General features: G+C 58.5%; 5 protein-coding genes and 1 long non-coding RNA gene across 10 annotated transcripts; 2 read left to right on the plus strand and 4 right to left on the minus strand.

Moving 5' to 3' along the window:
• Nucleotides 1–4,289: 4,289 nt before the first annotated feature.
• LOC138807565 (BOS complex subunit NCLN) lies at nucleotides 4,290–19,575 on the minus strand. 2 transcript variants are annotated; one of them, XM_069993333.1, is made up of 15 exons: nucleotides 19,270–19,575; nucleotides 16,366–16,556; nucleotides 16,047–16,191; nucleotides 14,409–14,503; nucleotides 12,390–12,470; nucleotides 10,956–11,059; nucleotides 9,200–9,288; nucleotides 8,977–9,116; nucleotides 8,670–8,848; nucleotides 6,806–6,893; nucleotides 6,311–6,349; nucleotides 6,058–6,218; nucleotides 5,853–5,906; nucleotides 5,674–5,752; nucleotides 4,290–5,556 (listed from the first exon to the last, which is right to left on the minus strand). In XM_069993333.1, exons 1-15 carry the CDS (start codon nucleotides 19,451–19,453, stop codon nucleotides 5,497–5,499), a joined length of 1,689 nt encoding a protein of 562 aa, XP_069849434.1. In that variant the 5' UTR covers nucleotides 19,454–19,575; the 3' UTR covers nucleotides 4,290–5,496. The 2 variants fall into 2 exon arrangements, with proteins under 2 accessions (XP_069849434.1, XP_069849433.1); XM_069993332.1 differs by having other exon boundaries at nucleotides 6,058–6,221.
• A 6,126-nt stretch (nucleotides 19,576–25,701) lies between these two features.
• Nucleotides 25,702–26,943, minus strand: LOC138807607 (sphingosine 1-phosphate receptor 4-like). Its single transcript, XM_069993389.1, has one exon. The coding sequence runs from the start codon at nucleotides 26,911–26,913 to the stop codon at nucleotides 25,747–25,749; it is 1,167 nt and encodes a 388-aa protein (XP_069849490.1). The 5' UTR covers nucleotides 26,914–26,943; the 3' UTR covers nucleotides 25,702–25,746.
• Nucleotides 26,944–31,794: 4,851 nt separating this feature from the next.
• On the minus strand, nucleotides 31,795–55,848 carry LOC138807566 (guanine nucleotide-binding protein subunit alpha-15). Of its 3 annotated transcripts, none has more exons than XM_069993334.1 (9): nucleotides 55,789–55,848; nucleotides 53,379–53,531; nucleotides 51,777–52,658; nucleotides 45,068–45,252; nucleotides 43,459–43,613; nucleotides 42,540–42,668; nucleotides 39,122–39,251; nucleotides 35,627–35,780; nucleotides 31,795–32,130 (listed from the first exon to the last, which is right to left on the minus strand). In XM_069993334.1, exons 3-9 carry the CDS (start codon nucleotides 51,928–51,930, stop codon nucleotides 31,904–31,906), a joined length of 1,134 nt encoding a protein of 377 aa, XP_069849435.1. In that variant the 5' UTR covers nucleotides 51,931–52,658; nucleotides 53,379–53,531; nucleotides 55,789–55,848; the 3' UTR covers nucleotides 31,795–31,903. The 3 variants fall into 3 exon arrangements, with proteins under 3 accessions (XP_069849435.1, XP_069849436.1, XP_069849437.1); XM_069993335.1 differs by having other exon boundaries at nucleotides 51,777–52,662; XM_069993336.1 differs by lacking the exon at nucleotides 55,789–55,848 and having other exon boundaries at nucleotides 53,320–53,392.
• A 1,760-nt stretch (nucleotides 55,849–57,608) lies between these two features.
• LOC138807567 (guanine nucleotide-binding protein subunit alpha-11) lies at nucleotides 57,609–73,948 on the minus strand. The gene is made up of 7 exons (XM_069993337.1): nucleotides 73,752–73,948; nucleotides 64,258–64,442; nucleotides 60,815–60,969; nucleotides 60,405–60,533; nucleotides 59,700–59,829; nucleotides 59,452–59,605; nucleotides 57,609–58,942 (listed from the first exon to the last, which is right to left on the minus strand). Exons 1-7 carry the CDS (start codon nucleotides 73,885–73,887, stop codon nucleotides 58,752–58,754), a joined length of 1,080 nt encoding a protein of 359 aa, XP_069849438.1. The 5' UTR covers nucleotides 73,888–73,948; the 3' UTR covers nucleotides 57,609–58,751.
• A 653-nt stretch (nucleotides 73,949–74,601) lies between these two features.
• Nucleotides 74,602–78,489, plus strand: LOC138807608 (uncharacterized). 2 transcript variants are annotated; one of them, XR_011366211.1, is made up of 4 exons: nucleotides 74,602–74,876; nucleotides 74,998–75,266; nucleotides 76,003–76,070; nucleotides 76,488–78,489. It is a non-coding gene; the product is annotated as an uncharacterized lncRNA (long non-coding RNA). The 2 variants fall into 2 exon arrangements; XR_011366210.1 differs by having other exon boundaries at nucleotides 76,003–78,489.
• Nucleotides 78,490–92,310: 13,821 nt separating this feature from the next.
• LOC138807570 (TLE family member 5) lies at nucleotides 92,311–99,504 on the plus strand. Its single transcript, XM_069993340.1, has 7 exons — nucleotides 92,311–92,543; nucleotides 93,510–93,607; nucleotides 96,867–96,930; nucleotides 97,860–97,904; nucleotides 98,300–98,362; nucleotides 98,617–98,691; nucleotides 99,026–99,504. Exons 1-7 carry the CDS (start codon nucleotides 92,517–92,519, stop codon nucleotides 99,245–99,247), a joined length of 594 nt encoding a protein of 197 aa, XP_069849441.1. The 5' UTR covers nucleotides 92,311–92,516; the 3' UTR covers nucleotides 99,248–99,504.
• The last annotated feature ends 6,590 nt before the right edge of the window (nucleotides 99,505–106,094 follow it).

Consider the following 106,094-nt stretch of genomic DNA (forward strand, 5'->3'; position numbering starts at 1 on the left):
CCACCCCAAATTCAGTAGTTAGATAATATGCCATCCTATGGACAGGCTGGGTTTTTCCTGTGGTATACACACTGGAGCATCACACAGCTCCGAACAAGATGAAGATTTTTACGTGGGAGGGCCTCTGAGGCCACAGCACTCAGTGAGAGAATCAGACACACAAGGCCCCACCGTGAAGGGCTCCATCGATAGGAAACATCTAGAACAGGTAGCTTCACACAGGAAGGGGACTGGAAAAGAAAGGGACTGGGGGGTGGGGGGGAAGCTCCTGGGGTCAGGCTTCCTTTGGGGTGACGTCACACCATGTGGAGAATGAACTAGAGTGAGGAAAACAATGCATGAAATCAAAGCCTTAATACCACAGTTGTCAAAAATCAACTGGGAAGAGGATGCCGGTGGCTCACGCCTGGAATCCTGCTTCGTAAGACTCTCATCTTCAATTCACCACCATTAAAAGGCCAGAAGTGGAGCTGTGGCTTGAGCCAAAAATAAAATAAAGATAATAAAATTAAGCTCAGGGACAGCATCCAGGGCCTGAGTTCAAGCCCAGGACTGGCACGCACACACACACACACACACACACACACACACACACACACACATCACAACTACGGTTGAGGGCACAACGCTGCCTGGCCGGGCTTTGAATCACCATCCTCAGGATCTCAGCCTCCTAAGGAGCTATGATGAGAGGCGTGAGCCCCCAGCATCACAACCATTTTCTGCCTGATGACGCTTTCCCCACCCTCATTCCCCACAGCAACCTTAAGAAGTAAGAACTGTTTTTATTTGTAAGAACAGAGCAAGGACTGACGCCCAGAGAGGTCAAATCACTTGCGCAAGATCACACAGCACCAACCGTGGGGCCTCAAACCAGGAAACTGAACTCTCCCCCCCACTCCCCATGTGCGGACGGTCTTCCTCACTCACGCTGCTGGCACCTGGCCCTCCTTGCTTCCTTATTTGCCACGTGCTAAAGAGAGAAGAGCAGGGGGGCCTGGTGAGGACTCAGCGTCGCTTGGCATGGTGCCCGGAGCGCTCCACAAATGGCCATGGCTGGCAGCCACCTGGTCACACACACACACACACGCTGACAGCACACACTGGGTCGGCTTCGCAGCAAGGCTGGGCCAGGGGTCGGAGGTTTTTCTGCACCCATGGGCTCCTCAGTGCCCCGGCATTCAAGCGCAGCCCAGGCCTGGCCGGGCCTAGCAAAGCTCCGGGGATGCTGGGGCTGGTCCAGCCAGGGCTCTGTTTCCATGGAGACGTGAGTGGGATGCTCTGAGCCCTGTAGGCCTCCCTGTGCTGGGAGGATGGGGGGGGGGGAGTGTGGGTGGGAACAGGGAGGAGCCACGCAGGGCTGGGCTGGTCTCCAGGGGGCTCCCGGCTAGTGCCTCAGTTCCTGTAAAGTAGGCCTCAAATTGCTCTTCTGGCCCAGCTGACATAAATCTGATGGTTACACTTCTGGTGGTAGTGGGGTTTGAACTCAGGACTTTCAGCTGGCTAAAGGAGGTGCTCTATCTCAGAGCCACACCCCTTACTGTAAAGCCACGCCCCTACCGGTGGACTGAGCCACGTCCCATCACAGATCACACCCTCATCCCGGCCACACCCTCTAGGACCACGCCCCCTCTGCACGGCCACGCCCCACCCATTGACCACGCCCCCAGACTTGAGCCAAGGCCGCGGCCCTTTCTCCTTTAGCTTGTGTTTTGTGCCGGTCCCGGGGCTTGAACCCGAGGCCTGGGCGCTGTTCCTGAGCTATTTTTACTGTAGGCCACTGTTCTACCACTTGAGGCCATAGCTCCAGTTGGTAATGTACTGGAGAGAGTCTCAGCGACTTTCTTGTGGTGACTGGTTCTCAGCTGAGGTTCTCAGCTCTGTTTGCTGAGCAGCTAGGATTCCAGGCCTGAGCTGCTGGTGCCCGGCCTTTTAGCTATTTTGTTGTTGTTGTTGTTGTTTTAGCTAGCGTCTAGCGTTTTTTTGCAGTGACCAGCATGGGCTTTAATCCTTCTATTGATGCTTCCCTCATAGCGGGAAAGACAGGCATGTCCCCCCATGCCTGGCTTGTTGGTTAAGATGCCGTCTCCCCAAAGGAGAGGAGCACAAAGGTGCAATGCCGTGTGCATCCGGTCGCACAAAATAGTATTTATCGACATGAGCTCTAGGGGATGGAAATGACATGTTTTTCTTTGTTGCTGTTTTTGTTTTCTATCTCATTTGTTCATTTATCTGTTTGGGGGAGGGTAAGAGGGAGCAGAAATGGAGGGACAAAGGGTGAGCAAACACAAGCATGATATTCCCAGGGCTCTGTGTTGGACATGAACTATACAGCTTGGGGTGGGGACGGGAAGGAAACACTCAGAGAGAGCAGGGGAAGGGGCAACAGGATCCAAAAAGAAATGTACTATTTCACTGACTCATGTAACTACAACTTCTCTGTATACCACCTTTATAATCCTTGTTGTTGATGTTGGTCTTGGGGCCTGAACTCTGGGCCTGGGCGCTGTCCCTCAGCTCTTCAGCTCAAGGCGAGCGCTCTACCACTTGAGCCACAGTGCCACTTCCAGTTTTCTGGTGGTTCATTGGAGACAAGAGTCTCACACTTTCCTGCCCCAGCTGGCTTCTAGTGGTAATCCTCAGATCTCAGCCTCCTGAGTAGTAGGATTACAGGCTTGAGCCACAAGCCCGGCTCCTCCCCCATCCTTCTGACTTTTCTCCTGTTCTCAACATTTTGAAATCGACAAAGTGTAAGGGCAGGAATCAGCCAGGCACTAGGGGCCCAAACCTATCATCCCAGCTACTCAGGAGGCTGAGATCTGGAGGATCAGAGTCCAGGGTCAGCCCTTGCTGACCTCTTCAAGTAACCAGCAAAAAGCTGGACTGTTGGAATAGCTGCAGTGGTAGAGTGCCAGTTGTTGTTCAAGCCCCAGTACATTCTCTCTCTCTCTGTTTGTCTCTCTCTCTCTCTCTCTCTCTCTCTCTCTCTCTCTCTCTCTCTCTCTCTCTCTCTCTCTCACACACACACACACACACAGGGCACAGGGTAAACCACAAAAAACCACTGGCTCTACCTTCTCGCAGTCCTGCTAGTGGCTACGGTGCCTTTGGGAGAAAGTGGATGCATCCACAATTTTTCTTGTCACCCAGAGTTAATGGGGGACCCAAGGGGTTCCCCTGGGACGTCAAGAAGCCCAGCAACAAGCTGCCAGGAGTGCCTGGCATGGGCAGCTTGAACTCAGTTTCTTCTTTGTAATTTCCAGAGGCTGCCAGAGACCTTTCCAGAAGCCAAGGCCAGCCGGTCCCTCCCGTCCTTCCCCAGTGCAAACCACACATGTCTCCCTCTCCCCACTTCTCCCCTCATTAGCTCTTTCTCCCAACCACCCAGGCTGAGCCCTGCCCCAGGGCCTTTGCACGGGCTGTCCTTGCTCTCCATCGCAGCCCTGTGGTTTCCACATGGCTTCCTCCTTGTCGCTTTGATTTCACTCACGGGTCCTCCCCTCAGGGGCTCTTCCCAGAGACTCCCTGTGCCCCGTCCAAGCCATCCACGGCACAGGTCCTATCTACAGGTGTCCTCGCCCACTTGGGGCCTGTCGCCCCCTTCTGCAGTAGAGGGACCCCCCTTTGGTGGCTGGGGGGGTGTGCGAGGCCGATGAGCCCTGCCCCCCCCCCCCCCCCGTCCGTTTTCCCTTTGTGATGTTTCCGTTGTAGCCTAGCACTTCTGCTCAGGGCTAGCCTCAGCCCCTGTAAGGGGCGGGGCCCCAGCACCAGGAAGCCTGAGACAGCCAAAACCCACCCTGCGTTTATGTCGACGATGAAGAAAACCCCTCACCACGGGCCCGGTAGCAGGAGGCAGGCTGGGGACGCCGGCCCGCACACAGCGGCTACTTTGGCCAGTCAGGCTTAGTGCGGCTTTGCATTTCTGGGTGACAATCAGGAGCACAGAACCCCAACCCCAAGGCTTTTGCACCCACGGGGCCGCCCCCTGGAGGAGGGGCAGCTGCTGGCGTCCACAACCCGCGGCCCTGCCCTCCTGCCCACCCATCCTGATGGTTTCCTGCCCCCAGAACCTTCCGGACGGAGGGGAGCGGGTGACTGCAGCACCCTGGTCCGGGGTTCCCAGGGCAGAGGCCACAGGGGCAGGGGGGGGGGGAGGAGAGACAGGAAGGGCTGGGCTTTGGGGAGCAGCCTGGCAGCCTCCCTGGCTCTACGGGGGGCCCCTTCACTCCTGATCCCCCCACCCAGGACCCCAGCCGTGTGAAGAGTGGGGGGGGGAACCGAGGCCTGGGGCAGGTCTTTCAATATGGCTTTATTTTCTGACGGGCGACTGTGCCCCCCACCAGCCAAGCCCGGGGCGGGCGGCCGTCCCCACCTGCCCAGGGATGGGGGGGCTCGTGGCTGGCAGGACGGCCCATCCTCCCACAGGACGGGAGCCGCTGGCCTCGATGGGGGTGGGGGGGCCTGGCTGCAGGGACGGTGCCCCCGAGGTGGCTGGGTGGCCCGGACCCTCAGTCAACAGTCTTGAGCAGCGGGAGGCTGGGGGGGAGACCCCTCCCCTCATCCTCAGGGTCCCCAGGGAGGCAGCGGGGGGGGGGGGGGGGGGGTCTGTGTCTGTGCAGATGCAGGGCTGGGCCTGGAGGCTCATGGGGTCTGAGCAGCCCTGGGGCGGGCGGGAGGGGGGCACGGCAGGTGGGCTCACCCCGCGTCCCCTCAACACTGCACTGATTATATTGCTAACGAATCGGTGAACGCCGTGGTCTCCCTGAGGTCAGTTTTAGCGCTGGAGCCCCCCCACAACCCCTTCCAAAGTGTCTGTGGGTGCCCCGAGTGGGCGCTGCAGGTCCCGGGGAGGGGGCCCGAGCCAGTCCTGGTGTCGGCTGCCCCCCGTCCCCCTCCCCCCGGCCTGGCCGTCACTCCTGGGGCGCACGGAGGGGCTGGCTCGGCCCGATCGCCCAGGTGGGGGCTCCGGGGCCCCTCGTGACCCCCCCCCTTGCACCGGGTGCGGGGGGAGAGTGGGGGACAGACATCTGGTAAGCTGTGGGGATGGGGCTTGGAAAGCTGAGGCTGTGGGGGGACAGGCAGGCAGACTCACAAGCACTGGGGACAGCCTGGGGGGAAGCGGGTGGGCGCAGGCAGGGGGAGGCCAGTGTGTGTGTGTGGGGAATCTGGCTCAGGGGGAACCCCAGCCTGCTGTTGTCAGACGCGGGGTTCAGGAGGAGACAGGCCAGGAGCCTGCACAGAGATGGTCACTCTGGCCCCACCCCACAGGCTTGGGGAGGAGATAAATACCAGTGTGTGTGTGGGGGGGGGCCTGGCAGGGCTGGGGGGGGGCAGCTACCACACCGGACTCATCCGGGCTGCCAGGCCCTGGGCCCCCACCAGGCTCTCCTCCGAGGAAACCCAAGGGAAGGGAAAGAGACCGACGCCCCCCGTTGCTGGAGCAGGGCGTGGAACAGCTCTGGTGTGGCGCTGGGCGCGGTGGGCCGCCGGCCGCGCTCACTGGGCCTTGGCCTTCAGCAGGATGCGCTGCACAGTCTTGTAGAGCAGGTGGAAATGCTGGGGGGGGGGGGGGGACACACCCAGGGGCAGTGGCGTGAGGCCGGGGGGTCCCCTGCGGCCATGGAGCAGAGCTTACAGCCTCAGCCACTTCCTGGCGAGCCCCCCCCCACTCACCTGGACTGCCGTGTAGGCCATGCCCAGGTAGGCACCGATGCACACGGCCAGCAGCAGGTCAAAGATGGCCGGCTTCACCCTGGAGTGTGGGGTCCGGGGTGTGAGGTCAGGGCCAGCCCCGGGTGGGGGGGGCCTGGTGGGCAGCGGTGCCCCGGGGCTCCCGTGGGGAGAGCACTCACCTGTATGCGTTCATCACCTGCTTCAGCTGGTCATAGAAGACGAACTCGGGGTCCCTGGGGGAAAGGGTCACTCAGCGGCGGCCCCGGGGCGGCCCGGCCACAGCCACAGCCACAGCCGCCAAGCCCCGCCCTCCCGTCCCGGCCCCGGCTGGGGCCCCGGCGGCCTCCGAGGCCCGGCTGGGGCGCGGGGCAGCGGGATGCCCACCGCTTGTCCGCCTTCACGTGGTACTGCCGCACGTCCTTCAGGTAGCGGCCCAGGAAGTGCTCCAGCGTGCTGAGGAACGGGCCGTCCTTGTCCAGCAGCTGCGCCGCGCGGGGCTGGTTGGTCAGCCAGTCCATCACCGAGTCCAGCTGCTCCTGCTGTACCTGCTGCGGCCCGGGTCGGAGGGGGTCGGGGCGGCGCCCCACCTTGCACCCCCCCCCCCCCCGCCGGGGCCATCTCCCCTCCCCAGCCTTACCATCTGCTCAGTGAACACCGGCATATCTGGGGGCGTCCCCTGCGGAGAGGGGGGCAGGTCTGAAAGCGCCGAGGGCCTGGCGTGGCGGGCGGGGCCGGGCAGAGGCGAGGGGCGGGGCCTGGCGTGGCGGGCGGGGCCGGGCAGAGGCGAGGGGCGGGGCCTGGCGTGGCGGGCGTGGCCGGGCAGAGGCGAGGGGCGGGGCCTGGCGTGGCGGGCGTGGCCGGGCAGAGGCGAGGGGCGGGGCCTGGCGTGGCGGGCGGGGCCGGGCAGAGGCGAGGGGCGGGGCCTGGCGAGGGGCGGGGCCTGGCGTGGCGGGCGTGGCCGGGCAGAGGCGAGGGGCGGGGCCTGCCGGGTGGGCGGGGCCAAGCGGGATAGGCGGTGCTGGGCCTCCCGGGGGGAGGGTGTGATTGGCAGTGGTGGGCAGGGGGTGGAGCCTGCAGGGAGGGGGGCCTATGAGAGCGGGCGCAGCATGTGCGGCGGGCGGGGCCGCCTCACCTTCTCGGTGAGGTTGTAGATGACCCGCGTCAGCGCCTCGGCGATGATCCTCGTGTTGCGGGTCAGCGTCTTGGAGTCCACGCGGGATCTGCGGGGGAAGGGGAAATGGAACCCCTGCCATCGGGGTCCTCACCGCGGCCGATGCACAGCCACGGGGAGGGGGAGCCCTCCCAGGATAGGTGACCTTGGGCAGAGACCTCTGCACAGGGGCAGAGGGCGGACCCCCACACTCACACGCGCCCCGACTGCCCAGGCAGGGCCCTATCTGGACGTGGCCTTTACATGGATGCACTAAGGTTGCACTGGAGGGGGCCAGGGCACCCGAGAAGAGATACAGAAGCTATGGGCACTGGACTCAGAAATATCGGGGTGATGCCTGGAACAGACTCTGGCAGAGGCAGGAAGGACCCCAGAGAGGACCTAAGCAAAGAGACCAGGCTGCTGAAGGCCCGGGGCCCACAGAGCCCACCAGCAGGGGCTCTCGGGATGACTGGTGCTGGGGTGTCAGGGACAGAGTTGGGGCTGTCCACCCCCCAACTATGCTCTGCTCCCAGCGCTGCTATTGACCTGGAAAATGGTACTAGATTAGGCCAGGGCACACAGTGTGGGAGACTCGGGTGGAGGCCTAGCTCCCCAAGCCTAGACTCCAAGGATGTCAAGAGGTCACCTGGGGAGCTCGGGGGAGCCTAATTCAGGCTACGGAGGGAGGGTGGCTGGAGGACCTGTCACAGTCATGAGGTTCTGGCCGGGGGCCTGGGACTCACTGTGAGCCTCAGCTCCCTGAGCCAGTGAATGCAGTGAAGTCAGCCTGGGGTCATCTGAGCCCCATAATACCAAGCTGGCAGTGTGGTGAACCCAGGCGGGGACAGAGTTCCAGGGCTGGCTGTGATTTCCTCCAATGCCTACTGAGTTAAAAATCCACTTCATGAGGCTCACACCTATAAATGCAGCTACTCACTAGGCTGAAATGAGGAGGACCATGGTTCAGTGCCAGTCCAGGCAGGAGCAAGATTGCATCTCAAGGAAGTGAGGCTGTATGAGGTGGCATGCACCTTTTGTCCTAGCTTGTCAGGAAGCCTAAAATAGGCAGGTCCTGGTCCAGGCATGCACCTGGCGGGAAGTGAGCTCCTCAGCAGACTGCACCTGCCCAGCAGGAACCAAACCCTGGGATGAAAACCAAGCACCACAAACAATAAAAAGCCAGCTGGGTGCCAGTGGCTCATGCCTGTAATCTAGCTCCTCTCCTCGGGAGGCTGAGACCTGAGGATTGGGGTTGGAAGTCAGCCTTGACAGGAAAGTCCCTGAGATTCTTACTAACCACCAGATTAACCACCAAAAACCTGGAAGTGGCGCTGTGGCTCCAGTGGTAGAATGCTATCTTTGAGTGAAAAAAGCTCAGGGACAGTGCTCAGGCCCTGAGTTCAAGACACACACACACACACACACACACAGGGACAGTGCTCAGGCCCTGAGTTCAAGACACACACACACACACACACACACACACACACACACACACACACACACACACACACACACACACACACACACACACACACACACACACACACACACACACGCACGCAGAGGAGCCCGAGGCGGCTGGGCTGCTGTGCTGTGCTGCGTGGAGCGGGGGGGGGTGCTGTGTGTCCAGGCCCTGAGTTCAAGACACACACACACACACACACACACACACACACACACACACACACACACACGCACACACACGCACGCAGAGGAGCCCGAGGCGGCTGGGCTGCTGTGCTGTGCTGCGTGGAGCGGGGGGGGGGGGGGGGGGGGGGGGGGGTGCTGTGTGTCCGTCCGTCCATCCGGGGGGAGGAGCCGGCCCCCGGGCTCTGCTCACCGCACGTCCATGATGCTGCTGCGCTGCCCGTCGCGGTGGCTGTCCAGGTGGGACAGGGTGAAGGCCGGCAGGCGGCGGATGGCGAAGCGCTCGTGCTCCCAAGCCAGCACGTCGTCGGCCAGGTTGATCTTCTTGTGCACCATGGAGAAGCGCACCTCGGGGAACTGGTGGGCGGCCACCTGCGGGGCGGTGGGGCGGGGGCCAGGTCTGAGGCCCCGGCATCTCTGTGCTCAGGACCCGCTGGCCAGCGTGCCCATGCGGGGTTGGGGGGGGGCGGGACTCCCCTATGGGCAGCGCCGACACCCACCGTCTCCAGCTCCCGCAGGAAGGCGTGCTGCAGGGTCCCCTCGCGTGGCGGCTTTGACACGTGGAGGTGCAGCCGGCTGCCCTGGCCCACCGTGTCCAGGCACAGGACGAAGGCCACGTTGTCCTGCAGCAGGCTGGAGTCTGCGGAGCGGCAGGGGCTCAGGGGGGGACAGCGGGCGGGGGAGGGGGGGGGCGAGGGGGGAGGCCCAGCCCAAGGCACTCACCTGTGTGGTCCAGGTTGTCCTCCAGCCAGCGCTTGGTGCCCTGGTAGTTGAACTTGCCCCCTCCAGAGGCAAAAAACAGCAGGTTGTACCTGGGGGGAGCGGGGTGTCAGCTGGGGGGATGTAGGTGGGGGGTAGGCAGTCACAGCAAACTCAGAAGTGTCTCCCAAACCACAGAATGATCTATGACTAGTTCCTGGGCTGACTGGTTCTCCAAGGGGTGTCCTGATCCTGCACAATAGCACCCATGGCCCCCACCCACACCACGCCAGTCCTGACAGCCACCGGTGTCCCCAGATGGCAAAGCTTAAGAAGCTCCGAGCCCCGGAGAGGTGGGTGTGTGGTGAGGTGAGGGGGGCCTGGGCCCCGTCTCTGGTCCCTGATCACCTACCAGGGCCACACAGCTCACTCTCAAGGCCCAGGTGAGGTCCCAGGGACGGTGGCAGGTGCTGAGGCTCGGCCCTGGGCCCTCGCGCCCGTCACCCCTGCCCCCGGCTCCCTGCGGGGGTGACAGGCATGATCCCTGGGGAGCTGGAAGGCTGCTGGGGTCACCAGCCACACTGGGGGCTAAGGCAGCGGCTGGTGTCCCCAGCAGAGGAACCTCAGGACAGACCTCAGGATGTCCGGGGGCAGAGACTGAAGGGATGTGGCCACACGTCTGCACTGGGCCTCAGCTATAGCGGGCAGCAGGTGGCGCCCACGCCAGCATCGGTGTCACCCAAGCCCACACGAGACATTAGAACTCGGCTCCTGGCCTCACCCAGCCACAGGCAAACGTCCAGGTGGAAAGTGAACCTGGACAGGGGCGGCAGCTCACACTTGTGATCCTAACTACCTGAGAGGTGGAGGAGAGAGCTGTTTGACACCAGCCTGGGAAAAAGTGTGCAAAATGCCAACTCAACCAGTAAGAAGCTGGGTGCAGTGAAATGAGCCTGTAATCCCGCCTATGCAGGAAGTATAAATACTGTAGTTCAAGCCAATCTGGATAGGAAGCAAGACCCTAAATCGAAAATAAACAGGGGAGCCTGGTGCTGGTGGCTCACGCTTTTCATCCTAGCTACTCAGGAGGCTGAGATCTGAGGACTGCGGTTCAAAGCCAGCCCAGGCAGGAAACTCTGTGAGAATCTCATCTCCAATAAACCACTCAGAAAACCGAAGTGATGCTGTGGCTCAAGTGGTAGAGCACTTGCCTGAAAAGCTGAGGGATAGGGCTCAGGCCCAGAGTTCAAGCCCCACACGACCAACAAAATAAACAAAAAAACAAACAATAAGGAAAAAAGCCACCTGGGCACGGGTGGCTCACTCCTGTAATTCTGGCTACTCATGAGGATCTCCTCAGGATCCTCAGATCATAGTTCAAAGCAGCCCAGGCAGGAATATCTGTGAGACTCTCATCTCCAATTAACCACCAAGAAGCCAGAAAGTGTAGCTGTGGCTCAAGTAACACTAGCCTTGAGAGAAACACTCAAGAACAGCACCCAAGCCCCGAGTTCAAGCCCACGCATAGGCGCGCGTGTGTACACGTGTGCACACACGCTGGGCTCCGCAGTATACACCACGGATGGCAACCCTGGCCGGATGCTCCCAAAGAACATCTGGCGCATGCCCACTGTGCCCAGGGGAACCCTGTATCCATCCACCTTCAGACAGTTCGGTTGCTCACAGGCACCGCCAGCCTCCCGGGCCAGGTGGTCGGGCAGCAAGGCACCCCATGGCCAGGGCGGGGCCACCCCCACAGCCCCAGCCAGCCGGCACTCACGCTGCGTGCGTGCGCTTGTAGGTGTACAGGCGGGAGAAGAGGCGGGCCAGCTCCAGCAGCACAGAGATGCCGCTCCCATTCGAGTCTGCGCCGAGCGACAGCCACTGGAAGACAGGCAGAGGGGAAGCCGGCGGTGCCAGGCTCCTGTTCTTCACCAACCCCGTCTCGGGTCCTCGTGCAGTGCAGGGCCAGCTCCCTCCCACCTCCGTGCACACGGAGCTCACTGCACCTCACATCTGGGGGCCGAGCACCGGTGTTCAAGACCTGTCCTGGGGGGGGGGGTCCTAAATACTATCACCAAGAGTGGGAGAAGTGCTTGCAGGGACAGGAAGGAGGTGGTGTCATGGCTCACGCCTGTAATCCCAGCCACGCAGGAGGCAGGGATCAGGAGGACCACAATTCAAAACCAGCACAGGCAGAAAGCTCATCACAAGCTCTCACCTCAGTCAACACCGTTTCAAACATAAAATAGGTGCATCTCAGTCCAGGCATATGACCAGGCTCAAAAATAACCAGTGCAAAGCAGGACTGGAGGTGTGGCTCAGCTGTAGAGCACCTGCCTCGTGAGTCCAAGATGCTGAGTTCAAACCTCAGTAGGGTCAAAAAAAACAGAAAAGCAAAAAGAAAGAAAAAGAAACTACCGGATGACAGACCTTAAAGGGTGAGTTGTGAGCCAGGCTCCAGTGGCTCACGCCTGTCATCCTAGCTACTCAGGAGGCTGAGACCTGAGGATCACAGTTCTAAGCCAGCCCAGGCAGGAAAGTCCATGAGACTCTTATCTCCAATAAGCAACCAGCAAACCAGAAGTGGCGCTGTGGCTCAGGTGGTAGAGGGGTCGCCTTGAGCTGAAGGACAGCGCCCAGGCCCAGAGTTAAAGCCCCACAACCAACCCGTCCCCCCCCCAAAAAAAAGGGTGAGTTGTGTTACTTTAAAGATGGAGCAACTGGGCACTGGTGGCTCACACCTGTAATCCTAGCTACTCAGGAGACTGATATCTGAGGATTGAGGTTCAAAGCCAGTCCAGGGAAGAAAGTCTACCATATTCTTTATCTTCACTGAACCACCAGAAAACCAGAGGTGGTGCTGTGGTGCGTAGTGGTAGAGTACATACAGCCTTGAGTGCCGAAGCTCAGGGACCGTGCCCAGGCCCTGAATCCAATCCCCGTGACTGACCAAAAAAGAAAACAAACAAAAAGGATGGCCCAGGTACAGTCATGGCCAAATCATACAAAGGCGTCCTGGGTGGAAGAGCGGGACTAGGGCAGCTCCATGGCTGAGACCCCTGCTCCCCTGCCCGGCCCGGCCCGGCCCGGCGGGCGTTCTCAGCACAGGGCTCGGCCTTTCCACGGTGTGCACTGGCCCACTGCGGGCAGCACAGTGCCCCGTGGGGCAACAACTCTGCTTCCACCAGACCCTACAGGGAGCCGTACTTACGGGGGCCACACCGAAGGCGTCGTAGTGAGCCACGATGACAATGGTGGGGAGGTCCTCTCCGCCCAGCCCCGTCAGCCGCCCCTGTGAGAGACAGGCTAGATTGCGGGGGTCCGAGTGTCCTCCACACCCCTGGCCATCCCTGGGCAGCAGGGCTGGGCAGGAGGACAACTTCCTTACAGAGAAAATGGACTTCCAGTTGTGGGGACCACGTGGATCTCTGCAGAGTACTCGGGAGAGCCACCACGGATGACATGAGTGATGGCTGTGGCTGTGTGTCAATGAAACTTTATTAAAACTGGGAAAGTCAAATACTATTTGAATGAACTTCAAATCGCTGATGTGTAAGAGCAAAAATCAAAGCTGTTGTATTCTTCTCCTAATTACAATTAATGTTGGATGGTTGCTCAAGTTGTACAGAAAATTTAGAACTCATTCCTTCTTGAATCTTGTTTTTCCAAAATCGAAAGAGTAAATATTTAAGAAAAAAAAAAAAGACTTTATTAAAAAACAAGCTGGGGGGCTGGGATGGTGGCTCAGTGGCAGAGCGCTTGCCTTGCATGCCTGAGGCCCTGGGTTTGATTCCTCAGCACCACATAAGCAAAAAGAAAAAAGCCGGAAGTGGCGCTGTGGCTCAAGTGGTAGAGCCCTAGCCTTGAGCTGAAGAGCTGAGGGACAGCGCCCAGGCCCAGAGTTCAGGCGCCACGACCAGACACCAAAAAAAAAAAAAAAAAAAAAACAAGCTGGGGGGGGGGGAGGGCTGGGAAGGTGACTCAGTGGTAGAGCGCTTGCCTTGCATGCATGAGGCCCTGGGTTTGATTCCTCAGCACCACATAAAAAGAAAAAAACCCAGAAGTGGCACTGTGGCTCAAGTGGTAGAGGGGTCACCTTGAGCTGAAGAGCTGAGGGACAGTGCCCAGGTCTGGGCACAACCGACAAAATAAAAAATAAACAAGCTGGGTGCCAGTGGCTCACGCCTGTAATCCTACTCAGGAGGCTGAGATTTGAGGATCATGGCTCCAAGCCAGCCCAGCCAGTGAAGTGTGTGACTCCTACCTCCAATTAATCACAGAAAACTGGAAGTGGAGCTGTGGCTCAAAGTGGTAGAGTGCTAGCCTTTGGTGAAAGAGCTCAGGGACAGCGCCCAGCACCTCAGTTCAAGGCCGGAAACAAAGGCAAGTGGAATACTGCGCTCAGGGTGGGAACAGCACTATCCGAAGACCACAAGCCCGAGGCCCCGCTGGGCGCAGACCCGCCGTGGCAGAGGACGCAGGCGTGGCCAGGGCAGGCACAGCCACGCCACCCGCACGCGCCAGCCCCGTTCTCCCTGCACTCCGGCTCCAGCCCCCAGCTGGGGCTGGGAGGAGCTCCACACCGAGAGGGCACAGGGCCACCCCTGGCCCACACTGAGGCTCTCCAGTGGCTGCTGCAGAGGGACACAGTGGTGGGAGGAATGTGGGGGAGTGTGGAATTGGGGAACTGGGGTCCCCTGACCCCATGGGCCATAGCCTCCGCCCAGAACACAGCCAAGCCTGTGCCAGCTGGCGCCAGGAAAGTCAAGAGAGCGGTGACACATGGGGCACAGGCCCCAGCATCCCACTGCCCGACTCCAATGAACAGAAACTTCTAGAAGCCCATGGCAGGGTGGCTGCACTGATACAAAGCCTCCAAACCTGGGGGTGGCTTAGCTGGGTCCAGACTCAGGGGTCTGGGCAGAACTTGGCCATCTTTGTGTCCTGTCCACCTGTCTACGCGGCAGGCTCCCCCGCTGGGCCTGCCTCTCTGCTGGACCTGGCCAGGCCCAAGCCCCCGTGTCAATCTGCATACAGCAGGGGCCTAAGCAATGCTTCCTGGGAGGGCCATGAAGGTGGTGGGGTGTGGTAACAGAATGGAGGCAGGTGGGGACTGGCAGAGGCCCACCTCCACCACACCAGGCAGCCAGGGGGGTTCCAGAAGGTGGGTGTCCCTGCTGGGCAGGGGCTGGGCTTGAGGAGCCTGGGGGCCCGGGGGCCGCGCACTCACCTCCACGCTGGTGATCAGCCAGTCACTGACAGCCTTGCTCTGTACCCCGCTGGTGACCATCTGGAAGCCATTGGCAGTGGCCGTATGCAGCAGCACTGAGGGCGGGAGGGGCAGGTCACCCGGGCCCAGCGGCTGTCCCTCAGCCACCAGGGGTCCGAGACCGAGGCCGGCCTCAGCACCCCACACCCCAAACTTGGAACCTCACAGGCCTGACCTGGGGCAGGGCAGAAGGTGGCCTGTGTGTGCAGCCCCAGAGGACCTGCATCTGAACCCCTCCCTGGGCTCCTTTGTTCCGGGTACTGGATGGCCCTCCCTTGAATCCGGGGGACCACCCTGAGCACCTCTGTGCTGTGGAGCACAAGCCACGCTCAATCAATTGGCCAATCAATGGGGAAGGCCGGGCTGGGCTGTGGCTCCGCGGGGGGGGGGGGGGGGGGGGGGGAGTCCCTGCCTGGGCCGTGCATGCCCCAGGTTCACCCCTAGCACTGCACACGACCACGGAGTGAGCTTGGAGATCTGGGCTCCCAGAACTTCCTGTCATGTTTCTGCATATTTCCAAACACAAGTTTCTGGGTTATGATCAGTAGGTTCACTTTCATATCCTGCCCTTATCCACAAACCACTGTGAAACCAGTATTTCCCCTTGCCACCAAAATTCTACTGCCCCATCTTTGTGTGTGTATGTGTGTGGTGGGGCTTGAATTCCTGGGCACTCTACCACTTGAACCATGCCTCCACTTCCAGCTTTTTGCTGGTTAAAGATCAGAGCCTAGATCTGCCTGCACTAGCTTTGAACTGTGACCCTCAGATCTCAGCCTCTTGAATAGTAGGAATTCAGGCATGAGCCACTGGTACCTGGGTCTCATCATCACATTCGTATGTGTGTGTGTGTCTGTGTCTGGTCTGTCTGTGTATCGCAGGGCTTGAACTCAGGGCCTAGGCCCTGTCCCTGAGCTTTTGTGCTCAAGACTAGAGCTCTACTACTTGAGCCAAAGCTCCATTTCTAGCCTTTTACTGGTTAAATGGAGACAAGGATCTCATGGACTTTCCTGCCTCTGCTGGCTTCAAACTGTGATCCTCACATCTCAGCCTTCTGAGTAGCTGGGACTGCACTTTTGATAGCCCGCAGCTCTGTCCCGCCTGGGGTGGAGGCGGTGGTGGTCCACAGCCGCATGGAGACTGGGGTGGGCGCGCGCACCCCGGGCTGGATGGTTAGTGAGCGCTTTCACAGCTGTCAGCCTGAGTGACAGTAAAGTGAGTGCGGCCTGTGTGCTGATAAAGCTTTACAAAACAGAGCCAGCAGCTGCCGGATCTAGCCAGTCTGGCCAGCGGTGCGCCAGCAGGGCAGGCGTCCCTGGGGGGTCAGTGGCTCCCCTCCTTCCTCCCTGGCTCGGTGTGTGGTACTGGGGGTGGAGCGGGTCTCGCAGACCTGGCCGGCTCTCATCACTGGCTGATTCTTTTCTCATAGCAGCCGACACCCCACGCTCCCCCAAACCCCGGGGCTGACACTCCCCCCTGCAAGACGCCTCCAATCCCCTGAGCAAGGCCTGAAGGCCAGCCGAAGGGACAGTGGGTGCCATGTTCCCGGCAGCCCACGCGGAAGCAGGGTCCCCCACGCCCCCCTCCCCCCACACACACCTTCCGCGGCAGAGGCGGAGCCCTGGGAGGCAGAGGCCGCCTGCGTCTGCTCGTAGATGGACAGCAGGGCCTCGTCCTCCACGGCGAAGTACACGGGCACGATGGTCTCCATGGCCAGCATCTCGGGCTCGATCTCCATGAATTGCTGCGGGGAAGATGGCGTTCAGGACGGGGGATGGGGACCCTCGCAGGGGCCCAGCAGGTCCTGCTCGCGGACAGCAGGGGACGCCCAGCCACACGGTGCCACGCCGTTCCCAGGGGCATCCTGGGTCCCACGTGGCACTACAGGGGCGGGGGACGGGGGCGCGGTGGGGCTCACCCGGACGACGTCCTGGGGCACGGCGGCCATGGCACGGGGCAGGATGATGACCACGGCGCCCGCTGACTGCCGCAGGGCCTTCTGGTACTGCTCGTAGGAGAAGTCCACCAGCCGCATGAGCACGCAGCGGCGGCTCAGCACGTCCGCGTCCACCGTGCGCGCCTCGGTGTTCAGCACCGCGTTCCGGGTGCCTGCAGGACACGGATGGGGAGGGTCACACACACACACACACACACACACACACACACACGCACGCGGTCCTGGACACACACACACACACACACACACACACACACGGGGAGGGTCACAACACACACACACACACACACACACACACGGGGAGGGTCACAACACACACACACAGGCTGCTCTCCCCAAGTCCCAGTGTCGCTGAGTGGGGACTTGTCACTTGGGGGGGAGGGCTCAGCATACAACAGGGGCTGAGGAAGCAGCTAAACCCACTCGGGATGGGGGTGGGTCGTTCCCTGCACCCAGGGGGCCGGGGGAGGTGGCTTAGCAGCTCTGCCCGCAGGTGGGACCCCAGGGTGGCACAAAATGCCCATCAGGCCCCTGAACTTAGCCAAATGTCACAGCCCTGGTGGCACACAGGGGACAAAGAAATGCTCTCTAGCCCGCGCCGGTGGCTCAGGCCTGTCACCCTAACCACTCAGAAGGCTGAAAGCTGAGGATCACGGTTCAAAGCCAGTCTGGGCAGGAAAGTCCGTGAGACTCTAATTTCTAAACACCAAAAAAGCCCCAAGTGTATTTGTGACTCAAGTAGAGCGCTAGCCTTGAGCACAAAAGCTTGGGGACAGTATTCAGGGCTTGAGTTCAAGCCCCAGACCCAGCGCGCGCACACATGCATGCACACACACACACACAGCGAAGGTGCAAATGCTGCCTACACACACACACACACACACACACACACACACACACAGCGAAGGTGCAAATGCTGCCCAGGGCCACACAGAGCCAGGTGATGGAGGCAAGGCTCAGATGCGGCTCTGGTCTCCAATTTGTAGTCTTTGGGGAAGCAGGAATGAGGGTGCTCTCTAGCGACTCAGCCTGGAGGTGGGGGCTGTGGGAGGTGACCGCAGGGTGACCAGGAAGGAGCTGGGAGGCTTCGGGCTGAGCACGTGGAGCTGGGGCTCTGGGCCAGATTACTACGTCCCGTCCCTGCTCTCCAGGAACAGGCTGGGAGACCGGAGCCAAGGGAGGGTCTGGCCGCAGCGGCAGGGCCCTCAGCCGTGGGGACCCAGAACCCAGAAGGGATAGCGCCCCTCCCCTGCAATGGGAAGAGGTGGTCAGGAGCCAACCAGGAGACCGAGGCCCCTCTGCTCCCCTCCCAGACCCTGCTGGCCACTATGTGACTCAGCAGCCCATGAGGGCAGGGCACCTGCAGAAGGGGGCCACAGGCAGTGCCAGCCCCTTACAAGGACACCCTGCGGGGATAACCAGCCTCTGCCTGAGGGCCAGTCCTAGTCCCCTTCGGAGGGGCTGACCTTCAGAGGGCCTCAGGGTGGGACAGACGCCCACAGCCAGGGTGGACATCCTCTCACATGGCGCATCTGACAGACACTGGCAGCCCCCACAGCAGGACTAGACCTGAATGGGGGCGGGAAGGGGAGGTCCCTGTAAGTTTTCTCTATCAAGGACTGGAGGGTCACAAGTGCAGCCATCAGTATAACAATGGCCATATCCCGTGAGGTGCCAATAAAACTTTATTTACAATCACAGGTGGGGGGCCAGAGCAGACCTGCTGGCTGCAATTAGCCTACATCTGATTAAGGAGCTCGGTGCAGTTGGGTGTTCACAAGAGCCATTTGCCCACCTCACAGGGGCGAGGCCACGCATGAAGTGGGGGGGCGGGGGCACCTGGCTGATAACCTGGGCCGGGTCACACACACCCCAACCTCCTAGAGCCACAGATGGCCCAGTTTCTCCTCAGCGGCCAGAGGAAGTTGGGTAAGGAGCCAGAAAGCACCGTGGGTTGCGGCTGGGGTGCTGCTTGAGGTTGGGGAGTAACTTATGCACAGGGGCCCAGGATGAAAGAGGCCGCGCTCCACCCTGGCACAGGACGGGGAGCGTGTGGGGGAGGGTGGGACCTTTGACTTTCCCGGGTGGCAGGAAGGGCAGGGCTGGGCCGATGCCTCCCCTCTGCCCAGCTTCTACTCCCTCCCCACCTCAGTCTCCTGAGGACTCCTGAACGGGAGCAATAAACACTGGGTGGGGAGGGGAGGGGGACAGCTGAGTGGAGGGGAGGGCTGACTGGGCTCAGGCAGGGGTGACCAAGGCCAGAGACTGTGCCACAGCCAGCACGGCTGGGGTGAGGCAGGGAAGACACAGGAGCCTCTGCCCTCCGGTCCCACTCAAGCCCCATGTGGCCCCTCAGTGCCATGTACAGTGGGGTCGCTCTCCCCGCACTGAACACTGGGACACCCTCAATCATGACAACCACCGCTCTAAGTAGAAACCACGCAAACTTCTGAGCAAAAGAGGCGCCACCTCCGTAGACGGGGCACCCCCGAAAGGGCCTGGCGGAGCCTGGGGGGGGCGGGGACCCAAGGGGCTCAGCTGGGCCTGACGGTGCCACCCGCACCGCCCCTCAGAACGGGGCCCGGCCTGAGCGCAGGGGACCCTTCCCCCGGGGGTCAGGCCTTGGCTCTCAGGCTGCAGGCAGACACCCGGGGAAGGTTCCAGAAGATGAAATAGAATCAGGGTCAGGCCCCATGAGGATGACAGGTGGCCGGGGACCCTAAGGATCACCCTGGGGTCACACGGTGTGGGGGGGGGTGGAGTTGCCCGGAGGCCGGGCCTGGGGCGCAGGCGCCGGGCTGGGCGAGGGGGCTCCGCGGGCGGGGCGGGGGTCCCGGGCCCGGCGGGGCGCACGCACGCACGCACCGTAGGGCTGGCCCTGCAGGTCGTACTGCTGCATGCGGTACACCGTGAACTCGTGCGCGGCGTCGGCGGCCGGCAGAGGCGGCGCCACGAGCAGCAGCACCGCGGGCAGGAAGACGATGAAGCCCAGCGGGAGGCACGACGCCTTCAGCATGTTCTCCAGCACCTCGCCCGCTTCCTCCAACATCCTGGCCGGCGGCGGGGCCGCACGGGGCGGCGGCGGCGGCGACGAGACGAGGACGGGAACGGTGGCGGCCACAACCGCGGACTCACCTCGGCATGGGTAGCCACCGGGGTCCTTCGGGCGCCGCGCCGGGCAGCCCCGCACCGGCCCAGGGTCCTGCGGGCATCGCCGCGGACAACTCTGAAGACTTGCACTGCCTCTTGGGAGTTGTAGTCCTGCGGGCGCGGAGCCTCCTGGGAGTTGTAGGCATACTCTCAGAGTCCGCCCAGGAAGCCATGGGAAACTGCTTGGTACCGCTGCAATTCCACACCAATTCCAAGTCGGAAGCTATAAACCGTTTAAAATAACTGTTTTTAGGTAGAATTTCTTTAAGCTTTGTCTTTGGCGTGGTGGGTGCGGGAGGGGAGGAGGGGCAAGAAGCGGAGACAGGACGTGACCTTGCGACCTGGGGGGAAGTAGCCCAACTCGCGCGCTAGTTCTGCTGGGAATTGTAGTCCCATTGCACAAGGTGCAGTGGGTTATGGTAACTGTAGTCCTGTAGTCGCTGAGAAAATTAAAATTCCTAAGGAAGACAGACATTAAACTCCATGAATTCCTAGTTCATGGGCTCATCATATATTCACATGTCTCTAAAGCCGTGAGCACAAGTCCTGACACTTTGAGTAGGCTGCATAATTTGGGGCGGGGAGGGGGGATGGTGAATGAATGAAAAAAAAATCTTAAAAATCAGGATTAAAGGGGCTGGGAATGTGGCTTAGTGGTAGAGTGCTTGCCTAGCATGTACTGTATAAACGAAAAAAGCTGTGGCTCAAATAGTAAAGTGTTATCCTAGAGCAAAAGAAGCTCAGGGACAGTGCCCAGGCCTTGAGTTCAAGCCCCACAATTGGCAAAAAATAAAAAAATTAGGATTGAAGGTTGCTTGTCCTGATGTTGCATTGGTTAGATTTGTGCTCTGCAATCTGGAGTTTCCACAGGGCTTGATGGTGTACTTGTTTATATTTATCTTTATTCATATTTGAGGCATAGTTACACTAAAATGTGGCAGTTTAAAATTAATTGCTTTCCCATCAGCTGCACTGGACATTGATGAAAATGAACAAAACAACTCAAGGGCAGTATGGGAGAGGGGGAATGAGAGGAAAAGAGGGAACAGCTTACACTAAACAAAAGGAAAGAAATGTACATATCATCCAATGTGGAAGAAATAGTTGTATTGTCAAAGCTCATAGAATTCACAAACATTATAGACCATGAAAATGACAATTTGCCCCATGAAGGTTAGAATGTGTTTGTGACTTTAAGTATCACTATCCCACAATACTGTGAAATTTATGTAATCACTTAATCACAATAAAAATTATTTAAAAATAAAATAGGGCTGGGAAGGTAGCTCACTGGTAGAGTGCTTGCCTTGCATGCATGAGGCCATGGGTTCAATTCCTTGGCACCACAGAAAAAGCTGGAAGTGGTGCTGTGGGTCAAATGGTAGAGTGCTAGCCTTGAGCTGAAGAGCTGAGGGACAGTGCCCAGACCCAGAGTTCAGGCCCCACAACCGACAAAAAAATAATAATAAAATAAAACGAATTACTTTGATGGAAGTTCAGATTTAATTTTGGTGTATCTCATATTTATGTAAGAACTCAGTGTCTCAGGACCAGGGCACTAAAAATGTGAATGAACATTACATCAGAACTCACACCTGTCATTTGGGGACTTAAGAGAGTACAGAAGTTAAACATCTAGGTCCTCAGCTCCAGGATGTTTGATGTGCTAATTAAGAGCAAAACAGGGCTTAGAAGGCCTGGCTTTTCCCCTTCCCAGATACATTCCCCTGGACAAGTCACTTTCCAGTTCCAGCTTGGCTTTCCTCCACTAGAAACCCTGGGGGCAGGGGCAGTGGTGCACACCTGTAGTCTCAACTACTTGGAAAGTGATACACTAGGATGGCTTGAACCCCCAAGTTCAAGATCAGAGAATTGGTACAAGCTGATAACCCAGTCTCCATTTCCCCATCCCCACCTCCTGAGTAGTTGGGACTAACCTTGACATTTCTTCATGAAAGTTTTGCAATATCTCATCGTCCCCATGTGTGACTTTTGGAGGGCATGGACTGGGTCTGTGCTGCTTATGGCTTTAAGTCTTGTGCCAGAAAAGAGCCCAACACAGTGGATGAATGGATGGATGGATGGATGGATGGGGGGGGATAGATGGATGGTTTGGAGGAATGGATGGATGGAAGGAAAGAAGGAAGGAAGGATGGATGGATGGATGGATGGAGGAATGGAAGGAAGGAAGGAAAGAAGGATGGATGGGTAGATGGATGGTTAGAAGAATGGATGGATGGATGGGTGGATGGGTAGATGGATGGTTGGAGGAATGGATGGATGGATGGAAGAAAGGATGGATGGATGGAAGGAAGGAAGGATGGATGGATAGATGGATGGTTGGAAGAATGGATGGATGGAAGGAAGGATGGATAAATGGGTGGATGGGTAGATGGATGGTTGGAGGAATGGATGGATAAAGATGGAAGGAAGGAAGGAAGGGTAGATGGATGGTTGGAAGAATGGATGGATGGATGGATGGAAGGAAGATGGATGGATGGATGGGTAGATGGATGGTTGGAGGAATGGATGGATGGATGGATGGAAGGAAGGAAGGATGGATGGGTAGATGGATGGTTGGAGGAATGGATGGATGGATGGATGGATGGAAGGAAGGAAGGATGGATGGATAGATAGATGGTTGGAAGAATGGACGGATGGATGGATGGAATGGATGGAAGGAAGGAAGGATGGATGGATGGATGGGTCGATGGGTAGATGGATGGTTGGAAGAATGGATGGATGGATGGGTAGATGGATGGTTGGAAGAATGGATGGATGGATGGATGGATGGAAGGAAGATGGATGGATGGATGGGTAGATGGATGGTTGGAGGAATGGATGGATGGATGGTTGGAAGAATGGATGGATGGATGGGTAGATGGATGGTTGGAGGAATGGATGGATGGATGGAAGGATGGATGGATGAATGGGGTGGGTGGACGGATGGAGTGTGAATCCTTGCTATGTGATCTTAGGAAAGTACCCTAACCTCTCTGGGCCTCCAGTTCTTTATCTGTCTAAAGGAACTTATTGTGGACCTGCCTCCTGCACCTCTTTGCAGGTTTAATACAGCTCTTAGAACAATACCTGGCACTGAGTGACACACAGGCTTTGCCACTGTCACTTGACAACATACACAAGGTGGTGCGGAGGTGACGTGATCACACCTCAGCAGCATGCAGTGCTACCTCAATTCTCACCTTCCAGAAGAAACTGAGGCTGTGCTGCATGGCAGAGCTGGGGCACTGGTGGGTGACAGACACAGAAGGAGGCATCTGCACTGATTGCCCTACTCAGCCATGTCACGAGTTTTGGGGCCTACAAGAGAGGTAGGATGAAAGAGGAGAACAAAAGGAGGCGTGCAGCCTGGGACAGGCAGCTCACGCCTGTAATCCCAGCCACTCAGGAGGCTGAGATCTGAGGATGATGGTTCAAATCCGGCCTGGGCAAGAAAGTCTATGACACCTTTATCTCCAATTAATCAACTTTATCTCCAATTAATAGCTGTGGCTCGAGTTCTAGAACACTAGCCTTGAGACAAAAAGCTAAGTGACAGCAGCCAGGCCCTGAATTCAAGCCCTAGGACTGGCACAAAAAGAAAAAAGGCCTCAGGAGGCTGAGATCTGATCACTGTTCAAAGCCAGCTCAGGCAGGAAAGTCCGAGAGACTCTTGTTTTGTTTTGTTTTTGTTGTTTTGGCCAGTCATGGGGCCTGAACTCTGGGCCTGGGCGCTGTCCCTCAGCTCTTCAGCTCAAGGCTAGCACTCTACCACTTGAGCCACAGCACCACTTCCAGCTTTTTTCTTTTTGCTTATGTGGTGCTGAGGAATCAAATCCAGGGCCTCAGGCATGCAAGGCAAGCACTCTACCACTGAGCCACCTTCCCAGCCCCTCTGTGAGACTCTTATCTCCAATAAACCACCAGAAAACCAGAAGTAGCACTGTGGTTCAACATGGTACAGTGCTAGCCTTGAGCAAAGGAACTCAGAGACAGTGCTGAGACCCAAGTTCAAGCCTTATGACCAATAAAAATAAAGAATAAAACCCTTTTGCCTGTGATTGACAGGAGAAAGTAGCCCCCAACTATTTGTTCTGGATTAAATTGTGCCCCCTCCCCTCCCAAATCTGTACATTCAAACTGGGACTCCCAGGACCTCAGAACAGGATGTCATCTGGAAAGAAGGGTCCCTGTGGATGGGTTTATTAGAATGGTGTCCTGAGAAGGATGAGCTTTAATTCAATGGCAGATGTTATTTACAGAGGAGTTTGGACATGCACTAAGTGGCTCATGCCTGTAAGCCTAGCTACTCAGGAGGCTGAGATCTGGAGGATCGTATCTCAAAGCCAACCCCAGAGAGCAAAGTTTGAGAGTCTCCATCTCCAGTTAACAAGCAAAAAGAGCAGTTGTGACTGAAGCAGTACAGTGTCAAGCCAGCCAGCCAAGTGAACATGAGGCCCTGAGTTCAAATTGTCAACCAGACACAGATGTAGGGCAGGAAAATGGATGCAGAACTGGGCCCCAGTGGCTCACACCTGTCATCCTAGCAACCCAGGAAGCTGAGATCTGAGGATCTCAGTTCAAAGCCAGCCCAGGCAGGAAAGTCCATGAGACTTTCGCCACCAGTGAACCACCAGAAAAACCGGACGTGGCGCTGTGACTCCAAGGGGTAGAGAGCTCACCTTAAGTGAAAAAGCTCAGGGACAGCACCCAGGCCTTGAGTTCAAGCCCCATGACTGACCAAAATGTTAAAAAAAAAAAAAAAAAAAAAAAAAGGTACAAAGAGAGAGATGCATAGATGGAGGAGCTTGCACAGGCCCAGAGCCGGAAGAATGGGGTCACCACCGGCCCACCAGACAATGTGCGTCCTGGGGGAGGGTGTGCCAGCCCTGAAAGGTGTTCCTAGGAGAGCAAGACACGGAGAAGCTGCATTCTTCACATTTTACTCAGTTTAATGATTTTACAGAAGGACAAGTGGCTGGTGAGACGTGGGGGGCCGTGGCTCAGCCGTCCCTGAGCTGCAACCTGCACCCCGAGTCCCAGCCCCCCCGCCCCCCCCAGCATCTCCCCCCGGGACAGGGAGACCCTGCGGCCTGGGGTGGGGATGATGGGGAGCGGGTCACCCCTGGCCACCAATCCGGGGTGCCACTTCATGTAAACGAATGCAAATTAAATACCATTGCTGGGGGCAAACCCTGTTCCCACAGTTGGGGGCGGCTCCACCACCCCTAGATTTGAACCCCCCAACCATTCAAAGCCCGGATCTGCGAGGAGGGGAGCGAGGGGAAGCCCCCCCGCTCCTCCGAGGGTCGGTCCGGGCTTCACCAAGGAGGAGGTGAGCGAGAAGAGCGAGGTGGCCAGGGTCTGTCCCCGGCTCCCGCCTGGCAGCGAGCGTGGCTCACACGGACGCGCGCGCGCATGCGTGCGGAGGGGGCGGGGAGCGCAGGGACAGGGCTGTGCTCGAGCGCACGCGCGCCCGCTGGCGCCCGCGCCGCCACCGCGCACGCGCAAGGCTTGGTCACCCCCCCCCCTCGTCCACGGCGGCGCGCTCCCCCCACCGCGCACGCGCACGCTACCGGCCGTTCACTGTCGGCGCACGCACGCACGCTCGCGCCGCCAATCAGACCGCCGGCGGCGACTTCGAACGTGAACTGGCCCCGGGTGCGGGGTGGGGGCCGGCTGCGGGACTGGGAGAGGCGGGAGCCAGACTCCGCAGCCCGGTGCCCCCCAGCCCGGCCCCCCCGGGTCACACACAGCGGGTCACGCCAACGCCCCCCGTCCCTTGTGCTGGGGGGCGATGTGGGGGGAGCGCGAGGCTCCCATCCGGGCGTCGGCAGGCTCCCAGCCGTGCGCGCCTGTCCCCGCAGCCCCGGGGAGGGGACCCCGCGGGGCCGTGCGCGCGCCCCTCTCCCCGCACCCCCCGGGGAGGGGACCTCCGGGGCTGTGCGCCCCTCTCCCCGCACCCCCCGGGGAGGGGACCTCCGGGGCTGTGCGCCCCTCTCCCCGCACCCCCCCGGGGAGGGGACCTCCGGGGCTGTGCGCCCCTCTCCCCGCACCCCCCCGGGGGCTCCCGCGCCTGTCCCCGCACCCCCCGGGGAGGGGACCCCCGGGGCTGTGCGCCCCTCTCCCCGCCCCCCGCCCCCCGGGGCTCCCGCGCCTGTCCGCCGCGCCCCAGGCCGGCCGCGCGCATCCTCAGACGCTCCGCACGCTGGAGACGCTGGACAGGGGCTCCCGCATCCTGAAGCTGTGCGATCGCGAGCCCCGGAAGCTGTCTCGGTGCCGCAGTGAGCTGTCGGTGGTGGACGCTCCGGAGTGCGCCTCGGAGGCCCGGGCCAGGCAGTCCCCGGGACCCCGCAGGCCCAGGCGGAGGCACCCGCAGCACAGGAAGGCCAGCACGGCGTGGCACACCTCCCGGCTGCGGAACGAGTAGATGAGCGGGTTGATGGCCGAGTTGAGGACAGCCAGGGCCAGGATCCAGTCCATGCCCCGCAGGTACTCCTGCGCCCAGACGTTGGAGCCGAAGATGTCAGCCAACAGCAGGCCGAAGAGGGGTCCCCAGCACACGACGAAGGCCACCAGGATCATGAGGACCGTCTTCAGGAGCCGCCGGGCCTTGCGCCGGGCCGGAGGGCGCGGGGCCTTCTGCCCATTGGCCCGGACCACCCGGAAGATGGCCCCGTAGAGGCCCAGGATGGCCACCAGGATGAGGGCGAAGAGCAGCACGCAGAAGAGGATGTAGTCCTTGGAGTAGAGGGGCAGGAGGGTGGAACAGCGCTGGAAGGCGCACACGCAGTTCCAGCCCAGCAGTGGCAGCAGCCCCAGCAGCCCGGCCAGCAGCCAGCACAGCCCGATGAAACCGTAGACCCGGCTGGTTTTGGTGGCCACGCTCTCGGCCACCCGCACCATGGTGGCGAAGCGCTCGCCGGCTGTGAAGAGCAGGCTGAAGGTGGACGCGGCCAGGGCCATGAACAGCAGGCCCTCACGCAGGAACCACTGGGCCGGGGCCAGCTGGAAGGTGCGAGGCCCGGACAGCAGCACGTTGGCCAGGTAGGCCAGGCCGGTCAGCAGGTCGCTGAGGGTGATGTTGACCAGACAGTAATACACCCAGCGCCGGGAGCGCATGTGGGTGCCGATGGCCGCCAGGACCAGCGCATTCTCCAGCACCACCAGGCAGCCGGCCGCCACCGACAAGCCCCTCAGGGCCCCCAGGCTGCTGTCCTCCGGTTCCCCGCCATTGACGCGTCCAGCCAGCCGGCCGGAGTGGTTGTAGTGCAAGATGATCAGCCGGCTGTGTCCCCCGGCCGCCAGCCAGTAGCAGGACTCCAGGGCCACTGGGGACGGTGACCCCGTGGCGTTCATGGCCTCCCCTGGGGGCAGACTGAGGCCTTGGGGCAGGGTGGAGCCACAGCCTAAGCTGGGTTTCCTGTTGTTTGAAATTTCCTGTTATTCAAGGTGCCCCGGGGTGGGGGGGGGGGAAGCTGGGACTGGGAGGGGCCACCCCAGCGACGGTTGACCGCTCAGGGAGGCCTCCTACACACACACCCCTCCCCAGTTCTACCCCAGCCAGCCACGGTCCATCCTGGAAAGCAAGCAAGGGGGGAGGGGGGTGGAGCTGGGGTCACAGATGGGAAATGAAAGCCACCTGTCACCCTCTACCGTCCTTGTCCCCCCCAAGATGGCTGTGCGCTCCAAGCACACCCCTGACACACTTGTCAGCACACACACACACACACACACATCCTCCTCCCCTTTCCATAACCAACTTGTTCTGCTAGGGGAAACTGAGGCTCTGTGAAGCAATGTGAATGCTGGGAGCTCGCTCATGGCCTCCAGCTCCTGTGCCTCCCCCCTGCAGGGAGCAGAAGTGGCTACCGCCTCTGCTCCAGGACGTGGGAGACACAAGAACTGTGGGTGCACCCCCCATTCTGTGTACACAGGCTTAAGGTGACTCAACCGAAGATTGCTACGGGTCTGAGGGGGAGGTGACCCTGGCCCCAGGGGCGCACGTATGCCATTGATGGGGTCAGGTACCCCCCCAAGAAGTAGATGCATCCCTAGAGAGGACAGGATAAGAGAGGGCTAGAAGAGGCCAGGGGAAGACAAAGAGCACCCCAAGTTCCTGGCACTGCCATCCCTCCCCCCTTGTTTACTGTGCAGCTGTGGGCAGCTCAGTGACTCGACCAAACAGAAAGGGGGGGACGAGAAGGGGCGGGGTGTGTGGCTGGGTAGTAACACACTGAGTTTCAACTCCAGCCCACAAAGATCACTGAGTCAGGAAGCAGCCCAGAGAAAGCCCAGATCCCAGACAGCCTTCCCCTAGACGGGGCCTGGATCCCTGATTGACCCCTGAGTCTGGCTGGATGTAGGACCCAATGTGGACCCCTGTTCCTGGGCTGATCCCCACGATGCAGCTGGGTGTCTCCCAGAGACAACAGATTCGGGACAAGGGCCAGAGCCGTGGAAGGGAGCATCTGACGCAGCCTGGTGTGTAGCTGACAGTGACCTTATGTGAATTCCCTGCTGCCCTGGGGGAGGGACTTTGGGTGCGAGGACACACCATTTGTCAATCGATCGATCGATGCAAATGGATTTCCTGGCTAACATGTTTATTTGAGATAGAATTTCCCCCTAAGGCATAAGCTGTCTGTGAAATTGTTAGGTATCCCAAGCTAGCCTGGAACTCACCGCCCCCCCACAACTTACCTCCACCTCCCAAGTGCCAGGATTACTGACATGGCTACCAGGCCCAGCTTAGCTCCCTTCACTGACAGTTATTAGCCCTTCCCTTGCTTGTCTGCCTGGAGCCATAAAGACTGCCAGCAAAGGCAGGTAGCCGTCAGGCCGCACACACCACTTGAAACATCAAACTGCGACTCCGGCTGTGGACACCAGAGGGCAGCACCTGCTGCTGCCGTTGGGGGCGGGCGGGCGGTGCCTCCATCCTTCCCCACACACTTCCTGATCCTGAACTTTCTGGTACCCTGCAGCATCCCAGGCTTACCTTGGACTCTTCCCACCCTTCCCCTGGAACCACCACTGCCCTTCAACACCCCCAGGTCCCTTTTAGGGGTGCTATTTAGAATCCAAACAGCTCGCTTTGGGCTTTTCATCATCCCAGTGGAACCTAGAAGTCCCTGAAACCTCTTCCATCCAGGTCAGAGAGAGACAGAGAGACACAGAACCAGGGAGAGAGACAGAGAGAGAGAGAGAAGACAGAGAGAGAGAACCCACTGGGAGACAGGTGGTTGGTGCAAAGTCCTTTTTTAAATTTTTCTTCCAGTCCTGGGGCTTGAATTCAGGGCCTGGGCACTGTCCCTGAGCTTCTTTTCCTCAAGGCTAATGCTCTACCACTTGAGCCACAGCACCACTTCTGGCTTCATGCATGCTAGGCAAGCACTCTACCACTGAGCCACCTTCCCAGCCCAGAGTCTTTCATTTGTATAAAGACTGTGCTGTGATTAGTGGCAGCCCACCCTCATTTGCATGAAGAACTATGACTGGTGCAGACAGGTTAGTCATGCCCCCTTCCCTCCCTTTCTGACTATATAAGCAGACCTAGACCTAACCAATACCACCTGGGGTGCAAGTTGATTCCTAAAGTTGCCTTATCAAGTGTAGTGAAGGCTTTTCCCTCCAGGGACTTTGTTTTGTTTTTGCCAGCCCTGGGCGCTGTCCCTGAGCTTCTTTTGCTCAAGGCTAGTGCTCTACCACTTGAGCCACAGCACCACTTCCAGCTTTTTCTGTGTATGTGGTACTGAGGAATCGAACCCAGGGCTTCATGCAAGCTAGGCAAGCACCCTACTACTAAGCCACCTTCCCAGTCAGCCTTTTCCGTTTTATTTTTTGTGGTGCCAGCTCTAGGGTTGAATTCAGGGTCTAGGCACTGTCTCTGAGCATTTGTGCTCAAAGATAGTACCCTAGAACTTGAGCCTCTGGCTCTACATCCAGCTTTTTTTTGGTGGTTAATTGGAGATAGGCGTCTCGTGGACGCTTGGGCTCTGGCTTTGAGCCATGATCTTCAGATCTCAGCCTCCTGAGTAGTTAGAATTATAGGTGTGAGCCACTGGTGCCCAGCCATGAAGACTCTTATCTCCGTAAACTACCCCTTCCCCCCAGAAAAGCCAGAGTGGCACTGTGGCTTAAGTAGTAAAGCACTAGCCTTAAGCAAAAGAAGTCCAGGGACAGTGCCTAGGCCCTGAGTTCAAGCTCCAGGACCAGGAGACAAACAAAAAACAACACTGTACTTTTATACATGTTGATAAGTTAAAAAGGTACATGACAGCCAGTTTCTGGTGGCTCATGCACTATGCAGGAGGCTGAGATATGAGGATCATGAATCAAAGCCAGACCAGGGAGGAAAGTCCCTGAGACTCCTATTACCAATTGGCCACCAAAAGTCCAGAAGGGGAGCTGTGGTGAAGTACACCCTTGAGCAAAAAAACTCGGACAGGGCCCAAGCCCTGAGAGTTCCATGTCCTAGGGGCAAGGATCAAGTGGGGCAGGTATGTCTCAGGCTGTAGGGGCCTGGCTCACACAGTAGACCACACACTCAACATCTGCTCAGTCCTGAGTTCAAACCCCAGCACCAACAAAAAAAAAATGGTGAAGACGATGTTTCCTTAGTCATGTTGATTTCAGGACTTGGGGGTTAAGACTTCTCTGGTCTTCCTTGGTCAAACCCATCCCTCCTTTTAGTCAAATCATTGCAGACACCAGACAAGTCCTAGTTAGGGAATTTTCTAGAAAGTGCCAGGTGTGAATTGAACCTGAGCTTCAAAACGATCCAATGAACCCTTAATCCTGAGATCTACCAGAGTGAGCATATTTAGAAACAAAGTGTTTGTACATAGAATCAAATTTTGATGGATCAGTAGGGTAGACTTACTGATCAGTGTGAGTATTTTGTAGGGGAGGGAAAAGTTCTGGGGTGTGGCTCAGTGGGGGAGCATGTGCTTAACAGGACTGAGGCTCTAGAGAAAAACCCCAATACTCCTCACTCTCCAAAAGAGGAAAATCTGAACAAGGTTGCCCTGTGGGTGATCCAGATTTCCAGTCTCCAAAAGTAAATATACAGTTCACACTGTAATACTAGCTACTCAGGAGGCTGAGATCTGAGGATCATGGTTCAAAGCCAGTCCTGGCAGAAAAGTCTGTGAGACTCTTATCTCCAATGAACCACCAGAAAAACTACAAGTGGTGCTGTGGCTCAAAGTGGTAGAGGGCTAGCCTTGAGTGAAAAAGCTCAGGGACAGTGCTAGGCCCTAAGTTCAAGCCCTAGGACTGGCGGGGGGGGGGGGGGGGGGGGAAGGAAGGAAGGAAGGAAGGAAGGAAGGAAGGAAGGAAGGAGCTGGAATGAAAATAAAAAGAGAAGAAAGAGGAAGGAGAGGAAGAGGAACCAGGTATTGTGACTGTACACAGGAGCCGAGGAGTCTGCTCCTGAGACCCTCTAGTTAGGGAAAGGGGTTACTCCACATTCTGGCACAAAATGAGCAGAGTCTCGCAAGTGGGCAGACAACAAGTAGAACTTTTTTTTTTCTTTCCTATAATGTCACCTTTCCACCATGCTGCCCCTCAGGAGAGATCAGGGTGGGGATGAGGAACAGATGCTAGTGGTAAGACACCCCCGAGAAACCACTCCTCTCCAGAGGACTGTCTTTAATGTGTACCCCCAACTGGGGTCTGGAGAAGAGAGGGAATAAATACAGAAGGTGGATGGGGTAGAGTGTGCCCTGATCCCAGCCTGTGAGCCTCAGTTCCCCTCCTCTGCAAGCCAGAGTAGGAGGCTGAGGGCTTGGAGGCTCCCCAGGGGCAAGAAAAAGCCCTTCCGGCAGCAGTTCCCGACATCGTCCACCAGGGGGGGAGGGGAGGCGATATATGGAGTCCATCCTCTGGAAGTGTCCTGATGACGTCACCACAGCGCCTCCAGGACTTCCTCCCGGTGACGTCATTGGAGGTGGGGCTCCAGGGAGACCACGCGGTTCTTGAACTGTTCTCCCACGACTTCCTCCACCTCCGCCATTGGCCATTTGATGCCATCTGGCGCCTTTCCCTCCACAGAGGACACGGCGGAGCCCTCGGACGTCTGGGGTGGCGAAAGGCAGAGCGGAGCAGGGACCACGGGGTCGGTCCTGCCGGTGCGTGGCCCGCTGCCTGCCCCACGCGCCCCGCCCGGGGCCGCTGCCCCACGCGCCCTGCCCGGGCCTGCTGCCTGCCCCACGCACCCCACGCCTGGCGCCCCGCCCCGGGCCCGCTGCCCCACGCGCCCCACGCCTGGCGCCCCGCCCCGGGCCCGCTGCCTGCCCCACGCGCCCCACGCCTGCGGGGCCTCGGCCTCCGGGTCCGGCCCGGGTCACAGCAGGTTGATCTCGTCCAGGTAGCGCGCCAGCACCGAGTCCCGCACGTCCTTGAAGACCGTGCGGATGTTCTGCGTGTCCGTGGCGCAGGTGTAGTGGCTGAAGAGGCGGCGGGCGCGCGACCCCTTCCCGGCGCCCTCGGGGCCGTCGGCGCAGCCCGTGTACATCCGCGTGTACAGGTCCAGGATGAACCGCTTGGCCGCCTCCGCGTCCTGCTTGGGGCCTGGGGGAGAAAAGAAAGAGCAAGAAGGGGAGATGGGGGCCCGGGGTCGCGCTCCCCTCCCAGCCGGGCAGGGAAGGGCCCGCTCCGCCCTCTTTGCTAAGCAGGGAACCGCCTTGGCCGTCACTTCCGGTCCCCTGACTCGGCTCAGCCAATGGGAGCCCTGAGGCGTGCCCCTCCCGAGGCCACGTGACCTGGAATGGACCAATGAGACTGAGCTCTGGTGCTTGGCGCCTGGGGACTGGAGGCCGCGGGACGGGAGGAGGGAGAGCAGGGCATGGGGAGCATCAGGGGCCCCCAGTCTGCTGGAGGGGGAAGGGAGAAGGAAAAGGCTTCTAGAGTTGTCCGTCTTACTCTGTTTCTAGAATTCTCTGAAGCCAGAGTCTGGTTCCTGTGCCTGCGGGGCCAGGACCCGCGAGGGGAGGGTCCCAGCCAAGAGCAAGGTGACCTCGGCCTCCCCGTTTCCCCGCCTTATGCACATAGGTAGATCAGCTTCAAAGCCCTCCGGGATGGGACGGACCTAGGGGTCCCACAGGCCTCAGCAAAGCTCAGGTTGTCTGACCTCTGACCTGACGACCAACAAGCTTTAGGCTCCACCTAGGAGGGTTTTTAATTTTATTTAATTTTTCCCAGTATCTGGGCTTAAACTCAGGGCTTTGCGCTTTTTTTTTTTTTTTTTTTGTCGGTCGTGGGGCTTGAACTCTGGGCCTGGGCGCTGTCCCTCAGCTCTTCAGCTCAAGGTGAGCGCTCTACCACTTGAGCTACAGCGCCACTTCCGGTTTTCTGGTGGTTTATTGGAGATAGGAGTCTCATGGTCTTTCTTGCCCGGGCTGGCTTTGAACCGCGATCCTCAGATCTCAGCCTCCTGAGTAGCTAGGATTACAGGCGTGAGCCACCAGCGCCCGGCTAGGGCTTTGCGCTTTTGCTCAGCATTTTTACCCATGACCAGCACTGTTATCACTTGAGCCCCACTTCTGACTATTTGCTGTGTAACTAGAGATGAGAGTCTCAGATTGATCTGCCTGGGATAGCTTTGAACTGTGATCCTCAGATCTCAGCCTTCCAATTAGTTAAGATTACGAATGTGAGACACCAGGATCTGGCTTTTACCTATTGGGTTTCCACTGTGCCGTGGCTTAAAAAATAAAAATTCCTAGCCAGGTTCCAGTGGCTCACACCTGTATTCCTAGCTACTCGGGAGGCTGAGATCTGAGGATCGCGGTTCAGAGTCAGCCCAGGCAGGAAGTTCCCTGAGCCTCTTATTTCCAGTGAAGCAACAGGAAACTGAGAGTGGTGCTGTGTCTCAAAATGGTGGAGTGCTCACCTTGAGCAAAAGAACTCAGGGACAGCACTCCGGCCCTGAGTTCAAGCCCAACCACCCACAAAAGTAAACAACAAATAAATAAATTTAAATTCCTCCAAAATCCTAATCCCCTGAGAACCTCAGACTCTGAGCTCATTTGAGAGTAGAGTATTTGCAGATGCAGTTAGGTGAGTTAAAATGAAGTCACACGGGCTTAATGGGAACCATAAAACACTATCCATACAAACTGAGAGGACACAGCAAGTGCTCATGCTCATGCCTGTAATTCTAGCTACCAGGAAGTGCTGTTTCAGTCCAGCCCAGGCAAGGAAGTTTGAGACACCCCATCTCAAAGAAGCTGGGCGTGATAGTTCATGTTTGTCATCCCAGCTACAATGGGCAGGATGAAACATGTCTACAAGCCAAGGAATACCAAGGGCTGGGAGCCACCATCACAGTTCTTCTAAAGAGACAGAGTGTTTTGACCCTCAGAGCCTCCAAGAGAAAATGACCCTGTCAATACCTTGATTTCAAAACTCACAACCTCTGAACTATAAGGGAATCCATTTTTGTTGTCTTCAGCCCTCCAGGGCCCAGTCAACTGCCCTTTGTTTCAGTATCTCTGAGAAGGAAGAGAACTTGTCTGCAAGATGGCTCCCTTCTTCCCATGTGCTGATTCTATTCCTTCTTTAAGAGGCAGTGAAGCTGGGTGCCAGTGGCTCACACCTGTCATCCTAGCTACTCAGGAGGCTGAGATCTGAAGATTGTGGTTTGAGCCAGCTAGGGCAGGAAAGTCTGTGACACTGTTATCTCCAATGAACCACCAAAACACCAGATGTGGTGCTGTGGCTCAAACTGGTAGAGCACGAGCCTTGAGTGAAAAAGCACAGGGACAGCACCCAGGCTCTGAGTTCAAGCCCCATGATCAACAGCAACAAAAAGTGGCAGTGATTGTCTATTGACTATTGGCTTCAGCAACTTGTTGGGCCACTAGAATGGAATGTAAGGAACATTTTGACATTTCTGACTGGCAAGGTCTTGATAGGCAGTCTTCTGCTGGGTCAGCCATATTGTGAGGAAGCCCAAGGTGATGAGGATTTAAGGGGAGAGAGGGGAGAGCACAGGAGGCACTCAGGGCACTGGATCTATGAAGGAAGGCACCATCTTGGAAGGCTCTCTCCAGCCCCAACCACCTCAGCTTATGCCACATGGGTGGGACAGATTGCCCGACCCTGCCTTTTCCCAAATTCCTGATGCACAAAATCATGAACCAAAATCAAACCTGGCTAGTCTTAAGCCACTAAGTGTGAGCATCCTAAGTTTAATTTGCTCTTTAACAATAGGCAAACAGGATACAGTGACAACCTCATTTTGTTCTGGAGAGTGGAGAAATGGAGAAAGTGCTAGAAGTGTGCACTTTATTTATTTTTTTTTTTTTGGTCTGGTCGTGGGGCTTGAACTCTGGGCCTGGGCGCTGTCCCTCAGCTCTTCAGCTCAAGACTAGTGCTCTATCTCTAGAGCACCACTTCCAGCTTTTTTCTTTTTGCTTATGTGGTGCTGAGGAATCGAACCCAGGGCCTCATGCATGCAAGGCAAACGCTCTACCACTGAGCCACCTTCCCAGCCCGAAGCATGCACCTTCTATACTGAGCTCCCTCCCCCCTAGAGTGCTCAACACTGACCTGTGTCCCACAGTCCCTAGTGGGCCCTAAACCTACTTGTGCCAGGGGTACATTTGTGTGTGTGTGTGTGTGTGTGTGTGTGTGTGTGTGTGTGTGTTGGTCCTGGGACTTGGGCACTGTCCCTAAGCTTGTGTTCAAGGCGAGCACTCTACCACTTGAGCCACAGCGCCTCTTCCGGTCTTTTCCGAGCAGTTTATTAGAGACGAGAGTTTTACAGACTTTCTTGCCTGGACTGGCTTCAAACCATGCTCCTCCTATCTCAGCCTCTTGAGAAGCTGGGATGACAGGTGTGAGCCACCGACACCTGGTGGTCTCCTCTTGTTTCATCTCTGTTATATACAGGGGGAAACTGAGGTTCGGTGAGGCTGGGCATCAGAGTGGGCAAACCCTGGAACCTCCAGACTCATTCTAGTTGGGGCTTCTAGTGACATCTAGGCAAAGCCTGGGTTAAGCTGATCTCTGGGGAGCTGATTTTAGGACGGGGAAGGTTCTAGAATATTCTAGAATCACTCACCCTGGAAGCTGGGGAAGTAGGTGGCCAGGTGGGAGGTGGGGATTTTCTCCTCCAGGATGTCAGTTTTGTTGAGGAAGAGAATGATGGAGGTGCTCCGGAACCAAGGGAGCTCAAGGATGGTGCGGAACAGTGCCAGGCTCTCCTTCATGCGGTTCTGTGTGGGCAGAAGATGCAGCCATCACCCCGCTGCCCAGCCCAGCCCAGCAGGCCACCCCTGCCCACATGGAGACAGGGTTGTGCACCCCTTTTGCCTCGCTAGGTGGGGCCTAAGCTGTGTATGCCCAACATGCTTTTTGTATTTTCCCCAAAACTTAGGTCCATTTGGGATTTTAGGGCATGATCTAATTTGGAAACTGTGTGTGGGATGGGGGGGCATGGCAGGGGCGGGAGGGAGGAGGTTATACACACCTGCGTGCATGCGCCAGTCCTGAAGCTTGAACTCAGGGTCTGGACGTTGTCCCTGAACTCTTGCTCAAGACTGGTACTCTCACACTCGAGTCACAGTGCCACTTCTGCCCTACTGGTGGTTCATTGGAGATAAGAGTCTCCCAGAGGGGCGGGGCAGGTGGCTCAGTGGTAGAGCGCTTGCCTTGCATGCATGAGGCCCTGGGTTTGATTCCTCAGCACCACATAAGCAGAAAAAGCCGGAAGTGGCGCTGTGGCTCAAGTGGTAGAGCGCTAGCCTTGAGCTGAAGAGCTGAGGGTCAGCGCCCAGGCCCAGAGTTCAGGCCCCACGACCGACAAAAAAAAAAAAGCGTCTCCCGGACTTTCCTGCCCTGGCTGGCTTCAAACTAAGATCCTCTTATCTCAGCCTCCTGAGTAGCTAGGATGACCACTGTTACCCACTGGTGCCAGGCAGTTGTATAGAGAGAGACAGAGCGAGAATGGGGCAGGGGGGGGGTTAGGTATAAGACAGGGATTCAGGGGCTGGGAAGGTGGCTCAGTGGTAGAGCACTTGCCTTGCATGCATGAGGCCCTGGGTTTGATTCCTTAGCACCACATAAGCAAAAAGAAAAAAGCCGGAAGTGGCGCTGTGGCTCAAGTGGTAGAGCGCTAGCCTTGAGCTGAAGAGCTGAGGGTCAGCGCCCAGGCCCAGAGTTCAGGCCCCATGACCAGACCCCCCCCCAAAAAAAAAGACAGGGATTCAACCTTGGTACCTGCCATTTTTGCTCACTGGCTAGTGTTCTACCAACTGAGCCACACCATGAGCCCTTTTTTATTTTTAAGATGAAAGTCTCACCAGATGCTAGTGGCTCACACCTATAATCCTAGCTACTCAGAAAGCTGAAATCTAAGGATTGAGGTTCAAAGCAGGAAACAGCAGGAAAGACCATGAGAGTCTTATTTCATATGAAGCACCAAAAAAGCTTGTCATGGAGCTATGGCTCAAATGTAAGAGTGCCAGTCTTGGGCACAAAAGCTGAGGGGCAGTGCCCAGGCCATGGGTTCAAGCCTAGGACTGACCAAAAAAAAAAAAGTCTCACTGTGTAGGTCAGGCTAGCTTTAAATTCACAAGTCTCCTTCCTGAGGAGCCCAAGTTCAAGATCTGATTTTTGTTTGGGGGGAATTTTTTTGTTTGTTTGTTTTTTGTGGATTTGAACCGGTCCTGAGGAGTGAACTCAGGGCCTGCGCGCTCTCCCCGAGCCTCTGTGCTCAAGGCTAACCCTCTTCCAGGTGAACCACAGCACCACTTCCGGCTTTTTCTGAGTAGTGCATGGGCAATAAGAGTCTCTCGGACTTTCCTGCCCAGCTAGGATGACAGGTGAGAGCCACCAGCTGTCTGTTTTGAAGGAACCTAATCTCTACTGGTTTATCTCAGTGCCCAAGACCGGAGTGGGTGCTGTGGGGCTGGGAGGAATGGCAAACCCATCACCGTGATGTGTCTGATTCAATCTGAACATCAATTCTCAGATAGATCCCCAGAGTGACGTGAGAAACCTGAACCCCGATGAGGATAAGGGGCCTGACCTCCGTGCTGGGGCAGCCATAGAGAGACAGGTTCACGCGCACAGAGAAGCGCTGCCCAGCCTTGGCTTGCTGGGGCCTGTGTGTGGCCATGCTCGGGCCTCTGTCCACTCCACACGTGCTTGGCGGGGGAGGCCGGGGTCCTGGCCATGCAAACCTGTGTGGTTTCCCTACTGGAAAGGGTAGAGGCTTCAGATCAGTGCCACAACCAGTCACTATTGGCTCAAGCCTGTCATCCCAGCTAGTCGGGAGGCTGAGATCTGAGGTCCGTGGTTCAAAGTCAGTCTAGGCAGGAAAGTCCATGAGACTCTTATCTCCAGTTAACCAGCAAAAAGCCAAAGTGGAGGCTGGGTGCTGAGGGCTCACGCCTCTCATCCTAGCTACTCAGGCTGAGATCTGAGGATCGCGGTTAAAAGCCAGCCCAGGCAGGAAAGTCCGTGAGACTCTTATCTCCAAAAAACCACCAGAAAACCGGAAGTAGCACTGTGACTCAAGTGGTAGAGAGCTTGCCTTGAGTGATTAAAACATAACACACACACACACACACACACACACACACACACAAAGAGACAATACCCTGGCCCTGAGTTCAAGTACCAGCACCAGAAATAAAGATCACCCTATAATAACAGTGCATCCAGAAAATGTGGAACCTACACAATGGAATTTTACACAAATATTAGAAAGAATAAAATGTCATTTGCAGGGAAATGGATGGACCTAGAACAACTCATACTAAGTGAGGAAAGCCAAGCTAAGAATGACAAACCGTGAGTGTTTTCCCAGATGTGCCAAAGCTAGATCTAAAACACACGGGGACAGAATGAATTATACACACACATTCATTCACACACAGCGAGACCAAAGGAGGAGACTCAGGGGAGGAACAAAAAGGTGCAATGCTTACGAGCATCTGATCATATTTAGCAAGCCAGACACCAGTGTGCCACGCCTGTCATCCTAGCTACTCTGATCCTCCCAATCTGAGGATTGCGATTCAAAACCAGCCTAGGCAGGAAAGTCCAAGAGACTCGTATCTCCAATAAACCACCAGAAAACTGGAAGTGGAGCTGTGGCTCAAAGTGGCAGAGCGCTAGCCTTGAGCAAAAGAGCTCAGTGACAGTGGCCAGGTCCTGAGTTCAAGCCCCGGACCGACTGAAAAAAAATATCAAAATGAAAAGAATATGTCTCAGTGGTAGAGCGCTTGCCTTGCATTCATGAGGCCCTGGATTCGCTTCCTCAGTACCACATACACAGAAAAAGCCAGAAGTGGCGCTGTGGCTCAAGTGGTAGAGCGCTAGCCTTGAGCTGAAGAGCTGAGGGACAGCGCCCAGGCCCAGAGTTCAGGCCCCACAACCAACAAAAAAAAGAGAAAGAAGGAAGGAAGGAAGGACAATAAATCACACTGGGTTCACACAGAGCCACCAAACAGCAAAGCTGCCCGCTCTGGGTCCCCTTTGGCTTTCTGCTGGGATGAGGTTCCCAGATCTCCCCACCCCCAATGGGGAGGAGCAGGGAGGTGCCTCTTACCTCCTGGTTGTTCTCCTCCAAGCTCTGGTCGTATTCACTGAGCGAGGCAAGGTAGATGAGCGCAATCACGTTCTCAAAGCAATGGATCCACTTTTTGCGCTCTGATTTCTGGCCCCCGACGTCCACGATCCTATAGGAAAACCAGGGCACCGCCCCCCTTCTTTTTAGAGTTCAGGTACCACCAGGAAGTGGCAAGATCGGTCAGAAGCATTGCATCAAGGTGGGCTGCCCACAGGGCCGTGTCTCCCCGCTGATTGGGTAACTGAGTCTCTCAAGTGGCTTTTGCAGATTCGAAAAGGGCAGTTAAGAGCCGGGCGTGGGTGGCTCGCGCCTGACATCCTACTACTCAGGAGGCTGAGATCCGAGGATCGAGGTTCCAGGCCAGCCTGGGCAGGAAAGGCCCTGAGATTATCATCTCCGATTAACACCAGAAGATGTAAAGTGGAGCTGTGGCTCAAGTGGTAGAGCGTCTAACCTTGAGCAAAAATAAAAAAGAAAGCTGAGAGACAGCATCCAGGCCCTGAGTTTCAAGCCCCACAATGGACAAAACTATGGGCCCGGGCTGCTGTGGGAAAGTCTAGTATCCATGCAGGTGGTACACAGGGTTGTTCCTAGAACCTACGCGAGTCACGTCCTCTGTGGCCCAGCTGAGGCCCAGGCCTCCACCCTCACCACAACCAAGGCCTGCGAGAGGCCCCTTCCTGTGCTGGCTTCTCAGAAAGTAGGTCACCGATAGAGAGCTCGGCCTTTTCCCGGGGACCCGACCTTTACCCAGGATGTGACAGGGAGCAGCCACCCCATGGGCCCGGGTCACAGCCTCCCCTGTGAAGGGACTTGCCCTGCAGCACAAGAGGGGAAACTGAGGCCCAGAACCAGCGGCTGGACTGAAGCCAGTGCTTGTATGTTTGGATCTGTGAGTTTCACGTCTGTGCACCGCACACCAAATGCAGGGCAGGGTGGGAGGTGGGCAGGGGCCTGTGGTGGGGTTCTCAGAACAGACAGACACAACTGATGAAGAGCTCAGCCGGTGGTTGGTGGCTCACGCCTGTAATCCTAGCTACTCAGGAGGCTGAGATCTGAGGATCACGGTTCAAAGCCAGCCCTGGCAGGAAAGTCCGTGAGATTCTTATCTCCAATAAACCACCAAAAAAAAACCCCAGAAGTGGCGCTGTGGCTCAAACGGTAGAGCGCTGGCCTTGAGCTGAAGAGCGCAGGGACAGAGTTCAAAGCCCAGAACCGGCCAAAACAAAAAACAAAAAAAAAAAGAGCTCAGGAAACCACCTCTACCCAGAAGCCTCAGTTTCCCCTAAGCCTGGATTTGTTACCTTCTCTCCCTGAGAACATTCTCAAGTCTCCCCAAGAAAACAGCGCACAGCTCTCCCATCATCCGTGACACCCATCCTTCACCCACCCACCCACCTACCCACCCCTCCACCTACCCACCCACCCACTCATCAACCCACCCCTCCATCCACACAGCCACCCATCCACCCACTACCAAACCACCCATCCATCCATCCATCCACCTACCCACTCCTCCATCTACCCATCATCCTTCATCCATCCACCCATCAACCCACCTATCCACCCATCCACCACTGATCAACCCAACCCTCCACCCATCATCCATCCATCTACCCATCATCCAACTATCTATCCACCCATCCATCATCCATCCACCCATCTACCCACTCATCAACCTATCCCTACCTCCACCTCCCTACCCATCCATCCACCCATCCATCCATCATTCAACAATCTACCCATCATCCATTTATCCATCATCCACCTACCATCCATCCATCCATCTTTCCACCCACCCACTGGGCACGCATCCACCCATCCATCCTTTCCTACCATCCCAAACAAAATGTTACAATGTCACTCCAGCCTTCAGAGCTGGGGGGATAATACATGGCAGACCCTCCTGGTCTGGGCTTTGCCAAGATCTGAAGGATCCATGGAAGGGGCCACTGGGGGGTTGAACACAAAACGACCTTCCCACGGTGCCCTGTGACCCTCCTTGGTTCCCCACCACCTTGCTCAGGTTGCTGACCACTCTGTACAGCCCTTCCCAGAATCCTCTCTGAATCCCCCGCCGCTTTCCTTCTTCTTTGGCAAGAACCCTACACTTACTAGGAAGGTGCTTTACCACTGGGCCACGTCCCAACCTTTGTCTTGCTTTAGTCGTGTGTGTGTGTGTGTGTGTGTGTGTGTGTGTGTGTGTGTGTGTGTGTGTGTGTGTTTGCCGGTCCTAGGTCTTGAACTCAGGGCCTGGACACTGTCTCTGAGGTTTTGCTCAAGGCTAGTGCTCTACTACTTGAACCACAGCACCACTTCTGGCTTTTTTGTGGTTAATTGGAGATAAGAGAAATCTTTCTTGCCTAGGCTGGTTTTGAACCATGATCTTCCTGAGTGGCTAGGATTATAGGTGTGAGCCACCAGTGGTTGGCTTTTGTCCGTTTTTTTTTTTCCTTTGGTCATCATGGGGCTTGAACTCTGGGCCTGAGTGCTGTCCCTCAGCTCTTCAGCTCAAGGTGAGTGCTTTACCACTTGAGCCACAGCACTTCTTCTGGTTTTCTGAATTGTTTATTGGAGACAAGAGTCTCTCAGACTTTCCTGCCCGGGCTGGCTTTGCACCGTGATCCTCAGATCTCAGCCTCCTGAGTAGCTAGGATGACAGGCGTGAGTCACTGACACCCAGCAATAGTTTTCCTTTTTGTCCCAGGTTGACACAGACCTTAGCCCTCCTATTTATTCCAGTTTATACTTCCTATACGGATGGGATAGAGGAGTGTGCTGTTATTCCCAGCTTTTAACTGGTTGAGACAGGAATCTCGTGAACTTTTTCCCTAGGCTGATAACCTTGGTCTTCCCAGCCTTAGCCTTCCCAGTAACTGGCATTACAGGTAGGAGCCACCATGCTCAGCCATGCGATTTTATTTACTTATTTTTACTGGGTCCTGGAATTTGAGCTCAGTGCCTGGATGCAGTCCCTGAACTTTTTTTTAAACTCACGGTTAGTGCTCTATCACTAGAGCCACAGCTCTACTTCCGGCTTGCACTAATTTGCACACTTAGCTCACCTTATCTTCTCTGTGTCACAAATAATCTTTGCATCATCCCCTCAAATGCCATCCTACGGACTCCAATCCATCCAGTACCAGCCCTTTTTTGCCCCTTCTAGAATATTCTGACATTCCACCTTCACTCCAGACCCACCCAGATGATGACGACTTGAGCTCTGAGCTCCCGCATCCCAAAGACGTTCTGTTTCTCCTCTGCAGCAGCTCCTTGAAAGTTGGGACTAATGAACTCCTATTCATCCTCCAGAGAACTCCTCTGCATCCCTTACAGCCCTGCCCCTTTGTCCCTCTGACGTAGGCCTGCCCCAGGCCAGGCCCAGTCGGGCACTCACCGCAGGTTGGTTTTCTGCACGGAGAAGCAGTACTCCTTGATGCCGGTGGTGGGCATGCGGCTCCTCAGCACGTCCTGCGCGGTGGGCACGTAGCCCTCCTCGGTGATCCGCTCCAGGTGCGACAGGTAACTGCGGAAGAAGCAGGCCGCGGTCGGGTCCGGGAGGAGCTGCCCGAGCAGAGCCGGGCAGCCGTGGAACCACCAGCTGGGTCGCCCCGGCCACGCCCTCCGGCCACGCCCACTGGCCACACCCACCGCGGCCCCTCCTCCACGCTGCTCCTGTCCGACCCCACCCCTCTGTATCCTCAGGCCACGCCTACTTGGCACTGCGCCCCACCCCAAGTGGAGGGCCGACCAACCTGGCCTCCAACCACATGCCGACCACGCCCCGACAGGGGCAGGCCCCTATCGTAGCCCCACCCGCACAGTGAGGCCCGCCCACCGGGCACTGACTCCGCCCACAGACACTGGTCTTACTACGGCCCCACCCCCAGATCTAGTCCCAATTTGGTACTGGCCACACCCAGACAGCAGTCTGACCCCGCCCCAAGGCGGTGACCACGCCCATTTAACGCTGGCCACGCCCTACATAACCTAGCAGAGCCATGGCCCCACCCACATGTGCTCCCCTCACACAGCAATCTCATATCGCTGTCGCCCCGCCCCCAGACCGTGACCACGCCCACCCGACCCTGGTCACGTCCACACAGCAGCCTAGCCGAAGCAAGGCCCCACCCACATATCCGCCTCCACGGCTGTACCCGGCTCCTATTGGCCCTGCTCACACAGTAATCTGATACCATGGGCACGCCCCAGACACGGGCCACGCCCTTACAACAGATTGGCTTTGCCGTGTCCCCTCCCACATATCCTCCACATGGCCCCGCCCACACCCCCCGACCCTCAGCGCGCAGACTCACTACACCGCGGAGTCCAGCAGGTGGAATTCCCGCCGGCGCTCATAGCAGGCCCGGATGCCCGCGTCCTGCCACAGGCTCTGCATGGCCAGGGCAAAGCGCTTCTCGAACGTGGTCACCTTGTAAGGGTCCTGGCTCATGACCAGGCTGGCGTGGTGCTGCGGAGGGAAGCGGGCGGATGAGGGTTAGGCAGCCTGCGGGAGCGCCGAGACCCCCCCGCAGCCCTGCCTGCCTGTCCCTAAGACCCTCTCCCTCTGCCTGGCTTTCTCTCTCGGGGCGCACGGACCACCGGCACATCCCTTCCTGGTCCAATATCCGAGCAATCACTGATGCACAGAGGGAAAGGCTGTGCCTTGACAGCTGGAACTAGTGAACTCCTATTCACCCTTCAGCACCCCAACAGCAATGTTCCTCTGGGCTTCTCTTGGCCGCAGTCCAGGGCCAGGAGACGTCTGTGTCATACCAGGGCAATCCTTTGGCCAGCTGGGGTGGAACAATGACAGGTTAAGGATCACCCCAATGGGTGCTAAGCACCCCACCCCAGCAGACTCTGCCTCTTCCCTGACTGCTTTGAGGTGGGGGTGGGGGTGGGGTGGAAGGTGGGAAGCACAGGAGGCTACTCAGGAGACTGAGATCTGAGGATCAAGGTTCAAAGCCAGCCCGGGCAGGAAAGTTCCTGGGATTCTTCAAAGAACCACTCCAAAACTGAAGTGGTGCTGTGGCTCAAGCAGTAGAGCACCCGCCTTGAGCTGAAGAGCTCAGGGACAGCGCCCAGGCCCAGAGTTCAAGCCCCAGACAGAGGCAAGTGGATGCGTGGAAGAGGGGGACCCCCAGCTATGCCCCCAAGACGCTGGCCTCTTTCACTGCCATGAGCTCAGGCTGGGTCTGGTGAGGCGGTGGGGCGTCAGGGCTGAGCGGGCCCCAGGAGCAGCTGGAGGGGGGGGGCATCCGGCAGAAGTTACTTCTTTTAGCGGTCGGGTAGGGTGGTGGTTTGGAAAGTGAGGATTTATTTTTGCCCTTTGACCGTGGCTTGTGTCTCCCCAGCGAGACAGTGCTCATGTCAGTCTCTGTTTCTCTCGTTGGAGGGCGATTATGAGACTTAAAGAAAAGTATCACCTGCCAGCAGCCTGTGCTTCAGAAACTGCCTTTTTTGTGGATGGGGACTCGAACTCACAGCCTCACCCCGCTGCTCTGGTTATTTATTTGAGTGAGGGTCTTGCTTTCGTTGCCTGCAGTGGCTTGACTGTGACTCCCTGTGGATGCGTCCTACATAGCTGGGACGGCAGGCGTGTGCCACCATACCCCGTGTACTGGTTGAGATGAAGTCTCACCAACGTATTTTTGTCTTGCCTGAGCTGGTCTGGGTTCTCAGTCTTCCTGATCCCCAACTCCCCAGGAGTTTCCTGAAGGAGCTGGGGATCTTTTTCAAGTTCTTGCAAAATTCCCACATCTGCCCTGGGGTGGGGGGATGGGGGGACACGGGAACCCAGCTCCCTGCCGGGCCACATTCCGATCTCAGACATCCTCAGACTTCCACCAGATCACAGGAGATCCTCAGGGTCTGGTCCTGGGGGGAGGCCCGCCCCCCACCTCCCTCGCTCCCCAGGTTCACCTTGCTCTCGGGCTTGCTGAAGCTGATCTGCAGCCGGTCCATGGCGTCAATCATGGCCTGCATGGACATGAAGATGTTCTGGTAGACAAGCGACCGGAAGGCCTTGCGGTCCTCCTCCGAGTAGCCCGCCCCGTGGATGATTCGCATCTGCTTGATGAATGTGCTCTTCCCACTCTCCCCGGGCCCTGGAGACAACGGGGGGCAGGGGGGGGAACCAACATGTCAGCCATGCATGGCTCTGGGCATCAGCTCGGCCAGCGAGGGCTGAGATACCACCGGCTGCTGTGTGATCCTGGGCCAGAGACTTTGTCTTTGCCTCTCGGAGCCTCAGTTTCCCCATCCTGGGCCCACTGGGTGGAGGTAGTGAAGACAGGGACACACAAGAGCCCTCAGCCCAATTTAGGCAGCGAAAGTTTTTGCTTTGGTGCACACCGCAGAGTTCTGAGACTCGGGGAAAGGAAGCAGGTGCTGTGGCTCACGCCTGTAATCCTGGCTCCTCAGGAAGCTAGGATCTGAGGCCTGTTGTTCAACGCCAGCCCAGCTAGGAAAGTATGTGACTCCTTTTTTTTTTTTAATGGTGCCCATCCTGAGGCTTGAATTCAGGGTCTGGAAACTCAAGACTAGCACTGGGTGGTGGTTCATTGGAGATTAGAGTCTCATGGACTTTCCTGCCAGTGTTGACTTTGAACCGCGATCCTCGGATCTCAGCCTCCTGGGTAGCTGGGATGACAGGCGTGAGCCACCGGCCACCAGTGCCCAGCCCCAAAAGTACATGACATTTCTCTCCAATGAACCACCACGAAGCCTAAAGTGGAGCTGTGGCTCAAGTGGTCGAGCACCAGCCTTGAGTGAAAAAGCTCAGGGGCAGCACCCAGGACCTGAGTTCAAGTACCAGAACCGGCACAAAAATAAAACAATAACAGCAACAGCAACTAAAACCAACTGAAAGGAGTCAGGGAAAGTGGATCATGCCTGTAATCCTAGCTATGCAGGAATCTGAGATCAGATTGCCTTTTGGGGCCAGCCCAGACAAAAGAAAATTCCAAGAGAGACTCTATCTCAACCAGTGGCTGGGCATGGTAGTACCTGCCTGTCATCCTCAGTGACACAGGGAAACACAAGCAGCCCAGGCTATAAAACAAGACTCTACCTCAAAGATAACCAAGGTAGAAAAGGGGCAGAGCACTGATTAGTCAGGAAGAGGCCCCAGGTTCAATCCTCAGCACCTCGGAAACAGAATGACAGGAAGGAAAACAAGAGCGTGTTAGGCATCACAACACAAAGAAAGAACAAAGAAACCTGCTTGAGATTGTTCTAAGAAGGGGGCAGGTGAGGAAGGTAAAGGAGAATGTCGCTGAGCGGTCAGGATTCATTGTTTACATGCATCATTTCATTCTTTCTTGAAGGCATAAAAAGTAAGGACAGAGCTCAGCCATGTGGTGACTTCCGCAGCTCAGTGGGCAGAGGAGGCCTCGGGGTGGAGGTGGATTTCAGGATTCAGATTTGAAGGTGGCATGTGGAAGAACAGAACTCCAGACAGAGGGCACAGCTCGTGCAAAGGCCCTGGGGTAGGAGAGAGCCGGGCATGTGGGAGGAACAGGGAGGAGGCCGTGTGGCTGGATCAGAGGGAGCGAGGGCCGGAGGGGGGAGGAGGACCCGGCGTGGGTGGTGAAGGACCCTGGGGGGGGGGGGCTACAGGAAGAACTTGAGCTTTGACCTTGAAGAAGGTCATATTGAAGGGGTATTTGGGGGACAGAACCTCCAGGTCATGCTGGGGGGGGGGCGCGGGACAAAGTCCTGCGAAGCTCAGGAGGAAAGTCCAGCAAGGGGAGACCGCGGGCCCTGGTGTGGAGCCCTGGCCTTGACCTGCCTTTCTGTTCCTAGCTGAAAACTGGGATCTGGGAGTCCTGGGGGGGACTGCCACAGGGGGGGTAGGAAGGGTCCAAACAGGGCTCCTGGCTGTCCTGGGGGGGGGGTGTCTAATGCTGGAGGAACTGGAGTCCATAGCCAAAAAGGGGAAGGGGTGGCCTGGTGTCCCAGAAAGAGGAAACAGGAGGAAGGAGGGGAGGGGAGGAGAGGAGGAGGAGGGCACAGGGAGGGGCGGGGCTCTGGACAGTCACCCCCCCACAGACCACACAGACAAGATCCGGGGTGGCTACCTGCACTCTGCGGGCCTCAGTTTCCCTGTCATGATTTCTTGGACTCCCAAGTTCCAAGCAAGTCTATTTCTGCCAAGGCCATTTGGGGCGAGGATGGCGGGGGATGGGGACAATCCGTGAGAATCAGGCAGGTCAGCTGCGGACGGGTCTGCAGCGTGGACTGATCTCCTGCCCTGATGGCTGTTGGTACGGTTCTTCCATCATTTTCTTTTTCTTTTGGTGGTGGTAGGATTCGAACTCAGGGCCTTGCACTTGCCAGATAGGCTCTCTCCCACTCGAGCCACGCCCCCACCACATTGGCCACGCCCCAGCAACAGAGCCACTCCCCTATTGCTTTGACCACGCCCCAGCAACAGAGCCACGCCCTATCGCTTTGCCCATGCCCTGGCACTAGAGCCACGCCCCCACCGCATGGGCCACGCCCCGGCACTAGAGCCACGCCCCCACTGCACGGGCCACGCCCCGGCACTAGAGCCACGCCTCCGGAGCTTTCACCACGCCCCCAAGGTGAAGCCACGCCTCCAACTGATCCTTGGTCTTGGGTGCAGGAACATCAAGCCAAGGAATGGCCCAGGAAGGAAGAAAATTCAGGTGTAGGGGGGAGGGCAGGGCGGTGCAGAGCGCCTGCTCAGGCTCTGTGAGGCCTCAGGGCCCATTTTAGCACCAAAAAGTGTAACACACATTTTTCACACCTAGGTGTGACAATCAATGACCTATGTGGCTCACACCTGGAATCTTGAGATCTGAGGATCTGCGTTTGAAGCCATCCAGGGCGGGGAAAGTCCATGAGACTCTCATCTTCCAGGACACAGCAAAAGCCACGAATGACTGTGGCGGTGACTGAGATCAGCGCCATGTCCAAGAGGTTCCCACAGAGGGACCCCAGGGCAGCTCCCAGGACTGGGGCTCCTGACGGCCAAGGGGCCCCCGGAGGCCCCCAGGAGCGCATCCTGCTGAACCTCACCACCATGGACAAAGGCTCTTGACCACTTGATATGGGGAAACTGAGTCATGGGGGCAGTGTCGACATTGCCTTGAGCTGGAACTCAAACCAATTCTGAGTCCAGCGCCCATGCCGTGGATCTTGAGTCCTGGGGCTTGACCTGGGCCTGGGTGCTGTCCTTTAGCTTTAGCCTTTTTTTTGTTCAAGGCTGGCACTCTACCTGTTGAACCACAGCTCCAAGTCTGGCTTCTTTTTGCCAGTCCTGAAGCTTGAACTCTGGGCCTGGAACTCTCCCTGAGCTCCTTTTGCTCAAGGCTAGTGTTGTTCTAACACTTGAGCCACAGCGTCACTTCCAGCTTTTTCTGTGATTCATTGGAGATAGGAGTCTGACAGAATTTCCTGCCTGGGCTGGCTTTGAACCGTGATCCTCAGATCTCAGCCTCCTGAGTAGCTGGATGACAGGCGTGAGCCACTGGCGCCCAGTTTCCCTGTCTGGCTTTTTTCTTTTCTTGCTGGTTCATGGAAGATAAGAGTCTCACAGACTTTCCTGCATGGGCTGGCTTTGAACCACAGTCCTCAGATCTCAGCCTCTTGCATAGCAAGGATGAAAGGTGTGAGCCACCGGCACCTGGCCTCCAAATTCTTAGATCTCCCCACAAAAAAGAGAAGAGCCCAAAGTGTTCCCCAGAGAACAGCTGACTTCATTTAGTGAAGTTGATCTGATTTCTTTCTCTTTTTTTTTCTTTCAGTAAAGACAAAAACTCGGGGTGCTCTTCCCCATCCCCCACAACACAGACCGCATGAGTCATGAACGCATCATAACTAGAGTCTGAATGTTCCAGTCAACCCTGTCATGGGGTAGAGGGGGGGCTTCCAGCCGTTGGGCAGAAGTGGGGTGACCTAAGTCTGTTTTGGGAAGCCACCAGAGGAAGGGGTACGAGGTACTTACTGGTGTAGGGGGGCTTTCCCACCTGGGGGGAGGAGCAAGTGCTTCTTCCTCCGGTGAGTGGAAGAGGAAAACAGGTAGATGCGTGGAAAAGTGGGGTGATCCCTGCTGGGTCCCCTCCTAAATCACGAGAATCCAGCGTGAGCCCCAGAAAACGGGGTGATAGAGCAACAGTATCCAGGCTTGGGTGGCCCTGGGGCAGCAAGAGACTAAACTGCCTGGCAAAATCATAACATGTCCCCGAGCCTCAGTTTCCCTGTCTGTGTTGGGGTTCTTTCTGTGGCCCCTGCCAGAGATGGTGATGCCAGGCACAGAGCCCCCCCATGTCCCCCTCAACCCAGGATCCCCTCAACAGCTTCCTCAAAATATCTCCCCCACTCAGGAAATTAAAAATAAATAAATAAGCAAAACCTTTGGATTCAATTCCTGTTTTGGGGAGTGGGGGAGGGCAGGGCAGAGGCAGGAAGGGGCTGGGCGGGTCTGCACCCCCCCCCAGAGCCCGAGGGCACAGACAGTTCCTTCCGGAGCCCAGGCAGAGAAGGGGTTCCCCGATTTAGAGCTGACTAGACATGGCACAGACTCTGGTTCGGGGACATTCTGCACACACACCCCCTGGCCTGACGGTTCGATCATTTCTTTAGTTGTATGCATGTATGAAGTACCTGCTGTATACCAGACTCGCCCTGGACCTGTGTCCTGTGCTCAGAACCCAAAGACAGACAGGAGCCGGTGCCAGTCCCCCCCCACACGTGTCGTTCTAGCTCCTCAGGAGGCTGAGGTCTGAGGATCACAGTTCAGAGCCAGCCCGGGCAGGCAAGCCATGAGACTCTGAACCTCCGACAAACCACCAAGAAAAGCTGGAAGTGGCGCTGTGGCTCAAGAGGTAGAGCACTAGCCTTGTGCAAGAAGCTCAGGGGCAGGGCCCGGGCCCTGAGTTCAAACCCCAGGACGGGCACAAAAAAAAAAAAAAAAAAAAGGAAGTAGGAGGAAAAGGATCCAAACCCTGTCTGGAGAAGATGGACAAGCAATGATACAAACCAGTTCCCAGCACAGGGGAGAGGCCATGAGGGGGACTTTGGACAGAGAATGGTGAGGAGCCAAACAATTGTTCTCTCAAGAGGGGGCCCTTGGGTTGCATTGCCCATGGGGTGAAAGGGCCCGTGGAGCAATGGCTGGAGCCAGGAGACCAAGAGGTCTTGACAGGGCAGGTACAAAGGCCCTGTGGTAGGGAAGGGAACACATTGTTCAAATGGATCAATCCCCTCCCTGCATGGGAGAAGAGGTAAAGTCACAAATGACCCACTGAGACAAAGTGCAACACATCAGAATACACAGATGTTGTACGCAGTAGTGTGCTGACTACAGAGTGCCTTTTCTATGAAGACCTACTTATTTCGTCATGTCTGTGTGTGTCTGTGTGTCTGTGTGTGCACTGAGACTTGAACTCAGGGCCTGAGCACTGGCACTGCCCTGGCTACCCTCAAACCGCCATCCTCCTGCTCTCTGCCTCCACACTAGCTGGGATTAGAGGTGTGAGCCACTGCTCCCAGCCCTTGGAGGGCTGGCTATCTACTGGGGAAAAAAAAAAAAACAACGTTTTCTTCATTATATAGTTTCCAGACTTGGGGCTGGGAGCGTGGCTCACCTGGAAGAGCACCTGCCTAATGGGCCAAAAGGACTGAATTCAAACCTCAGAACCACCGGAAGGAAAACAACAACTAAAACCTTTCCTTATGGGGGTGACAATAAAAACGTGCAAGCTGGTGGTCAGGAGTTGCCAAAAAATGAAAGAAAGCGCATATACACACGCACACACACACACACACACCATTTTGGGGGGGGACAGGGCCTGGTTTAAGGAGGGGGATTAAGGCCAGAGTTGGAGCGGCCTGGATGCAGTGCCATCTTCGTGGGTTCCCCTTCCATCTCCACTTCCTCTAGGGGTGGCCCATCCCCTGCCAGGAACTCCGGGTCTCCTCCCACCCCTGCCAGGGCTCAGGGAAACCGGGGAGCCCCTCTGTATTGGTGGTGTGTGTGTGTGTGTGTAGGTGAGGGATCGTATTCGCATGTGTGGGGATGTGAGGGGAACCCAAGGGTGGGGAAACTGAGGCCTGGAGGCAGCAACATCCCGAAGTTGCGCCGACCTCGGAGACGTCAAACCCTGAGCCTGACGCAGCGGCTCCCGCCTGTCACGCTGGCCACTCAGCAGGCTGAGAGCTGAGGACGGCAGTTCAAAGCCAAGCCAGGACAGGAAAGCTCCTGAGACTCTTAATCTCCAATGAACCAAAACTCAAAGGACGGAACAAGGGAATGAATGAATGAATGAATAAGTCAGTCGTCAAGCCTGAGCCTTCACCGCCTGCTGTGCCCCAGGGGCCGGGCCAGCATCCCTGCTCCCCGGCTCACCCCCCTTGGGCACATACCACAGGCCGGTCGGGCGTGTTGGGCCTGCCGGGTGGCCGGGCCCCGCCAGGCCGGCCTGGTCCCTGGCCCAGCCTGTGTGTGGTACAGGGTTAGGAACCTCCTTTCCTGCGCCTGTGTGTTGCCAACCAGAAAATGGGTCTCTGGTCTGGTGTTAAGTCCGGACCACCATCTCCCTCCCCTTGCCTGCCTGGCCCTCCACACCCCCCACCCTGATTCCACTGCTCCCCCAACACTCACCCAGAAGCAGGAGCTTCAGCTCCCCACGATCCTGCCTCTTCTGTTCCAGAAGGATCTTGTTGATCTCCTGGTCGATCCTGGCGGCCGTGCGCTCGTCCTCCGAGAGACACCACGGGCAGCAGGCGCCGGTGAGCGAGCCCAGCGCGCGGGCCATGGTGCCGGCCTCACAGGGCGCCAGGAGCCATGGCCCCCCCGGGCCGCCCCTGATGGCCAGGGCTGGGCCCCCCAACACACACACACCCTGCCCAGCCCCTCTGCCTGCTCTGTTCTCGAGGACCACCCTGCAGAGCCTCCCCAATCCCTCTCCTGTCTGGAGGGAGGCTGGACCAGGCCCGTGTGAGGGAGACCGGGGCGTGCTGGGAACAGGGTGGGGACGGGTGGAGGCTGGAGGCGGGGAGGTTCGGGGCTCCCGCCCACCTCTAACCTGCCCAGAACCCGGACCAACAGGTTGGCGGCAAAAGGCTGGAGGCCAGGGGGAGGGCAGGGCATGGAGCAGGCACCCCCAAAGCCCAGGGTGCCCCAGAGAGCAGCTGCAGCCTCCTCCTGAGCTGCCCCCCACTCCCTGTTCCCAGCCAATTAGGAACCAGGGGGGCCGGGGCCAGGCCTCTTCCTCCCCCCTCTAACTGAGCTTGCTCTAATCATCCTCTACCCCTCTTCCCAATCCTCCCACAGATGGGGAAACTGAGGCAGGGAGTCACTTCCTAGGGGGCCGCTGCCAGGGACAGAACAGAGCCTTGGGAAACTTGTCTCTCACCCATAGGGATCCAGAGGCTCCATGTGCAGAGTTGGGGAGGGGGCTGTGCCTTCCTTCCGTGTGCATTTATGGGGCGCCTATGGATTACCAGGCAGGGTTCTGGTCTGTCCAGCCAATGGCAAAAGCGTCTGGCTTTGTAATTAGGGAGACAGAGAGGGAATGCTCAAGTCTTTAAACACGGACACAGACACACAGACACACACACACACACACACACACACACACACACACACACACACACAGCCTGTTGGGTGATGAGAAACTTGGGGGAAAAAATAAGCAGAGATGTTGGGGTGCGGCTTGAAATAAGGGGGTGAAGAAATGCGACATGTGGGATGTGGAGATTCCACACAGTCCCACAGGGAATAAAAGGATTTCTAGTTGAGTCTGGGGGTCAAAGGGTCATTGCTAAGCAAGGCCCATCCCCCACAGATCCCTAGACACCGTGTCCCCTCCCCCCTTTCAGACCCCCTGAGAAGAAACCTGTCTCCAGCCCCAGCAAATCATCATCATGTCTGCTCCCTTGAGAAGCTGTGGAAAGTTCTGGATTAAAATGCCTTTCTGCCAGCCGCCAGTGGTTCTCGCCTGTCAGCCTGCCTATTCGGAGGCTGAGCTCTGAGGATCGCGGTTCAAAGCCAGCCCAGGGCGGGAAAAGTCCGTGAGATGCTGATCTCCAATAAATTACAATCGGAGCTGCAGCTCAAATGGTAGAGCCAAAGAAAAGCAGAGTCTAAGCCCTGAGTTCAAGTCCGGGGACAGGCAAAACAAAACAAAACAAAACAAAAACACCTTTCTCTCCCCGACCCCTAGAGATCCTGCTCCCCGGCGGTGCTCAGAGGTTCACACACCGTGTGGAGGGCCGAGGCCCTCACCGAGGAAGTCCTGGAGGGCTCAGAGGAGGGAGGTGTGTGCCCACAGCCACACAGCCGTTGACAACAACCGCTTCTCCCTTCCTCCCCACCCGAGGCTGGTGGCTGGTGGATAAAGGCGTGGTTTTCCTGCTGTAGATGCATGAGGAAGGGGGTCACTGGGGTCAGCCCATCACCCCCACCCAGGAGACTGGATGGCTGGGGGTAAACCAGGGACAGAAGTAGCTGGAGGATCTGGCAGGCAGTCTGGCTGAGGAGCAGGCTGGGGACCCCGGGCCCCTCCTAACTCCTCCCCTGGCTGACCACTCCAGTGATAGTCTCCCCTCCTCCCCCCCCACCTTCTCTTTCTTCTGTTGGTTATGGGGCCTGAACTCTGGGCGCTGTCTCTCAGCTCTTCAGTTCAAGACAAGCGCTCTACCACTTGAGCCACAGTGCCACTTCTGGTTTTCTGGTGGTTCATTGGAGATAAGAGTCTCAGGGACTTTCCTGCCTGGGCTGGCTTTGAACGGTGATCCTCAGCTCTTGGATTCCTGAGTAGCTAGCTGACCCTAGATGAGACTCTCTAACACTTTCTATGGCGCCCAGAATTCTGGCCTCAGCATAAACAGCACCGGCCTAGGGGCCTCCGGCTGGTTTTCCTCTTGTCAGAAGAAACTCTCTCTAGTTCCCCAAACAGGCCAGGCTGCTTCCTGTCCACGTGGGGTTGTGTAATGTATCAGGAGTTCATTTGATTACACAGGGTGAGGGACATGGGCAGGGATTTTCTCTCTCTCTCTCTCTCTCTTTTGGTAGTACAAGGGCTTGAACTCAGTGCCCTGTGGTTGCTAGACCTGCCTTCTATCTCTTGAGCCACATGTTCCCCAGCTGGAAATCTAACAAAACAAAAGAAAACCACACAGACACATGGCCCAAGTGGCAGCCACAAGGCCTCAGCGCTCAGGAAGCAGAGGTGGGGAAAGGGTTTCTCTTGAACCTGTCATCCTGGCTAACTGGGAAGCATAAATAAGAGGATCGCGGTCTCAGGCTTCTTCAGGCATAACTGTGAGAGACCCCATCCTAAAAACAAGGAAAGCAGAAAGGCTTGGGGGACGTGGCTCAAGCCGATCGCTGCCATCCTAAAGGGAGACCCTACCTCCAAGGTGACGAATACAAAAGCAGGGGCCTGGAGGTGTGACTCAGCTGCTAGGGGGCGTGGCTCGGGCACCATGGGCGTGGCTCCAGTGCGGGGGGCGTGACTCCGGCCAGAGGGCGTGGCTCAGCCATAGGGCGTGGCTCAGCGAGGTGGATGTTGCCGAACTTGGGGGCGTGGCTCAAGCAGAGGAGGCGTGGCCAGAGTGGGAGAGGGGACCCAGGCTAGCAGTTGCAAGGCTCTGAATTCCCGTTTTCTAGGGCTCATTTCTGTGGGGTGAGCGGGGCTGGCTCCCGTGGGGGTCTTGTTAGTTACATGTCCCCATCCCCTTTGTTTCCTCTTGCTTTGGGTGTAATCTGGGCAGAAAGGTGTGGATTTTATTGTTATTTCCAGGGAATATTTTTCTATTCATTTATTATTATTGGCAGTCCTGGGGCTTGAACTCAGGACTTGGGCGCTGTCCCTGGGCCTCAGTGCTCAAGGCTAGCGCTCTACCCCTTGAGCCACTGCACCCCTTCCAGCTTGTTTGAGTAGTTTATTGGAGATCTCGCGGGGATTATTCTACCCAGGCTGACTTCAAACCGTGATCCCCGACTCAGCCTCCTGAGTAGCTAGGATGACAGGCTTGAACCACCCGCGCCCAGCTTCAGTGCCAATGAAGAAAGCACTGAGAAAGCCCAAACTCTTTTTGTTGTTATTCCAGGCCCGGACTGGCCTTGAACCCAGGTCCTTTTGCCTTGGCCTCCACATTCTGGGACAGGCGTGCCCACCGAACCTGGCTGCCTGGTTCTGTTTCTCTTTCAGAACTAGGAGGATGGGAACTTGTGTTCCACAGAAGAATGTGGCAAGAATGGGCAGAGGCCAGAGGTTGCTTTGGGTGACACCTGCTGGACACCGTGGGGCATGACACCCGTCCCCAGCATCAGTCTTGGCCAGGTTCCCTTCCCAGCACCCACTTTCCAATCAAGACTCCCCCTGCACACCTCAGCCAGCCGCACTCTCCCACCACCTGGGGCACCTGTCACAATGCCGGGTCCCCAACTCCATCCTCACCCCCTCAAGTGCCTCCCATAGGGGCCACCTGTGAGTGCTAACTCAGGTCTCTCTGCCCACAGCCCTCCAGGGTCTCCCCCAGGGTCAAGCCCAATCCTCCCAACAGCCCACCAAGGCCCTGCAAGTCCAGCTCTGTCCCCTCCTGCCTCTGCCCCTCCCTCCCCCCCCCCCCCCCCCCCGCTCCAGCCACTGTGGGGGCCTTCTCACTGCTCCTCCAGGCTTCCTTCTGCCCCAGGATCTGTTGTTGTTGTTGTTGTTGTTGTTGTTGTTGTTTTGCCGGTCCTGGGGCCTGATCTGGGCCTGGGCGCTGTCCCTCAGCTCTTCAGCTCAAGGCGAGAGCTCTACCACTAGAGACACAGCGCCACTTCCGGCTTTTTCTGCTTTTGTGGTGCACAGGAATGGAAGCCAGGGCCTCATGCATGCAAGCGCTCTACCACCGAGCCACCCCGCCAGACCTATGCCCCAGGATCTTCGCATGGGCTCTGCCACCTGCCTTGAGTGCTAGGCCCTCAATTAACCACCATAGCTCCTTCCTGAGCCTCCCTCCCTCACTTGCCGCTCTCCCACTACGGGCTGATCTAAACTGGTCCCTACTGGCCCATCCTGTTCCTTTCCTGGCCCCTATTTCTTCTTGGGGGGAGGGAGGGAGTTGCAACCATGATGGCTCCCTTCCCCACACCCAGGGGCCCTAAGCCTGACAGACAAAGAAGTGGAATGGCTGAGTCAGCTGGGTGGGAAGGTACCCGTGGGGGCCGTGGGGTGCTCCTCAAAGCCCAGCATGGGGGCCGCAGGGAGGCTCCGTGGGAAGCGCAGGTCCCCCCATACACAGGTCTCCCCCAGCGCCTGCGCACACCGGACTCTCAAAGCTCCAGGCTTTCCAACCACTGGGTATGCACCCAAAAAGCTGAAATCCCACCTTGCTATCGGCCTGATTCCCAAAGGCCAAGATGCAGGAGCAAGCCGCTTCCCCAGGGCCGAGGAAGCCTGTGGAACACTGCTCAGCCAGGAGCAGGGCAGGCTCTGACCTCACGACGCGCAGCACCCACTCCCAGAAGGCCCCGAAGACAGGAGGCGGGTAGGGCGCCAGGGCCGGGAGGGCGTGGGGTGAAGGGGCGCAGCGGCAGTGTGGGAGCGCGCGGCTGCGTGCTGCCCGGCCCCTCGGGTCCGGGTCCAAGCGTTAGTGGCAGATCCCGCCGGCTTCCTGCCGCAGTTGATTGGCGGTGTGCGGCGGGACTGGGGTTCGAACCCCGGGCCCCTGCTTCAGCTGGGGTTCACGCAGAGCCTGTGTCTGTGGGCACCCGCCCCCCGGGCCCTGGTGCGGCCGACACGGCCTGTGCGGGTTTTTGTCGTCAAGGGGCTTGAGCGAGGGCCGCGGGCGCTGTCCCTGGGCCGGGCCGGGCGGGCACTGTCCCTGGGCCGGGCCTGACGGGCGCTGTCCCTGGGCCGGGCCTGACGGGCGCTGTCCCTGGGCCGGGCCTGACGGGCGCTGTCCCTGGGCCGGGCCTGACGGGCGCTGTCCCTGGGCCGGGCCGGGCCTGACGGGCGCTGTCCCTGGGCCGGGCCGGGCGGGCGCTGTCCCTGGGCCGGGCCGGGCGGGCGCTGTCCCTGGGCTGGGCTGGGCGGGCGCTGTCCCTGGGCTGGGTGGGCCTGACGGGCGCTGTCCCTGGGCCGGGCCTGACGGGCGCTGTCCCTGGGCCGGGCCTGACGGGCGCTGTCCCTGGGCTGGGTGGGCCGGGCGCTGTCCCTGGGCTGGGTGGGCCGGGCGGGCGCTGTCCCTGGGCTGGGTGGGCTGGGCGGGCGCTGTCCCTGGGCCGGGCGGGCACTGTCCCTGGGCTGGGCCGGGCGGGCGCTGTCCCTGGGCTGGGTGGGCCGGGCGGGCGCTGTCCCTGGGCTGGGCTGGGCGGGCGCTGTCCCTGGGCCGGGCGGGCGGGCGCTGTCCCTGGGCCGGGCGGGCGCTGTCCCTGGGCTGGGCGGGCCGGGCGGGCGGCGGCCCCGGGGCGGGCGCGACCCACACAGAGACAGCGGCGTTTAGGAACAAAATTTATTCCAATTTAAAACGATTCATTTCGGGAGAAAGATATGAAAAGTCGGCTTCCGTCGGGGCGTCGGGGCGGGGCCCCGGCCGCATGCTCCTGGGGTGGCTGCGCGCTGTCCGGAGGGGGCGTTGGCACGGCGCGCCCGGGCCGGGCCGGGCCGGTTGGCACACACGAACCCTGGGAGGGGCTAACACTGGGCCGGCGGGGCGCCCCGGCCGCCGCGCCCGAGTCCCGCTCCCTTCCCTTCCCGCGGAGCGCGGCGGGGCGGGGGCGCCGGGGGCGCCATGGCACTGACCTCCAAGGCAGACGTGGCACAGGAGACGCGGCGGGCGCCACGCGGGGTCCCGCGCCCTGGGCCGCGGGCGGGCGCCTGGGCGGGGCGCCACGGGGCGGGGCTGGCGCCCCACGCACACCCCGCCCCGCCCCACCGCCAGCCGGGGCCTCCTGTCTTGGGGACAGACCTGAGAATATTCTTTAAGAGTCCCCGCTGCACCCCGATTCCAAACCCGAGACCCGGCGGCCGGCGCGGCCGCCCCAGCCCGGCGCGGGCTCCGGGGCGCGCGGCGGGCGGCTCGGCCGCAGAGCCGGTGAACCTTTTGTTTTGTGTTTTTTTTTCAAAAACAAAAACATAACAACAACAAAAAGAACAGTGAGGCACTTCCCAGGGCGGGCGCGGGCGCGGGCGGGCGGGCGGGCGGGCGGGCGCACCCCCACCGCGGAGTCCGGGGCGCGGCGCGGGCCGCGGACAGCAATAACTTAAAAAGAGGCCGGGGCGGCCTCGGGCCCAGCGCTCCTCCGCCGGGAGGGGGGAAACCGGGGGAGGGGGAGACAGAGACGGTGGCCGGCGCCCCCCCCCCCCCCCGCCGGGCCTCGGGACGCCCGGGCTGGCGACGCCGGGCGGACACGGCGCAGGCGCAGCGCGGGCCGGGCCGGGCCGGGGCCGGCCTCCCGGGGCGCATGCGCACTGCGGCTCCTCCGTTCCGGTCCACTGGCTTGGCTTCGGTTGGATTTCCTTTTTCTTTCTGTAGAAAACGATCGGGCGACAAGGCAAGGGCGGCGCGGGCGGCCCCGGCCGGGCTGCGGGGAGAAGGTGCGGGGGCTGGCGGCGGGCGGGGCGCCCGGGCCGCGGCGCGGCTACACCAGGTTGTACTCCTTCAGGTTGAGCTGCAGGATGGTGTCCTTCACCGCCGCGAACACGAAGCGGATGTTCTCCGTGTCCGTGGCGCACGTGAAATGCGAGTAGATGATCTTGTCGCTGTCGGGGTTCAGGTCCACGAACATCTTCAGGATGAACTCGCGGGCGGCCTGCGCGTCCCGCTGGGGCCCTGCGCACAGCGGGGGAGGGGCTCACGCCGGGGCCCACCCGGGGGGCCCCCACTCACTCCCCTCCAGGCTGGGCCAGCAGGCACTGCTCCCCACCCACCATCCTGCTGGCTCTGGGGTGCAGGGAGGGAGGAGGGCGTCCTGCACGGGGAGGGCCCCGGGAAGGGCAGAGCTGGAGACCCCAGGATGGGCTGGGAAGGGCACACGGTATTGGGGGGGGGGGAGCAGGTGCCTACTCCATACACCAGGGAGGACAAGAACTCTGAGCCCAGCCACATACATCACTACTGTGAACCCCACGTTCTGCTGCTTTCCAGCACTCTGACCCCCCTGGGGCCTCTGGGGGGTCAACACGGAGAGGAAGCTGCAGAGGGTTCCCCAGCAGCTCTGAAGGACCAGGCCAGCAGCAGCTGCCAGCCCAGGTCCAGGCCACGCCCCTCACCCCCAGTGCCTGCCTGCCACACGCACCCCCCCCTCCCCCCGCCCCAGCACCGGCCTCAGCGCCCCTCACCGTCAAACTCCGGGAAGTAGTCGACGAGATGCGAGTGCAGAACCTTGTCCTCCAGCAGGTCCTTCTTGTTGAGGAAGAGGATGACGGAGGAGTTCTGGAACCAGGGGTAGGTGATGATGGTGCGGAAGAGTGCCTTGCTCTCCTCCATGCGGTTCTGAGGGAGGGAGGAGGCGCGTGAGCAGGCTGCCCAGTTGCCTGCGGTGGGGACCTGCGGTGCACCACCCCCACCCCAGGGGAGCCCCACGCACCTCATTATCAGACTCCACCAGGACCTGGTCGTACTCGCTGAGTGCCACGAGAAACATGATGGACGTGACGTTCTCAAAGCAGTGGATCCACTTCCTCCTCTCTGATCGCTGTCCACCCACGTCCACCATCCTGTAAGCCAATGGGCGCTCAGCCCCACCGCTGAGGCGGACCCTGACCCCACGTCTGCAGGGGCATCCCTGGGTGAGCTGGGCAGCGCGGCGTCTCATCTCCCCTCTCCCCACATACGGACCCTGGACATGTGGGGACCACTGTCTGCCTCTGTCAGGGGCCTAGAGAGGGTCCTCTCCTCAGAGCAGGGGTGTCTGGGGTCTCCTCAAGACTCCAGGACCCCAGCTTAGAACCTGGACAGCGGCTGGATAGGGAGGAAGCCTCCCCAGCCCCCCTACCCCAGCCCACCGCCTCTAGGCCCTGGCACAACCTAGCCCATACACAGAATGGCACTGCACAGTGGTAACACACAGCCCTACCTCTGCCCTGGTGGCCCCAGGACTCACGCACTGGGCCTTGCCCTCTGGTGGCTCTGAATAAGCTGGGGTGCTGTGCGGGTGTGAGAGACCTGTCTATCCGCAGGTACCCAGCCGCCAGCGGCCGAGCCAGGCCTGCAGCCCAGGCCCCTGGGCCCTCAGTCCTCCTCCCTGGCTGTGGCCTCCCCGTCCCCCGCGGCCTCCTCCCCGGCATGGCACCTGAAGATGATGTTCTCCAGGTCGAAGGGGTACTCGATGATGCCAGTGGTGGGCACGCGGACCCGCAGCACATCCTGCTGGGTGGGCAGGTAGCCCACGGTGGCAATGCGGTCCACGTCGGTCAGGTAACTGCAACACAGCATGGAGGGGCTGCTCAGGGACTGCTGTCCCGGGACAGGACAGGGATAAGGCCTGGCACTGTGATGCCTGCACTGGATGGATGGAGCTGCCTGGATTATTCTGGATTGGGGACAGAAGTGACAGGAACAAGGAAAGCTCCTGGGACAGCTGAAGGGAAGCATGGGGCGGCCCCGGTGCACCATGGGAACTACTCCATGGCACAGCCCTCTGGCTCTCGGACTCCTAGGAAACCCTGGAGGGCTGGGCCGGGACGGGCACGCGGCACTCACTACTTAGCCGAGTCGGAGAGCTGGAACTCGCGCCGGCGGTCGTAGCACTCCTGGATGCCGGGGTCGTTCCACAGCGTCTTGATGGCGTTCACATACTGCTGCTCGAACGTGGTTACCTTCTCCACGTCCACCTCCCGGATCAGGAGCGCGTTGGCCTGTGGGCAGGAGGACAGGCTGAGTTCACAGGGCACCTGGCCACGGCTGGGAGACCTGACGGCTGCCATGTGGTCGGGTCGCTGCCCCACGGGCATGGGCACACGGCTCTCGGGGAAGTGGGGTCCTAGCATGTGGCAGCGAGGGACTCTGAGGTTTGTTTCCAAAGGCGACACAGCCTTGCCACACACCGGCAGCAGAGGCAGAGACCAGGAGGCTCTCAACTGACAGGCGCGGTGACACACGCCCGCCGTCTTGGCTTATGGGGTGCATCCGTGGGGTTGCAGTACAGGCTGGTCCAGTCAGAAACAGGAGACTCACTTTCCTAAACGTTATAAAGCTACACTTAAGCTACACTTATACCTTATTCAAGGACAGTATTTTTTTTTTTTTTTTTTGTCGGTTGTGGGGCTTGAACTCTGGGCCTGGGTGCTGTCCCTCAGCTCTTCAGCTCAAGGCGAGTGCTCTACCACTTGAGCCACAGCGCCACTTCCGGTTTTCTAGTGGTTTATTGGAAATAAGTGTCTCATGGACTTTCCTTGCCCGGGCTGGCTTTGAACCATGATCCTCAGATCTCAGCCTCCTGAGTCATTAGGATTACAGGCGTGAGCCACCAGCACCTGGCTAAGGACAGTATTTTTAATGTACATGTACTAGAAGGACTGTGTGAAATATTTTTCAAAGGGCTGGGAAGGTGGCTCAGTGGCAGAGCGCTTGCTTTGCATGCATGAGGCCCTCGGTTCAATTCCTCAGCACCACATAAGCAAAAGAAAAAAGCCAGGGCTGGGAAGGTGGCTCAGTGGTAGAGCGCTTGCCTTGCATGCTCGAGGCCCTGGGTTCGATTCCTCAGCACCACATAAGCAAAAAGAAAAAAAGCCGGAAGTGGCACTGTGGCTCAAGTGGTAGAGCGCTAGCCTTGAGCTGAAGAGCTGAGGGACAGCGCCCAGGCCCAGAGTTCAGGCCCCACGACCAGACCCAAAAAAAAAAAAAAAAGAAAAAAGCCAGAAGTGGTGCTGTGGCTCAAGTGGTAGAGCGCTAGCCTTGAGCTGAAGAGCTGAGGGACAGCACCCAGGCCCAGAGTTCAGGCCCCATGACCAGACCCAAAAAAACAAAAAAACAACAACAAAAAGAAATAGTTTGCAAAGTGGGTTCCTTTATCAGAGAATTTTCTGATGTTCTAATACATAAGCTTGTATTGTCTCCATTCAAAAAACAAAACACAGAAGAAAATGATCAGAGTAAAAAGGACTGGGCTAGCAACTTTTAAGGCCTGGAAGTCATACCCAGTACCACCAAAAATTAAAATTAAAAAAAAGAAAAAGAAAAGCCAGCTGAACACTGATAGCTCATGCCTGTAATCCTAGCTACTCAGGAGGCTGAGATCTAAAGATCACGGTTCAAAGCCAGCCTGGGCAGCAAAGTCCCTAAGACTCTTATCTCCAGTTAACCACTAGAAAGCCAGAAGTGGTGCTGTGGCTCAAAGTGGTAGAATACTAGCTAGCCTTGAGCATAAAAGCTCAGGGACAGTGATTAGACCCTGAGTTCAAGCCCCATGACTGACCCTCTATTCCCCCAAAAAAAGAAGGGCCAGACATCATGGTTCATGCCTGTAATCCTAGCTATACAGTAAGCTGAGATCTGAGAATTGTCATTCAAAGCCAGCCGAGGCAGGAAACTGAGACTCTTATCTCCAATTAACTACCAGAAAACCAGAAGTAGAATTGTGGTTGAAAGAAGTAAGAGTGTTAGCCTTGAGCAAAAATGCTCAGGGACAGCACCTAGGCCCTGAATTCAAGCCCCATGACCGACCAAAAAAAAAAAAAAAGGAAGAAAGGAAAAGCCAAACAAGAACACAAGTCTTTGAGTTCAAGCCCTAGTGCCAGCAGAAAATAAACCACACCAGGCACACTGGTGGCTCACGCCTGTAATCCTAGCTACTCAGGAGGCTGAGATCTGAGAACTGAGTTTCAAAGCACCTGGGCAGCAAAGTCCATGAGACTTTTTTTTTTTTTTTTTGGTTGGTCGTGGGGCTTGAACTCTGGGCCTGGGCGCTGTGCCTGTGCTCTTCAGCTCAAGGCGAGCGCTCTACCACTTGAGCCACAGCACCACTCCATGAGACTCTTATCACCAATTAATCATCAGAAAACCAGAAGTGAAACTGTGGCTCAAGTGGTAGAGCGCTCGCCTTGAGCTGAAGAGCTCAGGGACAGTGCCAAGGCCTAGCGTTCAAGCCCCACGACTGGGGGAAAAAAAAAGAAAATAAACTACATTTGGGTCAAGCATGGTGGCACATTCCTATAATCTCAGCACTCAGGAAGCAGAGGCAGCAGGATCTCAAGTTCTGGGCCAGGTTGGGCTAGAGTGAGACACTGTCCCAAAAAGACAAGGGGCAGGCTGCAGCTCAGTGCCGTGTGTTTGTCTGGCTAAGGAGACCGTCTCAGCACCACAGTAAACAAGGCCCGGCACACTGAGACAGGTCTGCAAAGTTCTGGGTGAATCGCAGGCTACTCAGAAGCAAGTCAACACCCCCAGGGCCGCGGGGTCCAGCAGGGCCTGCGCACCGGCCGAGGCCAGCCGCGAGGCGGTGAGGCAGCCAGAGGACCCGGCAACTGCACCCAAGCACTGAACAGACAGACACGGAAGCCACACGGTGGAGCAGCGGAGGCCGCAGGGGGACTGACAGACACAGTGCTCCCCCTGCTGGAGCACCACACAGCCAGGAACAGGACGGGGCTGGCACGTGCCTGTGGCTGCCACCGCACTCGGGGCAGCAGACACAAGAGGCCCTGCAATGTGTGGCTCTGCGGAAAGGAAACGTCCAAAACAGGCGGATCCACACAGAGAGGAGGTGGACTCGTGGGGGCCAGAGGCAGGGAATGGGCAGGCTTCCTTTGAGGGTGACAGAGTGTTCTGGAAATATGTTCACAGTGATGGCTGAGTAATTCTGCAAATAAAGACCACCGGGGTGGTCTTTAACGGATGACCTGTGAAAATGTGGGGGCTCCGTGGGCTCACTGCCCGCTCCTGAGAGGCGCAGGCAGGCAGCCTCGTTTGGCCTCGGCGGCCATCCCTAAAAGCTATTTGGAACGGAAGCTGTAGGGCTCAGCTGGGCAGTGTCCAGACCACCAGGGCAATCTGGCCTTCCCAGCCTCTAGTCCATGCCTGTCCTCCATGCCATAGGACTTTACTTAGGCCTAGGCAGGGGCCCAGCGCTGGCCAGTCCCCGCCCCAGCCCCGCCCCCCACCCAGTCTCACCCCTCGCCCGCCCAGTCCTCTCCAGCAAGACACACCTTGTTCTGCTCATACTTGTAGAGGATCTTCAGCGTCTCCATGGCACGGATCATGGCCTGCATGGCGGTGAAGATATTCTGGTAGACCAGCTTGGTGAAGCCCCGCTTGTCCTCCTCGGAGTAGCCCGCCCCGTGGATGATGCGCATCTGCTTGATGAACGTGCTCTTCCCGCTCTCGCCTGTGCCTGTGGTTGGGGAGGGGGGCGGAAGGAGAGGGGAAGGGTCAGCCACAGGGCCCAGGACTGGTGTCACGGCCGCCATGACCCGCCAGCCTGCCCCAGGGCTGTGTGGGCAGGTGCGGTGTGCCTGCTCACCACATGGGGCAACCTAGCAAGCTGGTTTACTGTCCCTTCCGGACCACTGGGGAAAACCACAGCGCATTTTCACCCACGCCGCACCCCAGGTGCCGCCTCTGTGGCCTCCACGGTGGCTGGGGCACCAGGCAATGGCGTCGCGGGCATCTTCCTTGACACAGCATGACGCCCGCTCCACGGGGCGGGGCCTCTGTGCCGCTGTCACCCGCAGGCTCAGCCGCCCGCCGGCGCGTGGCTGTCCACTGTGGCCACGTCCACATCCTGGCTGCGCCCCTCTGTGGGCATGAGGCCCAACCCTGCAGCCACCAGGGGGAGGTGGCCACCTGCCAAGGATGAACACGGCGCCTCCTGCTGCCCTGCCTGGGCAAAGGGTCCCCCTGCTGCACAACCAGGACTGGACCACCGAACCCAGCCTCAGGATGAACCCCAGGGCAGCTGCCACATGGGGCCTCACACCAGCGCCCCACAGCTTGCTCCCTGTCCCCTGCCCCCACGCTGGCTGGGGGGGAGCACCCACACATCTCTGCTTGGGCTGGAGCCCAGGGAACCCTGGAGTAAGGGGTGGATGGAATAACCTGCCGAGGCGTCCCCTCCATGAGCAGGCCAGGGCGCCCCACTCCCCGCAGCCACACCTCCCAGACACCACCCGGGGTCTCTGGGGACAGAGGAAACAAACTCTTACAAAAAGGCACCCCGCCATGTGGATGCGGTGGTGAAGAGCAGGCGGGAGAGGGCACTGCGCCAGCGCCCAGCCCAGGGCCGGCCTTGTTGGGAGGGGGAGGCCAGGCAAAGCCCAAGGTCCCCTGGCCACAAGAGCTGCAAGTACAAAGCGGAAAGGCGGGGTGCTCGGCCGGGCACGGGGAGCGAATGCAAGGTGCATGTGGCTGCCACGCACGCTTTTCCCTAACGAGCTAACAGCGACCAGCCTGCGGGGCCTGGGGAACTGTGGGGCAAGGGCAAGCACCCCGACAAGTGCACGTGTAAACACACCCACTTACAGCAGGTGCACACACACCGGCACATGGACAGCTGGCAGTGTCCCAGCTGAAAGGCAGAATCGGGGACCCCAAGCCTTCAGGGGGCCAGCAGTGCCGGCCGGCAGGCAGGGAAACCGGGGTGCCCAACAGCACGGGACAGCCTAGGGACGCCGTGTCTGCTCCTCTGGGACCTCTTCACAGCCTTTGTCCCTTCTGAAGCTGACAGAACTCAAAGCAGCAAATGTACGGTGCCCACCAGGCCCACGCCCAGGTGGAAAGGGACTCTTCGGTGCCCGAGGAGAGAGGGGCAACCCGTGCCAAGCCCCACAACTGCCGCCCCATGAGCTCCTTGGCCAGAGCTGGCCCCGTGCCCCACCCCCAGCTCACCTGTCCATGCCGACAGCCGCGTGACAGCCACCAGCAGCCCCCACCGGAAGCCAGGGAGTGCTCCCGGGGACCGCGTGGCCCACTGCCCCATTCCCCTGGGACCAGGGCCACACAGGGCGCCAGCAGAGGTGGTCACCCCTCCGCAGATGCGTGGCCTTCCAGGGGAGCCGCTCTGACTGAGCAGGGCGCCTGACCGCCACGGCCACTGGCCACCCAGCCAGGCGCTCATCCACCACTAGACAGCCAGGGCCAGGACCCAGGGCACAGCCCAGGTGGCACCGGCAAGACCGCCTCTCAGGCTCCCTGCGACATGGTGGGGACTACTGCGACCTATCGCCCAGCACCCAGCCCTGGCCAAGTCAGCACCGCCACGGAGGACACGACACCCACGGTCACAAGCACTACCGCGGCCCTCAGCTGCGGGCCCCACAGCTTCAAGAAGTAAAAGTAGAGCCAGCCTGGTGGCACTCCCACAGGGGAAGGGCTGCTGGTGACAAACACGACAGACATCCAAGCGCAAGCCCCAGCTGGAGTGCAAGGAAAGCCCCAGCCCCTGCGCCAGGCCGTGCAGGGGTGGGGTGAGGATGGAGGGGCCCGAGGGGCTGCAGACACCGTGGGCGCAGGAAGCCAGGGGCTGCTGTCAGTGTGGATGCCACCTCCCCTGGTTCTCAGCAGAGGAGGAAGGTGGGAGGCCGGGCCGGGGAGGCGGGAACACGGAGGATGCCTGCGGCCACGGCTCTCCCAGGCTGAGACTCCTCTTCCCGTGCCCTGTGGCCCCCGCCTGGGAGTGTGGGGCACGGTGGGCAGCCCACAGCCCTGTCCTCAACACTCCCCAGCGCGAGTAAACCTTCGCCCTCCCACGCCACACTGCTCCCCGCCCCCAGGATGCTCCCGGGATGGAGAGGTCCACTCAGACCCCAGCCCCTGCATGGACAGGGCTGCAAGCATCTCTGGAACCAGCCAGCACGACCCAGAACCGCTGCTTCCTTCTCCCCGGGGCCACCACCATGCCAGCCACCCCACCTGCAGGGCATGAGGTCCAGGGCAGAACCAGATACAGCCTACAGGTCAGTTGGCACACTCAGTCACTACGACCACCAAGGGCGGCCAGAGTCTATGCTGCCACTAATATACAAAGGAAGAAATGAGGAGCCAGGCTGCCTGACAAAGCCACACCCAGCCGGTATGTGGGAGGGAGGATAGATGGGTGGTGGGTGGGTGGATGGATAGATGAGATGAATGGATGGATGGATGGATGGATGAATGGGTAGGTGGATGAACAGATGGATGGATGGGTGGATGGACAGATGTATATATATATATGGATGGATAAATGACTGGATGGGCAGATGAATAGATAGATGGGTAAGTGGATAGATGGGTAGATAGATGAACAAATGGGTGGATGTGTGGATGTATGGATAGATGGGTGGGTAGATGGATGGATGGATGGGCAGGTGGATGGGTGGGTGGAAAGATGAATGAATGGGTGGACAGATTGATGGACAGATGAATGGATGGATGGGTAGGTGGATGAACAGATGGGTGGGTGGGTGGACAGGTGGATAGATTGTGGATAGATGCATGGATGTATGAATGGATGGATAGGCAGGTAGATGGGTGGGTGGATAGATGAATGAATGGGTGGATGGATGGATGGATGGATAGGTAGGTAGGTAGGTGAACAGGTGGGTGGATGGGTAGGTAGATAAATGTATGTGTGGATGGATGGATGGATAAATGAATGGATGGATGGACAGGTGGACAGGCAGGTAGGTAGATGTATGTATGTATAAATGTACGAATGGACATTTAGATGAGTGGACACAATGCTGGCCCACACAGGGGCCATATCTGGGAGTAGAACATGGAGGTTGTGTCACAAGTGGGGGTCGGCAGCCATGTCCTAGCTGCAAGGTCCCAGCCTGACCACCAGTGGTTGTGGCGGTGATGCTGTGGCTGTCAGGACAGGTGTGCCATCTCTGGTCAGGGTCAGGTGAGGCACCCTGATGCCATGGGCCCCATGGGAGACCCTCCTGTAGTTGAAGACTCTGGTCAAATGGGCACAGTCCAGCTCGCGTTGTTTCCACCCCAACTCCACTTCATCTCCAGAACCCTGAGAGGTGCTACCCCTGAGAGTTCTGTTTGAGAGTTGGGGAAACTGAGACAGAGAGGGAAAGCAGCCCTCTTAAGATCACAGAGTACTAAGTGCTGACCTGAACACAGGAGAGTGTGTTAGGCCGTCAATCTCCTCGTCCCTTCACACCCTCCTGGGAAGCGAGAAGCCAGGTGGCCCCAGCTTCTGCCCTCAGGAGCACCCTGTGGTCTGTAGGCAACAGACATAATAATCAAAAGTGGGTAACAGACGGCCTCTGGACTCAAGGCACAATCTTATCTCCATGGTGGTGACAGAGTTTGCCAGAGCCGGTGTTGGGCTGCCAGCCTTCCCAGGTATCTCAAGGTAGGGATGCTGATGCCACAGGTCAGATTCCAGTGGGGCTGGGCAGACCAACCCCAGGGGGCGTGGCCAGCCCAGCAGACTCACCCCAGTGACACCCACCCCTCACCCTTCCGGACCCCACCCTAGCCTTCTCCCTCTACGAAGCCCCCAAGCCAGGCAAGCCTGGTGGGAGCACCACCCAGCCAGGGCCAGGTGGGCTTGGCATCCCCGCCTGCTGCTGAATGAGCTCCTGAAACCATCAACCTAGAGGAGATGGGCTGTGGAGAGCCCAGTCTCACAGGCCTCTCTGGTGGGGACAGCTCACCACAGCAAGAGCACAGAGGATGCAAACCTGTTTCCTCAAGGCTGGGACACAAAAGGCGCTGGCAGCTGGGCAGGGCACTTCCTGCCTACAAACCCAACTACTCAGGAGGCAGAGATCAGGAAAACTTTGGTTCTGCACCAGCCTGGGCAAAAAGTCCAGGAGACCCCATCTCTACCAATAAAAAGCTGGGCATAGATAGTGTAGACGGAAGACAAGGCCCAAGCCAAACAGGGTGTAAATAAGTGCAAGACCCAGGCTGCAAAACTGAGCAAGAAGGCCTGGAGGCGTGGCTCACTGTCAGAGCCACTGCCTAGCAAGAAAGAGGCGCTGAGGTCAAACAGCACCGGGAGAAAGAGGGGTGCGTTTTTCCCCTCAAGGACATGCCCTGACTGATGACCCACGACCTCCCATCAGGCCTCCTGGCTTAAAGGTTCCAACCTTCCCCACGGTGCCAAGCTGAAGCCCGCGTCTCCAGCATGAGGGTCTTTGGGGCCACACCCCATCTAAGGATGAGGACAGAGCCCTGCCTGCCCAGATGCCACCACGGAGGCTCGCCAGAGACAGGGGAAGCAGAGCAGGAAGACGCCCGCTCCCCACCGGGCCTCCACCGGGTCCCACCTGGTCAGCCCACCCTCCCTCCATGGCCAGGGGGCATGGCGCACAGGACAGAGCTCGTCCTGCGGCCGGGCTCCTCCCCGCGCGGGGCCGCGCCCTCGCCAGGCCAGCCAGGCCACCGGCGTGGGGACCCCAAGAGGGCTGGTGGTCATGGATGGGGACCTGCGTCTCATCTCGAGACCACGCGCCCCCGTCCTGCCACCCTGGCCCGGCAGTGACGGCAGGAAGTGCCTGGGCAGAGCCCCGCTACACGCAGGACGCCAGGCTCAGCAGCGACACAAGTCTCTCCGCTTGGCAGTCTGGTACCATGGGGGGGGCACCTGCGCCCCAGTGCTGTGCAAGCCTGCAGTGGGGACACAGGCTCTCCCTCTGCCGTGCCCGCTGCAGGCCGGGCATCCGTCAGACGGGGACACAGCAGCTTGCAGGCTGCAGGACACAGGGGGACCGCCCGGGACCCCGCCTGCCTGTGAGCAGTCACGGCATGCGGGGCTCACACGGCTGCGTGCCCCATGTGACCACGCTGTCAGCAGCGGCGGCGGGACCTGTGTGGCTGTCACCAGCAGGGCTCTCTCCACAGTGCCCTGCGCAAGCGCTCTGTGGAATACCCTTCGCAGCACCGGGGTGCAGGAAGCCAGTGAGTGACCCCCAACAGCAGCATTGCCGGTGCTCCCTGTGCTCTCAACCGCGCCCGGGCCCGGGGAAACTGAGGCACCTGCAAGCTCCAGCTGGCTGTGGCAGTGCGGGTCCCACCCTGGCGGGGAGGCTCCGCATTGGGGGTTGTGAGGAGGCCAGGGTGGGGTCTGGGCAGGGGACGTAGCCACGCCTAGGTGACAGGTTCAACGGCTCTAGTCACCCCAGGACAGGAGTGGTGGCTGCCAGGAGGGCGGGGGCCAAGGGGGGGAGCTGGGAGCAAGGACCCACCAGCCACTGCTCAGAGCTCAGTCAGCACCCACCCTCACAGCGCCCTGCTCTAGGACACCCTGGCGCCTCACTGTCCCCATTCACAGGAACATGAGCGCCCCGCTGGGGACTGGGGGGCCAACTGCCACCCTGCTGTCTCCCCTGGGGCCACCTGCCCGCGGCCGCATCCCAGGGCCGGCCGGGCTTCCGTCCCGCCAAGCCTGCCCCACCTGTCAACTCCGCATGTGACGGCCGCTGGCGGGAGGCGGCACTTCCTCCGTGGGCAGCCAGCTGGGGCACGGGGCAGCCGGCGGGCCACGGGAATGGCCACGGGGCGCCCTGGGTGACCTGTGGGCACACAGCTCAGGTGCTGCCTGCGCCCCGCCCTTCACCATGCAAGCTGACTTTTCCCAGGGGATGCCTACAGGGGCTGGTCCCTCAGGGACAGGCAGGGAAACTGAGGGCACAACGGATGTTAAGAGCTCCGGCCTGGAGCTCACAGGTCCCTGGGCGGCCTCCAGGACCCCGCCCTGATGGGGGTTTAGTGATTTAGCATACATGGGGCACAGCTCAGAGATCCCTATGGGGTCTCCCTCTGTGGAGGGGGGGGCGGGACCGCGGAGACCCTGGCAGGCAGGAGGTGGCCACTGCCGGCCTCCTTCCCGGTAGGGCACGGGAGGCACACCCAGCCCCCCAGCCGCCCCCGGGGCAGATCCGGCTCGGGCTGCCCAGCCAGCAGCACAGGGGACAGGAAGCCTCACGGACTGACCACCCTGCTTTATTTAGAAAGCCGCCAGCAGCCGGCTCAGCCCTGCGTGCGCGCCAGGCCTCGGGAACAGGCATTCCCAGCAAGGCCTCGCCTTTCTCCAGCCAGAAACCTGGGCACCGATCGCAGCCGTCTCCTCGGTGGCCAGGCTATCGAGTGACAGGAAGCCTCTCCCCCACCCCACCCCCGCCCGGGCGCCTGCGGGACCCCAGCGACGGCAGTGGCGGGAGGGGAGGCTGGAAGGACACATCCACTAGCCACGCAGTCCACGTCCCTCCCAGCCCATGGCTGCTGACGGCTGCCACCGACAGGCACCAAGGAGACCAGCCTGGGACCAACGAGACACCAACCCCGAAGACCCTGCAACAGCCCCATGGGGCGCCGCGCTGCGCCTGCCAACACTAGGCCGCCTCTGTGAGGAGTGGGGCTCCCCGCATGGCATGGGAGCAGGGCAGAGACCCTACAAGGGCCACTGTCTATGGGGCGTCACTGCAGAGCCCAGGACACACCCCCAGAGAGAATGACCCCTCCCCCCCACCGGGCAGCCCAGGCAGGGCAGAGGACGAGGCCCTGTCCTAGCTGGTGGCAGGTGTGAAAGAGGTCCCTGGGAGCCCAGGTGAGGCCCTGCCCCCCATACCCACTCTGCCACCCAAATGGGAGCAGTAGCAGCAGAGGGGCGCTCCCACGCGAAGGGGGAAGGGGGGGGCTTGTTCCAGAGGAAAGGCAAACCCCACCCTGACCAAAGAGACCACAGGGCCTGTCCTCAAAATACCAGAGCGCCACTGGCTACACATTTGTGGGAGCAGTGGCTGTGGCCCCCCGGGGAGCCCTCAGCCCCCCTCGATTTGCTTGCCACACAGGACAGTGCTTTCTCTAGCTGGCAGCTAACATGGCACGATTCCCACAGGTGGGGATGGTACAGAGCAGGGACTCAGTGATGAGCCCCAGCCCCCCGCCAGCGTCCTCCCCCCACATCAAGGTCCTGGACAAAGCCCTCAACGTGGGACAGAGGGTCCCATGTGGGGTTGTCCAAGGGGCCCGGCCAACACCAGCTCCTCTGTGAAGCCCTCCCAGCACCCAGCACACCCGGGGCCTCGGCATTTCCACCTGTCCTCCCTCTCCTACCCACCCGCCATGCACTGACACCACTCTCCTGAAACAGCGCAGGATGGGAGGGACTACAGGCACAGCAGCTGGGCCTCCACTCCAAACCGCTAGGCTGGGGACCTGCCCAGCCCCACTGCAAAACTTGAGTCAAGTCAACCTCAAGCCCAGGTGCAGGACAGGAGACCCAAAGATCACTCCAAACCGCTCTAGGCATCTGCACAATCCAGGTTACTGGGAACTGGGACTTGAACTCAGGGCCTCACACTCTACTTGGCTTTATTACTCAAGGCTAGCCCTCTACTATTTCAGCCACAGCACCTCTTTCGACTTTTGCTGGTTAACAGAAGATTAAGAGTTTCTCGGATTTATCTGCTGGGGCTGGCTGGACCTGCGAAGCTCAGATCTCAGCCTCCTGAGTAGAGGGAATTACAGGCACGTGCCACCAGTGCTCAGCATTACCAGGATTTCCACACAGAGGGTCTCCTCCTCTGGGCAGAAGCCAGTCCATGCCAGCCACCAACTGTGGAGCCACCGTTCCAATCTGTCCACTGTCTCTTCCTGGGGGGACACCCAGAGCCCTTGGGAGAAATCACACCCACTTGGGGGGAAAAAGTACCAGGAAAGCTTTGCCACCAAGGCCAGTGTCTGGGAGCCACAAATGCTGCCTTAGGACACTGACCTGTCTGTGGCGGCACGCCACCAGCCCGTGAGCACGTCAAGGCCGGTTCCAGTGCCTGCCTCCATGTCCGCCTCAGCCCCCTCTGCCCCCAACGCCTCTATACCAAACCCCTCTTCACCCAACACCTTCTGCCCCAGCCTCTCCGCACCCACGTCCTCTGCCCCAGAACCTCGAGACTCAGCCCAAAGCCCTCTGCGCCTGGGTCTTCTGCTAGCATATTCAGTCACCAAGTGTCTCTGACATCGGCCCTACCCTGGATGCTGTCAGCAGACCCTCTTATCTCAGTGCCTGTGTCCTGAACCCCACTGCCCCCAGCCGCCTTTCCTCCGGCCCCTCAACCCCTCCAAGACAGCCCCTGCCCCCCACCTGCCCCTGCTCTGCAACTCCCGGAGGTCTGTTCGGACGCTGGGTGACAGGGACACAGCTTCTGTTTTGTAAACCCCTGCCAGGGGCCATTCCTCCCTGCTCTCATTTGGGCCCTTATTTGGGGTGACAACACTCCGCCATCTGGGCCTAGGTGGCCGGACTTGGGCACCAGGTGTGCCTGGGGCAGCGGGAGCCTCCACGGGAGGGCGGGAGGCCCAACCAACCCCAGCCCGCCCAGCTTGGGGGGGGGAGCCGCCTCGGACACCCCCAGGGGCGTCCTCCCAGCCTCGGTAGGTCGGCAGAGGGACGCAGGGCGGAGGATGGCTTTGCAGGGGCACCGGGGACCGGGGCGAACCCCGGGGGATGGGGGGAGAGGGGGCGGACCGAGGAGGTCACGGCTGGGATCCACCTGGCGGCCCGCGAAGGGAGGGATCCCGCGGATCACAGCCCGGGGGAAGAGATCGGGGACAGCCGTCCCCACCCCACCCCCAGTCGGCAGCCAAGGGGCGACGGCCGCGGGGGGAGGCGCGCGGGCCGCGGCCTGGCCCCGCAGGGACCGGCTCGCCCGGCGGAGCGCGGGCCCCGGGCCGGGCCGGGCCGGCGGCGGCGGCCACTCACCGAGCAGCAGCAGCTTCAGCTCGCGCCGCGCGTCGCGCTTGTCCCGCCGCAGCTGCTTCTCAATCTCGGCGTTGATGCGCTTGGACTCCTTCACCTCGTCGCTCAGGCAACACGCCATCATGGACTCCAGAGTCATCGTCCCGGCCCCGGCCGCGGCGGCCGCCGCCGCCGGCCCCCGGCCCGGCCCGGCCCGCCGGAGCCGCCGCCTCGGCTGCGCCCGGCCCCGCCCTCGGCTCGGGCCGCCGCTCGGCCGCGGCCGCCGGTCCTCCGCTCGGGCCGCGCCGACGCGGACCCTGCCGCCGCCCGCGTCGCCTCGCCGCCCGCCGCCACCGCCGTCGCCGTCGCCGCTGCCACCGCCCGCCGCTGCCGCCGTCACCGCCGCCGCCGCCGCTAAACCGCAGCCGCCGCGATCGAGCGACAGCGCCGGACAACCTAGCGCGCTGGACGCCCACGACGACTGGCAGCCAGCGCGGCCAATGAAAGTGGCCGGCGGCCGGCGCGCGCACCGCGGGGGTGGGACTAGCGGACCGGGCGTGGGGGCGTGGCCTCGGCGCCGGAGGGCGGGGCGGGACGAAGTGGGGGGGGGGGCACGCGCGTTTGGACGCGCCGACGTGGGAAGGGGCCGCGCCGCCGGGAGCCGGGCGGGGCCGCCCGGGATTGTGGGAATGTGGAGGACTCGGCCTCGGGGCTCCGCTGGACTCGGGAGGGGCGGGGGCCCTGAGCTCCGGCGCGCCGGGCCCGGCGGCTCGCACCTGGCCTCCGGTCACCGCCGCCTTCCTGGAGAGTGCCAGCTGTGTGCCCGCCATGCGTGTGCACGAGCAGAGCGAAGAGCCTACCGCACACTGCACGCGGGCTGAGCCTGGATGCAGCGCCTGCTGTGAGCCAGAGAATAAAACCGGGCTCATCACGGCGCGCCCACCGCAGCCCGAGCGCAGGCCACTCCCACATCCGACCCCGACCGGGCATCGCGGGGCGCCTGCCAGGCATCGGTGCGCAGCCCACTGCCTACTTGCAGGTTGTGGAGCCGGCATGGATCCGGCATTGGCGAGGCGCTTACGGTGTACCATGCACAAAGCCAGGATGAATGCAGTGTGCACTGTGTGTCAGATACGGCACAGCGGCCAGGTAGGGGTCCCACTGTATACTAGCAGAGCCGGCTATGTGCCAGGCTCATAGAGTGCCTTCTGCATACCGTCGCCCTTTAAACCAACCCTGCCAAATGGGTGTCATTTCCTTTATTCTGCAGGTGAGCAGGATTCGTGAGGACACACACAGCTGTGGACTCTGCTCCTCCCAACTCAAACCTCCCTTCCTGGGGAGAGCCTTCCTGACTCCACGCTCCAAACTCAGGCGTGAATGTGTGTGTTGGTATACAGCAGGCGCTGCATTCATGCTGGGTGTGTGGCTGGTGGACCGCAGGCATCCCAATGACGTTCACACCTCACCGCCTGGTCTATAGCAGTCCCTATGTAACATCACTGCCCCGTCTGGTTTGGCATCCATGTGTTCTTCTGGGTGAGTAAATGCTGACTCAGTCTCCCCCCCCCCAATTGACAGTGGCCTCAAATCAGACAGCAGGAATGAGGCTGCCTGATTTTACAACAGGGACCAGCAAACTGTATCACTGATCAACTCGAACCTATTATTGCCAGGCTTTTGTACAGTCAAGAGAATGCTTTACCACCAGACACTGGTGGCTCACGCCTGTCATCCTAGCTATTCAGAAGGCTGAGATGTGAGGGTCGTGGTTCAATGCCAGCCCAGGGAAAGAAAGTCCATTAATCGCCAATGAACTAACAGGAAACTGGACGTGGCGCTGTGGCTCAAGTGGTAGAGCACTGGCTTTGAGCTGAAGAGCTGAAAGACAGCGCCCAGGCCCAGAGTTCCAGCCCATGACTAATTGACCCCCCCCCCAAAAAAAGGTTTTTAAACTTGGCGCCAGTTATTCACGCCTGTAATCCTGGCTACTCAGGAGGCTGAGAGATCTGAGGGTCGAGGTTCAAAGCCAGCCTGGGCAGGAAAGTCCGTGAAACTCTTATCTTCAATTAACCACCAGAGTCACTGGCTCCTAGCTTCTCTTATCTCCAATAAACCGCCAGAAAACTGGAAGTGGCGTTATGACTCAAGTGGTAGAGCACTAGCCTTGAGCTGCAGAGCTGAGGGACAGCGCCCAGGCCCAGAGTTCAAATCCCATGACTGACAAAAAAAAAGTTTTTAAATTAAGTACTGTTTTGTGACACCCACATTTCAGTGCCATAAATTGGATTTATTGGGATGCAGTCACATCTGGGTTTGGAAGCCAGGCCCTACTCACGCCAGGTAAGTGTCCACCACGGCACTCCATCCAGGCCCCTGAAACACTTAGCCCTAATTGGAGGGCGTTGGAGGGTCAATGTGCTTTCAGTGGGGATCACGGAGCAATCTGAAATATTCCTGGTGGAGGAAAACAAGGTGCATTGTTCTTTGTGGAGCCTGAACCCTGCCCTACCCCACCCAGCCATGCCCAGATTGCTGACTCTGCCCCCCTCCCACCGCACCCCACCCCATCACCTTCTTCCCAGCCGCCCCTGAACATGGCTCTTGGCCTTGAGATAAGGGGCAAGGGGAGGGCCAAAGTCTCCATTAGCCCAGTGGGGACCCGGTCCACTGTCTTCCTGAATCACATACCTCAGTGGGGCACAGCCAAGTTAGGGGTTCCCTGGGTTCCCCACAAAGAAACCCAGACTTGATTTGCAGATGGAATGCATGACAAGGGAATCCAATGGAACAAACATGTTAGCCAGGTGCCAGTGGCTCACACCTGTCATCCTAGCTACTCAGGAGGCTGAGATCTGAGGATCACTGTTCAAAGCCAGCCTGGGCAGGCAAGTCCATGAAACTCTTATCTTCAATTAACCACCAGAAAACCAGAAGTGGCGCTGTGGCTCAAGGGGTAGAGCGCTTGCCTTGAGCTGAAGAGCTGAGGGACAGTGCTCAAGCCCAGAGTTCAAGCCCCACAACCTATCCAAAAAAAAAAAAAAGTTGCCACTTACATCTTAGCTAAGGGGTGCACGGTTACCCCTGTAAATGTCACCCCTACCTCATCCCTTACTACCACCTTACTACTCTGCCACTGATACACAGTGCCAATTCTTTAATTTGGGGCACAAGAATCCCTTGCCTTCACTCTGTAGCTAGATAGCCTAGTATATAGTAGTTGCTCAATAAGTACCAAAGAAAGCTGTACACTCGGAAGTGGTGCTGTAGCTCAAGTGGTAGAGCGCTCGCCTTGAGCTGAAGAGCTGAGGGACAGCGCCCAGGCCCAGAGTTCAAGCCCCACGACCAACAAAAAAAAAAAAAAAAAAAGAAAGCTGTACACCCATGGCTCACTCCTGTCATCCTGCGACTGACTGGCCTCAAAACATCCCCATCACCACCACCATTTGATGATCTTGGGCATCTTTGTCCCCCCTAACAATTTCTTCTCCCAATCCTCAAGCCTCTTCCCTCCTCTGCCCATACCCCATTGGTCCCCGGGGGTGGGAGGGAAACATAGATCTGTCTGCCTGCCAGGCACCAGTAGCTGGCACCTGTTCTCTCTCAGCTATTCAGGGGACCAAGACCTGAAGGACTGAGGTTCAAGGCCAGCTCCAGCAGAAAAGTCTTCAAGACTCCACCTCTAAAATAATCAGCAACAGCCAGGCCCTGGTGGCTCACACCTGTAATCCTAGCTACTCAGGAGGCTGAGATCTGAGGATCACAGTTCAAAGCCAGCCCGGGCAGGAAAGTCTGTGAGACTCTTATTTCCAATAAACCACCAGAAAACTGGAAGTGGTGCTGTGGCTCAAGTGGTAGGGCGCTCGCCTTGAGATGAAGAGTGCGGGGACAGCGCCCAGGCCCAGAGTTCAAGCCCCAGGACCGGCCAAAAAAAAAATCAGCAAAAAGCAGATCTGGAGGAGTGGCTCAGATGGTAGGGCTGGGGGTATAAGCAAATTGAGTCTGAGACCCTGAGTTCAAGCACTGGTACTGACCCCCGAACCCCTTACTACTCTTCCCAGAGACACCCGCGCTTTTGTCTCCAGCCTAAGGTGTCCTCAGTCCAGACTTGGGGTCCATGTGAGGAATCCTTTGAGTGTCATATTCGACTGAATCCCAGTCTTAACTCACTGAAGACTCATCTTACAGTCAAATATGGTTGCTGATACCTATAATCACAGCAGGTGGAAAGCTAACACAGAAGGATTCGAAGTTCCAAGCCAGCCTGGCCTGCCTACACATGCTGTTTTAGCAAGAAAATAAAACTAGATATAAAGGAACTATATTTACATGCGATAGCACGGGTGCGTTACTTTTTTATTTTGTGGTGCTAAAGATGAACCCTAGAACCACCCCTGTCAGGAAAATACCACCCCTGAAGAGCACCCCAGCCCTAGTTCATGAATAAATTTCATGCAGAGTGAAAAAAGTCACACAGAGGAGAGAAGGCTTGATCCCATGCCTACAAAAGTGACGGGAAATGTCATCGATAGAGATCTATCCCAGGGCTGGGAAGGTGGCTCAGTGGTAGAGCGCTTGCCTTGCATGCCTGAGGGCCTGGGTGCGATTCCTCAGCACCACATAAGCAAAAAGAAAAAAGCCGGAAGTGGTGCTGTGGCTCAAGTGGTAGAGCGCTAGCCTTGAGCTGAAGAGCTGAGGGACAGTGCCCAGACTGAGTTCAGGCCCCACGACCGGACCAAAAAAAAACACAAAAAGAAATCTATCCCAGCCGGGTGAGGTAGTACATGCCTGTAGTCCCAGCTATTCAGAAGGCTGAGATCTGAGGCTCCTGGTTCAAAGCCAGCCAGAAGGCAGAAAAGGCTGTGAGACTCTTATCTCCAATGAACCACCAGAAAACTGGAAATGGCACTGTGGCTCAAGGGATAGAGCACTGGCCTTCAGCTGAAGAACTGAGGGACAGTGCCCAGGCCCAGAGTTCAAGTCCCACGACAGGCCAAAAAAATAAAAATAAAAATAACCAGCAAGGAATGCTGAGGGACAGCACCCAGGCCTAGAGTTCAGGCCTCACGACCAGACACCCCCCCCAAAAAAAAAAAAAAAAACAGCAAAAAGGGTGAAGTAGAGCTATGGGACAGTGCCCTGGCCCTGAGTTCAAGGCTCAGGACCAGCACACACACTAAAGAAAGCTTCCATGGGAAAGAAGGGGAACTGAGGCTAGGGAAGAGGGGGTGGCCCAGCCTGGGGCCCATCTGGGAGATGAGCTTGGACTCTGTCTCCCCTCCCCCACACCTCCAGCCTCCATCTCAAGTGACAAAGTGCAGGCCCAGCCCTTCCTCCTCCCAGCCTCTGGCCTTGGCCTGTGGACTTGAAAGATCTGGGGTTTCATGAGGCAGTCCAAGGTGGGGACAAGCCAGGTCCTGGCCCGGAGCCTAAGGAGCCCAAAGTTGACGGGGGAGGGGAGGGCAAAGATTTACCTTCCTTCTAGGAGGGTAGGCACTGGGGTCTGGGACCAAATACACTGAAGGGATTTTTGTTGTTGTCAGTTGTGGGGCTTGAACTCAGGGCCTGGGTGCTGTCCCTTGAGCTCTTTGCTCAAGGCTAGAGCTCTACCACTTGAGCCATAGCTCCACATCTGATTTTCTGGTGGTTCATTAGAGAAAGGAGTCTCATGGACTTTCATGCTGGGGCTGGCTTTGAACTGTGAGCCTCAGATCTCAGCCTCCTGAGTAGCTAGGATGACAGGCGTGAGCCATGGACACCCAGTCAACAGGGTATTCTGACCTAGCCCAGTATACAGATGGTGCCCAAACATTGCTCAGAACCAGATTTTTATTCAGCAAACATTTATTGAGGACCTACCAGGTGTCAGACAGGCTTTAAAAGGTCCTGTTCCATGGAGCTGACATTCTAAGTGGGATTAGAGAGAAAATAAACCAAATGCAAATCACGAGCATATATTAGGTGCTAGAGAGTGAGAAGAATGAAATAGGAAACAATCTGGTGACTCACCCCTGTAATCCCAGCTACTCAGGAGGCTGAGATTTGAGGGTGGTGATGTGAAGCCAGCCTGAGCAGAAAAGTCATGAGACTCTTACCTCCAAGGAACCAATCACCAGAAAACTGGGAGTGTGGCACTGTGGCTCAAATAGCTTGAGCAAAAGAGCTCAAGGGCAGTGCCCAGGCCCCAAATTCAAGCCCCACAACTGACAAAAAGAAAAAAGAGAGAGAGAGAGAGAGATTTGTGGATGGAAGATGTATCATTGGCAGAGGGCACAGCCTGTGCAAAGGCCCTGGGGCAGGATGGAGCCTGGCGTGTTGGAAGAACATCTCTGTGACTGGAGCCCGAGCCATGGGAAGAGAGGGAGGAGGGAGGCAGGGATGGGACAGGACCCTGTTCTATAGTCAGTTTAAGGCCAGCTGGGACAACAAAGTCTGCCAGCTTCTATCTCCAAAATAAGAAATAGGAGGGCTGGAGGCTTAGCACGAGTGGTAAAGCAACAACCTAGCAAGCACAAGCAGCAAAGCAAACACACGACTCCTTGTTTCCTAAGCATGTGTGTGTGGATTCTCCTGCTAAGGGCCTGAGATCCACAGCCCCACAGCACCGTGAGGATGCTGGGGAGACACTGCCCCGTGTGGACACGCCTGGAACTGCACATGGCTGCCATTTTCTCCCCTGTGCCTGTCCATGGCTTGGGCCTAACACACTGGCATGTGCGTGGCTTACACCTGTAATCTCAGCTACTCTGGAGACTGGGATCTGAGAATGGCAGTTCAAAGCCAGCTTTAGCAGGAAAACCTGTGAGATGCTTATCTCCACTAAAACAAAAAAAAAAAGGGGTGGGGAAGGAGGTGGAGCTTCAAAGGCTCAGGATTAGCACCCAGGCCCTGAGTTCAAGTCCCACAACCGACTCAAGCCTGCCATTCTAGCTAGGGAGAAGTTGAAGATGCAGAGAATTAGGATTCCAGGCCAAAGTTTGTGAGACCCCATTGAATCAATGGCTGAGCAGGGTAGTGTTTATCTGTCATCCCAGCTATTTGAGAAGCACAATGGCTGGGTGCGGTGGCACATGCCTGCCACCCCAGCAATAGGGGAAAGGCAGAAGTAGGAGGATGGCTGGGCCAGCCCAGGTATAAAGTGACACACACACACACACACCTTGATGATAACCAATGCACAAAGCTGTTGGGGCCTTGTCTCAAGCATTAGCATAGCACGCCTGCCTAGCAGACACAAGGCCCTGAAGTGTTTTTGTTGTTGTTGTTTTGCTGTTTTTTGGCCTTTGTGAGGCTTGAACTCTGGGCCTGGGCACTGACCCATAGCTCTTCAGTTCTAAGTGAGCGCTCTACCACTTGAGCCACAGCGCCACCTCCAGTTATCTGGTGGTTTTATTGGAGATAAGAGTCTCACAGACTTTCCTGCCTGAGCTGACTTTGAACTGTGATCCTCAGATCTCAGCCTCCTGAGTAGCTAGGATGACAGGTGTGAGCCACCGGCACCTGGCTAAGATCCTGAGTTTAAACCCCAGTACTGCAGAAATTAAAAGAATTTTCAGGCCAGGCACTGGTGAGTCACATCTGTCATCCTAGCTCCTCAGGAGGCTGAGATCTGAGGACTGTGATTCAAAGCCAGCTCTGGCAGAATAGACTATTATCTCCAGTTAATCACCAAAAACATGGAAGTGGAGCTTCTATCTTTTCCTATCTTTTCCACCAAATGGTACAGCACTAGCCTTGATGAACAAAGAGCTCAGGGACAGCGCTCAGGCCCTGAGTTCAAGTCCCAAGACCACCACCAACAACAACAAGAAGAAACTAATTGGTTTTATTTCAGGCTACCATTGCAAAAGACCATATCCCAAAATGGCTTACATCACTGAAATTTGCCTAGTGAAGCCCAGCTCCCAGGGAGCAGAGTGCATTGGGATTGACCTGATTATATCTGCAAAATAACTGAAGCATCAAAGGACTAAAGAGGTGCATGTAATACAGCATCTGCGTTCAAACCCCAGAACTGCAAAAAAAAAAAAAGGAATTAAAAAACCCCAAAAGCAAAAAACATAAATATAAAAAAAAAACAACTAAATTGGGCTGGGAAGGTGGCTCAGTGGTAGAATGCATGCCTAGCATGCATGAAGCCCCAGGCTCAATTTCTCAGCACCCAATACACAGAAAAAGCCAGAAGTGGCGCTGTGGCTCAAGTGGTAGAGTGCTAGCCTTGAGCCAAAGAAGCTCAGGGCAGTGCCCAGACCCTGAGTTTAAGCCCCAAGATCGGCACAATAAAAACAAAAACTCAACAAAAACTTTTAATTAAATGAAAAATTAAACAAAAATCCCTGTAATTTATCATGTCATAGTTCTGCAGACTGGACCACCAGGTGATGTCACTTTCCTGCTCATATGAATTCTAACGGCACCCTGACCACACAATTACCCTCCCAACCTCACCATACACACATCCTAATGGCTGTGTTCCACTTGACCTTTTGGAGAATTGTCCCCAAAAATCTGCTCATTAAGAGGTCGGTCCCTAGGTGGCGCTGTTGAGAAGCGATGGAGCCTCTTAAAAGAGGCGTGGCCTAGCCAGAGGAAGTTAGGTCATGGGGGCAGGCCCTTGAGATGGTTTTTATTGGTCCCACCCCTTCCGGTCTTCCCCCCCTTCCAAGTTTTTCCTGTTCACCAGCCCAAAGCCACAGCTGGAACCAAGCTCCAAACCTGGAACCAAATTAACATTAAATCTTTTTTTTTCCCTTTATTTGAGAGACTGTATCATCATTATGTAGTGGTCCAGGCAGACCTGAAACTGGCCATCTTCCTGCTTCCACCTCCTGATTTACTGGGATTACAGGTGTGTACCAAGCACCTGCTCAATCTTTTTCTCTTTATAAATCAATGGGAGGGAGGCTCAGGGTGTGACTCAGTGGTCCTTGCCTAGCCTGTCTGAGGCCCTAGGTGAATCCCTAGAACCGAGAAATAAAGAGATAAACAGAGATACAGGAGGAAGGAAAGAAAAATGACTTATTTCAGGCACTTGCGCGTTAGTGATGGATGTTAATATACCTCCCAGCATCCTCAGCTGCAAATGCCATCCATTTGGGAGATGAGGTTTTCAACTGATGAATGCAGGGGACACACAATGCAGCCCTACTATTCGTGCAAGATACAGAATCACTGGCCTCTGTGTCAGTCCAGTTTTTGTTGTTGCTGTTGTTGCTATAACAACATACCTGCTATCAGGAAATTCATAAAGAATAAAACTCCCAGAGCTTGGAGGGGAGGGGAGGGGGCCTTCCATGGTAAGGGACAGAGTAGAATCAGGGCTCCATGGTAGGCCCAGAGTTCCTGCTTCAGTACTGCCGGAAAAAGTAAAAACAACAACAGAAATTCCAAACTGAGTGTGGTGGCAGTGCAGTATTTCCAGCACAGGGAAGCTGAAGCAGAAAGGTTTCCAATTCCAAGCCAGCCTAAGCTGCATAAAAGACCTTTTCTAGGCTGGGAAGGTGGCTCAGTGGTAGAGTGCTTGCCTAGCATGCATGAAGCCCTGGGTTCCATTCCTCAGTACCACATACACAGAAAAAGCCAGAGGGGGCGCTGTGGCTCAAGTGGTACAGGGCTAGCCTTGAGCAAAAGAAGCTCAGAGACAGCGCCCAGGCTCTGAGCTCAATCCCCAAGACTGGCAAAAAAAAAAAAAAGCCAGAAATGAGTTTCTTTCCTTCCTTCCTTCCTTCCTTTTTTCCTTCCTTTCTTTCTTTTTTTTTTCTTTCTTTCTTTTTCTTCCTTCCTTCCCTTTCTCTCTTTTTTTGGGGGGTACCAGTCCTAGGGCTTAAACTCAGAGCCTGGGTGCTCTCTCTCAGTTTTTTCACTCAAGGATGGCACTCTACCACTTGAGCCACTGTAGGTTTTTTGGTAGCTAATTGGAGACAAGAGTCTCACAGACTTTCCTGCCCAGGCTGACTTCAAACTACAACCCTCAGATTTCAGCCTCCTGAGTAGCTAGCATGACAGTTGAGCTAAAGGCAGCCAACTGAGACCTTGCCTTATAAAAAGAACAGACAGCCAGGTGCTGGTGGCTCACGCCTGTAATCCTAGCTACTTTGGAGGCTGAGATCTGAGGAGCACAGTTCAAAGCTAGCCTGGGCAAGAAAGACTGTAAAACTCTTATCTCCAGTGAACTACCAGAAAACCAGAAGTGGTGCTGTGGCTCAAGTGGTAGAGGATTCTTCTTGAGCTGAAGAGCTCAGGGACAGTGCCCAGGCCCAGAGGTCAAGTCCCACAATGGGGACACACACACACACACACACACACACACACACACACACACACACACACACACACACACACACACACACACACAAAGAAACAAGCCAAACGCCAGTGGCTCAGGCCTGTCATTCTAGCTATTCAGGAAGCTGAGATGTGAGGATCATAGTTCAAAGCCAGCCCAGGCAGGAAAGTCCATAAGACTCTTTTCTCCAATCAACCACTCAGAAATAGCTGGAAGTGGCTTTTTCTATGGCTCAAGTGGTAGAGCACTGGCATAGACAGGCTCAGGGACATCTTGCAACCCTTCAGTCCAAACACCAGGATGGGCAAAACAACAAAACACAAACCCGAAAGGAGTTTCAGGAGACACTGGTGATTTTACTGGGGGTGGCGGTGCCACTAGGGTATTGCTTGGACCAGGGAGTCAAGGTTGAGGTCTGGGCTTGGGGGAGCTGAGGCACATTTGCATGTGGCCATTAGACAGTCCCAGAGAAGGGCAGCCACTAGTTGAGAGACACACAGCCAACCAAAGGCAGAGCTGGGGCTGGCGTGGGGAGTCTGCACCGGGTCCATCAGGGTCTCTAGAGGACAGGCAGGTGGCAGCCATGCCTCCTGGCTCCCTAAGGTCCCCAAATAGTTCCCCCATCTCCCCAGACACACGGCCAGAGGGAGGCAGCCTCCTAATTACCACCCAGCTCCAGGAATGCTAGGCCCCTACTTTAAAAGCACTTAAATACCCCCCAGGGACCTCTGCCTGAGCACGCCAGACTCCCAGGGGGTACAGCTGAGGCTCAGGGAAGAAAGAAAGCTCTAGAACAACACTGCTAAGGCAGGGTGGCTATGAATACAGGCCAAGGGCTCACTCTCAGCCTTTTTTTTTTTTTTTTTTTTTTTGCCAGACCTGGGCTTGAACTCAGGGCCTGGGCGCTGTCCCTGAGCTGCTTTTGCTCAAGGCTAGCGCTCTACCACTTGAGCCACAGCACCCCCTCTGGCCTTTTCTGTGTATGTGGTACTGAGGAACCGAACCCAGGACTTCATATGTGTAAGCACTCTACCACTGACCCTTTGAGCTGAGCTTTTTGTTTGTTTGTTGTTGTTGTTTGTCCGTCGTGGGGCTTGAACTCTGGGCCTGGGCGCTGTCCCTGTGCTCTTCAGCTCAAGGTGAGCGCTCTACTGCTTGAGCCACAGCACCACTTCCAATTTTTTAGTGGTTTATTGGAGATAAGAGTCTCACAGACTTTCCTGCCTGGGCTGGCTTTGAACTGAGATCCTCAAATCTCAGCCTCCTGAGTAGCTAGGATTATAGGCGTGAGCCACCGACTCCCGGCTGTCCCTCAGCTCTTTAGCTCAAGTCTAGCGCTCCACCACTTGAACCACAGCGCCACTTCCAGTTTTCTGGTGGTTCATTGGAGAAAAAAGTCTCATGGACTTTCCTGCCTGGGCTGGCTTTGAACTCTGATCCTCAGCATCCTGAGTACCTAGGATGACAGGCAAGAGCCACCAGTGCCTGGCTTGGGGTTTTTTTTTGTTTGCTTGTTTTTATCAGTCGTGGGGCTTGAACTCTGGGCCTGGGCGCTGTCCCTCAGCTCTTCAGCTCTAGGCTAGAGCTCTACCACTTGAGCCACAGCGCCACTTCCAGTTTTCTGGTGGTTTATTGGAGATAAGAGTCTCACGGACTTCCCTGGCCTGGGCTGGCTTTGAACCACGATCCTCAAATCTCAGCCTCCTGAGTAGCTAGGATTACAGGCGTGAGCCACTGGCACACAGATGGTTTTAATTTTTTTTTTTTCCAGTCGTGGGCCTGAACTCTGGGTCTGGGCGCCATCCCTCAGCTCTTCAGCTCAAGGCTAGCGCTCTACCACTTGAGCCACAGCGCCACTTCCGGCTTTTTTCTTTTTGCTTATGTGGTGCTGAGGAATCGAACCCAGGGCCTCATGCATGCAAGGCAAGCGCTCTACTACTGAGCCACCTTCCCAGCCCTGGTTTTAATTTTTTTAACTGGATTTTATTTTGTCTTTTCTTTTTTGGTACTGGGGGATCAAACCCAGGACTTTTGCACTTGCTAGGAAAGTGCTTTGCCACTGAGCTATGTCTCAACCCAACTCTCAGCCTTAACTATGCTGGTGCAAAATAGATGCCTGGAAAGTGAATGAGGCTGAGTGTAGTGACACATGACTGTAATCTCAGCATTGAATTCTCTTCTCCTCTTCCTCCTCCTCCTCCTCTTCTTCTGTTATTTTTGAATGTCTGGGGCTTGAATTCAGGGCCTGGGACTTTACCACTTGAGCCACAGTGGCACATCTGGGTTTCTGGTGGTTCATTGGAGATAAGAGTCTCATGGATGGGCTGGGAAGGTGGCTCAGTGGTAGGGTGCTTGCCTAGCATGCATGAGGCCCTGGATTCGATTCCTCAGCACCACATAAGCAAAAAGAAAAAAGCTGGAAGTGGCGCTGTGGTTCAAGTGGTAGAGCACTAGCCTTGAGCTGAAGAGCTGAGGGACAGCGCCCAGGCCTAGAGTTCAGGCCCCACGACTGGACCCAAAAAAAAAAAAAAAAGTCTCATGCACTTTTCTGCACAAGTTGGCTTTGAATTACGATCCTCAGATCTCAGCCACTGAGTAGCTAGGATGACAGGTGTGAGCCACTGGTACCTGTCTCTCTCTCCCTCTCTTTGTCTCTCTCCAAGATGGCATTCTTAGAGCCAGTTGGTAGCTACTTTATTGCTCGGGGTGTGTGTGTGTGTGTGTATGTGTGTGTGTGTCTGTGTGTGTGTGTGTCTGTGTGTTTTTTGGGGGTGGCGACTAGGCCTCGTCTAAGATCTATATTGACCTAAGCAGTTAACTCAGATTCCAGACTCCTTTGATTTCTTTTTCTCTTTCTCTGATCTTGCCTCTTCTTGTCCTTCATTTCCACCCCCAGATCAGAGGTCATTTGCCTTTTGCCAATCAACCATCCATCACCACCGGCCATTTTCTTCTAGACAGAGGTAGGCAACGCCTTAGCCCCTTGATTTCCACCTGTGGCCAAGGGATTCCATCGGATCATTGACCACCAGCCTGCTGAAGGTGATGGAGATATGGAACCTTCTCCACTTCCTGGGGGGAGTCCTCTCCTCCACCTCTGCCCGGCCCCCTCAGACCCCCTGTAACTTGATTTACATAGTCCCTTCTCACAGCCTTTTGGTGGATCTGCAAGGTTTTCTGTAGGCTCCGGTGGCTCACGCCTATCATCCTAGCTACTCAGGAGCTCAGGAGGCTGAGATCTGAGGATCATTGCTTGAGGTCAACCTTGGCAGGAAAGTCCGTGAGACTCTTATCTGCAATAAAACACCAGAAAACTGGAAGTGGCGCTGTGGCTCCAGTAGCAGAGCGCTTGCCTTGAGCACAAAGAGGTTCACAGACGGTGCCTAGGCCCTGAGTTCAAGCCCCACAACTAACAAAAACCAAAAATGATCTCTCTGGCAACCCTGGTGCAGCTGACTCGGTCATCATCCTGCAGCAGTGCTATTACAGAAGCTAGGGGGACTCGGTGTGCTGGGGGAAAAAAAACACCTCTGGATATGTCAGGAAAAAAAAATGGGAGGGTGGGGACAATTCATCCTGTACCTGAAGGAACAGTACTGCTTCCCTGTAAAACAATTGGGGTACGGCAGGGATCCCACAATTCCAGAACTGATGGGAACACAGGAGACACAAACACCTGGAGCCAGTGGGGAGAGGGACGGGTGGGGCCTTCTGGCCTCTATTTTTTTTTTTTTTTTTGTAGTTTTGTTTTTATCAGTCATGGGGCTTGAACTCTGGGCCTGGGCGCTGTCCCAGTACTCTTCAGCTCAAGGCGAGTGCTCTACCACTGGAGCCACAGCGCCACTTCTGGTTTTCTGGTGGTTCATAAGAGTCTCATAGACCTTCCTGCCTGGGCTGGCTTGGAACCGTGATCCTCAGATCTCAGCCTCCTGAGGAGCTAGGATGACAGGTGTGGGCCACCGGCGCTCGGCTGGCCTCTAATGTTTCAACCACCTTTAGCCATCATCGTCCTTCATTGAATTTTCCCGCCTTGTATTTTTGTTTTGCTTTGAATTTTTGCTGGTCATGGGGCTTGAACTCAGGACCTGGGCACTGTCCTTTGCCCAAGGCTAGCATTCTACCACTTGGAGCCATAGTGCCACTTCTGGGTTATTTGTTTTGTTTTGTTTTGCCAGTCCTGGAGCTTGAACTCTGGGCCTAGACGCTGTCTCTGACTGTATGTGCTCAAGGTAGGTGCTCCACTATTTGAGCCGCAGCGCCACTTCCGTTTTTTTTTTTTTTTCTTGAGTAGCTTAATGGAGATAAAGAGTCTCAGGGACTTTCCTGCTTGGGCTGGCTTCTAACCACCATCCTCAGATCTCAGCCTCCTGAGTAGCTAGGATGCCAGGCGTGAGCCACAAGCACCTGGCTCTACCTTGCATTCTTTACTTCCTTGAAGACATTTCCTGATGATCCATCTTTCTAGCCAGATATCCACCTAGCATGACACCCCTCATCTTTTTTGGGGGGGAGGGGAGCTTGAACTCTGGGCCTGGGCGCTGTCCCTCAGCTCTTCAGCTCAAGGCTAGTGCTCTACCACTTGAGCTATAGCACCACTTCTGGCTTTTTTTTTTTCTTCTGCTTATGTGGTGCTGAGGAATCGAACCCAGGGCCTCATGCATTCAAGGCAAGCACTCCACCACTGAGCCACCTTCCCAGCCCCCCTCATCTTTTTATTACCCCTTCAAGGTCTCAGATGATGGCAATGTTGTGTCCTGAGATGCATCTGCTGGGTAAAAACCTGAACCCTGACCTTTTCTCAGAAAAGGACTTACTGTGTGAACTCACAAAGGCGTGAGCAAAACCTATGGCCCTCCCTGCCAATGGCAGCAAGTTTCCTGTTCCTGGCTTATCTAAACCATCCCTTGCCGGGCATTAGTGGCTCACGCCTGTAATCCCAGCTACTCAGGAGGCTGAGATTTGAGGATACTGGTTCAAAGCCAGCCCAGGCAGGAAAGTCTGTGAGACTCTTATCTCTGATAAGCCACTCAGCAAACCAGAAGTGGCGCTGTGGTTCCAGTGGTAGAGAGCTCATCTTGAGCTGAAGAGCTGAGGGACAGCGCCCAGGCCCAGGGTTCAAAGCCTCATGACTGACAAAACAAACAAAAACACCGGAAGTGGCTCTGTGACTCAGCTGTTGAGCACTAGCCAGGAGCTGAAGAGCTGAGGGACATAAAACAAAAAACAAAAACCCAAGCCAGGCACTGGTGGCTCTCGCCTGTCATCCCAGCTACCCAGAAGGCTGAGATATGAGGATCGCGGTTCAAAGCCAGCCTGGGCAGGAAAGTCAGGGAGACTCTTATCTCCAATAAATCACTAGTTCAATAAGCCACAGAGTTCAAGCCCATGACCAACAACAACACCAAAAAGAGTCTTATAGACTTTGCTGCCTGGGTTGGCTTCGAACCTCGACCCTCCCGATCTCAGCCTCCTGAACAGCCAAGATTATAGGCAGGAGGTCTCAGAGTTCCAGGGCCCACATTGTAAGATCCTGTCTCAAAAATAAAGTGCTGCTCTGGAGGCTGAGATATGAGGATTGTGGTTCAGAGCCAGCCCAGGCAGCTGTGAAACTCTTATATCCAATGAACCACCAGAAAACCAGAAGTGGAGCTGTGGCTCAAAGTGGCAGAAAGCTAGCCCTGAGCAAAAAGAGCGCAGGGATAGCATCTAGGCCCTGAGTTCTAGCCCCAGAACCACCGCCAACAACAAAAGCCTTGCATTGGTAGCCCATTCCTGTGATCCTAGCTACTCTGGAGGCTGTGATTTAAGGATCCCAGTTCAAAGCCAGCCTAGGGAGTGAAATCACATGACTCAAGCTTGGCCAATGGGAATGAGCCATCAGCCATGTTGAAATGAAGCAGAAGGACTTGGAGGGCTGAGGTGGGTAATCAAAGAGCCATGATGGTTGCCTGGGGGGGGGGGGGGGGGGAGGATGGCCAAGAATGAAGCCAACACAGCAAAGCTGAGCACAGATCTGGTCCTGATGGTAACCATTCTGGTCCTGGATACAGCCGTGCTTGAAGCCAGCCCCAATTTCCTACATATTTAGTCCAGGTACATAGGACAGGGGTGGTGGTATACACCTGTAATCCCAGCACTGGGGAGGCTGGGAATGGAAGATGGAGAGTTAGAAGGCAGATTGGGCTATCTAGTGACACTCAAAAAAAAAAAAAAAAAAAAAAAAAGGAAAGCTGGGAATGTGCTCAGTGGTAGAGTGCTTACTAGCACGCAGGAAGCCCTGGGTTCGATTCCTCAGTACCTCATATACAGAAAAAGCCAGAAGTGGTGCTATGGCTCAAGTGGTAGAGTGCCAGCCTTGAGCAAAAGAAGCTCAGGGACAGTGCCCAGGCCCTGAGTTCAAGCCCCAGGATTGGCTAAAAAAAAAAAAAGTATGGGTTCAAGAATGAGGTAATGCCCTCCCCCACAGTGTAACCCCCGCTTTCACTATATTTGATGTCAGTATAACATGTGGAGGAGATGGGGACAAACAAGTCGTTTAAGGATTCAGGTGGACCTGTTGCAACAATGAGAAGTACAAAATGTCATGTCAAAACCAGCTTTACAATGTCGGTGTGGGGGGGGAGGGGGGTATAATTGGGTGGGGGGAGGGGGGAGGCTGGGAAGGGAGGTGAAGGGTAAACAAAGGAGGAGGCTGCAATGCTTGGTAAGAAATGTATGCATTATCCTGCCCATGTAATTGTAGCCCCTCTGTACAGTATGTTCTCAAATAAAATAAAATTAAATTAAAAAAAAAAAAAAGAATGAGGTAATGGGGAGAAATGGGGCCTCAGGATGTATGTGTGTGTGTGTGTGTGTGTGTGTGTGTGTGCGCGTGACTACAAGGACTTGAACTCAGGGCCTAGGCCCTGAGTTTTTTCACTCAATACTGGTGCTCTACCACTTGAACCATACCTCCATTTCAGGTTTTTTGCTGGTTCATTCACAAAAAGATTCTCAAAGACTTTCCTGCCTGGGCTGGCTTTGAACCATGATCCTCAAATCTCAGTCCCCTGACTAGGAAGGATTAAAGGTGTGAGTCACCAGCCACCAGGATTACTTATTTTTGCATTGCTTATTTTTTTTTCCTCTTTGGATACAGGGTCCCACTATGCTGGCCTTGTACTCCTGAGCTCAGAAAATCCTCCTCCTCTCTGACTCACAAGTAGCTGGGACTTACCCCTCCCACTTTGCTTTTTCCTTTCATGGTTTGGTCTCCTTGAGACAAGGTGTCCATGTGCAGCCCCAGGTGGCTTAGAACTGGAGATCTTTCTTCCTCAGACTCCTGAGAGCTGGGATTACAGGCAGGAGCCACACAGTGCCCTAGGAGCTTCTGAAAATGAAGTTGCATTTTCAAATGTATTACGAGGTGACACAGGCCTTGCATTAACAGCGTTGGGCAGGAAGATCCTGAGTTCCAGGACAGCCAGACTGTGTCAAAAAGAAAAAAAGAAGGAAGAAGGAGGGTGACCTTGTCTAAAAATAAATGTGTTTTCCACCTGACTTCCGTAACTGCGGCCCCTCCAAAGCTCACCTTTCCAGCAACAATAGAGACAAAAAGGAAACAAAGGAAGGAAGCTTTTATTCCTGCCAGACCTGGGGCTTGAACTCGAGGCCTGGGGCCTGTCCCTTGGCTTCTTCCCTTAAGGCTCCTCACTTCTACCACTCCTTGGAGATAAAAAAAGAGTCTCAAGGACTTTCCTTCCCGGGGCTGGCTTCGAACTGCGATCCTCCGATCTCGGCCTCCGGAGCAGCTGGGACGCCTGGCTTTCCTCCAAGGCCGGGCCTGCCTGGGGCTTGGCTCCGTCCCGTCTCCACACCAGGCCTGGTGGGGGCTGGACGGATGTGAGGGTGCAGGTGGGGCGCCCCGCGGGGGGCGGGGCCGGGGTCACTCCCCCTCCCCCCCCGTCGGGGGGCGGGGCGCGCCAAGGTCACAGCACAGGCGGGCGGCGTGGGGGGGGCGGCGCCCGGCGCGCACGCGCGTTCCCCCTCGGCGGCGCGCACGCGCGTTCCCCCCCACCCCGGCGGCGGCGCGCACGCGCGGTCTCACCCAGGCGGCGGCGGCGCGCACGCGCGTTCCCCCCTCACCCCGGCGGCGGCGCGCACGCGCGGTCTCTCCCCGGCGGCGCGCACGCGCGTTCCCCCGCCCCCCTCGGCGGCGCGCGCGCGCGCAGCAGCGGCAGCGGCGGCGGCGGCGGCGCGGCGGCGGCGGCAGGTGGAGCCCGAGCGTCCGCAGCAGCCGAGCCGCGGCCTCCGCCGGCGTCGCCGCCATTAGACAATAGGAGCGGGCGGGCGGGCGGCGGGCGGGGCGCGGGGCGCGCCGGGGCCGGGCGCGGGAGGGGGCGCAGCGAGCGGCCCCCGGAGCTGCCGATCGGCGCCGGGACAAAGGCGCGGCCGCCCGGCGCCCCGAACAGCCCGAGTCGGGGCGCGCAGTCGGGGCGCAGCCCGCGCCCCCCGCCGCGACTGACATGATGTTTCCACAAAGCAGGCATTCGGTAAGCGGGGCCCCGGGCCTGCCCCCCACCCCCGGCCTGCGCCCCGGCCCGGCCTGCGCCCCGAATCCGGCCCTGCGCCCCGGCCCGGCCTGCGCCCCGAATCCGGCCCTGCGCCCCGGCCCGGCCTGCGCCCCGAATCCGGCCCTGCGCCCCGAATCCGGCCCTGCGCCCCGGCCTGCGCCCCGAATCCGGCCCTGCGCCCCGAATCCGGCCCTGCGCCCCGGCCCGGCCCTGCGCCCCGGCCCGGCCCTGCGCCCCGAATCCGGCCCTGCGCCCCGAATCCGGCCCTGCGCCCCGAATCCGGCCCTGCGCCCCGGCCCGGCCTGCGCCCCGGCCCGGCCCTGCGCCCCGAATCCGGCCCTGCGCCCCGGCCCGGCCTGCGCCCCGAATCCGGCCCTGCGCCCCCGCCAGCCACGCACCCGGATCCCGGGCCGCACACCCCCACTCCGGGCCCCGCGTTTCCAGTTCTCGGCCGTGCCCCGAGACCCCCCTCGGCCGCCCAGCTTGACGCCCCCGAACCCCCGGCCCGGTTCCTCCTCCGGCTCCAGGCCCGCCCCCCCCCCCCCGGGCCTCGCCGCGCGCCCGCCCGGCCTCGGGCCTGGGCGCCCCGGGGACCCCGCCAGGCCCTTGCTGGGGCGGAGCAGGACTGGGGGGGCTGGAGTGTGTGTGTGGGGGCGATCCGAGGGCCCCCCGCGAGCCCGACCCGGAGGAAGGGGAGTCGGACTCCCCCCCCACGCACCCGGAAGGCTTGGGGTGCTGAGCGAGGCGCTTGCCACCAAGGGGCTCGCCGGGGCCCACGGAGGGTGGGGCCTGTCGAAGGCCCCCCCAGCCCCGAGGCCCCGGCAGGGCGCGGTGGGAGGGCGGGGGCGCCCCGGGCGGTGAACAGCGGCCCAGGAAGTGGGGCGCGGGGGGGGGGGCCCGGCGGGGGGGAGGGGAGGGGCCGCTGACCCCCCCTCCCCCCCACAGGGCTCCTCGCACCTCCCCCAGCAGCTCAAGTTCACCACCTCCGACTCCTGCGACCGCATCAAGGACGAGTTCCAGCTGCTGCAGGCTCAGTACCACAGGTGAGCCGGGCCGGGGCGCAGGGCCGGGGCGCCCCTCCACACAAGGCCTTGCAAAAGATCCGGACCCCAGGTGCATCTTCTGGAAGGAGGCAAAAAGGTAGACAGAGTGGAGGGCCGGGCGCCGGCGCTCACACCTGTAATCCCAGCCGCCAGGAGGCAGGGACCCCCGAGGCTGGAGGCCAGCCCTGGGCAAAAACCTGGAGAGACCCCCTCATCTCACGCAGCAAAGGAGCGGCAGCTCATACCGAAAAGGGGCCCGTAGGTCGGAGGGTCACCAGCAGGCCACCTTGCAAAAAAGGCAAGATGTTACACAAATAGAGCAAGGGCCGGGCCCCCAAAGGTGACAAACCCTGCTTCCCTGTATCCCACAGACCCTGGGTCCCTGATCCCAGAGAGGTTAGGGAGTTCCTGTGGATGCACAGCAGGACCGGACCAGAGCCTGCCGCCCCCCCAGAGTCGTCTCCCCCCCCCATTTCGGAATGCACGTCCAGGGTGTGGGGGAAGGGGGTTTCCCCAAGGAGAAAGGGCATCGCATCCTATGGGGGTGTTTTTCAAGTACTAAGAATGTGCTTTAGTCTCCTAACACTTCCTTTGGGGGATTTACTTGTTTTATCACGTTTTGTTCAGGGGACTTGAACTCAGGGCCTTAGCTGGCCTTGAACCTTTTTTTATGTATGTTCAAGGCTGGCGCTCTACCACTGAGCCACCGTGGTAGAAAGCAGTAGCCACTTCTTGGCTCTTTGGTGGTTTGTCGGAGATCAGTCTCACAGGGTCTCTCCTGCCTGGGCTGACTTTGAACCAGGATCCTCAGATCTCAGCCTCCTGAGTCACTAGGATTACAGGCGGGAGCCACCTGCTGCCCTGCCTGGCTCTTTTTTTTTTTTTTTTGGGGACTATTTTAAAGATGAAGAAACTCAAGAGACTGATAAATGAGGCCCCTGGACCCTGATTTCCACCCCCTGCTGTGGAAGCTTCTAGGCTTTGTCCTGGCAGGCCCCTGGCTCCTTGCCCACTTCCTGCTAAGCCCCATGGTTGTCCTGTTCTGGCTTCACTGACCACACGCTGCTGTGTGACCTCCGGGAACAAATCACCTCTCTGATCTCTGAGCCTTGGCATCTCTCCCTTTGGGAGCTTCCCACTGAGTGAGAAAAGGGGGTCCCAAAGATTCAGGGGAACACAAGGGAGGCCTTGACAGGGCCAGGGCAGCCAGGGTACTGTTAAAGTAAGACCCGAATTCCACAACATTGAAGTGAAATTGTCTTTTTTGTTGTTGCCCTTCCCAGTCCTAGTAGTGAAACTTGGTACACACGCATGCGCACACGCACGTGTGCACACACACACACACCACAGTTAAAACCCAGCAAGCACTCACGGTGAGGGTTTTTTGTTGTTTTGTGTTTTTGGAGGAGATATGTCAGTCCTGAGTCTTGAACTCAGCTCCTGGGCACTGTCTCTGAGCTTTTATGCTCAAGGCAAGTGCCTACTACTTGAGCCACAGCATCACTTCTGGCTCTCCTGTTTGGGCTGGCTTTGAACCGAGATCCTCAGATCTCAGTTTTGAGTAGCTGGGATGACAGGTGGGAGCCACTGGTGCCTGGCTTCAAAACCAAACTTAATGATAGTAGATGGAAAAAATTACCCCAACTCTAGCTCCCTGCCCTGTGGGAGAGTGAATGGACAGGCTTCTGAGGTGTGGAGTCGCACAGAGAGGTGGAGAGGATCTGGTGAGGGACACACAGCCCGGAAAGAGCAGGCTGGAGCTTTGAACCGTGGAGAGGGCAGGGTCATTGGGTTTCCTGCAGTTAGTGAAGGAAGATAGTTATGGAAGAGTCCCGGGGGGGGGGGGGGGGGGGATGCCTCTCCCAAGTTTTAAACTCCTCCACCAGAGAAATCAAGTCTCCCCTTTCCGAAACCCAGTGGAGCCCCAGGACTCCTTAGGGAGTCCAGCCCAGAGGTGAACTTCACAGACCCAAGCTGTTGTTTCTATTTGTGTCTGAGCACTGAGGTTGTTTCCGGGCTGTGTGACCTTGAGTCACCTACTTGCCCTCTCTGAACGTCTATTGCGTCACCAGGGAATGAGCACGTGAGCCTTCTCTCTCTCTGCTGACGTCCTTGGCGGTTGGGAGAGCGCCTGTACTGCTTACCAGAACTTTTTTTTCTTTTTTTTTTGGTCCGGTCGTGGGGCCTGAACTCTGGGCCTGGGCGCTGTCCCTCAGCTCTTCAGCTCAAGGCTAGCGCTCTACCACTTGAGCCACAGCACCACTATCGGCTTTTTTTCTGCTTATGTGGTGCTGAGGAATTGAACCCAGGGCCTCATGCATGCAAGGCAAGCGCTCTACCACCGAGCCACCTTCCCAGCCTACCAGAACTTCTCTTAACTAATTTTCTTGCTTTCTCCAAATGATCTGCAAGCATGTGGGCTTTTCTTCTTCTGTTTTTTTTTTTTTTTTAATTTTTCTTTTGTCAGTTGTGGGGCTTGAACTCAGGGCCTGGGCGCTGTCCCTGAGCTTTTGATCAAGGTTGAACTCTGCCACTTTAAGCCACAGTATCACTTCTGGCTTTTTGCTGATTAATTTGAGATAAGAGTCTCATAGACTTTCCTGCCTGGGCTGGCTTTGAACCATGATCCTCCTGAGAAGCTAGGATGACAGGCGTGAGCCACCGGCACCTGGCTTGGGTTCTTTATCATCATCATCATCATCAGTTTCATACCCCATAGTACAGTGAGGAAAACCTACCCAGTTACATGGTGTTTGCTCCCATTAATGTGGCTCATTCTGTGCCAGGTCTCACACCTATAATCTCAGCTACTCAGGAGGCTGGGATCTGAGGATCTCAGTTCAAAGCCAAGCCCGAGCAGGATAGTCCTTGACTTAGCGCCAATGAACCAGTGCAAAGCCAGAAGTGGAGCCGTTGGCTCAAGGGGTCAAATGCCAGCCTTAAGTGAAAAGGCTAAATGAGCGTAGGAGACCTTGAGTCCAAGCCCCAGAACTGGCACAAAAAGGAAGGGAGGGGCAAAAAGTCACGTTGGAGGCATGGCTCAGGTGGTAGAGCACCATTCATGAGCAAGGATTAACCCAGCAAGTGCAAGGGGTCCTGAGCTCAAATCTCCATACCACAAACACTAAGATATATCTTGTGTCTATCTTGGCTCCCTAAGGCAGGGGGCGGGGGGGGGGAATGACTTGCCTTGGCTTGTGGGGAGCGGGGGAACCCCAACCTGCTGGCTGATCTGTGTCTTCCCCTCGGCCTTCCCCAGCCTGAAGCTAGAATGTGACAAGCTGGCCAGTGAGAAGTCGGAGATGCAGCGACACTATGTCATGGTGAGGCGAGCCGCTGCGGGGGGGGGGGGGGGGGGGATGTCACAGCCAGGAACTGGGAGGGGGAGGAGGGAGCCGCGGGCTGCATCTGGTCCTGAGTGCAGCTTAGCCCTGCCTGCCAGGCCACGCTGGGCCTCCCTTGGGCCTCCTCCAGCCCCAGGGTCTGGCCTCTGTGTGTTTTTGTTGATGTCAGTCAATGGGGCTTGAACTCTGGGCCTGGGCACCGCCCCTCAGCTCTTTTTCTCAAGGCTAGCGCTCTACCACTCTGAGCCACAGTGTCACTTCCGGTTTTCTGGTGGTTCACCGGAGATGAGAGTCTCATGGGCTTTCCCGCCCTGGCTGGCTTTAAACCAGTGATCCTCAGATCTCAGCCTCCTGTGTAGCTAGGCTGACAGGTGTGGGCCACCCAGCTGGACGCTGTGTTCTGATCACCTGTTTGCAATCCTGCAAATAGTCCTCCATCCCTAGACCTGGCGCGCTCTCCCCTCACCCCTGCCAGCAGTCTGCCCTTGACCCACCCAGCCCGTAGCAATGGGCCTGGAGTCCCAGAAGGGATCTTGGACTCCGGGATGGGGGGGGGGGGGATACTGTCTTAAGGTTTTGTTAGGCACCCAGCCGAGGTTTTGAAGTTTGAGTAGGAGCCTGCTTGGGTGGAGCCTGAAGAAACCACCTACAAAGAGCTGGGAAGGAAGGTGACACGTCTCTCCCAGGGGTGCTGAGGAGCTCGAAAGGCTTCTGAGCACGACTGGAGGGGGCCGGACCTGAGCTGGGGCTGGGTCTTGACTCCTGTCTTGAGCCCGTGGAGTGGGCGCAGCAGCAGCGCAGGGCATGGCTAGCAGATGAGGAGCCGCAGCCCCATTTCTACCTGTATCAGACCTCCAGGGCGCCTCCCCCCGCCCCCCCCCTCACCCCTCTCTGTCTCCCCAACACAGTACTACGAGATGTCCTATGGCTTGAACATCGAGATGCACAAGCAGGTGAGCCCTGTCCCGGCCCCTCCCCAGGCATGGAGGACCCCTGTAGCCAACCGTCAGCCCCCTCAGTTGGTCCCAGCCCGCGCCTCTCCTGTGGGGTGCAGCGCTGCGGCCCTGCTGGGCTCCGGGCCTCTCCCCCCAGGCTTCCCCGTGCTGGGGAGGGGGGTTCTCCCTGTGGGGGGAGGGGAGGCCTTCACCGGGCTCCCCGCCTTTGTGTCCTGGTCGTGGGGGGAGGGGGAGGATGTTAGAAGTGTGGCCATTTCTGACCCCAGAAAGCCCTCCTTTGCCCTGTGGCCTTGGGTCTGCCCTTGCCCTGTCCAGGCCAGGCCGACCAGATAATGATGCTCCTGACCCCCCCTCTCGGTTCCCCACGCGACTCCCATGCCTCTGTGTTCCAGGCGGAGATCGTGAAGCGGCTGAACGGGATCTGCGCCCAGGTCCTTCCCTACCTGTCTCAGGAGGTGAGCAGAGCCCGCCTCGCCTGGGCCAGCCCGCCCCTTCCCATTCGGGCTTTCTTTTGAGAATGAGCTTCCTGGTAGCCCAGGCAATAAAGGGAGATGGGTGGATCCCGGGAAGGCAGGTGTTGAGAGAGGACTGTGCCAAAAGAGTCCATCTTGTGAGCGCGGATGGGCGCCCTGCCCGCCGGGCGGGTGTGGGGTGTGGGGGCGCCCCACAGGGTCCCCTTTCTTTTCTTCCCCTCCTTCCCGCCCGCCAGCACCAGCAGCAGGTTCTGGGAGCCATCGAGAGGGCCAAGCAGGTCACGGCGCCGGAGCTGAACTCCATCATCCGAGTAGGTGGCGGGGGGGGGGGGGGGGGGGGGGGGGGTGCGGGGTGGGGTGAGGGGGTGCGGGGGGGGGGTGAGGGGGTGAGGGGTGGGGTGGGGGTGCGGGGGGGGTGCGGGGTGGGGTGAGGGGGTGCGGGGGGGGGTGAGGGGGTGAGGGGTGGGGTGGGGGTGCGGGGGTGGGGGGGGTGAGGGGGTGCGGGGGGTGAGGGGGTGCGGGGTGAGGGGGTGCGGGGTGGGGTGGGGGGTGCCGGGGGGGGGGCTCTGGCGCCCCGGGCGGCGGCTGACCCCCCTCTCTGCCCCCCCTCCCCCCCCCCCCCCCCCCCCCCCCGCCTCCGAGCAGCAGCAGCTGCAGGCGCACCAGCTCTCGCAGCTGCAGGCGCTGGCGCTGCCGCTGACGCCGCTGCCCGTGGGGCTGCAGCCGCCCGCGCTGCCGGCCGTGGGCGCGGGCTCGGGGCTGCTGTCGCTGTCGGCGCTGGGCTCGCAGGCGCACCTGTCCAAGGAGGACAAGAACGGCCACGACGGCGACGCGCACCCCGACGACGACGGCGACAAGTCCGACTAGCGGGGCGCGGGGACCCCGGGGCGGGGCGGCGGGGGCACCCCGCATCCACACTCCCGCCGCCGGCCCAGGGCGCCCCCGGCCCCGGCCCTGCATGGAAGCCGCGGAGCTGCCCCCCCCCCGACCCCCTGCACCCCCCCCGCACCCCACCCCCCCTCTGCCAGCTTCTGACGCAGCGCCCCTCCCCCGCCCCCCCAAAACAAAAGGGATCGGGGCGCCCAGCCCCGCGCCCTGCCCCCCAATAAAATGAGGGTTCTGAAGGTCTCGGTTTCCTTGGTGGTTTGTCTCTCCGTGTCCCGCACTCGCCCGCCTCGCCCAGACACGCTGTCCTGTTTTCTTTCGAAGTGAACCCCACAAGCCCCCCAGCCTCCCCGAGCCCGTCCCGGTGCCGAGCGCCCCGTGGCTGCCACGTGGAAGTCTGTACTGCCGGCGGGCTTCGCTGTGCCTTGCAAATAAACATCCAGAAGGTTGGCCTCCGTGTGTCTGTTGAGGGGACCCCTTCCCCGGGTGGGGGGCTCCCGCTGCCCGGCACCCTCCAGGCACCCCCAGGCTTCAGCGCCTGGTCTCCTTTGCCTTTGATACCTCACCCAGAGGAGGTGTTCTGGAGCCAGGGTCGGCCACACAGCACCAAGTTCAGCCAGACTTTTTCTTGCCTTTTTTTTGTCGGTCGTGGGGCCTGAACTCTGGGCCTGGGCGCTGTCCCTCAGCTCTTCAGCTCAAGGCTAGCGCTCTACCACTTGAGCCACAGCGCCACTTCTGGTTTTCTGGTGGTTTACTGGAGATAGGAGTCTCATGGATTCTCCTTCTTAGGCTGGCTTTGAACTGTGATCCTCAGATCTTAGCCTTCCTGAGTAGCAGCTAAGATTTCAGGCGTGAGCCACCAGTTCCTGGCTTTTTGTTATTTGCTGGTTAATTAACGAGATGATGGAGAGTCTTCAGAACTGTCCTGTCCACGCTGGCTTCCAACCTCAGTCCTCCAGATCTCAGCCTCCTGAGTCACAAGGATTACCGATGTGTGTAAGAGACCCAGCCTCCAAAACCAGCCCAGGCTGACATGCCACACATCTGCGCAGCCTCCCGGCGCTGGATTACAGATGTGCACGGCCACACCTGGCTCTAGGTGACCCGGTGTTTTTAGAGGCAACTCCTGCATCTGTTTCTCCCAAGGGCACAGCCTGCCTGGGATTCATTCCAGCGGCCCACCCTGGAGGGAGCCCCACAACACCCCTGTGGCCCGGGCCGCTGGACCCGAGGCTGCCCATCCGGGGAACAGGCGAGGGCGCAGGGCCTCGGAGCCCCTGCCATGGTGGTTGGGCATCAGACTGGACTGAGACCTGGGGGGTATGCGCCCCCCCACAGCCCAAACACGTGAACCGCGTGGGACGCCCAATGAACCACCAGAAAACAGGACGTGGGGCTGTGGCTCAAGTGGTGGAGCGCTCGCCTTGAGCTGAGGAGCTGAGGGACAGCGCCCAGGCCCAGAGTTCAAGGCCCACGACCGACAAAAATAAGCAGCAGCTGAGCCGCTGTGTGTGAGGCCCTGGGTCCCATCCCCAGCACAGGCCTAGATGGCCGCGTGGCCTGGCCCTGCGGGTCAGGGTCCGGCTCTGACCAGCTGTCATGACCGGCTGATTCCATCAGGAAGAAGCTGCTCACGTTCTAATAATCCACACGCTCTGCAAGTTGCTCATCCATCTTTTTCCCCTCCAGTCTGAGCCCTTGGCCTGGCGCCGTCCCTCAGATTTTCCCCTCAAGGCTGGTGCGCCACCACTTGAACCGGGGCGCCACTTTGGCTTTTTGGTGGTTCAATGGAGATGAGAGTCTCACGGGCTTCCCTGCCTGGGCTGGCTTCCAACCGCGATCCTCGGGCCTCAGCCCCTGCGCACGAGCTGGGGTGACAGCGTGCGCCCCGGCCCCTGGGTCCCTGCACAGCGCGGGTGGGCCGCGACCTGCCCAGCGCCTCCCTGGCCAGCGTGGGTTCGGATCCTGCTCTGCTTTGACGCGGGTGGCGTGGGGGGCCGTTGGGGGGCACCCAGGACGCCCCTCTGTGAGGCTCTGACCCCTGCAGACCCTTGCCCCTTCCCCCCTGCCCCTCCCGCCCCCCTCTGCCCCCCCCAGCCCAGCGGGCCCTGCAGGGACAGCGCCTAATTGATGCGCTAATGAGCCTGTGGTGCAGCCTAATGAGGCGGTGGGAGGAGGGGAGGGGAGGGCAGGGAGGAGGGGGGAGGCCTGGGAGGAGGGGGGAGGCCTGGGAGGGGGGAGGCCTGGGGGGGGCCTGGCAGGGGGGGAGGGGGAAGGAGATCTGGGAGGGGGGAGAGCTGGGGGAGACCTGGGAGGAGAAAGGCCTGGGAGGGGGAGGGCTGGGGGAGAGGGCTGGGAAGGGGGGGCTGGGGGGGATGGTCTGGGAGGGGGGAAGGAGGTTTGGGAGGGGAGGGCTGGGGGGGATGGTCTGGGAGGGGGGAAGGAGGTTTGGGAGGGGGAGGGCTGGGGGGGATGGTCTGGGAGGGGGGAAGGAGGTTTGGGAGGGGGGGGGCTGGGGGGATGGTCTGGGAGGGGGAGGGGGAACTCCCGCCCCCTTCCCCGGTTCCCACCGCGACTGGCAGAGGGGAGGGCACATCCGGGGCCCAGGCCCCGCCCACTCCCTGGGCCCCGCCCACTCCCTGGGCCCCGCCCCGCCCCAGCTCCCGCCCCGCCGCTCCCCCCACACCCGCCAGGGGCGCCTCAGGGCGTCCAGGCCACAGCCCTTCCCTCCCCGAGGCCCCACCCGGGCAGCACGGCCTCGGCTGGGGGGCCACCCTCTGCTCAGGGGCTGCTGTCCGCCTGTCGCCTCCTAGACAGACTGGGGCGTCCAGGCCGATCTCCAGAAAGAAGAAGAGCCGGCGGGCACGGCCCGCGCCCGCTAGGATTAGTAATGATTTATTATGACATTATGAACGGAAGCCCAGAGATGCCACGCAACTTGTGAAAGGTCACACAGCCTCGCCGTCGGGATCCAATGAAGATAAGACCAGTCGGTGTACAAGAACACGAGAGTTTGTGTACCCAGTGATGGACAGAAGAGGGAGGACTTGGAGGTCAGGGGGCCTCTTTGTTCCTGACTGTGGCCCGTGACCCGGTGGACCAGGCCTTCTGGCTGGAACGCACTGTTCCTGCAGCCCGCGCTCCTCCCCTCCAGCCCCGGCCTGCAGTCTTTTCTCTCTCCCGTGGTGCCGCTTTCTGCACAAAACAGTCAAACTTTCATTGCTTTGAGCTCCCCCGTGGCTCACGCCTGTCACCAGCTACTCAGGAGGCTGAGAGCTGAGGATCGCGGTTCAAGGCCAGCCCGGGGAAGGAAAGTCCGTGAGACTCTTATCTCCAACGAACCACCAGAAAACTGGAAGTGGTGCTGTGGCTCAAGTGGTAGAGCGCTGGCCTTGAGCTGAAGAGCTGAGGGACAGCGCCCAGGCCCAGAGTTCAGGCCCCAGGACTGGCACACACGCACACACACACACATGCACACACACACATGCGCACACACACATGCACACACACACGTGCACACACACATGCACACACACACATGCACACACACACACGCACACACAGGGCCTGACTATTGACTGCCTGGCAGGGCAGCTCAGTCTCTCTCTTGTGGACCCGGCCTTTCCCTTCTCTCTCCTCCCTCCGCCCTTCATTGAAGGGCTGTTTCTCCCCTGTCTGTCTGCTCCCCCCCTCCCCTCTCCCCCCTCCCCTCCCCTCCCACCCCTAGGCCTCCTGGGCCACGTTTGCTGGCTGGCTGCCAGGCCAGATTGTGCCCTTGAACTTGGCCCATTGCCTCCTCCTCCTTCCAGCCTCTCCCATCTCCTCTCTGCCCTGTGCCTCCGCCCCCTCAGTACCCATCACCCCCATTCCCTCCTCCCTCCTCCCCGCCCAGCATCCAGCTCGGCTCCTCTCCTCTGTCTTGCCTGGGCCTGTTGGGTAACTCAGTGGGCGGGCATCCTCGTGGTGAATGGCCCGCTTCCCAGCTGTGGCTTGGGAGAAGTGGATGGGTGACTTGGCACTGGGCCTGGGATGTGGCCACAGCAGCTTTTGAACCACAGCCACAAACCCACCACCCTCAGGACTTTGCTGTGTGACCCCAGGCAGCTCGCTAGGTGTCTCTGGGCCTGGAAAAGATTTGCCTAGCTACTGGACCTACCTGCAGGGGGAGGAGGGAGGGGGGGCAAAGGCTCAATATTTTATTATCAGGCTGCTGTGTGTCAGGCTAGAGTTAGGTACCAGGGACCTCCCCCCCCTTTTCCCTTCAACCCATTGACCTTTGGAGAGAGAAACAAGAAAAATTAATATAGCAAACACCAGCTCACACCAGCCATTCTAGCTACTCAGGAGGCTGAGGTCTGAGGATTATGGTTCAAAGCCAGCCCGGGCAGAACAGTCTGGGAGACTCTTGCCTCCAATTAACCACTAAAAAGGCAGGAAATGGAGCTGTGGCTCAAGTGGTAGGGCAGCAACTGTGAGTGAAAAAGCCAGTGAGAGTGAGACCCTAATTCTAGTCACACACACACACCCCAAACAACCAAAAAAGTCTGAGCAGAGGGATTAGCACGTGTGCAAAGGCCCTGGGGTTAGACCTAGACCAAGGCTAGACAATAGAGTGTTCTGGGATGTCACTGAGCCGGAGAGGAATGGGATTTGGTTCACATCATTTCAGTGGATGAGCAAAGATATGGGAAGAACCGAGGTGTGGCCGTGCACACCTGTAATCCCAGTGGTCTAGGACCCCTGTCTGAGGCCCAGAGAGGTCAGAGGGAGACTCAAGGGGCTCCCTGCTATTGATCGGTTACCAGGAATGGGCCTTGATTTGGGCGAGAATTCTGGTGCCAGGCCTGTTTTCCAGGTGAGGAGACCTGGCTGTGTGAGCATGCTTGGCATCTGGTCCCTGGGCTCACGGGGAAGCCCTTTCTCTGCCCAGATGCCCTGTTTCTGTCCAACATGACATTGGTACCCCGACAATGCTCAGGACTCCCCTCAGTTAGTGGCTGTGGGTTCCGACACCTGTGGATTTAGGACCAAAGACAAGAGAGGCTTGGCCATTCATGTGTCCAAATCCTGCCCGCTCCTGCCATTCCCAGCACAAGAATGCTGAGACTCCCCCAAGCCAAATCCCCTTGTCAAACCAGGACCTAAGCTTACGCCCTATCTTCCTCTCCTGAGGATGATGTACATCTTGCTTGACTCAAAACAGACAAGGCAACTCCTACACGCTCTGTAGAACCCCAGCTGAAACACCCACGGAGGGGGCCCAACATCTACAACGTGTGGCTTCCCAAGCAGGGAACCCTTGGTTCAGCTGGCCTCCAGGTCTCCCCTCCCAGGGCATGACCTCAGGAGGTTCCTTCCCCCCCCACTCCCAGATTTGGGGTCCCTCTTGGCCCAGACTCCTGGGCCTTGGACGGCTGGGGCCGGACGCACCGGCCAGGAGTACTGAACCACCATCCTCATCCTGTACAGTGGGTACACTGAGGCTCAGGTGTCCAGCTTGGAGGAAGAGGGGACCCCCCCCCGTTCCAGACACAGGCATGGGGGGGCGAGGCCCAGGGTCACCGTGAGGGGGGGTGAGGGGGGCCGAGGCCCAGGGTCACCGTGAGCCCGGAGGGGGGGCCAGGGTCACCGTGAGGGGGGGGCCAGGCCCAGGGTCACCGTGAGGGGGGGTGAGGGGGGCCGAGGCCCAGGGTCACCGTGAGCGGGGGGGGGGGGGCCCAGGGTCACCGTGAGGGGGGGGCCAGGCCCAGGGTCACCGTGAGGGGGGGTGAGGGGGGCCGAGGCCCAGGGTCACCGTGAGCAGGGGGGGGGGCCCAGGGTCACCGTGAGGGGGGGGAGGGGGGCCGAGGCCCAGGGTCACCGTGAGCGGGGGGGGGGGGGCGCCCAGGGTCACCGTGAGGGGGGGGGCCAGGCCCAGGGTCACCGTGAGCCCGGAGGGAGGGCCAGGGTCACCGTGAGCCGGGGGGGGGGGGGGCCAGGGTCACCGTGAGCGGGGGGGGGGGGGGGGGCCCAGGGTCACCGTGAGCCCGGGGTGGGTGAGGCCCAGGGTCACCGTGAGCCCCAGGGGGGGGGCGAGGCCCAGGGTCACCGTGAGCCCCGGGGGGGGGCGAGGCCCAGGGTCACCGTGAGCCCCGGGGGGGGGGGGGGCCAGGGTCTCCGTGAGCCCCGGGGGGGGGGGGCCCAGGGTCACCGTGAGCCCGGGGGGGGGGGCCCAGGGTCACCGTGAGCCCCGGGGGGTGGCGAGGCCCAGGGTCTCCGTGAGCCCCGGGGGGGGGGGGCGAGGCCCAGGGTCACCGTGAGCCCCGGGGGGGGGCCCAGGGTCACCGTGAGCGGGGGGGGGGGGGGGGGCGAGGCCCAGGGTCACCGTGAGCCCGGGGGGGGGCGAGGCCCAGGGTCACCGTGAGCCCGGGGGGGGGCGAGGCCCAGGGTCTCCGTGAGCCCCGGGGGGGGGGGCCCAGGGTCTCTGTGAGCCCCGGGGGGGGGGGCGAGGCCCAGGGTCTCCGTGAGCCGGGGGGGGGGGGGGCCCAGGGTCTCCGTGAGCCCCGGGGGGGGGGGCGAGGCCCAGGGTCTCCGTGAGCCGGGGGGGGGGGGCCCAGGGTCACCGTGAGCCCGGGGGGGGGGGGCCCAGGGTCTCCGTGAGCCCCGGGGGGGGGCCCCAGGGTCACCGTGAGCCCGGGGTGGGTGAGGCCCAGGGTCACCGTGAGCCCCGGGGGGGGCGAGGCCCAGGGTCTCCGTGAGCCCCGGGGGGGGCCCAGGGTCTCCGTGAGCCCCGGGGGGGGGCCCAGGGTCACCGTGAGCCCCGGGGGGGGCCCAGGGTCTCCGTGAGCCC

The sequence above is a fragment of the Dipodomys merriami genome, unplaced genomic scaffold (assembly GCF_024711535.1).
Source record: "Dipodomys merriami isolate MVZ:Mamm:240054 unplaced genomic scaffold, mDipMer1.0.p SCAF_421, whole genome shotgun sequence".
Classification (NCBI taxonomy): domain Eukaryota; kingdom Metazoa; phylum Chordata; class Mammalia; order Rodentia; family Heteromyidae; genus Dipodomys; species Dipodomys merriami.

Excerpts from the sequence above, each read along its gene's own strand:
- LOC138807565 (XM_069993332.1), bottom strand. The coding sequence starts at position 19,453 with ATGTTGGAGGAAGCGGGCGAGGTGCTGGAGAACATGCTGAAGGCGTCG. Across the intron at positions 6,350-6,805 it reads TCTACAACCTCACCGAGAAG|GGGACGCCCCCAGATATGCC; the intron begins GTGAGGCGGCCC and ends CCCTCTCCGCAG. Across the intron at positions 6,222-6,310 it reads CGGTGTTCACTGAGCAGATG|CAGGTACAGCAGGAGCAGCT; the intron begins GTAAGGCTGGGG and ends CCCGGGCCGCAG.
- LOC138807607 (XM_069993389.1), bottom strand. The coding sequence starts at position 26,913 with ATGAACGCCACGGGGTCACCGTCCCCAGTGGCCCTGGAGTCCTGCTAC.
- LOC138807566 (XM_069993334.1), bottom strand. The coding sequence starts at position 51,930 with ATGGCCCGCGCGCTGGGCTCGCTCACCGGCGCCTGCTGCCCGTGGTGT. Across the intron at positions 43,614-45,067 it reads TCAGCAAGCCCGAGAGCAAG|CACCACGCCAGCCTGGTCAT; the intron begins GTGAACCTGGGG and ends TTCCCTCCGCAG. Across the intron at positions 39,252-42,539 it reads GTGCAGAAAACCAACCTGCG|GATCGTGGACGTCGGGGGCC; the intron begins GTGAGTGCCCGA and ends GTTTTCCTATAG.
- LOC138807567 (XM_069993337.1), bottom strand. The coding sequence starts at position 73,887 with ATGACTCTGGAGTCCATGATGGCGTGTTGCCTGAGCGACGAGGTGAAG. Across the intron at positions 60,970-64,257 it reads ACAAGTATGAGCAGAACAAG|GCCAACGCGCTCCTGATCCG; the intron begins GTGTGTCTTGCT and ends TCCTGCCCACAG. Across the intron at positions 59,606-59,699 it reads TGGTGGAGTCTGATAATGAG|AACCGCATGGAGGAGAGCAA; the intron begins GTGCGTGGGGCT and ends TCCCTCCCTCAG.
- LOC138807570 (XM_069993340.1), top strand. The coding sequence starts at position 92,517 with ATGATGTTTCCACAAAGCAGGCATTCG. Across the intron at positions 92,544-93,509 it reads TTCCACAAAGCAGGCATTCG|GGCTCCTCGCACCTCCCCCA; the intron begins GTAAGCGGGGCC and ends TCCCCCCCACAG. Across the intron at positions 93,608-96,866 it reads CTGCAGGCTCAGTACCACAG|CCTGAAGCTAGAATGTGACA; the intron begins GTGAGCCGGGCC and ends GGCCTTCCCCAG.